Raw genomic sequence first — 144,179 nt, 5'->3', positions numbered from 1 at the left:
GAGAACGAAGGGATGGGTCATTCCTATAACTTAAAACCAGTTCCATCGCTTCTTTTATATTTTGTCCAACTATCATACCTGCAGCAAACTCTTTCTGAACATTAATTAATTCTTCTAGATTTGATTCAGGGTCATCCTCTTCTAATTCCTCACGTAGAAGGAAGCACATTTCATCAAACACATATCGTTGTGTCGGTTCGTTCCATTGCATAAATGTATCTAATACATCTTGTACATTATATCTTCCAACTTTCGAAATCCATCTAAGAGCAGTGGAATCTAATATCCCTCTTTCTTCAGTACTGGGAAGCTGACTACGTCTCTGCACAGAGTCAGAGGTAGGAGTCTTAATCAGAGTTTTATAGAAGGGAGATAGAATGTTAGAGACAGAATCAGTGATTCTTCGACGAACAGAAAGTGGAGTCATAATATTAGCAGAAGCAGTAAATAGAGTAGCAGTTGGAACAGATAGATCAGGAGCAGTAGGAGTAGCGGGCAAAATAGCCTGTGAACTAGCAGGTGTGAGCGATACAGGTATAGGTAAAGAAGCCGGCAACCCTGAAAGAGGGGGTGCCGAAGGAACATTAATATTGACCACAGGAGGTACAGGAACTTGATTCAGAGGAGCGGGAACACCAGGTTGTCCAGCAACCGGTAATTGAACATTCGGTATAGGTGGAGCCGTAGCACCCTGTGCATACGGTGGGGGTGATCGTAACAAGTAAGACAACAGGGGATCCTTTTCAGGGTCCTCTACTATCTTAGCTGTGCTCGATGGCAAAGCAGGATAGCACTTGTCTATTGCTAAATTATGCTCTCTATTGGCCACCTCCATTGCCTTCTCAGACTCGTTGAGTTGTAGCTGCTTAGCAGACTGTTCTAAAGTCAACTCTTGCTCTTTCTGTTCTTTCTTCAACTTTTTAATTTCTCTCTGTTTAGATTCTTTTCGCCAATAACGGAAAGAATCAAACATTGCCGGCCGGGCTTTCTTCTTGAATAATTTCGTTTCTAAATTATCAAGAACTTGAGGTTCGAAACTACCATGCAGTGGCCAACTAAGGACACCATCTTTCTCTGTGTAGTGGATCCATACCTCGTTATAAGAGATAGGGCCCACACCAAATTTGCAATATAGATCATAAAGGGGAGTTCCAATCGGAGGAACCGAACACGAGTCCTCCAACTGGGAATCCCTGTTGCAACTAAAACAAGACAACATACAATTTCTCCGACTTACCATTTTATAACCCGGAACACAAAACAGACGAAACACAAATTAAAAGAAAGGTGCGCACTCGAACCAAGAACTTAGGCCTACCAGAACAGACAAACGTATCGATACCCGAACTGAACTGAATGATTATCGTAACCAGAATAACCAGCGATAATTCTTATGAAACCGAACCAAACCAAAAACTAAAAGGATTATCCAAACAGGAGCAACCCTTACGAAGTAACCAACTATCAACCACTTAATACTTAACTGAGGCACTGAAGACGTCACCAAGGAGAAACCTGTCACGTCTCGCCGTACTAAGGACTGCACCTCGGGTCCAAGACAGGGCGACGGTCAAGGCAACGAACCACTGCAGCCGTCTGAACGGGAACCCTCGTGGAAGAGAACGTCGGGCCACTTTTGCGATATGCCGGGATCGATGAAGTGGGGCGCCTCCCTCTGAAATCTTCACACGAAGCTTCTCGAACTCTTCAGGCTTTTGGACCGGTACCGAATGACGTCGCCCCACGTTGGGCGCCAATTGGAGTTCTGGACTTTTTGGTTCCGTCCAGAGGTGTCAGGGATAACACCCGAAGACCCCGGAGTTCAACCTGCCTCGGTGCACAAACAAACAGAAACACGGGCTTCTCGATGGTGGCGTCAAAGACCAAAGGTTTATTACTGCAGGGACACAGAAGTCACAGAAACTACACATGGGCAGTATCTAGGAGCCTGTTCAATTTGTACAAAGAGGGTTGCTCCTTATATACTGAATATTGGGCTTCAGGCAAATTTCTTTACATGTTAGCACATTCCAAAACCTTTGTATCTTAAACAATAAATATTTGGCGTTGCACAGGAATCGTCAACAATATCTGATGTCAAAACATTACGAACGAGGGGTTCCCACTATTCCATCATAATCCCATGTCAACTTTCCATTCAAGACCCGGACCGCCTCATCGTAAATTTCGTTACCTCCCCCTAATAAAGGCCCAGAAGGAAAGGAGCAGAGCCAGGTGCAGAAGATAGAAAAGTAGGATAAGAGATGTTTGTGGGTCGTAAATGGGCACGGTTACCAGCTTCGGCCGCCTAATCATGATCAGACCAACGAACACGAGAACCAGTATAGCAGGACTGGCCTCAGGCTGGGGAGGCAGCTCTTGCCGAGTCATGCTGCCACAGCGTTGCTGGCCTAAGGTGCACGTGTCACTGGCAAGGTGAATTGCCGGCTAAAGCCTACGTGTCCTTAAATGAAAAGAGGTCTTTGCGTGTCCATTGACTATGTGAGGGCAAGGAATACAAAATGGCTTCCTTGTTCTAAGATGGATGCCACGGGTAGAACAGAAATGTGTTTGTAACAGGAGTGCTCTTGCTCGTAGCATAGCGAAAACACCAGGGTATACTAAATGGATCATTTGCGGTTCACTGATACCAAAATTATGCATTTGCGACAATGTTACAAACACGGGTAAAATCGTCACGGAACCTCAGTACACTAACCAATAGTCTACCCCTGTGTATGTAGGTATTTTTACTGTATTCTAAGTGTGATTTTAGCATAGCACTTTACCTGGTAACGCAGAGCCCATGGACAGTCAGAGTCAGTTACCATCAGTACCAATCAGCACTGGATGACTTTGCAACATTGAAATTGTGTTAAATAAACTGAGCTGTCCCAGGATGGTATATATGGGCAGTCTGTTAGTAGTCCACTATTCATCATTGTCAGGAAACTGTCCAACCACAACAACAGCAACCAAACTAGCAGCTCACCTGGCTGATGTTGCACTTGTTTTTAATATAGTGGGTTATTAATTGAGGGAGTTAAAAATTCTGCTCAAATAAAGACACTAAATTAATCTGTGCTTAACCCTTAGGTAGCTTGGCACAAAAGCGAACAGGCTTAACATAGAGGCAATGGGTAAATTATGTATGCAGGACACAAACAGTAATCAAGAGGAAACCCAACACAAGAATAACCCTAAACCATTTTAGAAAGATAGAGTAATTATAAATACAATTGACCAGAAAAACAAACGTCCAATCAACACAACTGAAAATATGCAATTTCAAAGATAATTAAGTAATTATAGCACTTAAAAGCACAAAGTACTAACTGAGGGTATCTGGTCCCAATGGATCTGTTATGTTATGTTATGTTATGTTATTTTAGTTGCTCTTTTATAGCGCTCGACTCACCCTGGGGCATATCGGCGCTGCCTAGAGAAACGTCTCGAGTAGCGGGGGCCTAAAAACGGTAGAATTTCTGGATCGGGCCCGATGGTAAACAGCAGCTGGGTGTCATCAGCATAGGAGATTGTTTCGAAGCCCAGATGTTCTACTACTTTTGCCAGTGGAGCCATATAAATATTAAAAAGGGTTGGGCTCAGACAGGAGCCCTGGGGTACACCCTTGCCCAGCTGCATTTTTCCTGATTGAAATGGGCCCAAGATGACTGTTTGGGTTCTGTCGGACATGAAGTTCTGTAGCCATTTCAGGGCTTCTCCATGAATGCCACATGAGGTTAACATCTCCGCGAGCCTTGTGAGGGAGATGGTATCAAAGGCTGTGGAGAGGTTCAGAAGGATCAATATAGCTGATCCTCCTGCATCTATTGTCAGCCTGAGGGAGTCCCTCACGCTAATATGGCTGTCTCTGTACTGAAACCCGGGTGAAAACCCGATTGTAAGGGGTCCAGGAATGAGTTGGTTTCCAGATAACTGCTCAGTTGCCTGTTGATGATACTTTCTAATACTTTAGCCAGTAATGGAAGCAGGGAAATTGGACGGTAGTTGCCAAGATCCTGTTGATTTGCCGAGGGTTTTTTCAGTATAGGGCGGACAAACGCTTCCTTCCAGGTAGTGGATATAGTGCCAGGTTGTATAGACTGATTGAACATTTTTTGGATGGCTGGTGCACAGCTGGAGGTTAGTAGGGCCATGATTTTGGTCTATAGGTGAGCCTGATTTAGCAGCTTACAGTGCCTTGGATACCTCTCCTAGTGAGGTAAGTTCAAGACAGTCAAGGGAGCAGTCTATCGGTTTTCTGGGTCCACCGGAGTAGCCCAAAGATCTCTGATTTGGGCGTTTTCCGTGGATGGAAAATTAGAATAGATGTTAGGAATTTTTTCCTGGAAGTAGGCTGCTAGGGAGTTACAGAGTTCTTGGGATTCCAGGGGAGCTTTGGAGGAATTGCTAGAGAACTTTGGGGCATATTACCAAGCAATAGCGATAATTATCGCTATTGCTTGGTTAGAGACAAAATGTTACCGCTGAGATGCGGCGATTTTTATCGCAGATAAACCTTGGTATTACCAAGGTTTATCGCAAATGCGATAAAAAACGGCCGCAATGCATGAATATCGCTGAAAAGTCAGCGATATTCATGCATTACTGAGCTAATGCTCTTAGCCATGTTATTCACCTCCCATTGGATAACATGGCTAAGAACTGCTCAGGGCATGTGTTAGCTTTTGGAGATATTCGCGCTTAGCGCGAATATCTCCAAAAGTTGATAATAGGAGATAGCGATGTTAGCGACTGTTTCCAGTCGCTAACATCTTGGCACGCCCACTTTGCATGTCATTAGTGATAAATATCACTGACATGCAAAGTGGGGCCCAAGATGGTCGCTATCTCCTACTAACTGGGGTTAGCGACAGCTAGGTAATAGGGAGATAATTTTATCTCCGCTTTCTTGGCTTTTAAAGCCAAAAAAGCGGAGATAAACCCCCTTGATAATATGCCCCTCAATTTGGTTAATAATATATATGCGTCTAGCTGATTTTAGATTGAGATGGTAGCAAAACAGAGCTTGTTTATACGCTAGTCGATTCTGGGGATCCTTGCTCGCTCGCCAGAGTCTCTCTAGTTTCTTGCAGGAAGATTTTTCCTGCCTCAGCTCTGCAGAATACCAAGGTGCTGATGTCCGCCTTTGGATTGGACCAAGGTTATTTTTTATTGCAATTACCGAGTCCAATACTTTCACAAATGCCTTGTTAAAGGAGTCCAACATTTTTGATACTTCTAATTCATTTGTTTGTGATTCCATGTGGAACGCCTCAGCAAAGGCCTCTAAGGTGAGGCTACGCCACAGTCTATGAGCCAATTCATTCCTTCTTGCAATCTGTGGTAAGCTTTTTTGAGAGGATAAGGAATAAAGAACTTTATCATGGAGTGGTCCGTCCAGGTAAGGATCTGGACAAAGGTAAAAGTTCAGGGCAACCCTGATGAAGTGCAGGCCAGGCTCAAGAGCAAGTTTGGCCTGGTGGGAGCTGTACCTTCTACCCATGATGTGAAGTCTGCATGATGTTGTGTTGGAAGGCTTCGCTTTGCTTGCCATTGGTTCCAGTGAGGCTTTCAGTTGTATGGCGAGGCTTTGAGGGCTCCGTGTGACTCGGCATCAGATCCAATAAAGCTGTCAGCTGTGAGTCTTTGCAGGGCTTTGTGTTGCTCTGTGTCGGTTCTGATGAAACTTCTAGCTGTGCAGTGAAGCTGTGCAGAGCTTTACATCTCACGGTATCAGCTTCAATGAAGCTTGCAGTGTATGGCCAGGTTTGCAGGGCTTTGCATCGCTTAGCATCGGTTCTGTTGAAGTTTTCAGCTGCGAGGCTTTGCTGCTTTTCGCAATACTTTGCCTTGCTTTGCAGTGGATTCAATGGAACCTTAGGTTAGGGAAGATGGAGCACTGTCTGTTGCCTGCTAAGGGTCCCGACCTGGGGAGGCACCTCTTGGGAATCAGGGACGCACTCAAGCAGAGGCCAGCAGGGCTCAGGGAGGTCCATTTCCAGGTCCAGGGAGGAACAGTGCATCAGGTCAGATGGGAAATTTCAGGGTGGACTCTGGAGCTTGTTGTGTCCCTGTAGCCGATGACACCCAGCTCATCCTCTCCCTCACCAAGCAACCCGACACCACCAGGCTCAGTTTCCAAGAAGGGATGAAAGACGTTGCAACCTGGATGAGCAGCAGCTGCCTGAAGCTCAAGTCGTAGAAACAGAAGTCCCCATTCTCAGCTGTACCCCCTCTGCATGGGACAACACCTGGTGGCCTCCCTCGGGATCCCGAGCACCCCAACGGACCACACACGCAACCCCGGCATCATAATTGACTCTTCATTCACCATGAACTGCCATATCAACGCTGTGTCCTCCACTTGCTTCAACACCCTCCGCATACTTTGCAAAATGTTCAAATGGATCTCCCCCAATGACAGGAAGACCATCAAACAAGCACTCATCACCAGCAGACTTGACACACGGAAACGCCCTCTACGCCGGAATAAAAAATAAACTCCTCTGCAAATTCCAGACCCTCCAGAACACAGCAGCCAGACTTATCCTCGACATCCCGCGATAGGACCACATCACCCAACACCTCAACGACCTTCACTGGCTTCCCGTCGAAAGACAAATAACCTTCAAACTGCTTACACATGCCTGCAAAGACCTCCTTAACACCGGACCCCAATACCTCAATGAATGAATCTCCTTCCACGCCCCGAAGAGGTGCCTTCGCTCTGCTGACCTGGCCCTAGCCATGGTCCCCCGCATCCACAGGGCCAGAGCAAGTGGCAGATCCTTCTCCTACCTGGCAGCCAAGACATGGAACAAACTCCCCCTCCGCATCCAACAAAGCCCAAAACTGCACCAATTCAGAAAGGACCTCAAGAAGACCTGGCTCTGCGAATGGCCAACGAAGCTGCTCGCACCCCTGCCCCCAGCACCTTGGGTGAGTAGTGCGCTTCAAAACCCCTCATTGATTGAGTGATTGATTAGCTCATATCTAGAGGCCAACCAGCTAGCCCTTGGAGTCACTTTGGTGGTCCTGGGTTCAAGAAGCAGACCCAGGCTTCCATCATCAGGCAACACCTAATCCCATTTGTCTCACTGTCTTGGAGGAATACACAAAGGCCAACCACCAACTGTTCACAGTTATGTGACCCAGAGCGCAGGCAGCAGTCACCAAACGGTCCAGACAAGAAACTGACATCTTTCTAAAAGTGAGATTTTCAAAATTGTGACTTAAAATCCGACTTTACAATTAAAGAGGGTTCTAAATTATTAGACATTTCAGTGCAAACATGATTTTCCTAACTGCTGCCAAACTTGAGTTATCACTTAATGAGTGTAATAAAGAACCCTAATTTTAATCCTGTGAGAGAGCTAGGTCTTGAAAAATGTTAAAAGGACTTTAGGAGCTTTTCACTACCAGCACATGTAAAACTTAAACCCCAATGTCCTTATTTTTAAATACAACGCACAGTGGCCTAAGACCTTTTAGGGCCTACCTAGGGGTGACTCATATGTATTAAAAAGAAAGGTTTTGACCTGGTAAAAGGTTTATCTGCACTTCAGGCTGCAGTGGCAGGCCTGAGATGAGTTTTTAAAGGTTTCTTCAGTGGGTAGCACTATCAGTGCCCCAGGCCCACTCATAGCATCTAATTTACAAGACCTGGGTACTTGGAGTGCCAACTTTTAGGTACTTAAAAGTACATTAACTGTGCAAATTAGATGCATTCCAATTGTACCATATTTTAGGGAGCGAGCACAAGCACATTAGCACTGGTTAGCAGTATGTAAATGCACAGAGTCCTGAAGACAACAAAAAGTAATTCAGTAAACAGGCAGGGTGAAGGCAAAATAGCCAGAGACGTTTCACCCAAGGGTGTCAGGTGTAACACTAAATCCAATCAAATGCAACAATTTCTTTCTGGGAATTTTTCAATTCCTCACACCAATACTCACACCCACGTGTTTTTAGAAGCAAAAATTTTACTGTTGAAAACATGGATATTTTAAAGAGAATAGATAAAGATAACTCTCAATTGTCTGAACAAGCAAAACATTCTACCGAGTGGTAATAAGTCAGCTAGACGAGCGTACTCAATAAACACTGGCAGTACTATTAGTTACACAGGCTAGATCCATACACACATTGTTTGCAACTATTGGTATCGGAAATACAGGGGCATATTCACAAGGAGCTATCGCCAAATTAAAGGCACTTTATCCCAGCCAATGTCATGATAAATTCACCCCACCATTCACAAGCAGGTGCTAACAGCGACCAGCATCAGTTTATCTGCGATAGTAGCAGCAAAAGACATTCCCACCGAGGACCCCTGAAACTATCGCTAATGAGATGCAGAGTAGGCGTTTCTGTGCACAAAGCCGTGAGAACTACAATGTGAAGACGTTCCTACAGTGGCCTTATACTTTAAATAAGCAATTATGTCTGTAAATGTAGCAAGCGGGTGACAAAAACACATAATATACTAAATTTATTCCAAACATATAAATTTTTATTATCTTTTTTCTTTTTTAATTCATCTCAACTGTTATCAATCCGAATTTATCAGAGAATTATTCTCAATTCATATGAAAAAACTCAAAAACAAATACATTAGAATCATAAATATCTACAAGGAAGATAATAATTAAAATTACCCCTTGGCAACAACCATACCTCTCAACATACTCACGTGTTAACAATCATACCACACTCAAACCACACTCTAGGATGGAGAAGGAACTGAATTGTTAGCAAGATGACAATGCTAAAACATGTGGGAGCCCAGATGTAACTTTAGGCCCTCGCAGCAGGTCTACGCGCGTTTCGGCAGCTTTAGGCCGCCTTCATCAGGACCTTTTTCATCGTGACTGTTCAAATACCAGGGGATCAATCGCCCCAAACAAGTGGAGTCGCCAAAGACGTTTTCAGTAAATATCAGGGGACAGTGCGTCCTATATTATCAAGAAATTGCTTTTTAATACAAGGAACCGCGTTGACAGTGATTTTTGCGCAACACGAGTTCGTAGCTTATTCACAGATGTTCAAAGTCGGAGGGAGACTTAGGGCATCGACGGTCAGCAATGATTATTCATACCATGATTTAATGTGAACGTTTGGTCCCATATGTAGATCAAACCGGCTTCTCAGTCGTGGACCCTCAACAAACCGGCAGTGTGGCCGTCTATCCGCACCGTGCGACGTCTCTCCCGAAGAACGTGAGAACACCACATCTCAACATTCACAACGAATCTGTTCAGCGGACCTTTCTCTAGCTTGTACAGTCAGGATTCGGAGGAGTAGAGCTGGCGGCCGCTCCTTCAGGTATTTGGCCCCCAAGCTTTGAAATTCCATTCCTTCTAAAGCTCGGGCCACTTCAAATCACCTGCAATTCCGAAAACTTATAAAAACTTGGCTGTTTGCATCCATCTAGCACTTCCTTTGTTGCACTAGCCTCTGGTATGTCGGTAAGCGCTGGGACGCCCCGTCGCTGGGGTAGCCATGCGCTATACAAGATATCATAACATAACATAACATAACGACCAGACAGATTGGTGATAAGAACACAAATCATGCGATAAGGGGCATTACCAGCAGGAATTGTACACCTGCTCTGACCTGGTTTAAAGTCAGGCGGCAGCCTGTACCACAATAGGGAGCCCAATCCAGAGCCACACCAGAAGAACAACAGATGCCATGGAGCTACTGATTATGCCCACTGGACACCCAGGAGGGCCACAACACCCACCGCCACCCCACCCGGGAACCCCCCCTGTGCCCCTCAGGCAAAGACATGCTAGTCCAGCTACACCTAAACATGTACCAAATAATCCGCCTGATGTTGCACAATCACAACTGGTGACACGCATGTGTCGGCACAGAAATGACCATCACACATTCACTATTGAAGCAAACAATTAGACTTTATTGAAACAACACAGACGTCACATTAAGACACATGGTGGCTCCTTTTAACACAGTGCATAGGTCACAACCTGCAAGACAAAAAACATGATGAGAAGGAGTGTCCTGCGCACATCAAAGGACAGAGAGAGAGCGAAGAAGAGAGAGAGAGAGAAGAGCTGTGGAGAGAGAGAAGAATAGAGGGGGAGAGAGAGAGAGAGAGAGAGAGAAGAGAGAGGGAGAGAGATAGAAGAGGAGAGAGGGAGGAGAGAGGGAGGGAGAGAAAGAAGAAGAGAGGGGGTGGAGAAGAGAGAAGAAGAGAGGGGGAGAGAGAAGAGAGAGAGAAGAAGAGAGGGGGTGAGCAAGAGAAGATGGGGAGAGAGTGAGGGAGAGCGAGAAGAGAGGGGGAGAGAGAGAGAAGAGAGGGGGCGAGAGAGAGAGAAGAAGAGAGGGGTAGGAGGAGAGAGAAGAAGAGAGAGAGAGAGAGAGAGAGAGAGAGAGAGAGAGAGAACCGACCATGCGCACCCAGGCCACCCTGCTCACCTGCTGCCACTGGTGTGTCTCCAACCACTTGCCGATATGTAGAGCAGCACACCTGGTCCCACATCTGAGACAGCGCCGTCATTGAAACTTGCACAAGACAACATTGCCCGCCCACCATGCACAACCAGGCAGAGGCATCTCAGCCCCTCCCGCTGCCCATCAGAGCATTCCCACCCATCCACACACGGGCCTCACTGCTCACCTTCTGCCAGCGGCGTGAAGACTGCCGGTCCCACCACTTGCCGCTGCAAGCCACAAGGCCGGAGTTCTGCAGAAATGGCACTCTCCGCTCCATGCATCCACGCTGCGCTGCCCACCAGGTAATACATCTAGTGCTGGGACCATATTACACCATGGCATGGTATAAACCAGGGCACTCAGCAACATCGCAGCCTGCACAGCCCCTCCGCCCAATGGGTGCTACTAACTCTGTGACCCCAGAAGCCGGGCCATGTTGCGGTAGGCCCTCGCAGGACGCTGGCACAGCCTACACTGTGTTCCAGCAAGGCACACAAATCCTGCCAGGACGGGCCATCATTGCAGGCTGCATACCCGCTCAGCAGCTCAAGGTGCCAATGAGTCAGTGCACCCTAAGTCACCGTCCCGTGGCGGAGTGCCTGTGCCGGCCGCAATGCAGCAACTGCCACAAACCCTGTGCAAACCCAGTCAATGTTACAGGGTGGTAGGCCTGTGCCGGCCGCAAGGCCTCAGGTCAGCCATCTAGTCACCACCGGCAGAGGGGTATGTTACGTCGTCGACCCCTTATATTTGAGGAGTCACATGGCTAGTGATGCCTGTGCCGGGTGGGCGTGGTGTGTGTGCAAACCTGTCCTCAGGGAATGGCTGTGACATGCTGACAACTAGACCAGTGACCTGCACAACAGCAGCAGTATGCCTGCGACAGGTAGCAACGAGGCCCCCCGGGAGCGTGAGCGGAGTGGTCTGGCCTGCCATACGTCAAAACAGGGCAGGGCTTGAGAAAATGACGCGTGGGCACTGGGCATGGTTCAGTCCATGTCCAGACTAGAAAGAGACGGCTGTGTGTGTCCCTGTTGTGGTGACCATGATACCCCTGACACAAATTGCCATGTTGCCCCCTCTGACTGCCGTCCCACAGGATTTGCCTCATTGACCCAAGGGAAATCACTATCCATGCATTCATCCCCACAAACATACATGATTGAGGAAAGACAGGACACAGCAGTGCGTCACTAAATGTTTATTGCACATCCAGTGCTTTTCCACAGCTGGAGTGATACAGGCAATGTTGAATACACCACAGTCTGTGCCTTTGGAGGGCCAGCCAGAGTCCAACCGTGGAAGTCAAGTACTGCGGAAGAGGAGTGGTGCCATCAGCAGTCTGGTCGTCCTGTCATTGGTCATCAAACAAGAAGTGGCGGTCCATATCGCTGTCAAAGGTGAGTGCATCAGAGTGAATCAGGGGTCAGTGGAAGGTCATGAGGCCATGTGCGGGACCAACCAGGAACAGGTCAGGTGGTGGAAATGAATGCTACTGAGCCCTTCTGATCATAATGCCATCCACGTCCTCGTGCCCGGATATGTGCCCTGCCCCACTGTTGCTGAGGCACTGTGTGGCACTGACACCTCAGGTGCCGGAGGTGGTCTTTCTGCCACACTGTGTGGCACAGACGCCTCAGGTGCCGGAGTGGTTAGGCCTGCCGCACAGGGAGGCAAAGGCACACCAGTGGGCGGAGATGTGGATGGTGTGGGGGCAGCAGCATTCAACATCTTCATGCCTTGTGGCAGCAATGCCATGATGACGATCTGCAGGGCATGGTAGATCCCTGCTACATTCTGCTGATGTGCAGCGGTGGCTGCCATCCTTTCCGCCTCCATACGCACCCTGTCCTCCATGAGCCTCCGCATGTGTGCCAGCTCATGGCTGGTATCGCTGGAGCCACTCCGAGCAGACAGGTGTTCTTCTCTCCGCGTCATGACTCCAGTGATGTCAGTCAGGGCTCGTTGGAGGCCATGGAGCGGGGCTACACACCCAAGGATAGCGTCAAGTTTGTTTGCCATGTTGCCGAAGCCCAACCTCACCTGCTCTGCGGTGTCCCTCTAGCCCTCCAGCACACGGCATTGGAAGGCCATGTATTGTTCCTGGGGGTCTTGGGGGGTGCCAAGGCTGTGCGTGCCTCCTGCTGTGTGGTTTGGGTAGTCTGTGTGGTCTCCTCGATGCAGCAGGCCTGCCCTGATCCTGGAGTTGAGTTGTCGATGAGGTCCATGATGTCTTGGACGGCTTGGGTGTGGATGGTAGTGTTGTCCTCCTCGTCATCAGTGATGAGTGGCTGGGACTGCTCTGCAGGAGGTGTTGATGGTGCCCCTGCGATGTGAAGGGGAGATTGTGTATTACGAAGTGTCCACATGTATGTAGTCGCATGATAAATGTTGACATTCAGACAGCATGGCATTGTACACAGTCTGTGGATCTTGGCGAGGACCCAGAGTCATTGTGGGTGTGCACTGTGCTGTGCTAGATTGTGCATGTGTGCCATTGTGCCCATCTCCTCCCGTCCCCCCAGTACCTGGTGGTCTCTCACCCTGTTGGGGGTGTGCTGTGTCCTGTTGAGCAGTGTCCGATCCCCTGACTCCAGCCATGGTCTCCACACTGATGACTGTCGACACCAGCTCCTCCATGTCATCCAGCTCGAGCTGTGGCACTGGGCCCCCAGCTCCAGTCTGCGTTACTGCCTTCTGGTTGGCAGAGAGTTTCTCCTTGATCCGCTGCCTGATGTCATTCCATCGCCTCTTGACCTTGTCCTTTGTCCTCTTGTGCTCCCCGACAACATTCACTTGTCCACTATGTCCTGCCATATTCCATTTTTGGCACCCAATGACACGTTGGAGGTGACAAACAGTTGTTGATGGTGTCCTATCACCTCCATGACTATGATCCTGTTCGCCTGCGGACTGAACTTTGTCTTCCTCGTCTTGTTGTCCTTGTCCTTCCCTGTCCCCGAGGTCCCAGGCTGGTCGTCCGGGGTGTTTGGGGGTTGAGATCGTCCTCTGCACCTGCTCCAGCAGCCTCCATGGTGCTAGGGTGTTGGTCTGTTTGTGTTTGGGTGTTTTTTCTACTTTTATGGTGAATTTACCCGCATGCAAGGTGTGTGTTGCAGGCCTAGCGCTACTTATCGCTGGTTTCCTCATCTCGCTTGGGCCGATCGCAGGTTTTTGGTGTCGTGGTTTGTGTTTTTGTCTCTATTGCGATGGTTGTATCGCGGACATTGTTTGCGGTTTCGGCAGACTATCACATTCTGCCACCGTGTTAGGAATTCCACGTTGACACTGGGTTATTTTGCCGCGATGGACTGCGATGTTGAAATTTGCGTTGCGCTACTCTTGCGGTACTTATCACACGTTCTTATGAATATATCCCACAGTGTATTCGTTTGTCTGGCTGCACAAGCTTCCAATGACAACAGAACGAAACTTCAGACAATTAGTGCTCGGTACCATATCAGAGAATGTACTTATTAATTATTTTAATTTGTTGTCGAAATAAACATGACATCGCAAGTCTTGTGCGCGACAGCAATGCATGATCACTTTCCATATTTATCGCGAGAGTAGAGGGTATCTGGTAACTTAGCTATATTAAGGCAGAAAAGAAGTGCAATGAGGAGAAGCAAAAATGCTTTAAAAAGCTTTTCAGTGTTAGACAAATCTTTGAAGCATGAAGGGAGCCACATTTCATGCGCTGTTCTCTGGCAGGTTAAGCGTGCTTGTAATAGGGTTTAAGAACTTGATCGGGACACGTTACAGTGCATGAAAAAGTGGAAACTATGCTTTCATGTAAGAGAGGAAAGAATTTATAAAAAGCTTCCTGCCCCGTATGCTGTTAAACACAGACTTGAATAAGAAGGACGGGGAGTTATTACTGACAGTGCACTGATTATGCAGCTGTAGTCAGTCTTAGCCTGAGCGCGTTCAGTGGAAGAAAACCTGTGATGCATTTTAAACGAGTAATGCAAACCAAATAGTCTTGCTTTGGGATGTGATAATAAAACGGAAAGGTGACATTCACAAGTGCAAGGCAAAGTTCATGCTGAACATATTGTAATTTTAGGATCAGCAATTTATATAGCAGAAACGTGACACCGAGGCTTAGTGGAAAAGCCCAGTGCCATTGCCAGTTTTGAGATTGCTGTTCGTCCATCTGTTTCCCTCATCATTTGAATAACTGATGTGTCCTGGCATCTAGACATTTTAATAATAGTTGCTTTAGGCAGGTGAAAATGGCAATTATGCATTACCTTTCTATTCCTTTGCGATAACAGACCGACCTTTTTGTCCTTGTGGTGTGATTAATTTGCATTGTGTTTGACAGTAGATATTCCTGCTATACGTGCCTCCGAATTGAACGTTATTGTTTTCTGCATTTATTTTCATAACATACCCCTAATTTTCAGATTCATTTTTAAATGTCAGGCAAAAATAATATCTTGCCTTTAGTCTGTTGGTGTGAGTGTGCACGTGGGAGGTTGGTTGGCATTGTTCTATTTATCTTTATTGCATTCGGTGTCTTTTGAGAATTAGTCAATTGACCTTACAGTTATTTGTAAATCATGTAATCTCTTTTTGAGTCTTTTAAGCTAATTTAGGAAATATACTCATGAACTGGATTTGTTTCAGTAATTTAACTTTTCAGTCACTACAGAAAGGAAGCATTAGCAAAGTCAATACGTATTGGATCTAAAAGTCCCCCCTATTCAGTTAGCCAGTGCTTGTCGCCCATATCATGAGCATGCATGCATGACCGGCTATCTGGCAATTGGATTCCTAGCCATTCAAGGTTGTCCATTGATACACATGCAGGTGTCTTGACACATACATAAGCATGAGTTTTTATGCATGGTGGCCACTTACTCGAGCATTTTAACATTGTTAGAAATGTAAATTCAAATATAAAAAAGTAAAGCATACGTTTGCATAAAGTGCATAAAGGAAGAGAGTAGCCTGGCAGCACTTTGCAGCTGTCTGGGCCGTGTAAAAAAAAAAAAATATTCAGAATAAAAAAAATAACACAGGAAGTGCGGGGAAGTACAAAGAAGAGTGCATGGGAGGGGTGAAGAAAGGAATGAAACACATGCACTACCATGGAGTGCTCAATTTCAGATACAAAACAAAATTGGTTCAAGTAAGTAGTGGAAAGATACAACTCAGCCAAACTCAGAAGATGTGACCTAACAGCTAGAGCGGTCGACATCGGAGGTGCGGAACTGAGTCGAGCCTCGGCTGGGTCGCTCAACATCCTGTGATTCCTTTGACAAGGTCTTAAATTAGTTATTGTTACAAAATGTTCACAGATTATGCAGATATTTTTTCTTTCAACACCCTAATCCATGAGTAAATGCAGAGACCATCTCATAATCGTCTGCCACTGGATAGAATTGGAGGCAGATTTACGTTGCCTGACACATCTCTGCAAATCGGCAGAGATGCGCCAGGAAAGATACGGCACGCAAGTTCATCCTTGCGCCACCCATGATGCGCCGCATTTTCAATGCGGCGCACCATGGCGCAGGAATGAACAGATGCGTGTCGCATCTTGGGTGTAAAGTTGGCGCAGTGCTGAAGTTGTGTTGCGTGCGACACGCAACTCCAGCACTTTTCCAACTTGCCCTTTCTTTAACGTGGTGCGTCAAGCCTTACGCCTGCTTCAAGCAGGCGCAGGGTTTTGACGCATCAGCGTTGGGAAAGTGACTCAGTGAAATCTTGTGGATTTCACTGAGTCACTTTTCAGGGGCGTTCCTGCGATGGAACGCCCCCCCCCCTGCACCGGAACGCCTACATGAAACCTGACGCAGGTTTCATGTGGCGCAGGGCCTTACACCGTGGCGCATCTCCATAGATGCGTCACTTTGTAAATGCCTCGTAGGGATGCGCCACGTTTACGCCGCTTTGTGTGACGCAACAGCGGCGTAAACGTGGCGCAAGGGGCTTGTAAATCTGCCCCTATGTCTTCCTCATGGTAAACTTTGACACAGAGGGGCATATTTACGATCCCCTTGAGCCACCAAAGAGTCACTTTTTGTGATGCTCCAGCGCCACAAATCACAAAATAATTACCATGATGCCACGCAAAGCCGCTATGCATGGCCGTGAATGGCCTCATAATATGTACACCAAGGAGCAAAGGTGCCTGTATTGGGACTAGGCTGCCAAAATAGCACCAGGGTGGAGGAAAAAGAACAGCAATACACAGTATGGCATAAATACAGGGAATACCTGCCCTTTCATTTTGCTTAGGGCAGCGCAACAAGCTGATTTACTGCACTGCCATATGCCAAATCCCCATAAGGGGCATTGGAGACTAGAACCGAGCAACAGTGCTAATAAATAAGGCAGCTACGTATTTGGTACAGTGACACAGATTGCCACAACTGGATAAAAACACCCTTAAGTACCAGGTATCAGCACTGAGCTAACTTAACCACAGACAACATGGGCCTTCAGGTGTAACTTGAATGATAGGATCTCAGCGGCAGCCATTGCATTAGTACTGTTAGTACCAATATTATTTACTTTACATGTAGCCCCTAAACAGAATATTTAGCCTGTTTTTATTCTTTCATTTGTAATCCTGAAGTGGATGTGGCATTAGTTCAGTGCATTCATTAGGGTGAGTAATAATAGCAGTCATAGGACCTCATGTAGGATCTCCTTGGAAACTGGAAGTCTTGAACCCTGCGCAAGGGTATTGTATGTATGACTGCCTCTGTATGCTCTGTACACAGATTTCCCCTCCAACACAGAAATGTTAAGTGTATGTTAGCTACCTTTTCTGTCTTTGGAAAGGGCAAGTGACGTCATAAAGCCCTGTAAGTGCATGCAATTAGGACCCTAGAAAAGCATAGGTTTTCATTGATTTGGGGATAATTGATGCTGATATTGTTACAGGAATAACCAAGAAGAGAAGCAGTGCCTCAGGAAAACAGGTAATAGTCAGTGACCAATTTAAACAGACCACCAGCAGAGAAGTCACCATCTACGGACATGCATCTGAGATGGGATTCCCCCACCTAGTGACAGAGCTGAGTATTACATGAAGAACCCAAAGTAGATTCAGAGGGACAACCTGTACATTCTTGTGTTGTGCAACTTCAGCACTTTCTCTTCACTACATCTCCTCGTAAGGTATAGGCAAACACCCATTGACATCATTGTCACCTACTGTCAAACAACATTTGTTCCAATATTTTGTCAATTTTTAGACTTGTATAAATCGCATTTATGAACAAACATTTTCTTGTAAACTTACCGAAGCTGCAATTTGGTTTTGTTACTCCCAAGCTTTGTCCCTATTCGTAACCCTTTTGATAAACTCTTATAAGTCCTAATTTTCTTCACTTGAATGACTTGCATGCAATGGCGAGACACTCAGGCCCAGATTTACTATTCTTTGCTGCATTGCAACTCTGCACCAAAGTTGCTGCACTTCCTTGCGTCAAAAGGGGAAACAAATATATTCCATATGTATTAAGACAGGCAGCAATTTTTCTCTTCCCCAGCACTGGTGCACGTTTGGCAGTCATGTGCCAACACACAACCCCTTGTGACATAGTGCATAGCGCATTCTCTAAAGCTTAGGTTTTGTACTGGCAGTGATCCCTTCCAGTAGAAAAATATGCTTATGGGGTTTTTTCTATTTTGCATGTATGCTGGGTAACACAGCACACATGCAAAGTTGGAAAAACTAGGAGAAAGGAAAACATGTCGCCTCGTAACGCCTGTCTTGAGGAGGAGTAAGATGTAGGCCTAAACCCCTGAATACCAATGTTTGTGCATATGGATTTGTGTCAACACACATGGGTGGTTGCATGGGCATGCCTATGCTCGCACCCTTGATTCAAAGAAAGACACAGCAGTGCATAGCGCAACTTTGCATTACTTTGGGATACATCCAATCAAATACTGATTTCTATTGGATAATAAACGCAACTTTAACACTTTGCACTGGGCTTGCATCACAAATATGACACACATGTGGCGTAAAGTATTACAAAATCCAGGCCCCAATTTGGATGTTTTAGTTATTTTGCTTCAACTCCTATCTTGAACACCACCTTCTGCAGGAAGAACTTGTCTCATCCAAGCAGAACATGTTAAATGCCAGAGGCAATCAAAGCTTACCGACTGACACAGAAATCAGGACCACTAAAAAGTTAGCTAATATGGGAAGGAAATGCATTTGATCCCTTTCTGCATATTATCAGAGGCATGATTATGAGGATCAAAGACTTATGGTTCTGTAGCTCTAGTACAGCTTCAGATGGGGGCCTAGCAGTACAAATTTAACGAGTGTAGACTTCCTAAGATATGAATAAGTGCTATTATGGTAGTGAGAAAGGATCTGTTTATTGTATGCAGTCAGCATCCGCCGCAGTCTCCAGGCATCAAGCCAGAACTATGCAACTAACGCATGACCCATTAAAAGCACTTTTATAATCCATGGCCACATTCTGTGATTTGCTTTTCTGCTGCAGGATGGAGGGGTGCGGTCGCCAGCCCAGCCCTTAAGACTGCAGCAGGTAATAGAAGGGGCAGAATTCACGTATTTTACGACAAGGCTGCTGAAAGTACAGATAACAGATATTTCATCTGTGAGTTTTGCAGCGTGGGATCTGGACTAACCATGCTGATTACGAAACTTGAAAGTTGCGCTGCAATATTCCCATCTGTCATGTAAATTGTTTATGAGCTTCATACCTATAGATGGCCCAACCTGACTTCAAGACCAGCCCAATGTCAGGTCTAAATAAAGATGTGCGGATCAGATGCGTCCAAGGATGTGAGCACTGTCAAGAGTGTGGGAGAGACACCCAGGCACTGCTGAGGAATGAAGTTCAGCAAATAAGGGGATGAGAGTTGTAAGTAAATTGAGCTGATTGCCTGCATGAGTTCAGTATACGTCGGTATCTAACCATCTAAAAACGTCTGAAAATGAAGTGATCACAAGAAATCATAAATCAAGAGATATTTAATGGGATCTGTTGAACTGAAATGCACTAAACTTGGCATGAAACTATAACTTTACACCTGTAAGAAATTGGGTTTCTAGTTGGCAGTGACATCCACCCTGTCTGAGCAGGACCCACCATCCTAGTCACGGTAAGTCTGATACACACACTAAATTAACCTGTGCTCACCCACTGGTAGCTTGGCACAGAGCAGTCAGGCTTAACTTCAGAGGCAATGTGTAAAGTATTTGTGAAGCACTTTAAACAGTAAAACAGTGAAAACACTGCACAAATTAATAAACCTCGTTAGCCAAATAGAGCCTAATGTATATAACAAAATGGCAAAAATCCATGTATAACTGGAGTTATACATTTTTAAAGAATAGACTGAAAGGTAATGCTTAAACGTGCCAGTTGGGGCTATCTGGTCACACTAGTGGGTCACATCCAAACTTTCAGGCAGACGGTGATGGGAGCGGGGGGATACAGGGACCAGCCTTGACCTGCTGAAACAGTACCTCGGTTTGCTGTTACATAGATGTTGAGGATGAGATGCAAGCAACAGAGTAGGGAATATGTCGGCATCGATCATGAGGATGTAGGCGATGCGTCAGTTCCGAGTTGCTCCATGTCAAGGATGGGTCAGGAATGGAGGTTACGTACTGCACCATCAGTGATGCAATGTCGGCAATCCTCGCAGCATCGGCAAAGCATTGCCGCTGATGGAGATATGATATCTTCGCAACACTAGTGACGCATTGGCATAGATGGAACAATGACGATGTATGGATTTTGGCAGCTGCAGCACTTCATACCCACTTCCAGGGGCACAGGACTCGATTGGCACCACTGAGCAGAGCAAGACTCTCAGAGGGTAGAGTCAAGGTGCTATAGCAGGTGAGATGGAAGTATTTTATGTCCCTGAGACCTCAATCAGGAGGCAAGCCAGCAAACCCTTCGAGTAACTTTGGGTTGGAGCGATGCAGGTCAAGTACTCCTCACAACCAGGTAAGGAGGACAGCAGACAACAGGTCAGCACAGAAGAGCTGGTGTCAAGAAGAGTAGTAGTCCAGCAGAGTGGCAGTCCCTTCAGCACAGCAGTCCTTCTTCCTTGCAGAGAAGCCACAGGTCCAGTAGTGTCCTGAAGTGGTGGTGTCAGAGGTCCATTACTTATGCCAAGTTGTCCCTTTGAAATGGGTGAGACTTCAAAGAGATGCCTTTGAAGTACACAGAGTCCCTGCCCTTCCTGCTCTTGTTCCAGACTCACTGCAGGGGGTATCCAGCCCTTTGTGTGGGGCCAGAACAAACTCTATTCAGGTGTAAGTATAGGCTCCTCCCTCCCAACCTGCCCACAATGGCCCTTCGGGATGTGGATGGCCTATCAAGTCACACCTAAGCTCCCTGTGTACCAACACATTAAAGAGCTTTTCACTACTAGGACATGTCTTACTTTTTAGATACACTGCACCCTGCCCTTGGGCTGTCCAAGGCCTACCTCAGTGGCGTCTTACATTTAGAACAGAAGGGTTAGACCTCAAAAAGAGGGTTAACTTTCCAGGTCGATATGGCAGTTTAAAACTGCACACACAGGCTCTACAATGGCAGGCCTGAGGCATGTTTAAAGGGCTACTCAAGTGGGTGGCATAACCAGTGAGGCCCATCCACTAGTAGAATTTAACTCACAGGCCCTGGATACATGCACAGCACTATACTAGTAACTTATAACTAAATTAAATGTGCCAGTTGTGGATAAGCCAATGCTACTATGTTTAAAGCAGTGAGCATATGCACTTTAGCATTGTTTAGCAGTGGTAAAATGCCCAGAGTCCTAAGGCAAGCAACAATGAAGTCAGTAAAAATAGGAGTCTGGGGCAAACAATCAGGAGAAACCATGCCAAGCATGCCAGGTCTAATAATATGTAAGGAGCCACAGCATCCTGGCAAGAATTCCAAGATGGCCACCAGCGTGCTCCTTGGAGGAAGGCAGGGAAACTGTCTATTCTCCCAGAGAATCACAGATTTAGCTCTGCAGGAGGACAAATTTGTGGTGATCGAGGAGAAACCAGAGAAAGAAGACACTGAGTTAGAATGGAAGTTGGGGAGGATGGAGGTGGATGGATCCGAGAACCCCCAGGAGCAGTGTGAGTGAAAGAAGAGTGAAGAGAACATGCAGGTGGTCTTAGGAAGTTGCGTATACCACCGGCTAGCTTTCAGCAGGAGCCAAGCATCATTGAACTGGACTGCCCCAGTAGTGTCACCCAGACTATCGAAGACCACATAGATCATCCCAGTAGCAGAGGAAGCCAGAAATGTGCAGAGAAACCGATTTCCCCACCCAGGACGAAGGGCGTGATCACAGGCAAGTGCCTTTTTTGCAATCAATGTGCTTTTGGTGGCGGGAGTTAGCACCATATGAGCAAGAGAGAGGTGAAAAATCCGCACTTAAACTGGGGAAGAGAGCCAGAAACTATAACTCCAAGGTGGAGGGAGCACAAACAATTAGTGTGTTAATAAGCACCCTACTGATAAGGATTTTATTTGTGTGCTTTGTCCCAAGGATGCCTATAAGTGGGCAGCTGGGCTTTCAAGGTGTAGACACAGGAAGAGAGTGGTGAGGAGGAAGCCACATACCCTAATAAAGAATAACTGAAATAGCTACATAAAATAAATTAGGTAATACATAAAATGTGAAAAGCTCAGAAGGCCTTCTAGATGTATTGAATTCTGACCCGGTTTACTGCGTTTTCAGAAATGGGATTAAAGATGTCAGACCTCATGACACAGCCCATGCCTATAGAGGAGATGATTACCCAGCTAGCAAAATGGAAAAGGCACTTACAGTTAGTAGTGGAGCAACAGGTGTAAACCAAGCAGCAAAACCATTACATTACATGCAACCTTAAAGGAGCAAGACACGGTACTGACTTCCAATCAAAAAGTGCAAATTACAGCTAATATGAGGTTGGTTGTTATTATTACAATTGCAAGAGTCCACCCTCATGGGCCTGGCTCTGTACCACAAAAATGTCAGGAATATTGTGATCCTGACTATTTCATTATCAACTTTGAGATTGTGACTATTACAACGGCATGACCATCAGAAAAGTGGAGACAGTACAAAGCACCTCTGCTTTCTGGTATAACATCCTAGGTGGACATTTAAAATGCAATCTTTAAGAGATTAGAATGTGACTCCGGATACTAGAGAGTGAAGTTCTGAAAAGAGAAGTGGGCCAGAGGAGGTAATCCCAGAGAGTTGTATTATCGCATCCGGGACCTGAGGAACAGGTGGCTCCAACTTAATTTGAACAGCATGGCTGAGGTCACGTGCAAAGTGTATCTAGAACAATACTTGGACTCTCTCCCATCAAGTACCAGGAATTGTATTAAACACCTAAACCTCATGTCCAATCGCACTATGTAGTTAGCCTGTGCATTTCATCGTTCCCCGGAATCCAGATCCTTGAATTCAGGACCAGGCTCAGGCTCCTTAAGGGGACCCCCAGGCTTAGAGCAGAGAGGGATAGAGCGGGATCTGAACCCGATTAACAAAACCCTGGGGGGGGGAAAGATTGCTGGTAAATGGACAGACCTAGGGTCCCCAGTGTTTCTAATGTGCAGAGTATGGGTAGCTATCCAGCAACTGTCCACAAAGCGGCCACTTGTGAAACCGATAGAAGATAGGTTTACCGGGGGTGAGTCCCAACCATGGAAAAGAGCCCTGCATAGCTTTAGGAAAATGATATACTGTAATGTCAAAGCAGTCCTAGCCCTGTTGGACACATACTGTCTTTCAGCAGACAAATATTGCACTTGGCCCATAATTACAAAGGTCAGCAATACAAAAAGGAGAATACTCTAAAATATCACTTAGATAGAGTCTATTTGCCAGGTGTATATAAGGATGTTGCAAGATTTTGTGCCTCGTGCATGAGATACCAACTGACTAGCTTCCCAGGTGTACCCAGGGCCCTCCTTTGCATCCTCCTAATGATTCAGACATCTTTCTAAAGTATAGGAATAGATTTATTAGTACCTTAACACCATCAGCCCAGGGGCATAAATATATCTTGTTGTTGGTAGATTATGCTACTACATTTACAGAGGTGATTCCTCTAACCAGCATGACCACAGTAGCGGTGGCCAAGGCTATGACTACCTTCTTTTCCCGAGGAAGATTTCCATGGGAAATATTGATGGACCAGGGGATAATACAACTCCGTACTAAAGTATAAGACCCCCAGATGGACGCTCTAGTTGAAAGATATAATAAAACCATAAAGAATATGCTACAAAAGATAATCAATGAACCATAAAGAATATGCTATGAAAGATAAGATAATCAATGAACCAGGGAGGGACTGGGATCCTAAACTACCCATTGTTCTTTTGCCATTCAGACTCAAAAGCAATCATCCACAGGTTATTTCCCTTTTGAGTTGTTGTTCAGGAGGAAACCCTCAAACGTTATTGGACATGGCAGCTGAACAATGAATAAAGGAGAAAGAAGAATGTGTAACCCCCCTAGAGTATGTATTAGAATTAAGAGAAACCATAACCACACTATGGGATTAAGTACATGAAATCCTAGAAAAGCCACAGATATAGCATAAATGGCCCTATGATAAGGGTACTAAATTAAGAGAATTTTCTAAAGGAGATAAATACTTGGTTCTGCTCTCTACTAAAGGTAATACGCTCTTAGCAACGTAGCAAGTTCTGTTTGAGGTTCTTAAAAGAGTATTACTAGTAACCTATTTGATAGCCACACCATACAAAAACAAGGAAGAACAGATTTTCCATGTAAATCTGATAAATAAATAGGAAGAAGAAACACTGAGGACAATTCCAGAGTAGCTTCAATGTGTGCCACTAATACACAACCTAAAGATATTCCTACCCTTCCCCCTACCTACACAGGGATAAACATCCTAAATATTGGGGCTATATTAAATTAGGGCCTGAAGCAACAGTTATATCATTATGTTGGTAAATATCCCATATTATTTTCTGGGGTTCCCGCACAAACCTCTCTTATAGAACATGATACCATGACAAGCGAAAGCCAGGTAATGAAACAAAGGCCCTACCAAATTTCGGTGGCTATGCAGGAAGCCTTGGAGCAGGAGATCACTTTGATGTTAGAAGCAGACATCATAGAGCCCAGCCATAGTGATTGGTGTTCTCCAATAGTCCTGGTACCAGAAGGAGACAGAGGTTTTTGCATCAATTTTAGACACCTAAAACCATATCAAAGTTGATACCCATCCCATTCCCTGGATTGATGAACTAATAGAGCAGTTAGGATGGGCCGCTTAATGAACATACTTGACCTCACAAATGTGTAGCGGCAGTTATCTCTCACAGCTTTTTCAACACCTGCTGAACTCTTCAATTTCAGGGTATTGTGCCTTGGTCACCACGTTGCTCCCAGACATCCTTCAAAAGGCTTTTTGATTCTTTACCAAATCCCCATCATGGATATGCAGCTACCTATCTAGATGACACTCACCTAGTGCATTTGACTCAAGTGTTAAACTCTCTCCTTCAAGCAGGCCTTATGATAAATCCCAAAAAATCCACCAAAGCGACTGATCATATCCATAGTATTTAGGGTTCTCAAAGAGGGCAGGGACCCTACAACTGCAAATGGATAAGATAGAGGTACATCAGGTCCCCGGACCTTCCCCTAAATGAGAAGTCAGCTATTTTTTAGTGTCAGTTGGTTATTATCAGAGATTCAAACCCCAGTTTTTGTAAGTTGCCGGTCCCCTTTCAAATTTGTTAATCAATTGGAACCACTTCCGGATAAACCAATGGTTGGAAATACATGACCACAGCTAGAAAAGCCACAGATATAGCATAAATGGCCCTATGATAAGGGTACTAAATTAAGAGAGTTTTCTAAAGGAGATAAATACTTGGTTCTGCTCTCTACTAAAGGTAATACGCTCTTAGCAACGTAGCAAGTTCTGTTTGAGGTTCTTAAAAGAGTATTACTAGTAACCTATTTGATAGCCACACCATACAAAAACAAGGAAGAACAGATTTTCCATGTAAATCTGATAAATAAATAGGAAGAAGAAACACTGAGGACAATTCCAGAGTAGCTTCAATGTGTGCCACTAATACACAACCTAAAGATATTCCTACCCTTCCCCCTACCTACACAGGGATAAACATCCTAAATATTGGGGCTATATTAAATTAGGGCCTGAAGCAACAGTTATATCATTATGTTGGTAAATATCCCATATTATTTTCTGGGGTTCCCGCACAAACCTCTCTTATAGAACATGATACCATGACAAGCGAAAGCCAGGTAATGAAACAAAGGCCCTACCAAATTTCGGTGGCTATGCAGGAAGCCTTGGAGCAGGAGATCACTTTGATGTTAGAAGCAGACATCATAGAGCCCAGCCATAGTGATTGGTGTTCTCCAATAGTCCTGGTACCAGAAGGAGACAGAGGTTTTTGCATCAATTTTAGACACCTAAAACCATATCAAAGTTGATACCCATCCCATTCCCTGGATTGATGAACTAATAGAGCAGTTAGGATGGGCCGCTTAATGAACATACTTGACCTCACAAATGTGTAGCGGCAGTTATCTCTCACAGCTTTTTCAACACCTGCTGAACTCTACAATTTCAGGGTATTGTGCCTTGGTCACCACGTTGCTCCCAGACATCCTTCAAAAGGCTTTTTGATTCTTTACCAAATCCCCATCATGGATATGCAGCTACCTATCTAGATGACACTCACCTAGTGCATTTGACTCAAGTGTTAAACTCTCTCCTTCAAGCAGGCCTTATGATAAATCCCAAAAAATCCACCAAAGCGACTGATCATATCCATAGTATTTAGGGTTCTCAAAGAGGGCAGGGACCCTACAACTGCAAATGGATAAGATAGAGGTACAACAGGTCCCCAGACCTTCCCCTAAATGAGAAGTCAGCTATTTTTTAGTGTCAGTTGGTTATTATCAGAGATTCAAACCCCAGTTTTTGTAAGTTGCCGGTCCCCTTTCAAATTTGTTAATCAATAGGAACCACTTCCGGATAAACCAATGGTTGGAAATACATGATCACAGCTTCCAATAATTAGAATATATCCCACACAGCAGTGTTCTTATTCTTCAATATGCACATTTTCACAAAATCTTTGTATTACAAATTGATGCTTTGAGGTCATGGACTGGGGGATGTTTTGTCATAACCCAATGATCAGGGAAACCTCTGATCCCGGCTATACTTATGCCTTACGTTCTTACCAAGGGAGAGAAATTACTCCACCATTGAAAAAGAATGTCTTGCCATTAAGTGGGCAATCAAGGCCCTACAATACAACTTGCTGGAACATACAATCTTTTTACTGTAACCATGCACCATTAACGTGGCTTGCTGAAAATAAAGATACAAACCAGTCTTGCAATATTTTTTAGTCTTACAAAATGTCACCTTTTAGGCCCTCCATAACCCTGGAAAATTACAAACCAGTGTGGATTTCCTCTCCCATTATCTGAGGCCTGCATGGCACAAACAGTCATTCCTAGGAGAGGACCAGTGTGATGAGCCATGGAAGACTTAGTGAGAAATCCAAGATGGCTGCCTGCATGCTTCTTGGAGGAAGGCAGGAAACTGCCTAGTCTTCCTGAAGAGCACAAATTTAACTCCACAGGAAGACAAACTTGCAGTGCTCTGGGGGAAAGTGAGAAAGAAGACAGCAACAGGGAACAGAAGTCATAGAGGGTGGAGGTGGATGGAACCGAGAACTCGCAGGAGCAGTGTGAGTGGAGCAAGAGTGAGGAGTACATGCTGGAATTCATGGAAAGTGGTAAATACCACCCGGCCAGGAAACAAGCCGCAGTGAGCAGAACGGCCCCAGGCGTGAGACCCAGGCAATCGAAGACCAGGCAGATGATCCTGGGAGCCCAGGAAGGCAGAAAAGTACAGAGGAACCCACCACCTGACTCTGTATGAGGGTCATGGGCATAGGCAAGTGTCTTTTTTAGCAGTTAATGCGCTTGTGGTGGTTGGGTTTACCACCATTTGAGAAAGAAACAAGAGAAAATCTGCACTTAAATCGGTGAAGAGAACCAGAAACTGTCACTCCAAGGTGGTTTGAAGCACAATTAATTAGTGTGATTAATAACCACCCTACTGATAAAGGTTTTATTTGTGTGAATTGTCCAGAGGATACCTACAAGTTGGTAGCATGGCAGTCAAGGTGAAGACACAGGATGTCCAAAAATTAGAAAAAGACGGGAAAAGAGTCACGAGAGCGGAAAGGAATACGCCAAATCCCTACTAGAGGATGGGAACTGAAATAACTATATAAAATACAAATGTCCTCTGTGTTTATTTCATTCTTATCCAGTTACATAGTACCTTTGATCAATTTGTTGTTCAATAGTTTTGGGGAATTTAGTGTTACAAAGATATTTCAAGTCAGCATTAAAAGGTTAAACGTTTTGCAATATTTTGACAGTAGAAGATGTGTTTTTAAGTTAACGTACTTTAGCATAGTTTTCAGGATTTGCATGAAATTTGGCTGATGCTTACCTTTTTTAACGTACTCTTGATAATTTTAATGTGTTTTGATTTGTAAGGTAGTAAAAGACATCAGGAGTATATCCCATAGACCGGGTTAAGATCTGGGCAAGTAAGTGAAATTTACAACAATGTCTCAACCGGATTCAATGAGGAAGACAGATACATGTGTATGTATACAAGATTACAAGGAAGAAGCAAAAAGGGGAGACTCCTGGTAGTTTTTCAGAAGTGCTCATGGCATCATATATTTAAAACCACAGTTTATACAAAACAGTTATATCTGCACTGTGAGCATGCATTGCAAAGGCAACCTAAAGGAACTTGGTGCATATTGTGCTTGTGATCCAATGAGTGACGGCACAAGTGACAAGTGAAAAACACAGTGAGAGACGCATGGTGACAAGGTGATGAAAGAATTGGTACAAGGATCATTGGTTCAGCAAAAATAGTTGTTTACAGTGATTAAACAAGATTTAAAACTTTTCATGAACCAAAGTTGAATGTGCGCCGTGAGTTGCGCTGTAAGATCGGTCAACAGAGTTTCAATCCTATTTAATCAGGATCATCTTCAGGAACTGGTTGCCAAATTTGGGGTGCTCTATAAGAGACGAAGGGGAGATTTCAGTAAGGGAACAGGGTAAGGGGGCACTGGGTCAAAATGTCATGTGAGGTGGGAGGAAGGCAGCCTACCTTTAGGGGGCAGACAGGTATGCCAACTGGTTGGTCAATTAACCAGCATATGAAGTGGGACCGTGGGCACAGTCCGTCCTAAGTCAGGGGAGGCTATGCGCAGTCCTAGGAATGAAACGGATGGTCATATGTGGGTTGACAAGGAACCACTTGCTCCAGGCACTGGATGGTGCTAGGAATTGACGCCGCAATAAAACACAGCCAAAAAGAACTGGAAGAGATTGCCAAATCGAGAAACTCATACTGTAGGACAGCATGATACTGGATGCCAAAAATCTCTTGGACAAAATCAACACCACTATTGCCACTTTCAGTTCAGTTCAGTTCAGTTCAGTTCAACTTTATTCGGATACAATAGTACCCATAAAAGCACAGAAAACACAAATTCATCAGAATAGTTAATACAAAGATTAAAATTCAATATACAAAAATCCAAAGTGCCTTGTGCGAAAATGACCTTCATGTTGATATATACAGTTATTAAAAACGATTCACAGATTATGTCATACAGGGTCAGGGGTCCATCATAGAACTCCGTGCCCTTGTTGCGGTTTTGAGAAAAGTGCCAGTGCGTAAAATTAGTTCAACATCATCTAAGTCTAGTATTGATCGATACGCTACCTCCAGAGTGATTGGTCTTCTTTTGTTAAAATATGGGTATAAAAACTGCTTAGAATATTTGATATAATGTTTACCGAAAAATATAAAGTGCTTGATAGTTTGCTCACTCCTCCCATTACAAGAACACACGCTCAAATTAAGATTTGGGCTAAAACCAAATGGAAAGCAAAGTGCAAAACGAATTGTGCCGGCTCTTAGTCGAAACAAAAGACTCATTTCCCAACGGCTCATCGATAAACTCAGATACATATGAAGCGGATGACAGTACTGTTCAATAGCCATGTAGTTACGCACAGTTGATTTCCTAGACTCTACCACCTCCCGCTCATTATTATATAGGGAGAACAAAGCATTCCGCAGTTCCTTTTTTACAACTGAAGCTGCTAATATGGGGTCCCGGAAAACGTTTTCTCTGTTTATACTGCGCAAGCTACTCAGCACACCCCTTAGCCATAGAATTTCTAAGCCCTTGTCGCAATAAAACCAGTCCTTGATGATCAGCTGTGTCAAGGATGCCGCTTCGTTCTTCCACACTGATACCCACATAAGTGCCGGTCGTGCCCGAATAAAATCAGTTATAAAATTAATATTGAGCTCTTTGTGACATATATATTGGGGGGTAGAAATTGGGGTGCTCAGTTATTTTCTACAAAACCTATTTTCTTTCCTGCTGAATTACTGAACAATTGACCGTTCCCCAGATCTCGGCGCCATATGTGGCCACCGGGATGAACTGAAGTTTATATATTTGCTGTACTGCTAAAAGAGCGCCCGTGTTCTTCAGACAAGGTAGACTTAAAATTGAGTTGGTGGCCTTTGAGAGCTTGCTCCTGGCGTGAGCTAAATTGCCACTTTCATTTCCTTTGAGTTGAACAAGAAAATCACCAAAATCCAGAAAGACATTAAATACTATAACATTGAAAAGACTGATCCTTATCTCCGTAACAAGTTCTATAACACTCTGTATAACCCCCCAAGAACCCCTAAGTGGGATAGATTTCGCAACAATCAACAAATCACTTTCTCCTACTCCTCCAATACATCCATAGAGGACTCAGACTCCAGTGAAGGACCAGTACCTCCAAGAACATCAATAGACCGGCTCCCTTACTACCCCGTGTTTTTTTAGAACAAGACCTCGGACGCGGCCAGAACCAAACACGGACACAGAACAACCGCCAATATCAATACTCTGGAGAAAGACAAACCTGAAACAGATTTTACTAATGGGGTCCACAACAATAGCCAGTTGTCAAAATACTAACGCCCCCCCCCAATACTGAATGTAGCCACTACCCAGAAAAATCTGAACCAGCAACTCATACCAATATTCAACCTTTCCAGTCACACTCTGTAAAGTGAAGAAAACCAACTCATAAGAAGAGGCCTCAGCTTTGTACCAACAGAACGGAGCAACTTCTTCAAATTACAATCACAACTGTTTCAGTTCTTTCGACGGATCAGGCTACGTCAATTCTTCATGGATAAGCCAGATGCAAACTACGCTGTTAGACCCCGATTCCATCTTCCATCTACCTTTAAACCCATCCTCATAAGCAATGCCCCCGGAGATACTCTCATTTGAATGACTGACCCTGAGCGAAGAATTGGATCTGCAGAAGCAATTTGAATATGTCCCATACAACCTCCCCTTGGTGGAGAAACAAGCTCTCCTCAGCCTCAAGGATAGAATTGATCTCATCATCAAACCTGCAGACTAGGGCGGCGGAATCGTGGTAATGGATGCTGACAAGTATGACTTGGAAATAAAGAGACAACTATCTAACCCGCTGCATTATCGCAAACTTACCATAGACCCATTACCCGAGTTGAGAATAAAGATCCAGCAAGTCACCAGCCGAGCAAGATCCGAGGGCAGCATCTCACAGAAGGAGTTTGACCCCACCAGGTAGGTCGCTCCCCCTCCGCACAGCACCGCCTGTGTTTCCCTGCCCCAGCTGCCATTGCTGAGGAGGTTCGAGGCGCTCCACCATTCGCAGGCTACCACCTGCGCCTCATCCCTGGTGGCCAGTGGTAGGCTGTAGGTAGGTTTGTTCATCCTCCGCTTTATTGCTTTTATTGTATTGCCTATATTTTCCTTGTTGTGTCTGTGACTGCTGTTGTCTGTCTTTCCCCGCTGCCTGTATGTGGTCTGTGCCCCTTTTTCTTCCCTCTGTTCCCCTTGTTGTACCCGTGCTCTCTCTGCCCGGTCTTTCCTTCTGTACCCCTCGCTGCCCCCATGTCTCTGCCCGGTTTTCCCTTCTGTTCCACTTGCTGCCTCGTGTCTCTGCCCGGTTTTCCCTTCGGTTCCCCTCGCTGCCCCGTGCCTCTCTGCCCGTTCTGTCGTCTGTTCTTAGCTGCCCCTGTATTTCTGTGTTCTGTATTTTGCTTCTGTGCCACTCGTTTTTCTGGTATTTAGGTGCCCTTTTGCTTCTGTGACACTAGTTTTTCCCTCGTTTTGTGCCCCTTTTGCCTTCTGTACGACTCGTTTTTGTGCCCATCTGCCTTCTGTGCCACTAATTTTTTCCCTCGTTTTTGTGCCCCTTTTGCCTTCTGTTCCACTCGTTTTTTTGTGCCCTTCTGCCCTCTGTGCCACTCGTTTTTCCCTCGTTTTTGTGCTCCTTTTGCCTTCTGTGCCACTAGTTTTTTGTGCCCTGCCTTCTGTGCCACTCGTTTTTCCCTTGTTTTTGGGCCCATTTTGCCTTCTGCTCTACTTGTTTTTTGTGCCCTTCTGCCCTCTGTTCCACTCGTTTTTTGCACCCTTCTGCCCTCTGTGCCACTTGTTTTTCCCTTTGTTTCTGTGCCCCTTTTGCCTTCTGTTCCACTAGTTTTTGAGCCCTTCTGCCCTCTATTCCACTCGTTTTTTTGTGCCCTTCTACCCTTTGTGCCACTCGTTTTTCCCTCATTTCTGTGCCCCTTTTGCCTTCTGCTCCACTCGTTTTTTGTGCCCTTTTGCCTTCTGTGCCACTCGTTTTTCCCTCGATTTGGTGCCCCTTTTTCCTTCTGTTACCTTTGCTGTCCCTGACCACCCTCGCCGCTGCGTCTCCTCACCCTGCCCCCTGACAGCCCACTGCTAATTCGCTGCCCCTGCCTCCCAGCTGCTCCTCACTCCCACCTCCCCATATATGCCGGCCGCTGCGCCTATGGCAAGCCTGTCGGTGCCCGTCCGCGCCTGGACTGTGCCCAGTGCCAGAACCCCTGGTCCCCGCACCCGCCACGACGACCGCCGCCATTACGACGCCTGCACTCTGCACGCTCTCAACTACGGACGGAGCCACACCTGCTTCAAGGCCGCCCGAAACGTACACACGGCCCCTTCACCTGCCAGAACTGCAGATACAACAGCCTCAGAGCCGATGAACCACCCGCCAAAAAAGACTCCAACCACCTCCGATGCATACTACTGAACACCAGCTCCGCACACCAGCATGCCGTCGAGCTCTTGGACCTGCTCGACACAACATCCCCGGTCATCGCCTTCCTGACAGAGACTTGGTTTAATGACTCCTCCACACCCGACATCGCCATAGCCATCTCAGATGGCTACAAGATCACCCGCAGAGACCGCACCAACGGAGTCGGAGGAGGAATCGCCATCGTCCACAAGAACAGCATCAGGGTCTCGACTAGCACCGATGACGCTCTTAGCACGGCCAAAACACATGCATTTCCAGATCCACAAAGACCATAACTCCACCCTCAGAGGCACCCTCGTCTACCGACCCCCCGGACCCTGCCCCCAGTTCAGCGACTCCATCGCCGACTTGATCAGCACGCCCTGACCTCCACTGACTACATCCTCCTCGGAGACCTGAACTTTCACCTTGAGAACAACAACGACAACAACTCCACAACCCTGATCGATAACTTCGCCAACCTCGGACTGAAGCAACTCGTCACAACGCCCACCCACTCCGTCGGCCACACGCTCGACCCCGTTTTCTCCTTAAGCCCGCACATCTCTGTCAGCCACACCACCGAACTCCTCTGGACCGATCACCGCTGCATCCACTTCTCCTTCCAGAAGCCCACCGCACCCAACTGATCTCCTGCCGCTGCTGGAGCAAAATCACTGAAGACCAACTACATGCAAACCTCGCTCTCACCCAACCCACCCAACCCTCCAACACCAACGACGCTGCCCACAGCCTCAGACGCTCGATCGAGTACTGCGCCAACACCCTCACCCCGCTGAAGAAACCCCCTACAGAGACACCAACAAGAGGGCCAGCTGGTTCACCCCAGAACTCCTAGCCTCCAAGCAAGCCTGCCGGAAACTCGAGAAGAAATGGCATAGTGAACAAACTCCGGACAGCCACGCAGCACACAAGGACGCCATCCACAACCACCACCACCTCATCAGGGTGGCCAAGAGGACCTTCTTCAAAGACCGCCTCGACAACAACGCACACAATAGCAAGGAGCTCTTCAACATTGTGAAGGAACTCTCCAACCCCAGCTCCAACACCAACGACATTCCGTCGTCGCAAGCCCTGTGCGACTCCCTCGCCACCTTCTTCAACACCCAGACAGCCCCAACAGACAGCAACACAACATACCCTCAGCCCACCATCGACCATGACCCTCTGCTAGCCTGGGCCAGCGTGAGCATCGATGACATCATTAAGACCATGCACACAATCCACACCGTCTCGCCGTCAGACCAATTCCCGCACCACGTCTTCAACAGAGCAAGCAGCTCCATCGCACCTCACCTGCGCAATGTCATCAATCTCTCCCTCGAGACCGTGACCTTCCCAGAGATCTGGAAACACGCCGAGATCAATGCCCTACTCAAAAAACCTAAGGCAGACCCAAGAGACCTCAAGAACTTCCGTCCCATCTCTCTGCTCCCCTTACCGGCCAAGGTCATCGAGAAAACCGTCAACAGACAGCTAACCCGATACCTCGAAGAAAACAGAATCCTGGACCCTTCCCAGTTAAGGTACCGCAGCAACCACAGCACAGAGATTGCCCTCATTGCACCACCGATGACATCAGGACCCTGCTGGACAATGGCGAGACCGCAGCACTCATCCTCCTAGACCTCCCTGCCGCCTTCGACACCGTCTGCCACCGCACACTACGCGCACACCTCCACGCCGCAGGGATCCGAGACAAGGCTCTGGATTGGACCACCTCCTTCCTCTCCGGCAGAACCCAGAGCGTCCGCCTCTCCCCATTCCGTTCCAAAGCCTTCGAGATCATCTGTGGCGTACCCCAGGGATCCTCCCTCAGCCCAAAGCTGTTCATCATTTACATGGCCCTGCTCACACACGTAGAACGACAGCACAACCTCAACATAATCTCCTACGCCGACGACACTCAGCTGATCCTCTCCCTCAGCAAGGACCCAATCGACGCCAAAACCAACCTCCACAAAGGAATGAAGGCCGTCGCCGACTGGAAGAAGACCAGCCGTCTGAAGCTGAACTCGGACAAGACGGAGGTCCTCATCATCGGCTCCAACCCTTCAGCCTGGGACGATTTCTGTTGGCCGACAGCACTGGAGGCAGCCCCGACACCAACCGACCACGCACCCAACCTGGGAATTATCCTCGACTCAACACTCTCAATGACCAAGCAAGTCAACGCCGTCTTCTCCTCCTGCTTCAACACCCTCTGCATGCTCCGCAAGATCTACATATGGATCCCGACAGATACAAGAAAGACTGTCACCCAGGCCCTCGTCAGCAAAAGACTCGACTACAGAAACGCCCTCTACACGGGAACCCCGAACAAGCTCATCAAACGACTACAATGCATCCAAAACGCTTCAGCATGACTGACCCTCGACATACCAAGCCACGGCCACATCATTCCCCACCTGAGAAACCTGCACAGGCTCCCTGTCAACAAGCGGACATCCTTCAAGCTCCTCACCCACGCACACAAGGCACTCCACAAGACTGGCCCAGCCTACCTCAACAGACGGCTCTCCCTCTACATCCCCAACCGGCAGCACCGCTCCGCCAACCTCTCACTCACCACCGTGCCGCGCATCCAAAGAACAACCACCGGTGGGAGATCCTTCTCCCACCTTGCCGCCAAGATATGGAACACCCTCAACTGAGCCTACAACAGACCCAAGACCTGCTGACCTTCAGGAGGATACTCAAGACCTGGTTGCTCGATCAGTAGCGCCTCCCCCCCCAGCGCATTGAGACCCTCGCGGGTATGTAGTGCGCTTTACAAATGATTGATTGATTGAGTTTGCCTTTTTGAACAACCCTCATCCCCGAGTGCCAGTTATTTATCTACTACCCAAGATCCATAAACACAGCAACAATCCCTCTGGACGTCCCATTGTATCTGGATGTGGATCCATCCTTGAACCGTTGGGTAAGTATATCAACGCTGTCATTAATGAATTTGTTCCACTGAGAGAAACATTAATTTTTGACAGCATAGATCTCATCAAAACTTTCAAGGACAGGCCCTTTGACATCAATACGGAACTCAAGGTGGGACACAATATAGAGTCTCTTTACACCAACATCCCCCATGAGGAGGGTCTCTTAGTTATTGAAGAACTACTCGAGAAAAGACCCAGACCCACCCTGATCACCCTTGTCATGGATCTACTACACATTGCCCTAGAAAATAGTAACTTTCTTCACCAGGACACATTTTATTTACAAATCAATGGTTATGTTATGTTATGTTACTGGGGGTTTTGTAAAGCGCTCAGCTGCTCCGAAGAGCGTCCCGGCGCTGCAGATCAAAAACAGATACCAGCAACTAACAAAAATACCACCAGCGACGCCAGGTGCTCAGAGGAAACAGAATTATTGGACAAAGAGAAGAGTCTTAAGCTCCTTTCTAAAACTGAGCAGGTTGGAACTGGCGCGTAAGGTCAGAGGTAATGTGTTCCAAAGACGAGGGGCAAGGTAGCTAAAGGAACGACCTCCACATCGTGCACGTCGCACTGCCGGCACGATTGCACTGGCCTGGGCAGCGGACCTCAAGGGTCTAGATGGAAGGTAGAAATTTACTCTTTTTTGTAGATACACTGCACCGGAGTTATGCAGAGCCTTGAACGATGTTGTTAAGGTCTTGAAGGTGATGCGTTTGCGGATCGGCAGCCAGTGCAGAGCTTTAAGAAGGTCGCTGGCCCTGGTTCTTCTGGTTAGACCGAATATGGCTCTGGCTGCCGAGTTCTGGACGACCTGCAGGCGGGTCAGGAGATACTCGGGAAGACCCAGGTAAAGGATGTTAGAGTAGTCCAAGCGCGAACCTATCAGAGCCTGCACCTTGATCTTTCTGTGCTCCAAGGATAGGAACGGCAAAAACGTTCTCAACATCCTTAAGATGGCAAAGCACTTCCCCGTCAGACCTGCTACTTGGGCCTTAAAGGAAAGAGTATTATCCACCTGAATGCCCAGATTCTTAGCTGTTACAGAATCGCTGGCTGTCGGGAACATGGCCAAAGGCCACCAGTGCTTCCATCTCGGGTCGGCGGGACACCCAAAGAACAGGATCTCGGACTTGTCCGAGTTGCATTTGAGGCTGCTTTTCCCGAACCAGTCAAACACAGCCTCAAGACACCTCAAGATGGCGGCTCCGTCGAAATCACAGCCCCTGTCACATGTGAACAGGAGCTGCGTGTCATCCGCATAGGAGACGATCTGGGCCCCATGCTCCTCCACTAGCGCCGCTAAGGGTGTCATAAAGATGTTAAAAAGAGAGGGGCTGAGTATAGATCCCTGCGGGACCCCTACCTCAAGCTGCGGCATTGCGGCGGAGAAAGGGGGAGCCCAGATCGTTTGTCTGCGGTCGGCCAGAAAAGATTGAAACCATTTGAGCACCGTTCCCCTAAGACCAATCTCCCAGAGTCTAGTAAGGAGAAGGTCATGGGGAACGGTGTCAAAGGCCGCCGACAGATCTAGCATGATAAGCATGGCCTTTCCACCACTGTCCAGAGTTTCCTTTACAGCCTCGGTCACCTCGAGTAAAGCGGTTTCTGTACTCAGGTTGGATCTGAACCCGGACTGTGATTGGTGAAGTAAGGAATTCGACTCTACAAAGTGGGATAGGGTGGTGTGCACATGCTTCTCCGCTATTTTCGCCAGAGCAGGCAACAGCGAGATTGGCCTGTAATTGGAGTGTAGTTTAGGATCCACATTGGGCTTTTTAATAAGATGAAGGACGAGGGCCTGTTTCCAAGAAGTGGTAACCTTGCCGGTGCTCAGGGACAGATTAATGATGGGATTAATGATAGGGTTAAGAACGGGAGCCAAGGTTGCAAGACATTTGGTGGGGCAAGGGTCAAGCGGAGAGCCTGATTTCAGTTTGGCCAAGAGGTCCAGCGAAGTATGGAGCTCTAGGACAGGGAAACAGTCAAGAATGGGACCGGGTATAACTTTATCCGGATCGGATTGGTGTAACCAGGGAACAAGAGGGTCATCCACGTCAGGGCTGGAAACAGGGACATTACATGTTCCTTTCAAGGCTGCTTGGATCGTGAGAATTTTGTTGGTGAAAAATTCTGCTAGATCAGTTATCCACGGTTCCGAAAAGGAGGACGCGGGAGTACAGCAGGTGGGAGCGATAAACTCTTTGACAATCTTGAAAATCTCTTTACAGGAGCTATCTGCTTCCTCAATCCTTCTGGCTAGAAAGGACTTCTTTTCTGCTGTAATGTCCCGGTGATATTCTTTCACCGCTTCTCTATAGGACTGTTTAGAGGTCGCATCATACTGCCTCCGCCAGTCTCTTTCGAGCTTCTTGCAATGCCTTCTTTTGCCCGCCAAGGCAGCGGAAAACCAGGGGGCAGAAGCTTTTACCAGCTGTGATCTGACCTGGCGAGGTGGCGCAAGAGCTGCCAGGTGTGCAGTGAGCCAATCCTGAAAGCACTTAACATCGTCCTCTAGCCTGCCTGTGAGTACACACGGATATGTCTCTAAAGCCAGAGTGAGCATGGCTGGAGAGATTTTGTGGAAGGCTCTGGAAGTACGTGCTTCGTGCATCTGACCATTGCGTGGGGTCACTGTGTAATGTCCTATCTGGAAGTCAGATAAGAAATGGTCCGACCAGAGGACTGGGGCGAGGGAGGATAGGGTCACTGGTGTCTCCATGGTGCTTGTTTTGCCCCCAATTTTGCTATTCTTTTTTTATATAATCTTGAAACGACACACATACTCACCCCCATTAATCCATTCAATACTCAGATTGGTCTTTGGCGAGCTACATAGATGACATTCTTCTGTTGTGGAAGGGCCAGTCTGACTCTTTGAACTCCTTTGGCGATTGGCTGAACCAATCTCAACCTCACCTCTAATTCACTACAGACTGCAGACCCAATGACCTACCTTTCCTAGATGTTACCATCCATTCAGAAGATGGAAAAATCGGAACCACCCTGTACCGTAAGCCCATAGAATGCAATACAATATTGCATTACTCCAGCTACCACCCATGCGGCCTTAGAGATGGCTTACCTTACGGCCAAATTTTGCCCATCTGCAGAAATTGCAAATGGTGGAAAGATTACTTCCGGGAATCAGACTTCCTCCGTGACAAACTTGTCTCCAGAGGCTATACAGCCCGCTTTATCTCATGTGCTCACAAGAGGGCATGGTACTGCCATTGAGATTACCTGCTTACACCCCAGCCCAAAAAAACAAATACCCGAATCCCTTTTGTGACTAAATTCAGCCTGAGCAGCAACCAAGTCAAAAAAATAATTATACGTAACTGGTACATTTTAGGAACCCAAAAGTTATTCCAAGAACCTCCTCTCTTCTCCTACCAATGAGGGGATAACCTGGCCAATCATCTTGTTCATGCTATTACTTGACCGACAAAACCCACACAACAGAACTCCATCACTGATGCATGGGGTATACCACCTTTGATCAGACATTACAGATGCCAATCTTGTGTTGTGTGCGAACTCACATCGAATAACAAAGAATTCAAGGTCAACTACAAGACCAACCCACTCAAAACCTTTACCAACTGCAGACCCCAAATGTGATCTACGCCATTCGATACCCTTGTGACCTCATATACATTGGCCAAACAACCCAAATTGTAAAGCAGAGAATAATACAACACAGAAGCAGAATCCATGGCAAAGTCCAGACTGCCCCTTTGGTGACACACTACATTGAACTTGAAATCACCTGTCAGGTGATCGATCAACCTTCTCTACCAATCAGGGCCAGCAACCTCCAAACCTTACTAAACAATAGTGAATGCAAATGGATCACACGCTGCAATTCAGTAGACCAGGGCCTCAACACCATTGTTGAATGGAACATTACAGTACAAGTATAACTCTGAACTCCAACCTCCATGTACTGACCTGGTATCTACCCTGCCATCAGCGACCCAGGGTGATGGATGCACCCTGCTCGCCTCCATCCAGTCTATGCCCTTCCCTCCCTCAACACCCCGACCAGTTACCCATTATTAGGTGCCACACCAGGTCACCTGTTATCCCACACTACCTTGTGATTTACCAATAACCTTCTGATTTTCCTCTCTCTAATTTTCTGAAATTTGAATCAGGTTATTTTCAACCATTTTCACTATTCTCATGTAAATGTGTACATATGTGCTGAATCTACATCACACCCCTGTTTAGGATTCCATTAACTTGTTATTTGTTTGTCTATTAATGTCAAGTGCTTTTTGCCTCATAATTTGGCCTTCACTTGTACTCCAAATCCATTACTCCATCAACTAAGGTTTTCCCTGAATGCTGACTAGTCTTTTCTTCCTTTCCTTCAACCCCTCTGCCCCCTCTCCCATAGCCTTCCGGCACGCTCAACATCACGTTCTAGCATCCCTTACTACACCCGGCCCAGCCGCAGCGTCACCTGACTGGTGTGCGGTCACATGACACACCTAGGCACCGCTCCTTAGAGCATGACGAGTTAACCCTGACCGGCTCCCGTACTCACTCGAGTTACCGGCCAAGACCGCGCATGAACGTGGCAGTCAGGACCTGAACCAAGCATTCCCACGGCCTCTCGATTTATTCCCTTCACAAATTTCTTCTCTACCATGGTAAGTCTACTATCGCTATTGATCATGATGGCTTCACTTGTTGCTATCACCTCTGGAGCCCGCCAGCTCTAACACATGCATTCCCCACATCCAAGTACCCACTCCGGGACCCACGCAGTGAATCGGGGATCCGACCCTGCTACCCACACCTTCCGGCTCCACTTTGGTGGACACAACGTGAATTTACTTCCCTTCGGCGCGTAAACTGACACCACACACTGCACTGCTCAGTTAACTTCCTCCTTGCCCCCTTTCCAGTTCATCGAGTCACCATAGCAGACGCTTACTCATGCTGTGCCATACCCATGATTCCCTCCCACTCAGGCCGGTACATCCTTCTCTCAAGGTGAGTTTTTCCCCTTTTTCTACCAGTGCTTCAGCCCGCCCCTCCCTTCTCCCCTTTCCTTGTCAACCCACATATGACCATCCGTTTCATTCCTAGGACTCTGCATAGCCTCCCTTGACTTCGGACGAACCGTGCCCACGGTCCCACTTCACACGCTGGTTAATTGACCAACCAGTTGGCATACCTATCAGCCCCCTCCTGTCAACCTACAGGTAATCATCGGGACATTATATTAATGCCTATAGGTTGAAAGCATTGCACGGAAGTGAATTGAAGCCGACTAAACCGGTAATTCCTTAAAACCGCGCTCTGACCCACGAGTCAACGCGTATCTACCTAAATCCCGATTCGGGGTAGCTCATCGACCGCCTTACCAAGGCCAACTACAATACTTCCCTCTCTCCCCCCCGTCTCTAACTGCTCCCATCCCGAGCAAACCGGGGCGATAATTATCTCTTTCTCCTTCCCCCCTCGGCAATTGAGGCTTTCAACCTATAGGCATTAATATAATGTCCTGATGATGGTCCCCATGACTCTGTAGTGGGACCGAAACGCTCTCGACCTTTTTGGGCACCTTATGCAAAAACGTGAATCATATGCTACATATTTATGACGGTGTCAGTTTAAAATTTCCGTGCATTTGTAATACTCCAGAAAACTGCAGCTTTTGCCTTAAAAGCCCTGTTTTGTCTTGTGTTTCCCTCACTGTATTGATCTGTATGTGTCTGGGTACAGGCTTGTGCCCCACTACGTTGATCTGTTGAAGGAATCCTTTTCCGTGCATTTTTTGATTGAAGTAAAAATTGAGACCTCTGTCTGGCTGGACATGTCATTTTGAATATAGAATCGACTGTGTCTATATTTATTGTTCTACATATATCACTCCTTGCATAGGACCACTGTTGTTTTGAAATAGTATGCTCCCCGAGGTCCTATGCTGATTTGCTTGGGGTCCCCTTGTTGACTTTAACACACTTTGAAATACTCAGCACAAGTAAAGAAAGTTCAATACAGTCATTTTACTGCCCAAGGTAGAAGCAACAACTGCAGGCCAACTCAACAAAGCAACAACACAGCAAAGGGGGAGTACTCCTCCTAGCAGCTCTTCTTCCTGGTAGGTTCCTTGATTCCAATGAGTTCTAAAGTTCTAGTGTCTGGACTCCAACATTTATACTCAAAATTCCTTTGTTCCCCCAGGCAGAGAGTGTCTGTGCTTAGTCCAAACCAGTTTGGTCCTCTCTGGCTCAGCTTCCCAGCACGAGGTGGAGGCAGCATTGTCCAAGGCAGACAGGGCCTATTCAGGTACAAGGGAAATCTCTCCCCCTACTCTGAATGCAGCCCAGATCTATTCAGCCCAGCCCTGAGTCATTCAGGAAAGGCAGGACACCCCTTTGGCTGTCTGACAGAATTTGCATTCCTAGCTCCTGCCACTCCAAATACACACAGTCAAACCACAAAGCCAAAAGAGGCAGACAGGATGTCTAAGCAAGAAAATACCTTCTTGCTAAAAGTAGTATGTTCAAACACAGAACATAATAATCATCTTAACTAAAAGATGCCTTTTTACATATTGAGTCCAGGCATACTAAACTTGATTTCTCTATCTTGTCCCAATGGGAAATTATACTTATAAGATGTTATAAGTAAAACTCCCATTCTATCCTAAGGGACAGATAGCTTTTCCATAGTGAAAAACTAAATACACTGTAATTCACTAACAGGACATGCCACACATACCAGTATATGTCCTACCTTTAACATACACTGTACCCTGGCCACAGGGGTACCTTGGGCCTACCGTAGGGGTGACCTATAAGTAAGAAAAGGGAAGATTAGAGCCTGGCAAGTGGGTGCACTTGCAAGTTCGACATGGCAGTTACAAACTGTGCCCAGATCCTGCATTGGCAGGTCTGAGTTACCTTTCCAGGGCTACTTATGTGGGTGGCACAATCAATGCTGCAGGCCCACTAGTGGCATTTGATTTACAGGCCCGGGCACACTCAGTGCACTTTACTGGGGGCTTATCAGCAAAATAAATATGTCAGTCATGGAAACGCCAATACATAATAACAATTTTCAACAGTAACACTTGCACTTTAACACTGAACAGCAGTGAGAAAGTGTACAGAGATACTAAACCAGCAAACACAAAGTCAAAACCAAAAGCAAAAAGACTTGGGAAACATGCCAAAAGATGCCAGGTCTAACATGCATAAGGCCACACAAATGAAAACATTGGGTGAACCCGCTACTTAGCTATTATTCACCAAATTGGGCAGAGAGCGCCCCAAAATGCAGTGTGTATGCCCTACTTTGCATATGTTCTCTACATGTGGTACCCCAAAGAGTGGCACAACCAATGTAATGTGTAAGTATTATGGGGGTTGCAGGGAGTGCAGCAACCCCTAACAAATGGTTTAAACAATTGAATAAGTCTCCTGTGTCCTCACAGGCATGACCCCAGGAGAAGTTCATTAGATAGACTCTGTACTGCAGGACCCCTTGTGGATGGTCCTATGGCTGCAATATGGGGCAATATAATACTTCCTTAACAATGATTATTGATCGGCATTGCAATGCTTATAATAATAATGAAGGTATTTGAATATGGTATTTTATTCCATTGATTACAATGAAAAAACTAAGCAGGTGAATATTGTTTTATTAATTTGAACCCCTATAAAGGCACTCTGACAAAGTCAGTAGAACTGCCATTTGCATATATATATGTTTATGTGATAACCCTTGACAAAGCCAATAATCCTTACTTGTATAATGACATGGTGACCACTTGGAAAAGCCAGCCTTTTAAATAATGACACCCCTTATATTGTAATATTTCAACTGCTCTACGTGCGGGGTATTGTATTTCAACACCCACTATGGAGTGTATTATAACATGAAGGTGTCACCAAAGGTATTTCCATCTACCAGGTTAAAATATTTGTAATTTAGTTTGTAGTAATTAGTAGTGCATGTGTAGTACAAGGGCATGGAATTGCTAGCCCATACCACCTGCCCTGAGTAGGCCCAGGACTTCTCTGCTTCGCAACCCTGAGTGTCAAGAGCAACAATGGGATTCTTGGTTTTCAGCAAGAAGACAATTATGCACCTATTACTTCTGAAGGATTCACATCCTTCACAGCAAACAACCCAATTTCTTATACATAGAATATAGCATATATATATATATAGTCAGGACTATATTTCCATAGGAAATAGATCTTATTGTTTACTAAAAACTTTGGTGCCGATTGATAAATCTTCACAAAATTTTCCCCAAAACATTTTATCCACCTCAGACTTTTCCTGGAAAGATTCACAGTGATCAGTCAAACGAGGGCTAAAAACAGGGGTCCAAAAATATGCATTTTTTTATATGGTGCAATTCCATTCAGTAGTTTTTGAGAAATTACATTATATAATTTATGTATATATCACAGCACACTAGGATCTGATGGATCTGATTGGCTGCCACCACATCAACAAAGATGTGGTGGCAGCCATTTTAGGACTCTCCTGTCCTCAAAAAAACTATAAAAAACATATGGGGGGGGGTCATTGTAGGGATACCCTGCAACCCTAGACCTTGTGGCTCTCAGAGGCCCAAAAAACCAAGGATAGGCCAGGGACTTGGCTGTCAGCATGATCATTATTTTGGTGAAGAGGAGCATGTGCTCCCCCCGAGCCATATAAAGGCCCCCGGGGACCCCATTCTCTGGGGCTGATATTATATTAATGAGAGGTGGTGTGTGGTCAACTTCTCCGAGCCATTTTGAGTCCCTGGGGACCCCATCATGACGTCATTTGAGATGTCATCAGTGATATCATAAATAATGTCATAGAACATGTCATGAGTGAAGTAAATGTGAGATCATTGGGAGGAAAAGGTGGGGGAGCAAGATATAGTTAACCTTGCTAACTATAACTGCTGAATTCTTGTGTTTTATTTAGTTCAAAACGTTAATATTGTCACCCATAAATTCACGTATCTCTAACGCTACTTTAACCTTTGTTTTTTTCATTGCGCACATATGTGTACTAGGACATTACAAAAGATATATCTTGCCTGCATTGTAAAGTATCACATTATAAAAGTGCATTTTGATTAAGGCATGTGGTACTCACCACAATGTAAACACTGTGTGATAATGGTGCTGCAGGTTTGGAAAAAGATGCCTTGAAAAGGTGATGTACTCCATTCCTAGTATTCTTGGTGTTCTCCTCTGTGTGTAAGTCGGTTCTACACTACTCTAGCCATGGTAGAGATGGAAAACAAACTACAAACACTGAAAAGGGATTGAATATTTTGGTAATTCACCAAAGCTGAGTTTCAGTAGCTGTGATCTCAGTCTGGTACTTCTCTAAAATACAGTAGAACCATTTAGTGTTATTTTGTGGCTTGTATCATTTGTTGCCACAAGTTCTAAAGATAATCAATCAATCAGGGGAATTGTAAGCACGCTACTCACCCGTGAGGGTCTCAAGTCGCTGGCGGGGGGGCAAGCCGCGTTCAGTTGAAGAGTCAGCTCTTGAGTGTCTTCCTGAAGATGTTGAGGGAGGGGGCGCGTCTGACGTCGATCAGGAGCTCGTTCCAGGTCTTGGACGCGATGTGGGAGAAGGCTCTTTCATCTGTTCTGGCTCTGCAGATGTGCGAGGCTTCAGCGAGGGTAAGGTTGGCAGATTGGAGGTTTCTCTTGGGTGCATGGAAGGAGATTCTTGCTTTGATTTATTGGGGTCCGTGTTACTTCTAGAGGCATTTGTAGGCATGGCTGAGTATCTTGAAAGTAACTCTCTTCTCGATGAGGAGCCAGTGGATGGTCTGCAGGTGTTGGGTGATGAGTTCATGTTGGGGAAGCCGAGGACGAGTCTGGCTGCGGCTTTTGGTATGGTCTAGAGTTTGCAGAGCAGAAACTTGTTGATCCCAGTGTAGAGGGCGTAGAGGGCATTTCCGTAGTCCAGTCTGCTGGTAATGAGTGCATGGGTGACTATTTTCCTCGATATGAGGGGTTCCATTTGAAGGTCTTACAGAGGATGCGGAGGGTGTTGAAGCAGCTGGAGGCGACGGCGTTGACCTGTCTGGTCATGTAGAGTGAGGAGTTGAGTACGATTCTGAGGTTTTGGGCATGGTCCATGGGGTTGTGAAGGGTGCCGAGGGTGGTGGGCCACCAGGTGTTGTTCCATGCAGAGGGGGAGGGTCCTAGGATGAGGACCTCTGTCTTCTTCGAGTTGAGCTTTATGTAGTTGCTGCTTATCCAGGATGCGACGTCCCCTTCATTCCTTCCTGGAAGTTGTATTTTGGTGATGGGTTCCTTGGTGAGGGAGAGGATGAGCTGGGTGTTGTCAGCGTAGGATATTACGCTGAGTCCATGCTGTTTGACGATGGCAGCAAGGGGGGCCACATAGATATTGAAAAGCGGGTGGTTGAGCGATTATCCCTGAGGTACTATGTGGTTGATTTCTGTGGGTTCATAGAGAAAAGGTGGCAGTCAGATTATTTGGGTTCTGCCAGTGAGGAAGGAGCAGATCCAGTTGAGGGCGGTTCCCTGTGTGCCGGAGTTGTGGAGTCTGGCGGTGAGTGTGAGGTGGGGGATGGTGTCAAACGCTGCAGAGAGGTCAAGTAGGATCAGGGCCACAGTGTGTCCTGGGTCGAGGATGGTGTGGGTGTCGTCTGTGATGGTGAGTAGGGTGGTCTCGTTGCTATGGTGGCTGCAGAATCCGGATTGGGAGGGGTTGAGGATGAATTTTGTTAGTTGGGCTTTGATGGTCTTCTCTGTGACTTGGCCATGAAGGGGAGTAGGGCAATGGGTCAGTAGTTCTTGAGGTTCATGGGATCTACTGAGTGCTTCTTGAGCAGGGGTCTGACTTCTGCACATTTCCAGGTGTCGGGAAAGATGCCTGTCTTGAAAGAGACATTGACAGTGTGTCGTAGTTCTGGAGTGATGGCGGTGCAGTTCTGTGGAAGATGTGGAGCGGCAGGGGTCTTTGGGGGCTCCTGAGGGATGCCTTTCATGGTTGAAGCAGTTTCTTCAGTGGTGACTGGGGTCCAGGAGGAGATTGTGGGCTGGCTGTTGTTGCTGGAGAGGGAATTGGTTTCGGAGTCAGGTGTCTGGTCATTGAAGTTGTCGTAGAGGCCCTTGATTTTCAGGTGGAAGTAGGATCCGAGCTTGTTGCAGAGGCCCTGGGAAGGGGTGATGTCTGTGGTTTTGCTGGGGGGTTTGGTGAATTCCTGAATGACGCTGAACAGTTCCTTGGAGTTGCTGGAGTTGGCGAGGATCTTGTTTTGGATGAAGGTCCTTTTGGTGGATCTGATGCATTGGTGGTATTCTGTCATGGTGTTCTTGTAGGTGGCACAATCTTCTGATGTTTTGCTGTTTCTCCTGTTTTTCTCGAGATGTCTGCAGGTGCGTCTGCATACTAGGAGGTTGGCGGTGAACCAGGTAGCCTTTCTGGGGCACTGTCTGTCAGGGTTATGTAGGGGTGTGCGCTTGTCTGTGCAGTTGGACATCTGAAGTTCTTTGGCTGCAAGGTTGGCGTCGGTCGAAGTGGTCGGGGTGTCGCAGTTGAGGGTGGTGTTAAGCTGCTCCTCCGTGACTTTGCTCCAGTTCCTTCGTGGGCAGCATGGTGCTGGTTTGTGTGGTGTGGGTTTGACAATGTGGAAGTGTATGCAATGGTGGTCTGACCATGGGGGTTGTGTGGTGTGGCTGAAGTGGATGTTGTTACCTCCTGCGAAAATGGAGTTGTGGGTTTGTCCTGCCTTGTGGGTGTGTGTGGTGATGAGCCGTTTCAGTCCAATGTTGGTGAAGTTGTCCAGGAGGGTGGTGGAGTTGGGGTTGCTGTGGATGTTGAGGTGGAGGTTCAGGTCTCCAATGAGTATGCAGTCCATGGAGGCGATGGCGTCGGGTGCGATGAGGTCGGTGATGGTAGTGGTAATTGAAGTGCGAGGTCTGGGGGTCTGTAGGCGAGGATGCTGCAAAGTGTGGTTCTAGGGCTGGTCTAGATCTGGATGTGATGGTGTTTGGTGGCGGAGAAGGAGTCACTCGTGGTGGAGGTGGAGAGTCAGAGGGAGCTCATGTATGCAATGGTGAGTCCTCCTCCTTGGTGGTTGGGTTGGTCCTTCCTCTGGATTGTGTATCCATCAGGAGTGGTGGTGGCTTTGTCGGGGTAGAGGAGGCGTTGTTCTAGGGTTCTGTAAAGAAGGCGATGTCTGGTGAGAGGATGTCAAGGAGGTCCCATATCTCTACGGCATGTCTGTGCAGGGAGCGCACATTGAGAAGGATGCACCTCAGTGCTTCGGAGTTGTTGGTGTTAAGTGTGTGGATGGTGGCCATGGGGGTATTGGTGGTGGTGAAAGTCTGGTGGCAGTGACAGCAGGAGAATTGGCCATCGGTGGTGCATGGCGTGGACTGCTGGCAGTTGTTGTTTCTTCCGGGGTTGAGTGCGAGGAGGGCAGCTGAGTTGTAGTAGTGGATGGCCCGAGATCCAGGGTCCCTGGCGCTGATCGCGTTCGGGTTGCGGATGGGCGCAGATGGGCTTGTATTTGGTGCACCTTCAGCATGCCAGCGGAGCGCCTGCTGTCCCCGGCAGTGCAGCAGCCGTGCAGCAGCTGCCATTAAATAGGGAAGTGGGAGGGAAGCGCAGCTGAGAGGCGGGAGCAGGAACCAGCAGGGGAAAGTGGCCATAGGGGCAGCAGCGGGAGGGAGGGAGGGAAGAAGGGCTCAAAACAGGAGCAAAAACAGGGCAACAACAGGAAAGAAAAACAAGCGAAGTGAACATGATAAAGGATACAATTCGGGGTACATTCTCAAGAACATGTGATAATTACCGCAAATTGAGCTTAACGCAACTCTTCATATCGCAGTCTATCACAGGAAAATAACGCTGTGTTAACTAAGTATTCACAACACGGCTGTACCATGCGATATGTACACGAAAATGCGTCAAAAGTCAGCGATAAAAACAACACGATGCCGCAAAAATGAGAACCACGAACACCAAAATATTTGCAACAAGGCCAATTGCGATACAAAAATTAGCAAAAACCAGTGACCGGCCTGCAATTAACACACGTCAGATGGGGAAAATCACCATAAAGAAGAAAAAAATCAGACAAACAAATGCCAAGCAACAGAGAAGCACAATGGAAGTTGCCAGGGCAAGTACAGAGAACAACCAGAACCCCACAAGCCCCCTTAGGCCAGCCAGGGACCTCAGGGTCAGGGAAGGGCAAGGAGAAGAAGAGTAGGAAGAAGTGGTTCAGTCTGAATGAAAACAGGATCCTGATAACAGTAGAACACCATCAACAACTGTTTGTCACCTCCACTGTGTCATTGGCAACAAGAAATGGACTAAGCCAGTCCATTGTTGAAAAGGTGAATGCAATAGGAGTGCTGAAGAGGACAATGGCAGGGGTCAAGAGGTCCTGGAATGATGTCGAGTGCAAAACCAAGCTGAAACTCGCCAACAACCAGTAGGCAGCAATGCAGACTGGAGGTGGGAGTCCGGCGCCACAGGAGGAGCTGGACGATATGGAGGAAATGGTGTTCACAGTCGTCAGTGGGGAGATGGTGGCAGAAGTTGGGGGATCGGACACTGCTCAACATGACCGAACACAACAGCACCAGGGTGAGTAACGACCAGGGACTGGGGGGACGGGTGGAGATGGACACAATGGCACACATGCACAATTAAGTAGAGCACATTTGCGGACACACCATGGCCCAGCCCCCAACTAACACCAAGAGACCAATGTACCCAAGTATGCAACATCCCAGCACTATATAAGCACAGAGCTCAAAGGCACGCCACATGAAAGGGATAAGGGGCACCAAAATCAGAGCTGCAGGGGTGACTCCCTCTTAAAGCAGTACATACACACATAACATGCAGAGCACATCACCATTGACAACAGAGGGGTACAAACCACAAAACATCCACGACAGAACACAAGACACAACTAGTGCCGCTTGTGTGTAGAAACTGGCCAATCACATTTGGCATTGCTGGGAAATGTGAGTCAATAATGTACAAGTACAAACACACATCCATTATGTTGCTGGAATGTCCATGGTCCCCCATCAAATAGGCAGCTCCTCCCAAACAGCCACAATGTACACAGTCATGCAGTCTGTATGTAAACATGTGCAATGCGACAACATACATGTGAACACATTGTTAAACTGCATCTCCACTTTAAATTGCAGATGGAGATTCAACACCTCCTGCAGAGCAGCCCAAACCTCCCTTTTCTGATGACGAAGAGGACCACCACAACTTCGACTCTGAAGCCCTCCAACAGCTCGTGGAGAGCCTCCGCTGCCCACCTCCAGGAGCATGGTAGCCCAGCTGCTACGAGGAGACACCACCGCTGCACAGACCAGGCAGCAGTCTGCATCCACGACCATGGCTGCCTCCCAGGACCCCCACAAAGAACACATGGCCTCTCAATGCCATGTGTTGAGGTGCCAGGAGAATCTGGCTGAACAGGTGCGGGTGGAGTTCAACCTCATGGCAGCCAAACTAGATGCCATATGTGGGTGTCTAAGTCTAATCAGGGGCCACTCATGGTCCCTAACGGACACCCACAGTCTGCTCCATGCTCCCCAAGTGACCATGGCTGACATCGCTGGAGCCCTGACTCAAAGAATAGAACAACTGTTCAGTCAGAGTGGCACTAGCAATGTCACAAGGGTGTTGGAACACATACGGAGGTCAATGGAGACCATGGAGTGGACACAGGCAGAAAGAGTGGCTTTCACAGCTGCACACCAGCGAGAGGTAGCTGGGTTCCTCAATGACCTCAGGACCATCCTCATGGCATTGCTGCCACAAGTCCTGGCGCTGATGCATGCTGCTGCTACCACTACATCCACCTCTCCGCCTCCTGAAGTGTCAGTGCCACACAGTGCAGCAGACATTCCACCTCCATCCACTGATGTGTCACTGCCACACAGTGCTAGAGACAGAACACCACCACCCACACATGAGGGACATGAAACAGCAGAGGACGAATAAGCGGATGAAACCTCCTTATTAGTAAGGAGAAAACTGTAGCATCCATCTCTGCCATAGGGCCTGTTTCTGCTTGGTTCTGCCCTCTGCATCATCACCTTCCACTGTCCCCCGATAGACTCTGCGACAGTCACCTTGGACTTCGACATGGACCTACATATTTTGTTTGATCGGCAATGACACGGCAATCAGACTGTGGACTGAACTCATCCTCTTCCTCTGGACTTGACATTCCCTGAAGGACTCTGGCTGGCCCTCCACAGTCCTACATTGTAAAGTCGGATTTGCATGGCCCTGTACTGCTCCAGTTGCAACACTCCACTGAATGTGCATTAAACATTCATAATCACACAGATGTGTCATGTCTCTGATCTTTCAAGTGTGGAAGTATGGAGGAATGTAGGCTCAGTAATTCCCCCTTATGTCCATGTTGCTCATGTTGTGGTTCTTGGGTCACAAGGTGACACATTTCCGAATTTGGTCTGGGTGGCGCCAACACAAAAACAGGGACACACACATTAGTTACTTCCTTGTCCAGCCCAGTATGGAACCACACTCAGAGCCCGGGGGTAATTGTTCAAACCCTTAAGCTGGACTGGCATATGCCAGGCCAGCCCACTCCGCTTAAGCTCACAGGGGAGGACGATAACACTACATGTACCAGTTCTTCCCTGTAGGGTCTGACAATCACAGCTCTAGTTGTTAGCATGCCACAGCCACTCCCTCTCGGCGGGTTTACACCCACACCACACCCATCCAGCACACGCGTCACAGGACATGTGACCCAGCCAATAAAAAGGGCCCTCCTCACATGCTCAACGCCATTTCCACTCCCTATCTGGGTGTATCTGTGTGGTGTTAATATAGGCATGAGGGCCTAGGGCCCTGCAACATCACATTCCCAGGGCCGGAGGTGACATGCTGTCATCCGCACCACGATATTCAATCATAAAGGGTCCATGACTTGCGGGGCACAGACTTGCTGGCACCAAATACACTGTGGCTGACATAGGCACACTACCACAGGATGGTGACTTTCAGTGCACTGAGGTAGGGGCACCTTAAGTGCTGAGCGGGTGTGCAGCCTGCAATAATGCCCCGTCCCGGCAGTCCGGACTGGTGACGATCGTTGTGAGCCCAGCTAGACCGCAGTGTAGGCCTGAGCCAGTGGGCAGTGTGAGCCTACCACCACGTGGCATTGCTTCGTGGGTCACAGAGTTAGTGGCACCTCAAGGGCTGAGAGGATGTGCAGCCTGCGATAATGCCGTGTGCACTGGTATGTCCTCTGCCATAGTGAAATCAAGACCCAGAATCAAATGTGAGACCTGGTGGTCCACGGAGTGGGGCTGCATGATGTGGAGGGTGCCATGTCTGCAGGACCCGGGCTTGGGGCTTGCACCGGCACGTGGTGGGCCATCTTTGAGACACGCCATTGGAGGAAGGTGAGCAGTGAGGCCTGGGTGCGCATGGGCGGGTATGCACCGCTGGGTGGTGGGAGGGGCTGGGGTGCAGTTGCCTGGTTGCGCAGGGGCAGGCATGCACCGCAGGGCGGCAGGAGGGGCTGGGGTGCAGCTGCCTGGGTGCGCAGGGACAGACAGGTGATGATGTTGTGTGCAGTTGTATGTACTTTGCCATTTATGTACCTGGACTCTGTTTCATATGAGGGATCTATTTCAGATGAGGGACCTAGTGAACTGTACTACATACTGCCATGTGGTTGGTGACACAAAGGTGGCAGCAGGTCAGCAGTGAGACCTGGGTGAGCAGTGTCAGCACTCTCTCTCCCTGTCCCTCTCTTCTTTTCTCTGTGTCTCTCTCCCCCTCTCTTTCTGTCTTTCTCTCTCCCTCCCTCTATCTTTGTTTTTCTCTCTCCCTCTCTTTCCATCTTCCTCTCTCTCTCCCTCCCTTTCCGTCTTTCTCTCTCCCTCCCTCTCGTTCCGTCTTTCTATCTCCCTCACTCTCTTTCTGTCTTCCTCTCTCTCTCTCCTTCTCTTTCCGTCTTTTTCTCTTCCTCCCTCTCTTTCCGTTTTTCTCTCTCCCTCTCTTTCCATCTTCCTCTCTCTCTCCCTCCCTTTCTGTCTTTCTCTCTCCCTCCCTCACTTTCCATCTTCCTCTCTCTCTCCCTCTCTTTCTCTCTCTCTGTATCTCTCTCTCTCCTTTGCTTTCTCTCTCTCCTTTGGTGAGCGCATGACACCCCTTCTCATGGGAAACAACCTTTACAATGCAACCTTTACATCACACTACACTTACAACGCAGGTATTACATCGCAACATCCTTTACAATGCATGACACTACAATGCAGGCATTACAACGCATACCATTACAACACATGATACTACATCGGATGTCACTACAACACAGGCACTACAACGCATACCATTACAATGCATACCAGTAGAGTTAGAATAGTAATTTTTAACACCTACATTATCCAACACTTACCCTACTGTTGCACCCCCTGAAGTTAGAATAGTATTTTTTACCGCTACACTATGCAACACTTACCCTACTGTTGCACTTGCACCCCCGGAGTTAGAATAGTAATTTGTACCCCTATACTATCCAATACTTACCTTAAATGCAATGTAATGGTGTGCGTTGTAAAGGTAGTATGCGATGTAATGGAATGTGTTGTAAAGGTAGTTTTTTAAAATGCGATGTAGTGTCATGCGATGTGTTGGAATGTGTTGTATTGGATGTTGCGATGTAAAAACTGCATTGTAAGTGCGTGCGTTGTAAATGTATGCATTGTAACGTCATACATTCCTTCTCATCTGGTTTTTTGTCTTGCAGGCTGTGACCTACAGATTGTCCCGAGGAGAACCGCCATGTGTCTTCATTAATGTTCTTCTGACTTTCTTTGAATACATTTTGGTTTGGTAATTCGAAGGTGAATGTGCTCATTTTTCTGACGACCCATGCATGTTCCCTGTTGTGATTATGCGACTTTAGTTAGATTCTTTGGTACATGATTTTGTTCAGTTGATGTGGCATGTCTTTGCCAGGGGGTAATTGTCTGGGAGGGGTCCTGGGGGAGGTGACGGCGGTTGTTGGGGTCCTGTTGGGGCTCCGAACTGCATAATCAGTGGTTCCATGGCATCTGTTGCCCTTCAGGTGTGGCTCTTAGTTGGGCTCCCTTTTCTGGTGCAGGCTGTCATCCGACTTTACACCAGGTCAAAGCAGGTGTTAATTTCCTGTTGCTAACGCCCCTTATAGCCTGTTTTGTGTTCTTATCGCCGATGGGGCTCGTCGTTGAGAAAGTTGCGGAGTGGTGTTGTTGCGGCTTTTTGCACGGGAACGCCTACTCTGCATCTCATTAGCGATAGTTGCCGGGGTCATCTGTGGCAATGTTTTTTGCGGATGATATCGCAGGTAAACTGGTGATATCGGCTGTTAGCACCAGCTTGTGAATGGGACGATAATTTTATCGCCACTTTGGCTGCGATAATGTCCCGTTAACTTGGCGATAGATCCTTGAGAATATGCTCCGAGGATAATAAGAAAACAGGCACAATAATAATCAAGAAAACCAGAATAAAGAATTAAAGAAACCGGGCCCAAACAGGGCACAACAATAGGAGAAGCGAATATGAGCAGGGATACAGTTGAAGAAAGAAACCGGGCACAACAGGGCACAACAATAGGAGAAACGAAAACAGCGAATATGAGCAAGGATACAGTTAAAGGAAATTAAGAAGAAAACGGGCACAAGACAGGGCACAACAATATGCAAAAAAAAGATGAACGAGGTGGAAACAAGGATACAATTGACGAAAATAATAGAGTGACACAGATCGGGTAGGATGACCAGAACTTTAAAGCAAAAAAAGGGACTTTTCCTAATAATAGAAGAAGGACTACAATTTGACTTCAACACAGTGCATAGAATGACAGTGCTCCTTTGCAGAAAATTATAGAAAAGGCAGTAAGAAATGCCATTTTAAAGCCAGTTGCATGCCTGTTAATTAAATTGTTTTCCTGTAACAGCAGCTAACTATCCCTGCTTTCCGAAACATAAAAAAAAATACCTCCCACCCTTTTCAGCCGACCCGCTCAAAAAACAGGGACATGAGCTTAATTTCCTGAAATCCGCCGAGACTGCTGTCGGAAAACCTGGACTGTCTTGGCAAATCCCGGGTGCCTGGTCCCGGATAGAGGAGAGGGGACTCGAACTACTACCAACCACAGGACATCTGTGTTAGCGGTAGGAAGCACAACAGCGGAGCTGCTGGGGAAAAGATGACAAGCCACTATCACCGTGCCCCATGCGGCTCTCATTTCCCTCTCGCCCACCGAGGAAAGATTACTAACTGGCCCCCAGATAACACTTTACGGTTCAGTTTGAAAGAAATAGAATTACCACTTCTCTGGTCTAAAACCCTCTGCCAGAACAATAAACTAATTGAGCTATCTATGTGAATATGCAAGTGTTGACAAACTCGCTATTATTTTATAATTGTCTGTTTGCTTAAATCACAATATTAACCCGTACTTTCACAGCTATGAGCATTCAAGTTATGATTTTAGAAAGTATGACCTCTATTAGATAATGTGCTCCCGGGCTACACGAAATTATGGATACTATTAAATACGCATCATAAACATATTATGATAATTGATACCAGTGGCTTATCAAGCTGTTCCTTCTCACAGCGTGTTACATAGTTTATACTTTTAATTACTTATTGTTACTGCGAGATCAGCAGGAAGATTTCCAGTTGATATTAACATCTAAATAAATAAAATCAGCTTGCAAAATCTTTGAACTTTGACAAATAATTATAATACGATTGTATCGTGTAACTGCTTTTATTAAGTTTGATATAAAGTTTAAACCAACACACAAGGGGCGTTTACGTAGGTTTGAGGAACCACTGTGCCCTCGGCCTGGTTGCCCCCTAGCTCCCCGCCTGCTGCCTGCCTCGTACCTGCCTGCCTGCTACCTGCTGACGCCGATCCAGTCCGGAGCCCCAGCCGCAGCAGGGCCGCCCGCCTGGTTTTTCGCGCCGGTTTTGCCGCGACCCCGCCCCCACGCCTGCCGATAGGACCACGCGCTCCACGCCTCCCTGCTGACCCGCCCTCCCGGCTCCCTTCTTAAGGGGACCCCGACCCCGGATCAGTAGCGACCACTGTGCCCTCGGCCTGGTTGCCCCCTCACTCCCCGCCTGCTGCCTGCCTCGTACCTGCCTGCCTGCTACCTGCTGACGCCGATCCAGTCCGGAGCCCCAGCCGCAGCAGGGCCGCCCGCCTGGTTTTTCGCGCCGGTTTTGCCGCGACCCCGCCCCCACGCCTGCCGATAGGACCACGCGCTCCACGCCTCCCTGCTGACCCACCCTCCCGGCTCCCTTCTTATGACGCCCCCTCAGCGACCGCGCAGCGGACGCGCGCAGCGGGAGCACCGAATGAGCGCCGAAGGTGCGCCAAAGGTAAGCCCGTCTGCGCCCGTCCGCGCCTGGACCGCGCCCAGTGCCAGGACCCTTGGCCCCCGCAGATCTCAGCCCACCCATCGGACGTACGACGCCGCCACCCTCAACGCACTCAACGACGGACGAGTCCCAGGATGCTACCGAGCCACCCCGAGACGCACCCACGGACCCTTCATCTGCCAGTCCTGCAAGTTCACCTGCCTCGCACCTGCACCCGCCAAGCCGCCCAACAGCAGCAACCACCTCAAGTGCATCCTGCTCAACACCCGCTCCGTCCACAGACACGCCATCGAACTCTGGAACCTCCTCGACACCACAGCTCCTGACGTCGCCTTCCTCACGGAAACTTGGATGAACGCCTCTTCAGCGCCCGACATCGCCATCGCCATCCCAGAGGGCTACAAGATCACCCGGAGGGACCGCACCGCCAACCAGACAGGAGGAGGCATCGCCATCATCCACAGGGACACCATCCGCATCACGACCAGCACAGACGACATCCTGACCACCGCCGAACACCTACACTTCCAGATCCACACCGACCCGAAGACCACCCTCAGAGGCACCCTGATCTACCGACCCCCGGGACCACGCACACGATTCAGCGAGGACATCGCCGACTTCGTCAGCCCACATGCCCTCCCCTCCGCTGACTACATCCTCCTGGGGGACATCAACTTCCACCTGGAGAACAACAACGACCGCAACACCACCACCCTGCTCGACAACCTCGCCAACCTCGGACTCAAGCAGCTGGTGACCACCCCCACCCACCTCGCCGGACACACACTCGACGCCGTCTTCTCATCCAGCAAAGACATCACCTTCAGCCACGCCACTGGACTCCACTGGACGGACCACAGCTGCGTCCACTTCACCTTCAGAAGAACGACGATCCACCACCACCAGCAACAGGTTGCCCGCAGAAGCTGGAGCAAGATCACAGCCGACCAGCTCGCCGCTTCCCTGAGCCAGCACCCTCCCGCCAGCTCAGCGAACCCCAGCCAGGCCGCCGACAACCTCACGGAGTGGATCAGCAACTGCGCGGACGAACTCGCCCCCCTGAGGACCCCGCCCAGCAGACCCGGCAGCAGAAAAGCCCCATGGTTCACCGTCGAACTCAAGAGCTCCAAGAAGAACTGCCGAGCTATCGAGAAAACCTGGCGCAGAGACCCAACACCGGACAACATGACTGCCCTCAAACTCGCCACCCGAAAACACCACCAACTGATCCGCGCCACCAAGAAAACTGCATTCAAGGACCGGCTGGACAACAACACACACAACAGCAAGGAACTCTTCAACATCGTGAAAGAGCTCTCCAACCCCAACGCCGGAAACAACGACATCACCCCATCGCATGAACTCTGCAACTCCCTCGCCTCCTACTTCCACAACAAGATCGCGGACATACACAACAGCTTCAACACCCAACCGACGAACGCCACGTCCGACACGACCGAACCAATGCCCCCCACCACCACCCTCCGCGCCTGGACCCCGATCAGCACCGAAGACACCGTCCGCATGATGAACTCCATCCACTCCGGATCACCGACCGACCCCTGCCCTCACCACGTCTTCAACAAAGCCGACGCTGTCATCGCACCCCACCTACGGGATATCATCAACACCTCCTTCACCACCGCCACCTTCCCGGAGAGCTGGAAGCACGCCGAACTCAGCGCTCTACTCAAGAAACCAACAGCGGACCCCACCGAACTCAAGAATTACCGCCCCATCTCGCTGCTCCCGTTTCCGGCCAAAGTCATCGAGAAGACCGCCAACAAGCAACTGGCCGCATTCCTCGAGACGAACGGATCCCTCGACCCCTCACAGTCTGGCTTCCGAGCCAATCACAGCACCGAGACCGCTCTCATCGCTGCCACCGATGACATCCGAACCCTGATGGACAACGGAGAAACAGCGGCCCTCATCCTCCTAGACCTCTCCGCGGCCTTCGACACCGTCTGCCACCGCACCCTAGTGCAGCGCCTCTACAACGTCGGAATCCAGGAGAAGGCACTGGAATGGATCATCTCCTTCCTCGACGGAAGGACCCAGAGAGTCCGCCTACCACCGCACAAATCAAAGGCCACCGAAGTCATCTGCGGCGTACCCCAAGGATCCTCGCTGAGCCCAACCCTCTTCAACGTCTACATGAGCCCCCTCGCGGCCATCGCACGCCAACACAACCTGAACATCATCTCCTACGCCGACGACACCCAGCTGATCCTCTCCCTGACCAACGACCCCGCCGCCGCCAGAGCCAACCTTCACGAAGGAATGAAAGAGGTAGCCGAGTGGATGTCGACCAGCCGCCTGAAGCTGAACTCGGACAAGACGGAAGTCCTCATCCTGGGATCCTCGCCCTCCGCCTGGGACGACTCCTGGTGGCCCCCCGCCCTGGGAACCGCACCCAAACCGACAGACCACGCACGCAACCTGGGCTTCATCCTGGACTCCTCCCTCTCCATGACCAGGCAAGTCAACCCCGTCTCCTCGTCGTGCTTCAACATCCTGCGCATGCTACGGAAGATCTTCCGGTGGATCCCCACCGAGACCAGGAAGACTGTCACCCAGGCACTCGTCACCAGCCGACTGGACTACGGCAACGCCCTCTACGCCGGAACCACCGCCAAGCTCCAGAAGAGACTCCAACGGATCCAGAACGCCTCAGCCAGACTCATCCTCGACGTCCCACGACACAGCCACTTCTCCGGACACCTAAGAGACCTGCACTGGCTCCCGGTCAACAAGAGAATCACCTTCCGTCTCCTCACCCACGCACACAAAGCCCTCCACGATCAAGGCCCGAGCTACCTCAACACCCGCATCAACTTCTACGATCCCAAACGACACCTCCGATCAGCCAGTCACGCCCTCGCCGCCGTCCCCCGCATCCGAAGAACGACAACAGGAGGAAGGTCCTTCTCCTACCTGGCCGCCAAGACCTGGAACTCCCTCCTGACCGACCTGCGCCTGACCCAAGACCACCTCGCCTTCAGGAAGAAGCTCAAGGCCTGGCTGTTCGGGCAGTAGCAGCACCCCCCTCCCCCTAGCGCCTTGAGACCCTCCGGGTAAGTAGAGCGCTCTATAAATGTCTATGATTGATTGATTGATTAGATTAACGCACCTTCCTACACTTCTAGCGAAGCAAATCCACAGTTGAAACATACTATAATACAGGCATTATCTATAATGTTTGAGTGCATTAATGTATACATGTTTAATGATCTTCCTGATGTGTCTTGATTAAAATTTGTACACTTGTGCTGTTTGACATCAGAGCTGAGGCCTCTAAATAAATCTAAAACTAGTACTCGGAGCCTCTGGTCATACAGAAAATATGCGCACCTCTCTTTATACATGTAAGAGGTACACTTACCTACATGAGTCTCACCATATATATTGCCTGTGCTCTGGTAAACGACATGCTCCATGCTATAGTATTTTAAGGTAATTGGAAAGGTAGTCCAGAATAATTGTCAGTGTTCTTTTCTATGACCTGTTAAAGCTGTCTTCTTATGAAGCATTAGTTGAAAAATTTACCATTATTTTTTATTGCAATATGTTCATAGTTTCTAAGTTCTTGCACAAACATTCCACTTGTCTAGGTTTACAAGGTCTAAATGAGATGAGCCACTTTTGTCCTTGGTTTATTAAACCTTCTTCAGTGTTCACAGTGGTCTGAGAATCATTTTGAGTTTAATTTATTCATCCTTGATAAAATCCCACTTAGGGGCCTATTCATAAAATCATATTTGAGAATGAAAAGTAGTATTCCTGTAATATTCTTTTTCATACTCTTTCATGCCATTAAGCATTGGCTTCACGCATCTAAAATCAGAACAAAATGGGAAAATTCAAGGAACATTCACATGCAATTAATACAAACATAAATAATTTACCCTCCTTTCAGTTTTTCAAATAAGGAGCTGGGCGTTTTGGAGCTAAGTCACAGCACATATACGAGGACACAAAACAAAATTCCAATCCAATCCAAAAATTCTTTATTTCGGCCATTCGAGACCATAAAAGATGCACTAAAAAACATATAAAACCACATGCGAACATACAATATAAAAACAGTGCAAGGAAGCAAAGACTACTAAAATCAATACATGTAAGAATCTGGGAGACTGAAGGTACAATTAACTACGGTTCTTTACAGTTCATTTCGTGTTAAGAAATTAAAGATCACCCTTTCAGTGTTTTTTTTCTAATCTGCCACATAGCCATTAGATACTTGGCTACAGCAAATACAATGTGGTGCAGGGTGCTTGTCTTGAGAATTCTATATGATTGTAGATAGTTTCTGAAGCCTAGATTCCTACACAGTGGCACTAGCCAGTACTTTTTCGATCTATTGTAGGCAGGACAGAAAAACAGCACATGTAGATCACCCTCCACATTCGTGCTGCACCCAGGACATATTTTATCGTCCAACGTTGACCATTTACTTGTAAACTCTTTAAAGGGCAATGTACCAAACCTCAACTGGATAAAAAGTTTCCTTGCAGTAATATGAAAGATAATGTCCATGAATCCTTCGAACTTAAAAGAACTTTTGGTGGCCAAAAATTGTTCAGTAAGGGTGCCGATTTTCGGAGCACACACAAGCATAGTTAGGCTCTTGTCCTTGAAAGTCTTGGTGAGCGTTTTGCTGGACACCCCGAGACAGCCTCTTTCGGGATCATCCCACAGATCAGCCAGGCCCAATCGATAAAATTCTCGTTTTACGTATGCCACCCAAGGAATTCTGTCGGAGCAGTTAAAACTCAGGACGTGCTTCAGGTCTTGCCTGTAGTGGGAGAGTTCACTAGTTGACCAGAGCCTGTGCCAGAACCTCAATGGCATTAGTGCTAATTCATCCCCTATTGAAGGGAGCCCCAGATCTAGTCTCAGAGGTAGCAGGGGTGTACCTTGTGGTAGAGCCAACAAACGTCTAAGGAAGTTATTTTCCACCTTGACGAGTTCTGTCCCGACATTATGACCCCACAGCTCACCACCATATGATGAGGCTGCTCTGGCTTGGGTTTTATACATCTCCAAGGCTGGACTAACTGGCTTGAAGTTTGAGGAATTCGAAACCTTCAAGATTGCCCCCACCATTTGGGATAACTTTAAGCGAGATCTTGCTATCTGTGGACCCCAGGATAGACCTAGGGGTGTCGTTGTTGCTGACATTGTCAAGGTAAGATATTACACTGTTTTCCCTGATTCCATTACCACGTGGAGTCCATTCCATATTCTACCGCTCCCGTTACTGCTGTGGGGCTTGGCCATAGCTTACTGTCACCTACTATGAGTGGCTTCTGTTAGTCGAGTCTTTACATCTTATGATGGCCTAACTGAACTGAACCTACAGAAATCTGCCGTTTCGTTACTTGGGATTTCTCTTCAGACATTGTTTACGACCTACAACAACATATATATTGAGCTCTTGTTTCCACGAGACCTGAGTGGATGAGTCATTTGGTTGGTGTATAAAGTATGCCTTTTGTGCATTGACCGCTATGCTACCACCTGGAACGATCTGACCTCGTAGGTCTGGACGTTTGCTTCTTGACGACACATGATCACTTCGAATCCTCTTGGCTATGGCCCCTGACTTTTAACTTTATCCACTTGAACAAACTCCCAGCTGAGATACGACGTGACTGTTTTGCTTCGCTTAGCCTTGAAAAAGTCTTTGTACTGACTCACAGTACTGACGAAACACGTGTCGGCTGTTTCTTGTCAAGTCTACTCCCATGGATTTCCTAATAAAGAATATGATAATTTGAACTTTTTTGCCTGTTTGTTGTGGCCAGATGTTGACATTATTGGACAATCCTCGTAAATTGTGAAAAAAACTAGGAGACCCATTAGTCTGTTAAATGTACAAATGTCTGTTAGGATTGTGCTCTGCTTGACCCCTCCGTTTCAGTTGTATTTTGCCAATCTTGGATTGTCATTAGTCCCTCTTGGTAGTGGGGGACAGTGGTCTATGTAGCACTCCGTCTTCTAAACTGAAGATCTATCATTATTCCAGTACTGGTTACAGCTTGACTATCTATAGTGTATGTGCGGTCCTTATCCTTTGGATACACCACTACCGATCTTCTTTTGCAAGAGGCAAAACAGGGTCGGTGCAAGGACACAACCCTGTCTTACCCCCCTGAGAACTGGAAACCTAGATGACAGCGCCCCATCCCTCCCACACCTAACCTGGGCAAAGTTTCCGTTATGGAGCCTGATTATTGCCTGTAAGAGCTGTGGCGGGACACCTAGCTCCCTGAGCACCACCCATAGTTTCTCGCGTGGTACCAAGTCAAATGCGGACCTCAGGTCCACGAACAACATGTACAGACTCCCCCCCTTGATCCCCACCGTTTTCCAGTAGAGGAGAATGAGGCGAAAAATCTGATCCATGGTGGACGTGTTCTTCCTGAAGCCCGCCTGGAGCGGACTAAGGATCGCATTGTCCTCCATCCAGTCCAGGAGGTGGTCCAGCAGAGGACGGGTGAAGAGTTTTTGAGGTATATCTATAAGACTGATCGGCCTGTAGTTGGCTGGGAGCAGAGGAGAGCCCTTTTTGAAAATTGGTACTATCTCTGCCCCCAGCCAAGTACAGGGGATCTCCATCCCTCTTCAAACAGAGTTGAAGATAACAAGCAAATAGGGACCCAGATCTCTGGTTGATGTCTAAACAAATCTCCGGGGAGTTTATCGAGACCTGGGGCCTTCCCCGGCGCTAGTCTCCCTATAGCATTTAGTACTTCGCCCAGAGTCAACTCTAATTTTTCATTGAGCTCAGAAGGGCTATCAAGAACTGCCTCTGAGGGGATTACAGAAATATCTTGGTACAGTTTACTGAAGTGGGCTTCCCATATCGAAGCAGCGATGTTTGGCTCTACTGCCGATTTCGGTTCCCCTGCGCCTGTATGGACTAGTGACCAGAATTTTCTTGAATCCCTGGTTTCCAGAGCCATTGATAGGTCATGCCATCTATCCCAATCCCATTCGGACTTTGCATGGGCGATGGCTTCCCTATATTTCCGTCTCAGCTCAGTTACTTTATTTTTGTCAGTGCCAGACTTGACCATAAAGATCAACTCAGTTTTTATCTTTTTGCACGTGGAATTGTACCAAGCTGAGGTTGGTGTCCTCTTCTTCCTTATCGCAGTCACAGGGTAGAAAACCTCTCCTAAGCTTCCAACTAGTTCTGCATGAATTTGACCTAATTTCTCATTAAAGTCGTTAGCTTTGGGTTTATTAATCAGTTCATCCATTTCAACAAACTTTGGGAGCGCCAAATCATAGATTTTCGTAATGCACTCTGTTGAATGAACTAATTTCCCCCATCTTACCCTATGTCTGTTGTTAGATAAAACTAAGGTCCCTGTGTCTTGCTTTGGGTCATTAAGTAGCGTACCTTCATTGAGCCCTGGGTGTACCATATCCAAACAGAGAGCATTTTGATCACTATCTGCTCTCATGATCACCCTGAAGTCCAGAACCGTGGGCCACATGCTTGTGTCTACAAAAATGTAGTCCAAACGTGATTCATGGCCCTTCCTATTGAAGGTACACACTGAAGGGGCATCGGATGGTGTGCGCCCGTTACAAGCCCTCAGGGTATAGTTCAAGGTAAGGGACGTAATTTGCAGCACCAAGGGAGACCACGATTTCGGGTTTGGAGACTGACAGGGGGGATCCCCCAGTAATCGTCCTCAGCCATTAAGGCACCCTCCTTTAGACCTTTTAGTGGTTCAAAGTGGCAGTTGAAATCCCCTCCCATCAGTATCTTGCAATCAACGGGTAGTTGTAAAAATTCCTAAACTCAATGCTTTTATGAATTAATCCCATTTTTTTCTAAAATAAGTAGGCCAGTAAGAAAGTAGTAGTAAGTCTACTCTTTCAGAATTACACCTTAGTGTAAATGTAGATTTACTACTTTCTGCAATTCACAACACACATGGAAAACGGAGGTTTTCATGCGTATCTAAGGTAAGGTCATGTGAAATTCCCAGCAGGATCCTGCTGCTGCTGTGCAGTCTTCCACAGAGGATAACTCCACACAGGGGAATAGGATTTCCGGTGCAACTGCACAGATTTCTTTCTTAAGGGAAAATATAGGGGCATATTAGCAAGAACCTCTTCAAAATTATCACCGTTTTAGCGGCAGGAAACTGCGGCTAAAACGGCAATATGGGCTTGCTAATATGCGTTATAGAATTCCAATAGAAGCCCAGGTTAGATGTCCTGCACATCTAACCTGGGCTTCTATTCGAATTCTATAATGCATATTAGCAGTTTTCTGCCGCTAAAGAGGTGATAATTATAACGCTGTTTCTTGATCATATGCCCCATAACTCTTTATGTTAAGGACAACAAGGGGCCCCAAGTGAATTAGCATCGGACCTCGGGGAGCATATTTTGTGAAACAACAACGGTCCATGCAAAAGAATTATATGCAAAGCAATGAATATAGACTGAATCAGTTCTATATTTGGGGCGACATGTCGCCCCAAATATAGAACTGATTCAGTCTATATTCATTGCTTTGCATATAATTCTTTTGCATGGACCGTTGCCATAACTCTTTATGGCATGGCGAGGCAACGATAGGATCTAGGGGCATATTATCAACAACTAGCGATATTTATCGCTAAATAAGCTTAGCGAAATTTTTTATATCGGCGCGCATCGCCTGATTTTATCACAGAGATAACGTGCTATTAGCAACGTTTATCTCCAAAGCGATAAAATATCCGGCGATAGCGGCGAAATGCGTGAATATCGCTGGAAATTCAGCGATATTCAGGCATTATAGCTAATAGGGACTTAACCTGAATATCCACCTCCCATTGGATATACAGGCTAAGAAGTGGTCTGAGCAGGCGTTAGGATTTGGCAATATTCGCGCTTAGCGCAAATATTTTAATCGCTACGCCTGCGTTGATAATAGGCGATAGCGATGTTAGCGACTGCTTTCAGTCGCTAACAGGTTGGGTACGCCCACTTCGTATGTCATTAGCGATAAATATCGCTGACATGCAAAGCAGGCCCCAAACCGCTCGCTATCACCTAAATTCTGTCGCTAACTGCTGTTAGCGACAGCTTGCTAATGGGGCGATTAAATTATCGCCACTTTGCGGCCGAAAACAGCCTCAAAAGCGGCGATAATTTCATTTCGCCTGCCTTGTTAATATGCCCCCTAGTGAGTGCTGACAAGTGTGACATGTTTTTCTCACTGGATAGCATCACGCCGATACCGTGCAGGCGTTTACACGGCCCCAGAATTCAGGACCATAAGATATTTCGAGGCCCAGACTATTGATTTCAGCGGGAGCCTACAAATTAATTTTGATGGGAGATCGGTTAATAAAAATGTAGTAACATCCTTGGGTCTTTGCTGACACCGAGGTGGCCGGTAAACGGTCGCCCACACCACATGTGTATCCACACAGTTCAGTTCGGACTACCGAATGAGTCATATTTCTGCCCTGATGATGACCTCAAAAAGAGTACAGACATGCCCCAACATGTTCTGAGGTCGAAACACGTTGGCATATTCCTGGGGATTTAAAAGAAGAACATTCTCTGCTTACAAACATTTATTCCAGTTACGGTATTTAAAAAATTCCAAGTGCATGTAAAGATTTAAGAATGTGATTGGACTTGGCAGAGAAGTGATTATGGTAACGGCCCCTTAACCCCATGTGACAATGAGGGTGATACAGTGATTGAAGTGAGTTAATTTTAACTCAACATAAATAACACTCGGTGTTTATCAAATGCTGGATCTTCAAATAACCTTTCCAAATTGTTTCATGTTATGTATGACCAGCCGCGGCCGGTAGTGGGAGTACCGGCCAGGTGGTGGCGTGGGGAGGGGGAGGGGCAGGGTGGGGGGTAGTAATGTATGGATTACGGACTTTAGAAGGTAAGTAAAGATAAAAATAAATGAAACAAATTTCTTTGCACACACTGCATCACCAAATGCTCCAGACACAGCCCCAAGTTCCTGCAAAGTGGTAAGAGCCAATGCCTCCTGGCTACATTATAACCAAGACAGAAGAAGGAGACATACATGGCTGACTCTTCTTGGCTGTTACAAGCGGGACATCCAATGAGAGAAGCTTTTGATCATTTGTTTGTAAGTTGATGAACCGGCAGGGAACCCAATCTGAACTGTATATATAACTTCCTTGCCATGGATGGTTGAACAACATCAAGGAAAGACTCGAATAGATACTGGTCTTTAAAATGAAGGAAGTCAGAAGTTAGGCAGCCCAGTTTTGTTCTCCCCTGAGTTTCAGCCAGTCTAAGCAGTCTGTAAACTGTAACTAGTTCTATCCGCGATATTGTCAGGGACACTTTCTCAGGGTGGGTCCATAAGTTTGGCCGGCCTAATCTGAAGCACATTTGTTATGTTATGTTAAATGGGTGTCTTGTAGAGCGCACGGCTACTCGGGCAGAGTGTCCCGGCGCTATACAGATCTGTAGAGGAGAGGCCAGGAACATAGACGACTATAAGCCAAAGAGCCAAGTCTTAAGTTCTTTTCGAAAGGACAACAGATTGTCTAGCTTCCTAAGAGACAAGGGAAGTTTATTCCAAAGTTGAGGGGCCAGCAATCTGTAGGAACGTCTGCCAATTCGAGCACGTTACATGGTTGGGATAATGGACAAAGCTTGTGAGGCCGAGCGAAGAGATCTAGAAGGAAGATAGAATTGAACTCTTTTCCTTAAGTAAACAGCACCAATACCGTGCAATGATTTGAAGGCCATGGTCAGAGTTTTAAAATTAATATGCTTCTGCACCGGCAGCCAATGAAGCGAATCGAGGAGAGCTGAGGTGTGAACCCTGCGGCTTAGGCCAAAAATGGCCCTCGCTGCTGAATTCTGAACTGTCTGGAGGCATGCAAGAAGGTACTCCGGAAGGCCCAGATATAGTATATTAGAGTAATCGAGCTTGGAACCAATCAGTGCCTGGACTGTAATTCTCCTATGACTATGGGAGAGGAAAGGAAGAAATTTCCTAAGAGTACGCAAAAAGACAAAACATTGGCCAACTAGGCTGAGAATCTGGGGCTTAAAAGTTAGACCAGTGTCAATCTTTATACCTAGGTTCTTTGCCACTGACCTGGGTGATGCAGGAGGATGCACATCGGCCGGCCACCAGGATTTCCAATGGGCATCAGGAGGGCAGCCAAAGAAAATAATCTCTGACTTGTCCGAGTTGCATTTTAACTGGTTCTCTTGAAACCAGGAAAAAACGGCCTCAAGGCACCTCCTGATAGAATTGCCGACGAACTCAGTATTCTTGTCGCAGGTAAAGAGGAGCTGCGTGTCGTCGGCATACGACACAATACGCGCTCCATGCGACTCAACCAATTTAGCCAAGGGAGAAAGATAAACATTAAAAAGAGTGGGGCTCAACACCGACCCCAGTGGCACTCCTACGACTAAAGGAGGAACATATCTCTTAAGTGTACAAACCAGAATAGTTTTCCAACCCCTGGGAGTCCCAGAATCGCCTTAAATTCAGACTGTTAGACTGTTAATTCAGGGGTCGCCCATAGTCTACGCCAGAAAGTCAAGGGTTGCAGTCCAATCTCCTCCTCTATGGGTCTAATCCCAAGATCCATATGTAGGGGGATGAGAGTGGAACTTAGCAGTAGACCCAAGAGCTGCCTCATGAACTTATTCTCAGATTTGACTAGTCCACCTGCAGGGAGACGACCCCAAAGTTCTACCCCATACATTATAGCACTCCTGGCTTAGACTTTATAAATCTCGGCCAGCAGGCCCAGCAGTCTATATGATGAGTTCCTGAATGATATTACTATTCCCCCAGCCATCTGTGCTAGCCTTAAGCCTGCCTTTTCTTGCTGCGGGCTCCATCCAAATGTTTCTGACAGCGTAACACCTAGGTACACAAAGACAGCTACCCTCTCTAGCTGGGTGCCATTTAGAGAGCGATTTGGGTGAGATGATTTGCTTGGCTTAAAAACCATGTACTTGGTTTCTGATGTATTGATCTCCAACCCCCTGTCGTTACAAAATAAAGGGAAGCTGTCAAGGATTCTTTGGATGCCCATGGGAGACTTGGACAGTACCAAAGTGTCATCCGCAAACATCATTGCTGGCACCTTGTCACGGACCAGCATTGGGGCATCATTGTTAGCTACCTCATTTAATTGGTCCACCAGAGCATTAATAAAAAGACAGAACAGTGTAGGGGCCAGAACACACCCCTACCTTACACCTCTATTTATTGAGAAATGGGGGTTTAATTCCCCATATTGCCCGTATCTCACCGGGGCAAAATCTCCAGAAAGCAGGTGCTTAATCAACGACAGCAAGTAGGGTGGAATGCCCATTTGCCCAAGAGCCACCAACAGGTTATCTAGAGGTGCCAAATCAAAAATGGATTTAAGATCAACGAAAATCAATAGAGGCTCCAACCCTCTTTTGACACCGTCTTCCAATATAATAATTGGAGCCTGAAGATTTGGTCAATAGTAGAACTGTTTTTTACAAAAAGCAGTCTAGTACGCTCTCAGAATTTCGCGCTCGTCCACCCAGGACTGGAGACGCTCCAGGACAATTGTAGCAACCAACTTCTGAGTGACGTCAATCAGGCTGATCGGCATGTAATTAGTGGGCAGGAGGGGTGAGCCCTTCTTATATACTGGAAAGATTTCAGCCCCATACCAGGAATCTGGGAATTTCATGCCAAAGATAGGGGCCCCAGATATTGGGTTGTTCCCAAAATAAATCCCCAGGGATCTTATCTAAACTGGGGGCCTGTCCAAGGTGAAGCTTCCCAATCGCTCTCAACACTTCTGTTAGAGTGAACCCTTCAACATCTTCAAGGGTATTCCCTTCTGAGGTTGACAAAGTTCCCTCAATGAGCTCTAAGGTGTCCTGTGTGGATGGAATACAGCGATTGGAAATTAAATTTCCAGGCATCTGCAGCGATGTTCGGCTCAATGGGTGAGTTCTCTGTGGAGGTATCAGTACGAACCAGGATCCAAAATGCCTTCATATCCCTGCTAGTAAGTGCCTGTTTGATTGCATCCCATCTTTCAAGCTCCCAGTTCTTTTTGGCTAGATTTACACTATCACTATATAGAGCCCTATTTGTTTTTATCAGGGATCTATCTTTGATTTTTATAGCGTCGATAAGAGTGCCCTTTGACATTCAGCAAGAATTTTTAAACCAAGTAGATTTATGGCTCCTCTTTCCTTTGGAGTGCATCAGGGGATTGAAGATGTTGGTCAGGTTAGTGGTCAGATCCACATGTAAAGCGGTGAGATGAGCGATGGTATCAGGAGAATTGAGTGTGGGCAGCCTCCTCCATCTCCATTAAAGGTGAAATAATTCAAGAATAAAGTGCAGCAGCCTTGACTGGTGACTGATTCAGGGTTCCCAAATAATTCTCCTTCTATTGTTGGCTAGTGTTAGATTGCTGCCAGAGTAGGAGCTAGTAGTTGAGGGACTGTAAAGATCCGGGAGCTTGAGGTCGAGTACCAGAGCATTATGGTCACTTTCGTGTCTCAGCAAGACAGCAAAGTCACTTCCACTAGGATATAATCCAATTAGGATGTTTGCCCTGGTCTATTAAAAGTAGGCTCCTTGGTTGGTCTGACTTAGTACAACCATTACATGCCCTCAGTTGATGAGTTAGTTTTACTGCACTGATCTGGAGAACCAAGGGAGTCCAAGCCTTTACCGGAGGAATTTGCGGTTCGGGGATTAACCAAAAGGAATCCTCAGTAAGGGAAGAGTCAGTAGCAAAGGATAGAAGCTCAAATTGACAATTGAAATCTCTCCCTATAACCATCCTAGTGTTCGGGGGAATTAGGTTGATAAATGTGGTTAGCAAATCTATGGTCACGGAATCCTGTGCAAAAGTTACCAGGCTTGAATAGATGTTCATAAAGGCAATTTTGGCCCTAGTAGAAAAGTAAGGAGGCTACACTGGATTTCATCAGATGAGGTATTCAACTGTTGAACAGTACAGTCCAGATGTGTCACAACCCACGTGTCTAAGCCCCCCCAATGGTCTGCCTCCACCCCCCATAGTGGCTAGCACATTAAAAGTTACATAGCCCCTCATAACAATGTCTTCTCTTGCCCAAGTCTCCTGGAACATACACACTTCATAATCTTGAAAAAATTGCCTCCAGTCAGGATTTTGGAGTTTACTTTTAATACCAGTGATGTTCCAAGACAAGACCCTCAGTTTGTGGCCTAAGTTCAAAGTGGCATCATATACTTTATGGCCAGGGGGTTGGGGGTTTGTGTAATCTCTGGCTCCGATCCGGAGTCAGAAACACCCACTTTCGTTAGAGAGCAATTCCTAACCATATTTGGAGGTATGAAATCAGGGGTAAGAAGGGCTAGATTGCTCTTCACATCTATACAAACACCATCATAATCTTGTGGTCCCTGATGAGGTTCATGTTGAGACTCCCCTAGTGCATCTTCAAACATGCCACGAATACTCTGTGACTGGGTCTCAATATTTTACGGTTTAAACTCTCTATTGGCCCCCTGAGACCCATGACTAGGACTTAGATCAGGTGGTAACATAAGTCAATTCACCTCTTCAAAGGCCCCAAATCTATGTGCTACTGCAGCATTGTTCAGGATTCTGGGGGTTTGGCCTATTGTTAGATAAGGTTGAAACCAGTGTGTTGGAACTCTAGTGCAAGGGGTCCAGGGTGGTGGATAAATACAAGAATAGAAGAAGTACAGGGTGTGTGGTCGAATCCCTGTAAGCGGTGCATAAAAACGGGAGAAATGGTCTGCCAGGATTTGGACTGCCTGGAGATTACTAAAATTAATAACTATACAGCCTCCTTCAATTGATTTGGGATTCTTACCAACCAAACCCACTCTTCGAACTAGTAATATCTCACCTGCCCCATCATGGGGAAACTGCCCATGCCTAGTGAGCCAAAAAAGGCACTTTCGTCCTCAATTCCAACTAAGTATCTCTCTGGCCTGGTTTAATTTCAGGTACACCAGTTAAGACTATAACATAGGAGAGTGAGGCTGGGGGTAGATCTATTGTTGGAGTAGCCAATAAAACTGGACCTGAGTTCTCACTATCTGCAGGATTAAACCTTTCCCTACCTAACGTCTGCTTCTACATGGGCCTTCGGTATTAGGAGCAAGATGGGAGCTCGCATTCTCAATGGTGAGCCTCCTGGGGCCAGGAGTAGTCCTCCTTACTTGGGTCTGGTGGATGCCAGGTTCATCACAATGAGAGTGAGTGTTTCCCTCTTGCACAGTGCCGTGTGCCGCTGCCTTGACAGCACTCATTAGAACTGGACAAGATGGAGCACTAGGAGGGCCACATCTATCTAGGGGGCGTTGTTGTGCTCTATCTGTCTGCGAACTACAGTCTTGCTTCTCCACTACATCAGGTAAAATGTTAACCGTGGGACTGGCCTGTGAGCTCAGGTTAGACAACTGGCCTCTAGATATATTCACAAGGTGGAGCGCTAGTTCTTCCTTGACAATGGCTCTCATTTATGCCTATAGTTCCACTATCAAGTTCCTTACCCATGAAGGGCAGTCAGGATCTTTATAAGAGTTGGAGGGTAGTTCTGCCACTCCCCCAAGGCTGACTGGTTCATCCTCACTGGAAAATATTTCTGGACTAATCCTTTTCTTAGTTCCTATCCCATTACCTGTTTTGCGCCTACCAGCCCTAGGTAGCCCTAGGTAGAGCAGTAATCGTTCTACCTTTACAGGTTGTTGGCTTTACTGGGGAATGTTGTAAATGTGGTGGTAATGTTTCACTTGGACCAGACATGGATTCTAGTGGACCAAAAGTAAATCTGGCACTAGAGATTTCAGAGATTGGTGGCCCAGAAGACTAAAGAAAAATGTCTGAGGTTAGGGATAATCACCTCTCTGTAAGCTCTATTACAGTCGAGACTACCCCGATAGCTCTCTGAAGTATCCTATCAATTGAAGTTTGGGGAAGTGGGGCCAGTATCAACACTGAAAGATGTTTTTTCGCTACACAACCACGCTTCCCCATGTCCACAGCAAAGGAAAAAAGTACCAATACCAAATTACCCCTAGGGTAGATCCAGGGAGATCAGGCAGCCCCAAGACACATGATTGTAAAAAATAGTACACGAAGATACAAAAAAATACAGTCCCAAGGGTCGAGTTAACAAATAACCAGTCTGTTGGTGGACAGCTGGGTAAAAGAGTTAAACAATATCCGCAAATTGTGTCATGTGTGTCACCTGTTTGCAATATCCCTAGCTCCACTAGCTGCTCCCAATGAAGTTAAACTGTTCCCAGTAAGTCCTACCAGTTTTGTTGGCCCCAAAGCCCAACCTCAAGGGTGGTGGCCCTGCCCTGCCTCTTCCTGTCAATGATGGGCAAGGACGGGCACCCGCCCTTGGCCCAGGGTTCGCCCAGGCGCTGCCTGCGCATGTCCCGCTCTGCGGGGGGAGAGGCAGCGCTATAAGCGCAATGACAGCACCTCCCTCACATTAGCAGCACCTGGGTGAGCAGCGGAGGATGCTGAGAATTGTAGTCCCCTGTGGGCGTAGCAGGCGTCTGGTGGAATGGCGGTGCTGGCGTGAAGATGGACCCTGGGATTCTAATCCCACCAGGGTACACAAAGAGGGGAAAGCAGCCCACAGCAGAACCAAAGAAACTGGCAACAGAAGGTGTCCCGTGCTACGTGGGAAGAGGAAGCGCTATAAGCACGATGACAGCGCCTCCTCCTCGTTAGCAGCTCCTGGGTGAGCAGCAGAGGATGCTGGGACTTGTAGTCCCCTGTGGGCGCAGCAGGCATCTGGTGGAATGGCAGTGCTGGCAAGAAGATGGACCATCTGATTCCAATCCCACCAGGGTACACGAAGAGGCGAAAGCAGCCCCCAGCAGAAGCAAAGAAACTGGCAATAGAAGGTGTCCCATGCTGTGGGGGAGAGGCAGCGCTATAAGCGAGATGAAAGCACCTCCCCCTCGTTAGCAGCACCTGGGTGAGCAGCGGAGAATGCTGGAACCTATAGTCCCCTGTAGGCGCAGCAGGCGTCTGGTGGAATGGTGGTGCTGGCGTGAAGATGGACCTTGGGATTCCAATCCCACCAGGGTACACGAAGAGACAAAAGCAGCCCCCAGCAGAAGCAAAGAAACTGTCAACAGAAGGCGTCCCGTGCTGCGGGGGGGGGGCAGCGCTTTAAGCTATAATACTATCACAAGCAGAGAAATGCAGAAGTCTTAGACAAGTGTGCAAAGGAATGCACTATCTTCTATTCATACCTTACATCATAAGTCATTGCATTAGTTTTCCTCATAATACTATTGAGAAATATTATATGAAGTCTGAGCGAGAGCCTGTCAGGGGGAATGAATATTCAAGTATTCTAGAAGGAGAATTTATCCCATAACAGTCTTGTTAAGGTTGCACCCTGGTGCCTGCTGGCATCAGCTATCTGCTTCTCGAAAGAACATGACATAAATTAAATGAGGATTGGCCTTGCTTCTCTGAGCAGGATGCAGACTGGGAAAACATTGACTAATGAGCAGGTATGTGTGCCTTAAGCTATTTATTAAGCTAGTATTTTTAGCAGGATTGTGGTGCTAATGTAGACATTAGCTAGCACTGTACAAGAAAAGAAGGGATTCCATTGTATATGCCATCCGAGGATTGCTGTGCCATCTAACTGTGCAAATATCTTGCAAAGTTTTATAATTTTTCCAACATATTGGCTTTATTTTACAGACTATAATGCTTATGTCCGTAATTCAATCTATTCAAATATTTTTCACCAACACAGGGCTTTTATTTATTAATAAAGCCTCTTAAAATAATAGTATAGATTTCCTGTATGGGCATCTTTCGGAGAAAGCTGTTCCTGTTCCCCACATTGACATGAAATGCATTTCTGGCAATCTCTAGGAGGAGTGATAATTGCCCAATATATTCATTATCTCCACCTAAGTGATGAGATGGGTCACAGACAGTATGTTTTCCTCACTCAGGCAAGTAAATTGATTCAACTATGCGCCTACCCTGGGGAAATCTACCAGTCCGTATTAACAGAAGGACCTATAAAAACATATCTCAAGTGTGTTGTTCTTGCGTGCATTTGTAAATACATGCATGCTCTTTGGCACAGTGGAGTGATCCTTCCAGTTGACAATCTCTCTGCTCCTTTAAAGTTTTTTATATTGCACATTCATACTGTGCATAAGGCCAGTTTTCTGAACCACAAGCTGCAGCTGTATGCTTTTTAGCTAGAGTGCCGGGGTGTCTATTGGTAGGTTCTATGATTGTAGCAACACAAAAAGATGAGTGCTGAACATTGTTGAACATTCAGCCCCAGTACACAGATCTTTGCCTATATCCATCATTTTGTTGCTCACCACACTATTACAGTTTGAACCCAGCCATTTGCAAATCAGTCTTGACCCTTCTTCCCATGGGACAGTCCAGTCTAGTGCCAGGCTAGATCCTCCCTCAACCGAAAACAAGCATCCAGGGTCCAGTTTCAGGGTATCTCCCCATATCAGCCGAGCCAGCCTAAATCCAATGGCATAGTGAGCACAGGACCCATGTCTGGGTACATCCTTCCCACTTGGGGTGACTACAGTAACACAAAAATATGATGGACGGAATAACATTAGTGAGAAGCAGTCTGACACTAACAACCACACTATCACACATATTACGAATATCTGTAATGAACTACAAAACCCACTCTCATGCGCTTCAAAGAGTAACAATCTCACGCAACCAGAGGCACACACATGCCTCTCACGGGCTAGCAGTCACACATGTCTGAAAAGCACTCCCTTACCCCTCCGAACCTGCAGCCAAGTCATTAGATATGGCTGATAACTGAATCTGACTGGTCATTTAATGGCGGGCGCGTGTCTGTTCCCGACATCCTGAAAAATTTCCGGCCAATTTCTTTACTACCGGCCCCGGCCAAAATACTCGAAGTCCATCTCAACCACCACCTGTCCCTATATCTGGAGAGGGAGAATCTGTTAGATATTTCCCAGCATGGGTTCTGTGCGACTCACAGCACGGAAACTGCCCTCACGTGGTAGTCAACAACATCAGAGTGGAAGTTGACAAAGGTCGAACCGCTCTGCTGATGTTGCTAGACCTAACAGCAGCTTTCGACACCCTGTCCCCTTCAATCCTGGTTGACAGGTTGAAGGCGATAGGGGTCGAGGACAACGCTCTGAATCTCCTTTCCTCTTTTCTTCACCAGAGACGGCAAAGAGTAAAATTGGAAAAATTTCTATCCCCCTCCCAGGCGGTGCAATGTGGGGTCCCAGAGGGCTCGGCTCTGAGCCCTGAATTTTTCAACATCTATCTGACCCCTCTTGCTAAAATTATAAGATCTTTTGGGTATCAGGTACTCTCATATGCCGATGATACTCAGATCATTGTCTCCACTTCCTGACCGACACAAGACTCTGCTCCTAAATTTAGAGCATGTATGGAAGAGTTGTCGGTATGGATGATACGTAACCATCTTAAACTAAACAGAGAGAAGACTGAGGTCTTGGTCTTTGGTGGGAGCCATGAAGTGTGGAATGATGACTGGTGGCCTGTCTCTCTAGAGGAATGTCCCCAACCGGTACAGGCAGCCAGGAATCTAGGTGTCATAATTGACCCTGCCCTCTCATTCGACCATCAGGTCAATAAAACAGTGGCCACATGCTGTACTATTATTCGAACACTAAAAAAGATCACCCCCTATTTGTCCCCTGAGGCACGTAAGCAGTCAACGGTCGCCCTGGTATCTTCCAGGCTCGACTATTGTAACGCGCTGTATGGTGGTATTAATAAGAAATTGAGTCAGCGACTTCAGGTGGTTCAAAACGCCGCCGCTAGGCTGGTTTTCAATCTGCCTAGGCGCTCATCTGCCACCAAGGCGAGAAAAGAACTTCATTGGCTGCCAATTCAGGCCAGAATTTCTTTTAAACTCCTCTGTCTTGCCCACAGGGCGGTGTTTGGACCAGGCTCTGAAGGGATTAAATCCTTAGTCAGCCCCTATATCCCCAATAGACCACTTCGCTCATCCACTAAAAACCTGCTCACCGTCCCGAGATTCAATAAGGTGAGATGGGGAGGAAAAGCGTTCTCCTTCCTGGAGCCCAAGCTGTGGAACACTCTCCCGCCTGAACTGCCTAGCCAACCCTCACTGGTGATTTTTCGTAAACTTTTGAAGACATGGCTTTTTTCCCTGGCTTATTAATTAATTAACTATGACTATACCACCCTCTTACTTTGTTATGATTTTCTGTCTGTTACCTGCGCCTTGATGCCCTTCGGGGTTAAGTTTTGCACATTATAAGACTTCCATTCATTCATTCATAATGGATGGGACAGTGGGTGAATGGAAGAATGAGATAATTGATGGATTAATAGATGCAAGAGTGTGAGGAAGAGTGACTGGTGCATGGATCATGGGTGACCATATGCACTGAGTGTTAGATGATTGACTGTATAGATGGGAGCATCCAGGCCTATTTGCTTTGCCAATGCTTGCTTTTATTATTACCTTTTCATCTATTTTCTCATTGACTACCGACCGTTCCTATCACTGTTTTGGATAATCCAGGCAGCTACGATCTAATAATGCACCGCCTTGATATTGCATAATGGCTGCAGCCCCTTGGAAAATACTTAGAAATAAGAAAGCTTGTGCCGGGGTGGGGTGCTCCTCTCTGCAAAACATCTGCACTTACCGGATGACACGTACTAGCTAAGCATAGGAGCAAACTGGGGGAATGAAAGCATGTTAAATATATTTATTGTAATAATCATAGGCGAACGTAGAGTGTAATTTACCATAACGCCGCTTTTTATGTATGTCACTGCATAAATAAACAGCAGTTTAGATTTCAATATAGAATAGTATGAACCGCTGCCACTGGGTACTTCGTCTTATAAACAGACAGATTGGAATTGGAATGGGTGCATAAACATACTGAAATGAAGATATAAGTGAGGAGACTCACACTACTTTTGTCACACTGACAATTAAGATGTCAACTCTGTAACATGTCATCAAAATGTACATTACGAGAGGTGACATTCTTGAAGACCTTTTTTGAATTCTGGTCCTGGATGTATATGTTCGAAGCAATTTTCTATTAAGGTGTGTATAATTTGTTCAATAATGTTTGAACTCAATTGCAGTAATCAGCCATGATTTAATATTTACCAACCTCTGACGTGCCCAAGAAGTCTTATCTGAAAGGAGCAAAGCTGCTTGTAGTATTCGGCAGGAACCACATCTGCTGCTGTGCAGACCTTGAAACGTCGGGCCCTGCAGAAGCCTTTGAGCGGATGGAGCAACGTTTACTTGTGGAGACTGTAAGAGCTGATTTTGATGTAATAAAATGTGTGCTTAGCATTTTGAACATTTCTGCATTGAAACAGAAACACTGCTCTTGACAGAACTGTATTTTCCTGTGCTTGACTGAATTAGTCACGAATTAGGGCAAACTTCCATACTGGGCTTCAACACAGCTATGAGGTGTGTTTTCATTTCTCAATTCGACAGCGCAACTAACCAAAATGTGCACTAATGCTTTGGATCTCCATGCTGTTCAAGAAGAGCTACAAGGAAGCCTATTGCAGCATTCAAGGCTCTTCCTAACAGTAATACTGTGGACTGTTCATTTATGAGAAGTCTATTGGTTTGTGTAACGATTTGTATTGCTTCATCCCATGACATTATGCCAGAATAAGGGACATTAATATTGATTTAGGGGATAGTAAGGGGGTTTATCTCCGCTTTTTTGGCTTTAAAAGCCAAGAAAGCGGAGATAAAATTATCTCCCTATTACCTAGCTGTCGCTAACACCAGTTAGCGACAGCTAGTAGGAGATAGCGACCATCTTGGGCCTCGCTTTGCATGTCAGTGATATTTATCACTAATGACATGCAAAGTGGGCGTGCCAAGATGTTAGCGACTGGAAACAGTCGCTAACATCGCTATCTCCTATTACCAACTTTTGGAGATATTCGCGCTTAACACCTGCCCCATAGCAGTTCTTAGCCATGTTATCCAATGGTAGGTGGATAACATGGCTAAGAGCATTAGCTCGGTAATGCATGAATATCGCTGACTTTTCAGCGATATTCATGCATTTCGGCCGATTTTTATCGCTTAGGAGATAAACCTTGATAATAGCAAGGTTCCTAAGCGATAAAAATCACCGAAGCTCGGCGATAAAAATATCGCCGCTAAACCAACATAGCGATAATTATCGCTAGTTGTTGGTAATATGCCCCTGTGTTCGTATGGTGGCAGTAGGTGAGGTGTTTTATAATTATGTATTAGGATTCATTTAACGTCATTTAGCTTAAACTCACTTTGTTTTTCATTGGCTTCCTTTGTGAAATTTCCTGTAAAAGATTGTGCATTTTCGAGGTGTGACAGTCTTCTGATTCCAGAGACTGAACCCTTGTTGCTTTGTCTCATACTTTGGACTCCTATGTTTGCCTTGACCGCATGTCATTCTCATTCTGCATTTAATTAAGCATTATACAAATTTCCTATGTTGATTTTGACTATTATTGTTGCCGTCTGTAATCTTGAATTATTTCAATAAATCTTCATGTGTTACATTTTACTACTGAAGACAGGATTTATTTCCATAAAATGCAAATTATTTCATTTGTGCTTGGGCCTGATTTGAGAAGTCATTGCCTCTTACATGCTTGGGGGCAGATTTACAAGGAACGGATGCATCTGCATAGATGCGTCAGTTTCTTTGCATCACCTCCAAATGTCCTTGTGCAACCATGGATGTGCTGTATTTACAATACAGTTCACAATGGGGCAAGGAATTACAGATGCGTCAGAAATTCTGACGCATCTGTTGGATGAAAAGTGACGCATTGTTGGAGTTTGTCACAAAAGTGATGCAACTCCAGCAATGCACCAGAAAACATAGGTCGGTCCCATATAAAATGCCCTGCATCAATCCTTATGCCTGGTCTGAGCAGGCATAGGGATTCTGACGCAGTGAAGGCGTAGAGTGACGTAGTGAAATCTTATAAATTTCACTGCACCAGTTCTACATGGCTTTTTGGATGGGAACGCCTACTCTGCATACATTATACCTGGTGCAAGTATAACGTGACGCAGGGCTTTACAACGTGACGCATCTCCCTAGATGAGTCACATTGTAAATGGGCTTCAACTTTTTCGCTGCCGGTGCATCACAAAAGTGACGCGAGGGCGGCGCGAAAGTAAAGCAAGGGGCTTGTAAATCTGCCCCTTGATGTTCAACACCAGCCTCATCCTGCGTAGGTGGGGTATCATAGTTATTCAATAAGATAGCACTGACAAGAACGTGGTGTAGCTTGCCATGACCATGCCATGCTTTCTCCATGCTCCACTGTAATAAACTGGCTTGAGTAGATATCATTGATGTCATGCTTGTCTATTGACTGCTAGGTATCCATGATACAAGTTCCTTACCTTACTGGCAGTCATGTCACATGCTCACAGTGCACAGTGCTAAGTCAGGTACACAATTGCTTACGACCTTTAGTATTTGATGGGCACAATTTTCTTTCCAGCCTAACAACTAAGCAAAATCAAATTTATTTATATGTTTACTTACCTTTATTTGGCCATATTCCATAGTTTACTTCCCCTCACCCTGCCCGTCCGCCACCCCACGTCATCACCTGGCAGCACTCCCACCACCAACCGCTACTGGCTATAAGTCATCTGCATGACACTGGTGACACTTAATTTTTACACTCATATTAAGTGAAAAAAATTGACTGTTTTCAGTGACCATTTAAATTATGCACAGGTCAATGGATGATAGTAAAAAAATCTAAGCTGTGAACAGCATCTCAATATCCGAGGATACTCATTACAATTTTAAAGTGCAACAACGTTGTAGAAATTGTGGTATATTTAATCTGAAAAACAATTAATCTCTTTATATAAAGTCACAAGAAATTTTAGTATACGTCAGCCGAGTAATGATGCTGAAATCCCCTCTCCATATATTCGTTATTATAGGCAACATTAACGTATGATATAGAGAAAGATAATTTCAGGTTAAAAATCCAAAACAATATTGTTGATGTGGCTTTCTTTCAGCCCCTGAATAGTTTGCCAAAAACGTATATAACAAGGCAGCATCAGCCAGAACTGCCTATTCAGCTTTAGGGGTTTTGTATAGGAAATCTTTAGATGTCCTGTGGAAGGTCATAAATGATAACTGTGTTAGGTTGAGAGAAACAAGTCTCCAATAACAAAAACAATCCCAGTGATCTTTTCCAGTGCACTGGAGGCTCTTTTATGTCAGTAGTGAAGCAAAGTCATGTTACTGCCCAGAGTGGACCACTCTTAAACAAAAAATCATTGGGCGGGTGGACTATGCTTTGCCTCCCACTGTGCTTTTCAGGAGGAGGTGTCACTAATGGCTATAAAGCCTTGTTGTGGACTACACAAAGATAAACTTCTTCAATGCCATTACTTCCATTTCATTGTTAAGCTAAGTTTTTAAATGTGTTTTACTACTAAATCGACCCAGCTACTTGAAACCTACAACTACACATTCATATGCAATTAATTTGCATTCATTTAGCTAAAACTTTTACAGTTAATCATTTTTAATTATATCACATAATGATATGATCGCAAATAAGCAATTATTTATAACCAAATCAGAATAACAATCCCATTCCTTTCCATAATTTAATTGAATTTCTTTCAATTCAAATTAATTTAATTGTAAAGTAACTTTAACCCTACTGTACTGCCAACTGTAAACCTAATAATTTATAAATACCTGAAAAATTAAAATTAATTTGATAGATAAATGTAACCTTTATTTGTTTAAAATAACAAATAATTTAAATGATATAGCAGCCCTAATTGGGACCCTTTACTTAACCAAACTTGACTTTAATAAGTTATTAACCCAGTATCTAATCGCACAATTTTGGAATTCTGTTGAGTTACCTAAAAGCCTTGCAAGATCCTGTGGAGTTCTTCGTGTGGCAGAATTCGGTATAACTCCATGCTCGTGATGATTTCTAGCACCGGGAGCTTGTTCCAAGCTGTAAAATCTGTGTGAACTGCACCATGCGGCGCACCACAGTGTGGTGCGTCGTTATGCCACTTGACTAGATTTTCAATATGATAGCAGCTTTCTCAATCCAAGCGGTAGTGACCTGCGGCGACTGTCTGTGTTAAGAAATACTCCTCCATGCAGCAGTTGGTGGAATTATTCTGAAACTCTGTGCTCCAAGTGGCGGGACAAAACTCTGCTAACTCCACTGGAAAAGCATAGTTACCTACATCTAGCATCTAACACAACCAAACTAAATTAAGAAAAAAGAGAAACCAGTCTAGCCCTTATATTAAATTAAAAAATAGTTTACCTTGAATCCTTAAGTAACTAAGTGAAGAAGTAAAATGCTTGCAGAGTGCTCAAGTGCCTGCAGGTATGTTGCCGCTAATCTGTTAAAGAGAGCCATCAAAACGGAGACCTCTTTGGCAGGAAAGGACAAGAAAAGCCAGGTTTTGAACTGTTTCCTGAACTGTAGCAAATGTGACTGAGCTCTAAGATGGAAGGGCAGTGAGTTCCACAGTTTACAAGCAGAGTAGGATAAACTCCTACCATCCCTGTTGGACTTGGCTCTTTTTGTAGGGTCATCCCTGAACTTTTTGGCTTCCTCCAGTACTTTTTCTGACCTGTTGGTGGCTGTTTTATGACTCTGGGTTCTTTAGCTGCATATACTCTCCCTATGGTAAATTGATGTATGGATTAGTGACTCCATAATTGGTTGGTTTGGTTTACTTGTCAGACCCTAGTACAGTGCACTGAGTGTGCCCATGGCTTGTAAACTAAATGCTGCTGGTGGGCTTGCAGCACTGGTTGTGCCACCCACAGAATCAGCCTGTAAAAGTGTGTCTCAGGTCTGCCATTGCAGAGCCTGTGTGCAGTCTGGTACAGCCATGTTGACTGGGCAAGTGCACCCACTTGTCAGTACCAAAACCTTCCCTTTTCTGCATATTAGTCACCCCTATGGTAGGCCCAAGGACAGGGTGCTTGGTAGGTAAAATTAGGACAAGCCCTGGTGTGTGTGGCATGTCCTAATAGTGAATTACAGCCAATTTTGTTTTTCATTATTGCAAGGCTACCTGGCTGTTCCGCATAGGCCAGAATGGGCAGTTTGATTATTACATCTTATAATCCTAACTGACTCAGTGAACTAGGTAGAAATTCGAGTTTAGAAGCCTGAACTCAGAATGATAAAATACATCTTTTAGTGAAGTTGGTTTTAGCATTCTGTGTTTGAAAATACCACTTTTAGAAAGTAGGTATTTTCTTGCCTAACTGTCCAAGCCTGCCTCTGCTAGGTTGAGTATTTCTTGTCTGGAGTTTGAGTGACAGGTGCTGGGGGATTCCAGGAGACAGGGTGAGTCAGCACAAGGCTGAATAGAGCGATCTGCATGTAGATGGGTGGGAGGAGTTGCACCTGGGACCTGAACAGGGCTGTGCCTGCCTTCCACAATGCTGGCTCCACCTCCTGTGGTGCGTCTGATGTCCCTGGCCCACACTGTCAAAGGAAAGAAGGAGTCTTGTCAACAAATTGCTCCAGGACTGTACAGAACTTGTTTGGACTAGGCACAGCCACTCTCTGCCTTCAGAGACAAAGGATTGTGGTGTACAAAAGAGGGGGCCCAGACCCCAGAACTTTAGATCATTTTTGGGAAACGAGAAGAACCTTTGCTGAGGAGAGGAACTAGAGGAATTGAGGAGGAGACTATCTCTAAGTTGAGTGCTGTTTGGGGGATTGGTCAGCAGTGGTTGCCTGACTGCCAAAGAAAGGAAAAAGGATGTTGTGCTACTTTTGAATTCAACTTGTAAAGGATCTACAAGGGCTTGAGATAGAGCGTGCCTCCTGCTGATGTCTCAGGGACAACAGACTTCACCCACCAGCTCTCCAAGAGTTCATTTGAAGTGCCTTCTGTTGTGTTGGGCCTCCTGAGGGACTGCGTGTTGCAAGGAGCTGGAAGCGCGACTCCCGAAGAAGAAGCATGTCGCAGCCGCTGTTGTTGCATCACTGAAGAAGGGTGTCGCAGCTTCTGTTGTCGCATCGCCTTTCAGAAGCGCCTCACTTTGCCGGAGAAGAATGTCGCTGTGGCATCAGACTCTGTTGCATCATCGGAGAAGCATGTCACCGCCACAGCTGCTGTTGCTGCATCACTGATGAAGGGTGTCACCGCTTCCGCTGTCACATCACATTGCTGAAGCATCTCGCATCTTCAAGGAAGCGTGTTGCAGGGCCTGTCATTGCTCAGGAGAATCGTTGAGTAGCTGCAAGGCTGTCGGACATGCACGCATCGTGTCGCATCAAGAAGAAGACGCCATTTTTGATTCATTGCATCGGATCTTCATCGCGTCAGAGGCTGATGGTCGCATCGCCATGAAGGCGCAGTAAGAAACTGACGCATCACCTCTCCATGCCGAGAAGAACTGCGCATCCCTGTTCTTGGTTGTAAGGAAACAACGCATCCCCTTCCCTGCAACACTTTTGCTGTATATTGTTACGCATCCAAAGGAACATTGAATTTAAAGTGTCGCATTTACATCTCAAGAGAACTACGCTATTTCTACTATTTTTAAAGTTCAGTATTGTGGATTTTTGTCCTTTGTGGTCTTGTGTTAAGCCTATATAAAAATACTTATCTTTATACTACAACTTGTGTGGTGTCCATCTGTAGTGTTGTCACTGGGTTACTGTATGTGTTCACAAATACTTTACACACTGCCTCTGAGATAAGCCTGCCTGCTTGTGCCAAGCTACCAAGGGGGTGAGCAGGGGTTATTTTAGGAGTGTACCCCCTTACCCAGACTAGACGCAATGGTCCCTATTTGGTCAAAGGTACCTACCTCTGCCAACTAGAGACCCCCAGATCTAACAATACCCATCAAGCATTGTTGATTCTGGGGATAGCCACCAATTTGGCTGAACTAGATCAAAGGTTGTGTTGGGAACAGTTCCAGTGAAAATTATTTTGAAAATAGTCAGGGCAAACCTTGAGAAGTGCTTTGTGAACCAAGGCAAAGAGCTTTGAACTTAATCTGCTCTCGGACTGGAAGCCAATAAATGCTGATGATGATTTGCGAGACAGGACTGAATTTTGGAATTTTAATGAGCTGACTCGTTTTAAAGGATCTGGAGTTTTTTTTTATTCAACAGCCAACATTTACTTAAATAAATATTCGTTGCCCTGACTGTGACTGTAACCTTTAATTGGTTACAATAAATTATATATTTTTTAAATACCTTGCACTAACCCTAACCATTTAAATAACATTTCAGTAAATTGATTTGAAATAAACTAAATTGTATACGGCATACTTACCCATAATTATTTTTGGTGTAATGTATATACATTAGCTAGAATGAGTAACCGTAACACTAACTATTAACTTTTACTTTAATGCACATTTATATAAATTACCATGAATTAATTAAATAACATTTACCCATAATTTTAATTAATAAATTAAATAAAGTAAATATTAAAGCAAACTGTTAATTTATTTTAATTAGTTCAAATTAAAATTAAGTAATTCCCTTACACTTATCTCTTTTTTATTTTAAATTAAAGTACATTAACTTATACTGATTATACTTACCTAGAACAACTTAATGACAGTTGATATTCTGGTCACATCGATGATAGTCTCTAGTTGAATCTGTGAATTTGTGATTCGTTAGTGGCTAAACACACGGATACAGCCACGGCCTGTGGAGGGATTTCCGGTGGGGCAGAAAGGCGGGGTGTGGGAGGGGCAGGGTGGGTGTTGCTAAAAACCGGAATATGGATAATTGGAGGTAAGTAAACAATTTAATTAATGAAACGAATTTCGTAGCATTTTGCGATGCATGGCGCGCTACGAAATTCGTTTTATTTATTAAATTGTTTACTTACCTCCTATTATCCATATTCCGGTTTTTAGCAACCCCCACCCTCCCCTGCCCCGCCTTTCTGCCCCACCGGAACTCCCTCCACGGGCCGCGGCTGCATGTATATTGTGGTATGCTCATTCTGCACTGGCGGGCTCAAATGAATTGCTAAGAGAAAAGGAGCTGGTCTGCAGCCTCAAGTCTCAGAGAGCACTATGATTCTATATACGAGACAGACTGACAAGCACAAGGTGGTAGCTCATCTCTAAAAGCACAGTCACTCACTGACTGACTGAATCGTGCTGTACACTCATTCACAGTGTAATTCACAGACAGCAAGGGATGTCAGCCAGTCTCCACCTGACTTTCTACTTATTCCATACCAGATTCAGGCTTTGCCCCATCTCTGTCTCACCTCACATCTCACCAATAGCTCCTGAATCAGGTATGAACATAGAGAATGTGAGCTAAATGAGAACAAAAGGCAGGTCTGTTTATGAGGATTCAGTAGGAATATATCTCTGAGTGTCTGTGTGACTGCTTTGCGCTTTAATGACTATTTTGATGTGTGTGATGATATAGCACTCACCGCCGCCCTTCGCACAGACATCTGTCATTGACATATATCCTTGGGGGTATTTTGACAAAATATCTGAAACACAAATATTGTCGGACCGAATATTGTGTGAAAAATATTGAGGACAAGATTATCGGGTAGGTTATTTTCTATAGTTAAGTAAAGCTTTACTATATATAACTCCACATATATGCACCTTGATGATGTATATATTTTCAAGGCACATAGATCTGGAGTTATGAATAGTGAATACTTGCTTACCTATTTGCACTTATCTTCTTGATATTCTTGTCCTCTGTATTGTTGACATGATATTCTGTCCACACAAGATATGTGTTTCCGATAATCTGTCACCGATCCATCCTTGAACCCCTTGTGTAGTGGTGGCCATAACAGGGATAATGGTGGACAATATAGATATACTGGGAGCATTCCTGCTATAATGTCTAACACCTGACTTAGTGTGGCCATCATGAGAAAATAGTGCTGACTAGTACTGAAACAATGCTACCCATCCCAGATACACTGAGAGCCATGCCTGGAATTCTGTACCAGAACTGTTGGTAAAATCAGCATAATTTTCAATATTCTTGGTTCTGGTGGGCATGCCCAGAAATTTGGTGGCCCTCTCATCACCAAGATTGTCTCTCATGGACATTTGGGGTTATGTCTAGCATAATTCTGACCATATTTAGCACAAAGATTGCCATCTTTGGCAAGTTGTGGGCAACACTAGCATTATGTTGTTCATCCCTGGCAAAATGGAGGGCATCCTTACAATAAATACCTCTTTACCCATAATGGAATGCACATCTGGTATATGGGGATCATCTGTAATGTGACTGTAATACAAGGTCTAATGTACCAATCTGTCCTGTAATGGTAATAGTACACAGAAGTACTTGATGAAAATGATAAATCAATTTATATATGAGTTAAATGTGTGGATTTACTAAAAAAGTAATGGTTGCCACTTAAGTGCGAGCAAGAATATTTTTGGAAAATACTAAACAGTTTTTTGTTAAATATGAGCATTTTTCTAAATAATTGAAAAAGTATTGAGTTTAAAATCCGTATTTTTCCAGGAAGCAGAATGTGGGAGCCGTAATATACATTGTGCTCCAGGGGTGCAACAGGCACGAGCTCCTGCTTTGTGCACCCCTAGAGCACAATGGTATTAAAAAAGGACAGTGGACGCTTGTGCATCCCCTTAATACTGTTATCGCTGGCGCACATGTAGCATCAACGCTATCATGAGAGGGTGTTCCCTCATTTGCTTGGGGGCATATACCCTTGCAAATGAGGGAATTAGGATTTTTCAAGAGCAACTATCACTCCAATAGAGTTGTTTAGCACTGTAAATAAATAAATATGCAAATCTTGTTTGAACTTTTACTTCCCTTCGGACTTTGGAGCAAGACCAGCCTCATGAGGATTACTTTGTCTGTAATTATCTACATAATGATCTCATCTACCATCACAGTTAACTCATTTTCAGATATCTGGATTGTCTTCTTACAGATTTTTTCTAATAATCAAGACAAAGGTCTGCAGCTGTTGGTTCATGTTGTGAGTGGTAGATGGTTTATGTTGCTACAGGAGTCCTAAATCTAGTTTACTAGAGTTAGATCCTCAATGTTGAAAGACACAACTGCTATTGGAAACACTGCCCACCATGCCTGCCCTCTGTAATTGGGGGTCCCTCCATCCAACTCTATATAGTGTGGAGGGATGTTCACTTTATCATCTTGTATGGAGTGGCGTCCATTGATGGTCGACGGGGCGAACGATGATGGAGGATTAAAGGACTGATGGATGGATCCATTCTGCCATGATGGAGCAAAACATGCTGTATGCCAAACTCTAGATCAGGGCCTTCACTATCAGAAACACTACTACCATGCATGTGTTTGTGACGCAGTCAACATCCGTGCCTTACCATGAGTGCAATTCTTAAAAATTGCCGTACCATCAGTGCAGTAATACATTTAAATTGGGTTACCATATGTGCCAGTGCCACAATGCAAGTGTTAGTGTCCAAGTCATCAGTGTATAGCACCTACAGCTTGATTTGATTTGACTTGATTTGCACTTTTGTATAGCACTCGAATGCCCTGAAGTATCTTGGAGCTGCTTCTCACCCCCCCCAAAAAAAGAATGATACCAGAAAATTTTCTACTGCTAATTATTAAAAAGACAGGATCTTAAAGATTTTCTAAAGGACAAAAAATGAGGACTGTCTTTTATGTTTAAGGGGAGTAGGTTTCAGAGTTTATCTGTTCCTACAATGAAACGTCTTCCACCCCGGACCCCCCTCCTAGTTCTGGGGACCACTAAGAGCTTATCAGTAGAAGATCATACATTTTGTGAAAGGGAGTACCAGGCAAATCCTCCTGTCAATTGGGAGCCAATGTAGTTTGGTAAGGCTGTGGGACACAGACTGACACTTGGGAATGCCCAAAATCAGTCATGCAGAAGCATTTTTGTAGTGGCTCTAATTTCTGCAGATATCTCTTTGGACATTTCCATAGTCCAATTTAGACAAAGCTAATGCAGTCAAGAGTATCTTCTGGTGGTCTAATGGAACGAAGGGATGGATCTTCCTAATCATCTGTAGTAGGAAAAAGAATGCTGAGGCCAGGGTGTTAATCTGAACTTCGAAGGGTAATCTATCATCGGAGATAACTCCTTGATTTCTCACCTTTCTCATGAGAGCTGGGAGAGAGCCCACATCTGTTGGCTGCCCGGTGGAAGACCAGAAGGAGGTGCCATTTCCAGAATTCAGTTTTAGGCAATTGATCCTCATCCATTCATTTATCTGGGTCATACAGCTGTTAAGGCATTCTGCTTTATTTTTTAATTGCTGGATAGCGAGACTTTTAGCTGGATATTTTCAGCATAAACAACGACTGAGAAATCAAACATTAGTCATACAGTCACTGTAACTAGAAGTAATCTGTTCTGTCATATCTTGGAAACTCGCTCACCAAAATAAACAAAATATGCATTCCTGCATTTTAGTAACAAGGTGTCCACAGCCAGGCATAAAAGCTAATAAAGACCTCTCTCCATTTTCTCAAATTATTCCACCTCACCACTGCCCTCAGCTGCAATCAACACCCAACTACTACAGGCGCCAGCACCATGGCGCATAGGCCTGGGCGTAGTTTGCAGAGTTTTGCTATGCGGAACTCTGCGAAGTTACAAAAAAACTTGGGGAAGTTCTGCGAGTGGTGGAGTACAGTGCAAACTGCAGTTTGTGCTGGTATTCCTGCCGCTCGGGTAGAACTTCTACCCGAGCGGCAGCTCGCGCTCACGAACATACCATTCGTGATCGTGAGCGGGGAAAAATCTCCGCTGCACATTGCGAAGCGGAGTGTTTTGCACTCCGCGAGCTCCGCGAAGTGCAGAGTGCTGTAAACTCTGTAAACTCCATGAACAGAGTGAAGTTCACTGCCCAGGCCTAATGGCAAGCAATGTCCACCAATGGATCATTAACTGCACCAACACACTCGCCCCCCCTCCAGAAGACTACAAGACAACACAACAACAAAGCAAATTGGTTCACCACGGCACTCCAAGAATTCAAGCACTCCTGCCGTTGACTGGAAAAGACATGGAGAAACAGCAAAACACAGGAAACACGCACCACCTACAAAACAGCTACCACAGCACACCACCAACTCATCCAATCTACAAAGATGAATTTCCTCCAAGACAGAATCCTCCACAATGCCCACAACTTCAAGGAACTGTTCTCCATCATACAGGAATTTGCCAAACCCAACAGCGAAACAACAGACATCCCTCCTTCCCAAGACCTCTGCAAAAAACTCAGCTCCTTCTTTCACCTCAAGACCAAGATACTCTATGACAACTTAGACAACCAAAACCTCTGCACCACCTCAACACCCACCCCCAGCGACGCCACCCAACAGACCCTACTTACTTGGACCCCACTCACGACAGAAGACACCCTAAAGACCATGAAGAGCATCCACTCCGGAGCACCTTTAGACCCCTGCCTGCCACACATCTTCCACAGGGCCACCACAGCCATCGCACCCGCGCTATATCAAACCATCAACTGCTCCCTCAAGAACGCTACACTCCCCGACATCTGGAACCATGCCAAATTCAATCCCCTCCTAAAGAAACCCTACACAGACTCAACGGATTTCAAGAACGTTAGGCTCATCTCCCTGCTTCCTTTCACAGCCAATGTCATCGAAAGCGTCATCAACACCCAGCTAGCATATGTCATTGAAGTCAACAACATCCTAGACACCTCCCAATCTGCAGCAACCACAGCACAGAGACCGACCTCCTCACAGATGACATCCACGCCCACTCGACCAAGGCCAAACGGCCGCCCTCATCCTCCTGGACCTATCAACAGCCTTCGACTCAATCTCCCACTGCACCCTAACCACCAGACTCCACAATGCCAGCATCCAAGGAAAGGCCCTAGATTGTATACGCTCATTCTTTACTGCAGAACACAGAGAATAAGACTCCCACTCTTCCTCTTAGAACCGAAAGAGACCAGATGCGGAGTACCCCAAGGATCCTCCCTCAGTCCCACCCTCTTCAATACCTATATGGCCCCACTCGCAACCATTATCAGAAACCATGGGCTCAACATCATCTCCTATGCCAATGACACCCACCTCATCCTCTCCCTCACCAAGGAACTCAACATCACCAGGCACAACTTCCAAGAAGGCATGAAAGCCATTGCAAACTGAATGATGATCAGCTGCCTGAAACTGAACTCAGAGAAAGCAGACTTCCTCATGCTAGGCTCCATCCGCTCCGCATGGAATGACACCCAGTGGCCCCCTAGCCTCGGAAACTCACCCACCCCATCAGACCATGCACATAACCTTTGCATCATACTGAATTTATTGCTCACTATGAATCACCAGATCAACGCTGTTTTCTCTGCATATTTCACATGGGATCCGCGTTGGGTGCGCAACTTCTCCAAATTGCATTTAAAAGTAATATAAGTTTATTAAAACGAAAAGAATATTATTTTTCCCCTTAATATTTATATTAAATATATATATATATATATATATATATATATATATATATATATATATATATATATATCTTTTTTATATCGAAAAATTACACGGAAGTCGGGCGCCCACCACATTGAACACATAGATGACATCATGCGGAAACATGTGTATGCGCTTGAAGTCACGTACGGGTCGCATAGCAATCGCGCATGAAAATACGCACCCATCGCACACCCTACGCGCATCCTACAGAACAATTGTAAAATGGCGGCTGCGGTCTGTGCAGCAATCAAGAGAGGTGCGCTTTGGGTGCGGGACTGCTCAAAAAATTGTAAAAAAAAATGAAAACAGAAAATATTACAAAAATATTTTTAAAAATATAAAACATATATTACATTTAAAAAAAATATTTATATTAAAAATGTGTAATGTAATCTAAAAAATAAGATATCTAAAATAAATATATTTAAAATAAATTTGTAAATCAGTATCAAAGAAATAAATATAACAATTAATAGATTTGAAAATTGTTATTGAATAAATCTTTCAAAATCACTGAATAAACACCTTGGGTTTCAGGCAGGTTGTACTTTGAATTATCATTTAAAAAACCTTAGAAATTGAAAAAAACATAGGTTTTAGGGGTGTTATAGTTAGCTGAACATTTCATTCATACAAAACCATTGAAATTCCTCCGTTATAGTTAGTTGTACTAACTGTAACTCTCGCGCCCACAATCCACTGGTGATGATGTCACATATTACATCATTCATGACATGGTCAGTGACATCACTGATGACATCGCTGATGACATCTCAAATGACATCACTGATGACATCACTGATGACATCATCCACGTTACAATCAGCTACATCTCGTCATACACTACTATAATCTTTCATCAGTCACTGTAAAATACAGAGTACCATATTTTAATCCATTGACACAGCAATACTAGTACCTAAAACCCACTCAGTGATTCTTAGTTCTACACACACATCTAATCAATTACCTATAGATTCACTCATACATGTTGTCAATGATCAATAGAACACAAATCAAATATACTTATACACTTATATTGACATTACACATCAGCACACATACTATTCAGTTATGCAGTCATCCTACTCACTTTTGCAAACAATGTATCCTATTTACATTTACACAGCTACACACTTATACGAATAGCACTTCATTTATTCATATAAATAGTAACTCATACTTAGTGTGTTATGAAATCACTATTACAAGTATAGAATTATCTATACAGTCACTTACGGAATCAATGAGTTGTATGTTATTTATTATATGTTATTCATTCACACAAACAAGTATTATAATACTTAGTTTTGACCTCAAATATGTACTGAATGAACTATTCACATATCTTTGGGCAGTCACAGACCCCCCACCGAAGCACACACACATTCACTCTTCATTGTAAATAATCAGTTTACGAATCAATAACTAATATAGAGCTTCATGTAGCTAGTAACCAACTGGTGCAGCAGTTTACACAACAACTGATCAGTGATGTCATTTGAGATGTCATCAGTGATGTCATCAGTGATGTCACTGACCATGTCATGAATGATGTAATATGTGACATCATCAGCAGTGGATTGCGGGTGCGCGATATATAGTTAGTGCAACTAACTATATATGGAATTTCAATGGTTTTGTGTGAGTAAAATAAGGTTTTTTAAATGCTAATTCCTAACTATATATGGTCTATAACCTATGGTTTTTTCAGTGAATTTTCAAGGTTTTGTAAATGCTAATTCCTAACTATATATGGTCTATAACCTATGGTTTTTTCAGTGAATTTCATTGGTTTTTTAAAGGCTAATATCTGTAGCTGTAAAATGTATTCTTCTTTAAATCCAAAAATATATTTTATATGTTTATTAATAATTTTTTTTTTTTATATTTTTTTTTCTTCGCTCCCGCTTCGCGAATCGGGAAGTTTCCCGTTAGGTGACCTTGATGCCGCAAAATAGTCTGCGAACCGGTAAACGTTCCTTTAGCGCAACTGCCGCGTTAGAAAACAACATCGTGACGCCTCGCGTCCGCATGACGTTTCGCGTTGTCGCGTGATACGTCATATGACGTGCTACGTTAGCGTACCCGAAAGCGAACCGAGGCGCGAAGCGCAGGTTCACGGAAGCAAACCGGGAGGCGGCGCAAAGCGCGTAACGTAAACACAGCAGGTCATGTGACTTGGTAATAACACTTTTCATTGGTTCATTTCACTTTTGGTTTCCTAATGATGTAAGACTAGGTCATGTAATCTAAAATTAACACTTTTCATTGGTTGAGAACTATTGTTTTTCCCAAATGATGAAAACCCCTCCTTCTTTCCTCACTCTGACTTTCATCTTTGTGAGAGAAAGACCCTTTGTTAGCAGTGAGCAATGGCTTCTTTAGTAGCTTCAGCTGGTGCTTCCCCACCACCTCCACCACATCCAAGGAAGAGAGGACCACCTGCTGAAGTTATAATTCAGCAAGAAGAGGAAGAAGAGGAAGAGGAGGAAGAGCAGGAAGAGAGGCAGTTTTTGCCTGAAGAGCCCAGGAGGTCTCACTGGAAAGAAAACTTCATTTGGCAATTTTCTAAAATTCCCAAAGGCCAGAAAAAAGTAAATGCAAGATACGTAACTTGCCTTATATGTCAAGATAGACTGTCCAGAGGGACCGAGAAGAAATACAGTTACGGAAACTACACAATGCATCGCCATATGACTAGGTGGCATCCTAACAACTACAGTGCTGCACAGTTTCTTAACGATCTAGATAATCCCCCTATTATGGCCAGAAGATCTGTTGTACCGGAAGTGACGGGACCAGAGGGCAGGGAGATGGTGCCAAATATACAAATAAGATTTGGGGAAGTAAAGCAAGTCTGCGTACTTTGCAATGGGTTCATTTGCTACAGAGAAAGTAGCATCACTCTGATCAACAGAGCTATTGACAATCATCTTCCAGTTTGTCCGAAACGCCCCAAATAATAAATTCTTTTTTTTTTGTTGCTCCTGTTGAGCCCTTTACAATGAATCGTTTTCGTTTCCCCCCCCAAAAAAAACCCCCCAAAAATATAAAACCGTTCAGAAAAATTCAAAAAAAGTAAAAAAATGTTCAGAAAAATAATAAATAAAATATAAAACAACAAAAACAATTAAAAAAAAAGTTATTTTCAGAACTACCTCCCCGTTATTAAAAAATTGGTAGAATATTTGGAACTCTACCAAACTCTATTTCTCTTGGTTCGCTTCCCAGTTCGCTCGCCGGTACGCGAACCGGGAGCGAACCCAAAAATTTTTTTTTAAAAAAAGAACAGTAAGTATAAGGGAAGGAAACAGACAGTTATGTTAAAAGAAAGACAGTATAGGGGAGTAAACTAGAGATACTATTACCCGTAATCCACTGCTGATGATGTCACATATTACATCATTCATGACATGGTCAGTGACATCATCAGCAGAGGACTACAGGTAACAGTATCCCTAGTTTACTCCCTATAGCTGTCTTTCTTTTAACATAACTGTCTGTTTCCTTCCCTTATACTTACTGTTCTTTTTAAAAAAAAATTTTTAGATCAGTCAGAAACAGTGAAAGTAATAGAGACAGAGTGAGTGACCAAGAGTGAAGAAGTATCAGAAGAGAGGGACTAAGAAAAATAGTAAAGGAGTAGAGTAATTAAGTAATAGAGAAAGGAATGAGGGAAGTAGCAAAGGCAGGAAAGTGATTCTTAAACAAATGAAGCAGTGGAAGTAATAGAAGTTAAATGTGATAGAAATATAACAAAAAGAGTACAAAACATTTACCTTATAATTGTCGTTAACTTAGTCATTTGTTCTTTTTATACAAAAAAATCTGTGAAAGAGAGAACAAACATTTGAAAAATATTAAAACATGTTTTTAATAAATTAGAAAAAACAAGGGAAAAGATTGAAGGACAAATAGTTTTTCAAGAACTTTGACACTTACAGAAGCCTCTGCTTCTCCATGCCCCTACACAGTCCTAAAAATATACATTTTAAACTAATAGTATCTTGATGCAGATGAAGTGAGTCCTATCTTGCAACATTGTGCAACTTTTGCATGACTGCTGCATCGGTTTCGTGTGGCATTGTTTTTTTACAGCATGACACATCTGCCTAGATTTATCATTTTATAATTTTGTCCCCTCATAGCAAATCTTTTCAACCGCGACTGCGTCACAAAAGTGACGCACAGTGGCGCAAAAGAGGCATACACCTATCATAAATCTGTCCCTAACATGTTAAATAATTGATTCAGGATGACAATAAGGTGTGGCCTATCCAGAGGTTTGTTTAAGGTGAGGCCTACTCAGGGTTGCAGATCAAATTTATACTTATTGAAGAATACAGAGGAGATAATACATGTGAACGCCTACTAATGAAGTAAGTCATGTCCACTTTACTCTTGAACAAAGGCTAGACCTCTTCTGTGTCCGTGGACAGACCTAAACTTCATCTGCACAATGTCATTCGTAAACTTAGGAAACACAGGTGATGTAATTGAAAAATGTGTAGTTTATTTTCCTCATTTCACAATCACATTACCTGTTTTGCCTTTGCTTAGGTATCTCATAGTGGAAATGTAGTCTATCATATGAAAGACTACGTAGAATATGAGCACTGTATGCAACAACTTTGACACTTACAGAAGCCTCACCTTCTCCATGCCTCCTACACAGTTCTACATGTACATCATAAATGCAAACAGAACAGAATTAATTATACATGTTAAATGGTTTATTTTTGCTGTTCTCAGAATGTATCAAATTTCACTAAAAACAGTGACTTGAAGGTATTCATCATATAACAGCGGGGAAAAAAAAACACAATCAAAATGATTGTGTTTAAAAAACCCATACAACATAACAAATCAGAATTCAGAACTCCTTAAAGTTAACTTACTTTCCATGACGGCGAAGGATGTCCTATGAACAGCTTACACTCTGTTGTGCTGTTATTACTTTCAACCCGCCACTTTCTGAAAGAAAACCTCCATCGTTTTCAAAAACATGTTACATACAATAAATGACTTCTCGCTCTCTACCACACGTTTCCATAAGGCCAAATCATGTCAGAGCCATTTATAACTCTTGGAATTCTTGTAAGCCAATCCCGTCATGTTGTATTTCCGCAACTTTCAGAATTAAAATGTTGAAGATCATTTTCACAATCCTGGATTACTAATATCTTACCTTTCTTGCTCACTCATGTTCTACATTTCCTATGACACTGATACTGCTTACTATAAAGCAGACTTACACTATCTCTATGACTACTACAATTATTAAATTCTCTACATCACTTTTAATCAAAAAGCAATACAAAACAGTAGACAGCATTGCAGACTTACATTCCCTCTACTCCATGTTTTGATTGGCTGCTTGAATTTGCTTATAAAAAGAAACAGTTTTTCTGAATTCATTCAAAGTGCAGTTATTTCAACATGACGTCCAGTGTTATGGTAAGAAGTTATGTCTCTGTACTACACTTATCCTCAAGGCCAAATCGTGTAGGAGCCATTAGAACTTCTTGAAATTCCTCAGAGCACATCCCGAGATTCTTTCCCTAAAATTTTGGTTTTAAAAACACACCAGGTAAGAGTTTTTAAGGTCATACGGCAATTTTTTTTTAAAAATTAAAACAGAATCATTGCAGAATGACCAGCCGTTTCTAGACTTTAAATAAGCTGTGTAATGTCCTGATGTTATTGAAGGACCGTCATGATATATAATTGCTGCAGTTACAAAAGTCCTTCCTGATATTGACAACTGTGAAGCCACAAAATTTTTAATTAAAGTTGTCAATTTTGTTCCATCAGGCCTACATCGTTGGAACATTAAAATAACATACTGGCCATATGTTCGTATAAATAATGTGGACATCATTTCAGATTTACATTGGCTACACTCCATGTTGTGATCAGCTGCTTTTACTAGTTTATTAAAAGAGACTGATTTACTGTCTGGCAAAGTTAAATATATAAATCTTTCTGAGTCTACACTAGTACTACTTGATACCCTACAGTTCTCGCAGTCATGCTGCCATTGATAAGAAAGCCCAAACAGGTGATCTACATCTACACCTTCAGCATGCAATACATCAAGTATATACATTAAAAACTCCTGACAATCTTGCTGAATATTTTGAGAGAATTGTGTTTGGCCTGAACATCTGTCTAACAGATTTCGAATTTCAGACACACTTTCTATTTTTGTTCTATCTGTGCTACATTTCTCTAACACAGAATTTAACAAACTGCAAAATCTTTGATCAGAATTGACCACAATCTCTTCTTTTACATTTTCTAGAGAAAACAAAACATTAACCACTACATTAGCATAGCAGTTGACACCAGAACTGTTTTCAAATTGAAAACCAACAACATCTTCAACAGAATCCTTTTTGTTTCTGCTTATAATTTCAGGTTCATCGACTTTTCGTCTTTTTGCTGCAACCTCCCTAGTATTTGTCACATTTCTTCGTTTCCGGCCTACCACACGTTTCTCAAACAAAGGATATTGAGGCAAATGTGGCGCATACTCTCTTCTTAACCTATTGTATTCCTTAACACAATCTAGATCCGCACAAATGTTTGTGACATCACACTCAATCAAGTACAATCCTGATAAAGTTCTAACTCGTGACAATGCCACATATGCCATACCCTCCTTGAACACAGAACTGCCAATATTCACCAATGCACTGTCTACACTTAAACCTTGCGATTTATGGATTGTCACCGCATATGCCAAGCAAACAGGAAACTGCTTACGGCGAACATATAAGTCTTTTACAAGCAAAAATCTAGCAGAGCAACGACCAATTAGCTGTACTTCCTCAATGCCATCAAATTTAATTTTTAAAAATTCAATTCCATCTCTATTTCTGTATTTCACAAAATCAACAACATTACCCATTGATCCATTTACCAGACCTCTTTCAACATGTAAATTCCTTCTTAAAATTATACGGCAGTTCAAGCACACATTCAGAGTCTTTTCAAAACCTGCAGTTTTAGATATAGTCTTCTCTAATGAATCCAATTTTGATTTCAAATTCTCAGACAAAATAATTGTTGATCCCATATGCTCTACTCTGTCAATAGCTTCTAGTTTCACAATCTCCTGCTTTTCCAAATGCAACATTTTGTTGTTGAATTTGGCACATTCTGCAAGAGTTGGCATCAAACATATTCCAGATTTCTTCTCAGTAATTTTCTGAAAAATATTCTCAGGCACAACATCTTGTTCTGGATATAAATTTGACAGTAATCGTGCATGTAAAGCTTCTTTCCCATGCTCGGTCACTTTTCCAATTCTAACATCTTGTAGAATACTCTTGTAAACTTCATCCTTCGCCTGACGCATATTTTCATGCAGTTCAGCATAATTGAAGTTTAACCATATATTGACGTTGCCAATGCTCCCTAGGCACTTCCTGGTATCTTCATGCGTGAGCATTTTGAACACAGGTTGCCCTTTCACTGGTGTCAGCTGCAGAAGATCTCCGAAAACAATGATGTGTTTGCCACCAAATAACACATCATACTCTGTTTTGAGAACTTCTTGCATTCTCAAATGCACAAACGCAAGCATGACATTGGAAACCATGCTTACTTCGTCAATGATAAGAAGTTTCATTTTCCTCAAGATTCTTGAAACTTCAAAACAAGCATCTCCAGATAGCTTGTGATATTGTAATCTGTTGTCATGCTCCACTGGCAGCATCAGTAAACGATGTAAAGTAATCCCTTTAATGTTATGTGCTGCCAGTCCAGTTGGAGCGGTGACAACACAAGACAGCGATGACTCTGTCCTTTCCTGCAAATAGCATGAAATTGCTTTAATAAGGAAACTTTTTCCAGTTCCCGCTTCTCCACTCACGTACAGTCGTACAGGCTTCAACGACGTACATGAACACTCTTTCTTCTCATGACTTAATCCATGATCAATTTGCATGGTAACTTCGTCATATATTTTCCTCTGCTCAACGTTGAGTTGTCTTTCCAACTCTTCTAAGTTAACCGCATCCTCCTGAGCATGTGCCTTGGCTCTTTCCACTTCATTCATAGCAGTGGCAGCTTCATTTTCGATAACAGGTCCTCCTAGTGGATCCTGACTCAATGAAGCAGAACTCTGACTGTCCTGAAAACTGTCTCTGGCAATCTCGGCTGCAATCGTTGCTTCCTGCTCAATTTCCGCATTCAACATTTCTACATATTTGGGAAAAGCAGGGCATTGTATGGTCTCCTTGGCAGCATTGAAAGAGTCTTCGTAACAGAGGAAATCTCCAAGCAGTTCCTCTTCTGCACGCCAAGGCTTGAAAAGTTGCAAAAGTGCTAAATAGAAAAACTCCTTTTTTTCAGGAGATTCGCCACTCAATTTTCGATGGTTTACCAAATGGCATTTTCTTTGCTTGACCAGACATCCCTCACTTCCTATTACAGCATACACTCCTTTCTCAGTATCTTCTTTGATGTTCCTCTTGAATATGTAATTTTGAAGAACCTCATACAGACAAACATTGTCGAGGTGTTTGCTTCGATTTGGATAATATGTATCCAACATGTTGGTCTTCAAAATGTCGGTACTGTTTGGCTCCTTTTCCGCCAAATACTCAATTTCCCGCACAGGTTTCAGAACTCGATTACGCGTTGCAGCAAGACCAAGACTCGCCCAAACGATACTCCTGGACTTGGCATAGAGACTTGCTGAAGACAACCGATCAGAGCATTCGTAAGCTCCGATTTCTCGATGCGACAACATCTTTAGACTGAAACTGTACAACTTCTTGCTGAGGCTCTTTTCATGTGAAATGTCCTCCCACATATCCTTCAATTCTGTCTTCTCTTTTTTGGTGATGTAAGATGTCACATACCGAGCCACAGCCATACAGTTATCAGCCACAAACTGTATATCCATGTTAGCATTCCACATGGACAAAATCACCGGGTTGTAGTCGTTGATGTACTTGGACTCTTCGTTCCTCTTCAAATTGTATGTGTTTTTAGGTGATTTCTTCATCACATTATGTCGCAGCGAAGACATCAAACTGTTTACTCTTCCTTTAGAAATCACCGGTCGTGGAAAGCCGAAACGACATTTGGTGTAGAACTTGTCCTTGTTTCGGAATTTACGACGACAGTACTTTCCACATCGATGGCTTTGGAAACGTAGAACTTTTTCTCTTAGGCTTTTCTTCTCCTTTGCGTTTGGAACAGCACACGTAGAATACTGTTGTATGAAACTCATCACTGACTCTTCTGGATCCGTTCCAAATTTAGGTGCATCCTTGATCCACAGCGGCATATGTATATGAGGAGCACCTCTTGCTTGGTACTCCTTTCTCCAGAAGAAATCCAACACCTCTCCAAGAGGTGGATTCTTCTTATTCATGATGAAAGACATCATAGCTTCAAATCTATGATTGAAGTACCTGCATACATTGACTGTATCCAAAGAGCACAGTTCTCCGGGTGTCTTGAATTCGATGTTTTCGATGTTTGCATTTGCCTCTCGTAGAAATTCAAGTAAGTCTTCCCAGCCATACTCGGCACAGCTCAGAGTGAGGAACCATGTGGGAGTTCCTAAGTTCCTCAGCATACATTTTAAATCACCATGACGACGGTACCAGTACTCATTAGTACCATGCTGACACGCCATGAGATTAATCAGGTGAGAATCCAAAATACTGTCTTGGACATTGACTTTATCCATAAAGTCACTTGCCGACATGTTTTGCATTTGTATACCAGTTTTCAAGATGTGGTTCACTGCATATGACAGTCCAGACAGATCGCTTTCAAACAGGAGATGAAACAAACAGGGAATGCATTGTCGAAACCTAGCATCTCCTGCATACAATCGCAAAGTCCGGTATTCAGAAGCAGGAATTTGATGAGGTCGCTCATCATATCTTCTTCCCTGACCTGTTGGAAAAAGCTGTGGGAAACACCGAGCTTCCAAACTTTCCTCCCAAACACTAATGGGACTCCCTTTGGCTTGTTTCATTTGAAACAACTCAATAGCATTCTCCATGACGTCCTTGGAATGCAAAGGATGAACACTATAATGTTCATATATTTCTTCACTAGTAGAGGGTTCTACTTTCTCAATTTGACCAGCACACAAATCGCTATCCTCTTCCTCACTTACTTCCTCTTCTGCAACATATACATTTTTATAGTATTTATTATTTTTTTTCAAATACAATGTTGCCTTTTTGACTTTCCTAACATCCACTAAATCTTGCCATATTTTCTTATTCTTTGTCGGAACCCCATTAACTAAGATAACCAGAGGTTCCTCTTCCACTTTTTCTACTCCAATTGTGTTAATGTTTTTCTTCAAATCTAGAGGCAAATAAACAACTCTTCCCTTTAATCCTCTCTGTAAATCTGATGGAGGCAATTTCCCTGTCTTTGGCTCCATTCTTACAATAGCCTGAAAGGGATGGATACTTTGAATCAAAATAGATTCATAAGTATTTAAATCCTTCAATTCAGAAGGAATCTCAACCAATTCCAGATTATTATGAACTGCTCTAGCAGGCATCTGGTTTTGATTTAATTTGTTACAACAATAAGTACACACACGTTGATCCAATCCCAAATCAAAACAATTTTCTACCATCAAGTATGTTGTAAAATCCTTCCATTCACTATGATTTTCCCTTTCACTTTTTGCATATAAATCCACTAACTTAGTCTGATTCTTATAATAAGTGCGTCGACAACACACACAAGTGAAATTTGGCCTCTCACTTGATTTCACCTCAAAGGTTGCAATTTCCCTCTGGAAATTATCTGTACTGGAAACCTGCACACTATCTTCCACATTACTCTCTTCTTCTTGGTCAATTTCAACATTCTCCTCTTTACTTCCAAAGTAACAAAACTCAATTTCTTCACATATATTCTTCACATCTATTTCAGAACCATGCAAAAGAGCAGCGCATAATTGTTTAAGCATAGTTGCTGGACTCTTAGCATAATACAACATTCTAAGTATTTTCCTCATTTTATTATGATGCACTGCTAGCATCCTGAAATGATGAAAAACACTCTGGCATACTCTCCTGGAAAGACAAGCCAGTGAATGCCCATGCAAACCTGTCACTTCTCTCACTCTGCAAGGATCTAATTCTTGCAACAACTTCATTTTCTGCTTCAAACTTTTCTTATTAAATGACCGTATAAAATCACAAAGCAAATTGATGGAATCCTGTCGTACACTGCAAATACTACTACACTTCCAGGTGTACACAGGACCCTTAGGACATCTTCCTAAAACCTCATTACCTAACACCTCTTCTATCTCTGTTGTCACAAGTTTTTCTTTTTCAACTGGACAACCATCTTTCACTTCATAAGCTCGACCACTGGTGTCAACTGCATGCACCAAATCATTATCCTGGAAATAACTCTCCTCATTAAAAAATGCCTCAGAACTATGCATCCATTCTCCAGAAAAAACTTCACAAAAATTACTACGATTAACTATTCTCTTCCATCTACTATTTCTTTTGAAATCATAAATTGCCTTGTTTACCTTCCTAATTCTATTGATTATCAAAATAAATAACTTACGTTTAATTTCAAATGCCTGATCAATGACTTTCTCAACTATTTTTTTTCTCTTATAAAAAACCACTTTCTGTTCACCTTTCTTAATATTTTTTAACAAATTGCCAATTATCCTGTTGCGGAACATTCGTTTACGAATATCCCTAAACTGTTGTTTCCTTCTACTATCATGCACAGAGTTATCTCTTGCTCTAGCAGTAACATTTTTCATTGGCCTTTCCTTTCCGTTTGAATTGCTTCTCCTTTTCTGGACTGAAACATTTTCTGTAGTAATATTTTTTTTACTACAGATATTTCTTATGAATGTTTTTGTACTCTTACCCGGTGCTTTCTTGGTGACTTGACAAATATTTTTGTTAGAGGACTGCTGCTTTTTTTCATTAACCTGCTATCTTTGACGTTTTGCAGCCTTTCTCAGTCTTTCTTTGGTTGGCATGCTGAAATCTTCAAATGATCTGCAGTTGAATCTGTGGTAAAATATAATAAAAAATGTTATTAACCACTATTACCCAACAGTAAATCAATAACAGTCATCAAAAACTTAACACACTACTTAACATTTTTACATAGAAGATTTTTTAGTGCTTGGCAAATTTAGATTACAGAAATAGCAGAAAAGAAATGGAATTTATATTCATTTTACCTGTGCTGTTTTATATGTGAATCTGATCTAATTTTATGAGCATATTTTAATATTTTATTGAAGACACTACACATAACCTGTTTTTGAAGGTGTCTTTATTTTTAAATTAAACGGTTTACATTTTTACTTTTTATTTGTTATACATTTTTTTAATAAATGTTTATAGTTCCATAGGCTCAAGCACGTCAGCTTCCCATCCTATGTCATACAATTCTGACAAATCTGCATCCTCATCACGTTCTTCTTCATCCTCAGGATTTAAATCATCCAAGGGATCAACATCCACTGATGTTTCAATTACGAGTTCAATGATGAGGTCGAAATCAACTGATTGCTGATTGTCGCTCATGTTGATGTTGTCTTTATCTTTAAAGAAAGATAACAACAATGAGATATTGCAGAGTAAGAGACAAATCTCAGAGATTATAATAGTAAAATTGTTTAACAAGAGTAACATTTTGCAGCTATTATTTAGCCATGTCCAGCGATGCTGAGGAGGTGAAGCCTATGTCCAATTTTTCAGTGAACAGGACTCATCTCTTCTTAACCTTGGATAAGCCTCACCAACTCTGTGTCCCCTGCACATACTTAAATGTAAAGGAGCAGATTGATGTTAACTAGCACATCCCCAGGAATGCACCAGTTAACGTGCACCGCTGCTCTGCCACCCATGGTGTGCCGCATTTACAATCAGATAGGACAAAGCTGCATCAAAACCCTGCGCCTGCTTGAAGCAGGCATACGTCTTGACGCACGTAGGCTGAAAGCTAAAGCAACAACTAAGTGTCGTGTGCAGAAGTTGCAAAAAAGGAAAAATGGCGTTTAAACCGGTAATGAGCCCATGCTAACTTAACACGGTGTAAAGATATCCAGGATCTACATCAGTTTGGGGTTCACAAACCTGGCAGGTACAAGGCACTGAGGCTTTGCACCGTGCATGTCTCATCCCGAATCATATGTTGTTTCTGAATGAAACAATTTCCCAGACCACATGCTTTGGATTGGCTACTTCTAAAAAGTTAAACACCCCTACTATCCCGGAGTTAGAGGAATATGATGGTTGGAGTAATTTTACTCGGTTGTCCATTAGTGATTTACAGGCCCTACTCCGTAATTCTTCCTTTAACATTTCCAGTATAAATCCAAAAGGTTGGCTGCTTTGGCAACGTAGTTCAGATTCTTGCAATTTGCTTGGACCCTTCAAACTCTGAAAAATGGTAAAGTTCCCTGGGGATACATGAACGTTTCTTCTTTATTTGCCCCATTCAATTTGACTAACAAACAACGCTTGCTGTCAATGCGTGATGCTTCCTTTTCAATGTTACATATTGAAAGGTTAGAATCTTTGCCTTTTTCAGTGGCAGAGGCCAATGCTGCAACGTGCCTTATCCACGGTTTAATAACGCTGCGTTTTGCTTTATATAAGTTTTCAAATTGTATGAAATATGTACCAATAGGTCGTTATGAACCTTTAGGTAGTGGTTTTCTTCATGAGGTCTGGTCGCTTCCATACACATACAGATGTTTCAAAGATGACCAAGAAGTTTATTTGAATGGACAGGAATGCACTGAGACGCCACATCATTCACTAATGTGTAGGCACATACAGTTACACGGTTCATACAACAAAGACCGACCAAATATGGCTTGCGTGTTGCAAGGCACGCCAGTTCCTGCTATCATCCCCACGTTCAAGTTGTTGGAAAATGGTAGTTATTTGATGCTCAATAATGAAGATTGTTGTGGGTTAATTACAAGTATTCCTTTTATCGTAACAGTAAGTGAACGGATTATTTGCTGCAGAAATGTTCTATTTCCTCCCACACATGAACATAGGGAGTTTTCAATCTGGCCACAAATACCAACCTTGGGTGCAGATTTCAACGGCATGGCAAGAATAAGGGCTCTTTTGTCTCAGAGAGAGGTGGCCTTGCGTTCGGCCCGTGAAACTTTCGTGCTTCACATAGCGAACACCCGTACAGAGGTGCAGGCCCTTTTAAATACTGATTCGCCTTTGCATTTCACCGAGATGGTTCGGACTATCTTTAACGCGTCCTCCACAAAGGACCTGGCACATTTTTTTAAAGTTGTTAGCAGTGGTCTCGTGACTTCATTTGAGAAAATCTTTGGAGTCATCCCTGCTTTCTTTCATTCTATTTTTTCCACTTTGTTTGGTGGATTCCCTGTTTTACTTGCATTAGCAGCGGGCGCTCTTGTGATTTTATTACATTTTTAAATATGGATGTCCTTCCTGTGCAAGGTCCCGCCCTGCAGCTGCTGACGCTGTTCCGCAATCGCATGCTTGAATATTATGGCACAATGCCGTTGGCGATATTAAGCACGGCATATGGATTATCTTTTCGATTCTCCTACTTCACCTGTGTCCAGCCTGTATTTCACTGCCTAACCTGTGATTTCGATTGGGCCATTGATTTGTGTCTCTGCGGACCGGTTTCTCCTGACGTCGACTTTAATCAGCTGATGAGTCCTATCATTACTCACGAGTTGGTTTGTCCTGGCGAAAGGATTATGGCTGTGGCATTGATGCATGGACTAATTGGTCCCTGGAATTTACTGGCGGCAACACAGTCTTTCTTGGAACAGAGCTTTCTTGAAAACCCACCGAGCTGTCCTCTGATGGTGATAGAGGATCCGGTGCTGGGAGAGCACGTATGTTCTTTTCCGCTTTTAAGTTGGATGGCTGAACTGTTTTCGGATGAAGACGGTGACTTCCTATTGGAGGCTGTTGCAGCTTATTTTGCATACACAGTTATGCCATAGACCTTTTTCATGTTTGATATGCTGAGTACTAGCATTTCATTGACAATTCATTTACTTATTTGTCAAGTTTTTATTATTTAGCTTGCCTATTGGCTTAAGCCTCGATAAAGTAGTTGGCTGTTTTATTTTTTTTTAGCATTAAATTTTGTTAGTTTTTAATGTTTTACCTTGTGGACCGTGCACATATAAAGTTGCAATCTGCTCTCATGACATGGCACTTCTATTATCTTATTCAGTTTGTTTCCGGATCATGGGGGGGTGTCATGTAGATCCTGGATATCTTTACACCGTGTTAAGTTAGCATGCGCTCATTACCGGTTTAAACGCCATTTTTCCTTTTTTGCAACTTCTGCACACGACACTTAGTTGTTGCTTTAGCTTTCAACCTAGTAGTTCATCGTGGTTTACATGACAATAATATGTTATTGCTCTACTATCTGCTTTGCTTGTTAAACTATATCTGTACAGCGAGTGCTGAAGTTTCAAGAACAACACGATACAGAATTGTTATGAGGTCTGATCTCCACGACTTCATAGTCATAACATAAGTGCAGCTTCTGCCAATTCTGGGCATGAGGCGCGTTTTATATTGCTTTGCCGAACACACATACACAACACTTGATGCGGTTCACATGAAGAGAGAGCTGGTGTATGCTGATGTGATTCCTTCAAATCTAGAACACTAAGGTATGGGCCCGCCCTAAACCAACCCAAAGAGACCTTCTTAACAAATAATATAATATGTGTATTAGGGAGGGTGAAATATAAGTGTTGCTAACTCTTATTCATTTACAGCATGTTAACATACTGTCACCATTCGCTTTTGATGTACTAGTAACTATGCTGGTAATTTTGCTACTGATAATATGTGTACTTGTATTATCTAAGATACTACGCCTGAGAAGACGGCATTAGTAAATAAACATTTCAAATGCACATGTGTTCTTCTTAACTCCATGTTCTCGTTTGTAATGAATATATAACGACCGAGTGTTCATGAGTTCCACGTATCCTGAGGTACTGTAAGTTCATGTTCTGAATTGTCTAAAGATTGGGAGTTTGTTATATCCAATGTGACACTGTACCTAGCTTGTTAGGGGGTTTTTGGGTACTAAGGTCAGTTTTGGGGCACCCTAATTCGCCGAGGTTCCAATCCTCTGTGCTTAGTTCTGTGTGAGAACAGAAACCCTACGACAGGGGCACCCCTGAGCCTTGCTGGAGCTTCATCACACTTGCGATACAACTCCAGCAATGCGCCACCTTTACGGCACAGATGCGTCACGCATCTGTGGTGTTTTTGCCCCATGGTGCGCCGCATTGTAAATGCAGCACACCATGGGTGTCGGAACAGCGACACAGGATGACTGGCACATCCCTGGTGATGCGCCAGTCATCATAAATCTATCCCTAAGCTTCTTATCTTGTTAGAGATGAACCGCCATATGTATCATCAAAGTTTTTTGCATTTCCTAAATAGCGAACTTTAAGGAATAAATAGCGATTCTTTACCATTCCTAATTTGCGATGAGCAAATTGCTAATTGCAAATTACCCATTCATTTCCATGGAGCAGGAGACCCATAGGTATGAAGGTACAATTTGCGATTAGCAATTAGCTCATCGCAAATTTGGAATTTTTTCGAGGGTGCAGGGGTCTCTCAAGAACACCCTGCTGCACCCCTGAAAAAGAAATTTGGAGGCATATGGCGCACATAAATTTTAAAAACATTCCTTTACCTCAAAAACGATTTTCAACTCATAATTTCAAAACACTGCCCACGGGGAAATGACTTAAAATGTCCTCAAGACACATGAAAGTGTTTTTTTAAAGCCTTTGCAACTTTTTTGGGTCACTTTTAACATGGCTATGTAACTCAAACAGTCAAAATTTAAATTTACCATGCACAGGTGGGAGCATATTTACAAGGAATTTGCTCCACGGGGAAAGGTCTTTTAATTAACCCTGGGCGTAGTTCGCGTAGCCGCACTCCGCGACGCTACGCGAAGACGCACTTGCACTCCGCGAGCTACACGTAGCTCCGCGGACATGTGTAGTAGCTTGCTAGACCCGTTCGCGCGCCGTTTTTCGTCTTCGGGAGCGCGGTGCGCGTGTTCGGGGCGCTGCCTGCATGCTCGCAATAGCTAGCGCGCTAAGTTACTCAATGAGGTTTGTCCCACCCGCTTGCGTTCCCTTATTTCCGGTTCCGGGTCACAAGTAACGTGTTCGCGTTGTGTTAGACATGTTCGGGAACTCATCTTCTCGTTCGCACTGCCAAAGTGCGTGATCGCGTCAAATATCGCGCGAACTTACCGCGGCGGTCGCGACGGGCAGAGCCATCTTCGATTTCACACTCTGGCTATGGTTTTGGGCCTACTTTAGCATCTCACTCCTATCTCTTCCATCCTGGTCTTTTCCCTCAGTTTTTCTAACTTTCTTTACTTCTTACCTATTTCTGTCTGTGCCTAGGTTTATATTTCTCATTTTATTTTTACTTTTACCACTTTTTTTGCAACTTTTCTCTTGTTTTATATTACTTCCTTCTTTTATCTTTCTTCTTTCTTCCCCTAACCTTTTTGTCTTCAACTTTCCTTCTCCCCTCCACCCAGAACCATGGTGAAGGGTGCCAGCAGCATCGGCGGCTCAAAGGGCAAGGCGGCTGTGCCTAAAAAAACCCGGCTGCCTTGCGGCAGAATGCGCCCGGCAGGAGTGACGCCCCGCCAACTTTTTGGGGAGGAGGAGGTGGCCGCCCTGGTCTTTTTTATCCAACGTCACCTCCCCTTGACTTTGGCAGCAGGCGGCAGGCCCGGCTCCGGCTACCAGCGCATTGAAGAGCGTCTCCGGCGGTGGGCGAAGGTGCGCCGTGCAGTCTTCCGCTGCTCCGGTATCCGGCGTACCCACCATCAGCTGTCCCACCGCTGGGCCGACATTTTGGACCGGGAGCAGGACCTGTTGGACCTGCTTGGTGTGGAGGTTGTGGGTCTTGGTGAGTGGCTACCCCAAAAATAAAGTGTGTATATATATATATATATATATATATATATATATATATATAGTTATATACATATATATATATATATATATATATATATATATATATATATATATATATATATATATATATATATAGTTGTATAAATATTGTTATTGTATCTTTGTAAATATTGGCTGAATAAGTAACGCGATGACTGTTGCCCCTAGTTACATTTGCGATGTATTCCGGTATATCTACTGTCATTGTATGACAGTGTTCTTCTTCTTCACTGGCTCTTGCGTGTTGTTTCAACTTGGCGCTAGCTGTTGCTGTTTATTGATGTGAGATTTTCTTTATTGTTGAGAACTGAAGTTAGTTAATGCTATTAATAGAGTCTTGTCCTTCCTTTGTCCGTCAGTGAAATAGCGGTGGATGGATAATTGTACGTTGTTTGCATATTGTAGCATTTTTTTCACGGCCTTCTCTTCTGCATGAATCGAATCCTTTTCTTGCAAAGAATGCTAACGTTACTTTGTTCTTCTTACCTCAGCCAGGGCCGGCTCTAGGGGGCATGTGCAAGCTGTGCAACTGCACAGGGGCACCAAACTTCAGGGGCCACCGCACCAATAGATATCCTTAATTTAATAATACTCTAAGGATGGATACATATTTGCGTTGCGGCCCCTGGCATGGATTTGTTGCCTCCGGCTCTGTTCCACTGTAGCAGTGTTTTTTGCAATGATGTCTATGTTTCACAGCACTCAATGTTTTTCTCTTTGTTTATTATTTTAATTTTTACATGAACCACAGAACCCAGGGGCAAGCAGAATACAGGGACCGAGTCGGCGGGTGAACCACCAGTTACACAGAGCTCCTCTACTGAGGATCCTGCTGCTGTCCCCAGTAAGTCCAACAGTGCTTGTTTTTTCCTCTGTAATGTGTCTGCAGTGCTTTGGCAATTGACAGCAACCAAGTATGCATCCAGAATGATGTTTGTCTAGTATTTTTGTAAACGTTAGTATACCACTACTAGTCTTGTGGGTATTCTTCTATCTCCTATGGAGTTATATACATATTACACAACTATGTAACTATGCACACGAAAATTGGATGTTGTTGGTACTGATAGGCAGGTTGGACCTTACTTACACCTCAGTCACAGAACTCTGAGGAACGCACAATTCACTGAACGTCAGCCTATATGGCCTGAGTCATTGGTCAATTATTCAATTCACACTCCTGAACCCCAATACCAAGATGCCGAATGCTTTTAGGACACAAACCGTTACCTAAGAAACCCCCTTTTGCTCACTCACTCGTGTGAGTCTCTAAGACAACAGACACTGAAAATAAACTTCAGAGTCAAAGTGGTCATTCAAAAGCTTTATTTTGTTAGAAGTAAGTAAGTAACATCAATGTTTTTAAGTTGTTCCGTCAAATACGTTGAAGGGCCCACCAGAAAAAATCCAGAGTTAAAACAGGCATAATAAAGTAATCAACATTTGTACAGCTACTAGTGCACAATAGGGAAATGTGGCAACTATCGGAGACCTCTCACCAACGTATACTGGTCAGATATTCCTCTTTTTTTGTAAGCTATGGAAATGTCCGCTTCGTAGAAGGCAATCTTCTCACCTGCCGAAAAATAATGACAAAAGTGGTGCACGTTAGACAGTATGAAATACATTTATGCCAGTTTTATGCAGCCATGCTAAAAAGAAGTTGTAACCTGTAAGCAAACTCTATTCCACAATCCACATAGAAAACTTAAATACGGGCCCTTTTACTTTCCCACCTCTTCAGGTGTATGCATTGAACAATGATGTGTTGCCCCAGAGCGTCTTCTCGTACTGCGCAACAAGCTGCGAGTTAACATGCGCAAAACTGGATACATTGATGTACAAAGGTTACATAGTTCACTTCCAATTTCCAAGGACTAGAGTAGCAGGACAGATGAGATGAGCTTGGGTACCATACCATAACAATGAATGCTAATATGTGTAGTGACTCTGCTGTACTATGCAATGTGGACTCATACTGATTACGTACGTTGTACTTAACTGTTTTGAAGAACTCCATTCTTGGTGAACAAGTACAAAGGGGGCTGTGCATCCATCTAAAAAGGTGTACTTATTTTTATAGGTGCAGAACCCTTACCATCGACCAGTGCCGACGGGGACAGCGGCGCAGCTTCAGCGATCCCGGCGGGGACAGGAGGAACAGAGGCACCTACACCAGCAGCAGTGGGGGGGGAGCCAACAGCGGCGGGCGATGGTAAGTTACATTCAATAGTGATCTGCATTACTTGGTGGGAGGGGAAACTTTCTCACTGTACTCTACTGGAAAATATATGATGTTACCTTTACTTGTCATTAGCATGCTAAGCATTACCACTACAGTAATGCAAGTGGCTGATAGCAGTCGGATGCATGGGTTGTTGTTAAAGCATGTAAAGGGGAAAACACAGCTGCCAGCGTGGTTGGGAGACACACCCAATACCGGTGGTTAGTGGATAGTCTCAGCAGCAGGGGTGTTTTGGGCAAACCCAAAGGCAAGGGAAGGAGGGGACGACTGGGTGCATGGGTCGTTGCTGGTGAAACACAAACCAAATAAGGTTTGTTGCGCGGTATAAAGTATTATAGTCTTTACTAGACATGTGCTACTAGCTGCCCCCTGTTAATTAATGTTACTTTGAGAGTGTTCCCGCCTTCCCGGAATCAGAGTATATAATACAAAAGGAGATATGAAAAAGACAGGTGTTCGTTCTAATGTGTGTGACCGTTGAAGTACACCCATGCTAATAGGGCAGGCATAATGCCGTGCCAAAAAGTCCAAAAAATTAATAGAGGCTGTAGAATGTTCAAGATAGACGCAACACAATTTCTGGTACTCAGCTTGCTTGCTAGTGCTACTGTGCCGCCCACTATGTGTTGAATCAATGTTGTGTTCTTGATTTGCGGGGAGTTTGGATTACAACAATTCTGTTTCTTTCTTTATAGTTACTCCTTCCCAAAAACCAACAAGGAAGGAGTTGGCAGTCCGGGCCCGGCAGCGGAAACTGCAGGCAATTGTAGAGGCCTACCGCCGGCTGGTGGATCAGGCCGAGGAGGAGGAGGAGGAGGCGGCGGCAGCAGCTGCTGCCTCTTCCAATGCCCCGGGCCCCAAGCCTGCAGGACTACGTCGCCGTGGTCAGGCAGCCGCCCGCCGCCGCATTGTTACATCTTCGGCGGCCCCCCCACAACAACAACAACATGCATGCAAGTGTAGGTGCCGTGATTTCAAAGCAAAGATTCTCCGCCGGGTAGCGAAGTTGGAGGAGGAGCGGAAGAAGCTGGAGGACGGTCTAGAGGAGCGTGTGAAGATAATGGTGGACAAACACCTGAAAGCCCGCCGGCTTTGAAATGGACCCTGTTTTTTGCCCCTTTTTTAATCCTTTTGTTGGTGGGTGGGATGTGGGAGTTGGGGTGTACATTTGGGTTGAAATTTGGTTGGGGTTAGGGGAGGGTAGGGACAGCTCTGGGTCAGGGGGTTACATTTGTTATATATTTTATTTTTCTATTATCATTATGAAAATATAAAAATAAAACAAAGATATTTTCACAAGAAAACATTTGAAGTTCATTTGTGTTTGTTGGGGGGGTGGAGGGGGGACTGTTTCACCAAATAATGTACGTTGTGCAACATGAACATGAACTACGAACGATAAATTAAGTACTGACTGCACCTGTAGTAGTAGGGTCACAAGTGCATAAATAATTTATATTATTAAATAACATGGGAAAATTGCCCATCACGTGAGTCTGAAGTTACTACTAGTATACTTTAATTCCATGCACATTTGCTCAGAGTCGGCTAAACAATCCTATGCAATGCATTGCATCATTCCTTTAATATACCTGTCCTAGTTGTCAGGGAAGAGGAGCTCGTCCTCAAACTCTGTGCGTTCAGACAGAAGTAGGTCATGTAACCCAGTAGTGAGGACGTCTTCTTCACACTCGCTTTCTTCATCCGGCGGTGATTCACGTACTTGATAGTCTGGTGGTATGAAGCGTTGATTCATTTTTATCATTGTCAGCCGCTCCACGCTTTTGGGGGAGAGACTAGTCCTTTTCGATGTGACAATGGCACCAGCAGCACTGAAAACCCGCTCAGAGGAGACACTGGCTACAGGACAAGCCAGATACTTTATCGCCAGCCTGCTCAGCACTGGCCACTGTCTCCTTCTTTCATACCAATAGACCAATGGGCTTTGCTCCATGAACACCTCTGTTGTGTCATCCAGATAGGCCTGAACCATCCGCTCAATGTTCATTGGTGCTCGGCTTTGCTGGTCCTCTTTTCCCTTTGCAACAGCAACGGACTTACCCATCCCTTTCTGTAGAAAAAAAGCAGTTATGCTTTTGGTTGGGTCTGCTGAATCAGATCGTGTAGGTGCTGCTTTTGGTACTGTTGGTGCCTGCTGGAAAGCAGACGCACTGCTCTCACGCTGTGAAGAACTTGCGTCAGGAGTACTTGGACTGGCCTGGGCTGGCAGTGGCAGGCCTTTAAGTAACAGCCGTTCAGTTTCTAACTCATTAGCTTCCGCAGCTATGGAAGTTTTGTACTTGTCAACATCCTCATCTGAAAATGGAATTACTTCGTTACTGCTGACAAATAATTTGTACCGTGGATCCAAGATTGTTGCAGTTATGTAATGTTCACCTGACACAATATTGTTGAGCCTTACATTTTCACACAAGCGGTTGACTAAGCCCTTGGCTAAGGTATATGCATCAACTTTTTGTTCGTCACCTTCGTATGTTTGACAGACCTCCTTCACCTGTTGCTCAAGCATGTACAACAATGGGATGGCTTGGCCCATAGTACAGTCCTCCCTGCTAACTGCACGTGTGAAGACCTCAAAGGGTTGTAGCATCTCTGTGATGCATTTAATGAGGTCCCACTGCCACATCTCAATGGTCAGGGCTTTAAGATTAACAGTAGGATCCCCTAATCTTCTTGACATGACATAAGCATTCAGTGGGATGTACTGCTCAAAGAGACGCTCAAGCATGAAATAAGTTGAGTTCCAACGTGTTGGGACCTCCTGGATCAGTGCTTTGACTGGCAACCTATGCTCTTGCTGAATGACCCGTAGCAGCTTCCGTCCTTTGAAAGAATGGTTAAAGTGCGTGCATATTCTTCTGCAGATGGCCATTATGTTGCTGACTTTGGCTTCATTTTTCAGAAAGTCTTGCACGACTAAGTTTATGCAGTGTGCCAAACAGGGTACCCTGAAATAATGTCCTTCTCTCATTGCCTTCACTACATTACTGCCATTGTCGGTGGAAACAAAACCAATCTTAAGGCCTCTTGGTTTCAGCCATTCAAAGACCTTGTCGTTAAAGTCAGACAAAATGTTTTCAGCAGTATGACTTTTGTCCATACCAAACATGGCTATAGTTGCATGTCTGCGCGTATCATTAAAAATTCCAGCAACGTCACGGAGGCCTGAAGTTAACTTGTCTTTAACACCTGCAAAAGAGATCCAGTGTGCGGTGATGCACATGAAATCTGTAGCATCGCAACTGCTCCACATGTCTGTTGTCAGGTGGATACAATGGACAACACTCTGTTGTAAGGCTTTCCCAATCAATTCCAGCACATCGTGGTGTAGTGCTGGAACAGCCACTCGGGCAAAATAGTAGCGACTGGGAACGTTCCATTTTGGGCAGAGGGTTGCCACTAATTCCAGAAATCCAACAGCCTCAACAAATGAAAATGGGAGAAGGTCCAGTGCTAACATTTTCGCAAGTTTGGCATTGTATAAACGTGCTACTGGGTGGTTCCGCTCGTACTTTCCCTCCTGCCTTAACATGCTAGGAATGGTAAGCTGCTTTGCATGTCTTTGAGTTGTGCTAGACGGACCACCTTGCATCGCAGACTTTGCACTCCTTGGTGTTTCCAGCTGACTCTGGTGCCACTGAGAAGTTGCAGATGCGGAGGATGTGGACTTTACCACTCCAGTGCTGGCGACAGGGGTCCATTGTGTACCACTCCTAGATAGAAGGTCATCGTCTCCCTCTTCTTCTACCTCCTGGTCAACCATGAGTGGACCTTGTACCACTGTATCCCCACCAACACGAGTGCTAACATTTTTTAAGCTTGCAAGGTGGTTCTCCCACCTGATCACGTGTGTTTTTTTCAAATGGGTCGTTTGGCCTCCAGTCCCATAGTTTGTACCAAGCTTACCACGACTAACATTGACATGACAAATGGTGCATACAGCAATGTTCTCCTGAACTGGGTGAACCGTAAAGAAGTCCCACACTGGGGAGGTAAACTTTTGTCTCCTGCCATAGGAAGAGGAGGACCCACTGCCAATGCCGGATGGACTGGAGGATTGTGGAATTTCACTATGGGACAGCTCAGTCCTAGTACTGCCACTACCTCCTTCTGTTGAAGTGGCGCTTCTGCTGGATGTCAGATGCTGCCGGGCCTTCGCTGTTGAAAAAATTGGAGCTGGTGTTACTGTGGGTGTTGAGTGTGTAGGAGTTATGCGTGGTACCTGCTCATCAGTCATTGCAGCATTTCTGGATAGGGTGAAAATGTTGGTCTCTACATCCTCTGCACCAGGAATAACGCTTGTGATGATGACAGTGTCAGACCCGTCTTTATCACCAGCAGTATCCTGCTCACCTACATCGACCTCCATAAGTTCAAGCCTGCCTGGAAACTTCCTTTTTCCTAGCATGGTCTTCTTGGGATGTCTCTCCTTTGAATGCGCAGATAGTTGTGGCTGCCAATCCGTATCAAGGTCATCGGAAGGGATGCTTTGCGAAGAACTCGATGCACTAACCCTCCTTTCCCTTGGTGAATTCAAAGGAAATAGATCACCTACAGAAGTGGCTTCCTCTTCTTCTTGCTCGGAAGGAGGCTCTACTTCCTGAACTGCCCCGACTTCGGGAGGAACAACTACTACTATTTGGTGCGGAGATGGTGGTTGTTGTTCTTGAGGAAGTACTATTGCGGGCTGGGGTTTTTCAACAACAACTGTTGCGGGCGGTGGTTGTGGTTGTTCAACAACTGTTGCGGGAAGTGGTTGTGGTTGTGGGTGAACAACTCCTATTGCGGGCGGTGGTTGTGGTTGTTGAACATCTACTGCTGGCGGTGGTTGTTGAGCACTTCCATCTTGCGTGGATTGTGTACTACTTTGAGACAGCGATAAGTTTAGTTCTGGCTCAGTATCACTGCTCGCAAGCAGAAGGCTGGCTACCTCTTCGACCCTCATCATGTGCTTGGCCCTGGGATGCTGGCTTGCCCCCACTAATGCAGATGTGCTGGTCCCAGCTTGCACCCCAGACCCCGCTGCTGCAGGCGTACCTTTTGGGGTGCCAAAAAAGGTTTTGGGGTCCATACCAGACTTAAGTGACACTTCCTTCTGCTGTTCCTTCTTCGCAGCAACTTTCTTTGTGGTGGAGGACCTGGTAGCTTTCTTAGGGCCCATCTTCTTCTGATGTCAGTCAGCTCACAGCAGCACAAATTGCAGAGATGTCTGGTCAGATGAGTCACACACCACACGTGGCGTACAACTGAAGGACGTCCGTCTGGCAGTAGAACGAGCGATGGATGAAAAAACAACCAGCACCTCCTCAGTCTTTTTTGTGCACCTACAAGTAAAGAAGGCAGAACAACATCAGTCAAACAAGCAGTAAGGCAACATGAACAATTGAAAGACACACAGGTCAATGTATAAAAGACAAAACAGAAGACTAATAATACCAGTCCAGCAGCACCACAGCTCAAAGGCCACATGAAGTCCAGAAAGAACCAATAAAGTCAAGCAGGCCTATAGATACCAATATGGACAGAAAAACGAGGATGCCTGCTGCACATGACAGGTTAATGTGCAAGGAATAAATAGCCCATGGCTAAGACAGAGGTTGTAAACCTAACACCGCAAAAACACATACAAAGAAACCCCTGCCCAGGCTCCCAAAACAACAACCAAATGACAAATTCTGTTTTTTTGGGTGCACAAGAAAGACCTGCAACATTTTTGAGAAACTTTTATGCAACTCGGGACATATTGTCCGCGAGAATGCTAAATCGGCATGTTCGGCAGCGCGAACGGAATAAAAAGTCGTGTTCGCGTTCCCGAGCAAGTACATTGAGTGCGCGAACAAGACAAAAAATGTAAGTTCACGTGCTCACACTGTGCGAAGTTACCAAAACTACCCAAGCTGTATTCCTAGGGTTACCTAATGGCAGAAATTGACAGAGTATTTAAAGTTTAAACACACCCAAAACCAGAAATACCCCACACATAAAAATAAGATTTTCTATATCAATCCAAGACATCCATGATTTTCACATTAAGGGTACACCACAAAAACAGTTGATTAACTTTCATGACCCTACTATGAGTAGTACCTATGGCCTACTGCCAGAGTAGGCCACAAGGTTGGAGGCCTATGCCTATGGCAAAAGCACAAAGGAAGGACACACAAAATGGCCGCCGACATAGGGCCTGGCCACCAACAACAACATGGCAAAATCACAAAGGATGTATACACAAAATGGCCTCCACCACATGGCCTGGCCACCAACAACAACATGGCAAAATAAATCACAAAGGAAGCATACACAAAAAGATCACCACCATAGGGCCTGGCCACCAACAACAACATGGACAACTTTACAAAATGGCCTCCACCACATGGCCTGGCCACCAACAACAACATGGCAAAATAAATCACAAAGGAAGCATACACAAAATGGCCGCCACCACATGGCCTGGCCACCAACAACAACATGGCAAAATCACAAAGGATGTATACACAAAATGGCCTCCACCACATGGCCTGGCCACCAACAACAACATGGCAAAATAAATCACAAAGGAAGCATACACAAAAAGATCACCACCATAGGGCCTGGCCACCAACAACAACATGGACAACTTTACAAAATGGCCTCCACCACATGGCCTGGCCACCAACAACAACATGGCAAAATAAATCACAAAGGAAGCATACACAAAATGGCCGCCACCACATGGCCTGGCCACCAACAACAACATGGCAAAATCACAAAGGATGTATACACAAAATGGCCTCCACCACATGGCCTGGCCACCAACAACAACATGGCAAAATAAATCACAAAGGAAGCATACACAAAAAGATCACCACCATAGGGCCTGGCCACCAACAACAACATGGACAACTTTACAAAATGGCCTCCACCACATGGCCTGGCCACCAACAACAACATGGCAAAATAAATCACAAAGGAAGCATACCCAAAATGGCCGCCACCACATGGCCTGGCCACCAACAACAACATGACAAGAAAGAGAAGACAGACAATAATGCCTATGGCAAAGGGACAATGCTTTGCTTCAGAAAATGGACACACCACACCACCGCCCAAATTGGTCACCCCACCCCAAAAAAAAAAAAAAATTACATAGAGGACAGAAAATGGAAGTGGTCCATGCTCCAAAAAGAGAAAACTACAACCAAAATGACAACATAACATAAATGAGGACTTTTTAGGTGCACAAGAAACACCTGCAACATTTTTGAGAAACTTTTATGCAACTCGGGACATATTGTCCGCGAGAATGCTAAATCGGCATGTTCGGCAGCGCGAATGGAATAAAAAGTCGTGTTCGCGTTCCCGAGCAAGTACATTGAGTGCGCGAACAAGACAAAAAATGTAAGTTCACGTGCTCACACTGTGCGAAGTTACCAAAACTACCCAAGCTGTATTCCTAGGGTTACCTAATGGCAGAAATTGACAGAGTATTTAAAGTTTAAACACACCCAAAACCAGAAATACCCCACACATAAAAATAAGATTTTCTATATCAATCCAAGCCATCCATGATTTTCAAATTAAGGGTACACCACAAAAACAGTTGATTAACTTTCATGACCCTATGAATAGTACCTATGGCCTACTGCCAGAGTAGGCCACAAGGTTGGAGGCCTATGGCAAGAGCAAAGTGGCTGGAAACATTAAATGGCCGCCAACACATGGCCAGGCCAACCACAGAAAGTTAATACAATGAACTCATGCATGCCTACACACTAACTACATGGGGTACTAGGGTCAGATATTGGCTTAAAAATTAGAAACATTTTAAATTCCACAAAATGCAATGTTAGAAAAAAATTACAATTTGGGACCTCATGAAAGTACAGGCCTCCATCAATAATTTCATTCCAGGATTGAATACTGTAGTTAAAAAAAAATCAAATCAAACAAGCACAAGTCTACATCACTCATACATTACACAAACTTACTTGAAAAAGAGAATTCCAATTCAAAAAGTCCTCATTAAATCCAAGGTAAATCAGTAATGCAGCCAACACAGACAGAAAGTGATCCTTCCAGCTCAAAATCCAAAGGAAAGTGAGCACCACATGGACAAAGCACTGGGAGGAGCCTGGTGGACAGGAACAGGAAGTTGTAAACTCAAGAGCCCTTCCTCCTTACTCTGCAAAACAAGAGTAGAAACAAAAAGAGGGGTCCTTCCCCCCTAAAAATAAAGCCAAAGGTACAACTTTAAGGTTTTTTGCTTTTTTTTCCTAACCAAAATGGTAATTTATTATGGTTTTAACATGCTCGCGAGTTATTCTGTGCAAGAATGCAGTTTCTGCGTGTTCGGCAACTCGATCTTACCAAAAAGCATCCTCGCGCATCCTTATGACGCTATCTCGCATCAAAATGACGTTATCGCGTTCGCACAGTCGCACGGGACTGTGCGAGAGTGTTTCCAAACATGGTGGCACAAGCGACCAGGAAATAACGAACGCAGAACGAAGGTAAGCCATTGCCGCGCACGCGATAATGTTATTCAGCGCGCGAGAACTACGCTACGCACCGGATCGCGGAGTTATCGACAGCTACGCGTTCTCCGCGGAACGCGGAGCTGTCGAAACTCCGCAAGCTCCGCGAACGGAGCGTAGTTCTTCGCCCAGGGTTACTTTTAATTTAATATTGGAAAAATAACTTCAGAGACACTGAAATGCCTTATAAAGAAGCATACACAATTATGTCCTTGTCATAAATTTTAAAAGCATTCCTTTTCCCCAAAAACGATTTTCAAGTCATAATTTAAAAACACTCCACATGGGGAAATGACTTAAAATGTCCTTAAGACACATGAAAGCGTTTTTTGATTGCCTTTGCAGCATGCTTGGGTCACTTTTAACACGGCTATGTAACGCAAACATTCAAAATCTAAATTTGCCATGCACAGGTGGGAGCATATTTACAAGCAATTTGCTCCACAGGGAAAGGTCTTACAATAAAATGGAAAAAATAACATCAGAGACACTCAATTGCCTTATAAAGAAGCATACACCATTATGTCCTTGTCATAAATATTAAAACCATTCCTTTTCCTCAAAAACGTTTTACAAGTCATAATTTGAAAACACACCACAGCTCCTATGCACATAAAAACCCTGTCAGTACTAATACTTCACATTTTCTCCAATTACAATTTCTCAAAGAAACAAAATCTATTTGTAAAACACTTGACACAAAGCAACATTTTAAAAACACAACTTTCTTCATAATTTTCTCCTTAAAGCACACTATTCTGTATCTAAATTAAAGAAATCTTTTCTCACCTAAGCAAATACTTTGAGTTTCAAAACAGTCTCAGAAAAACACCAATTTGTCTTCAGCAGAGCAAAAGGTATGCACTCCAGAGTCTGCAGCTATCAAAAGCACAGAAATGCTGTAATTCTTCACACATATCTCTCATGTCACCCAATCAAAACTCTTCCCTCACTTTTTTTCAAATTAAAACCCTTCCCCCCTCTGCCCTCTCTGCTTTTTTTGCATAGCAACCACCTCTTGGAAGACCTCTGGTGTTTGCAAGTTCACACAACAATGTTGCAATTGAACTCTGAACTCTCAGTGCACCTGCATATCCAGTGCATTCTTTCATTTAATGATTTTTTCTTCACCACTCAAAATACATCTTTCAAAGAACTCATCCATGCACCCTAACTTTCTGTTTTCAGTAATCAAAATCCACCAATCACTCTTACTGCTTCATTAACACAGAAACTCCACAGTTTTTTTTCATTTTACACTCTTATTTTTTCAACTGCCATTTCATTGCCACACTTCATCTGACTGCAGGAGAACCTTCTCTCACCATGTTTTCTGTCTGGTTTGTTGGACATAGTTACATCTATTGGGCTCAGAGGTATGCTGAGAACAGGAATTTACCTAACCTCAATTTACAAGATGTGGAAATTAAGTGGTTTGGCCACAGAGGATTAAAATGTCACCAATTGATACCATTGGTGAAAACCTTTATGCATTTGCCAAAACCTGACCTGTTAATTGTGCACTGTGGAGGTAATGATTTGGGCACTTTGACTGGGGTAGGTCTGGAAATGCTTTTAAAGGACACCTTTGAGCAATTGATGGCACTTTTTCCTCAGACTGCCTTGGTATATTCAAATATATGCCAAAGACAGAAATGGAGGTGGTCGAACCAATTTTGTCCACAAATTGAGAAGTCGAGGAAGCATGTAAACAAATCTGTTTCAGCTTACTTGAGAGACCATGGAATGGGCTCCTTGTACAACAATAACTTGCGTTACTACATGCAAGATATCTACAGAGGAGATGGAGTTCACTTCTCAGATGAGGGCAACAGAATTTTCATTCTGAATTTAAGAATGTGCATTGGTACCTACTTATAAGTACCTAAATGTACCATAAACCCAAAAGCTCTTCTCAGAGCTACCCTACATCTGATCACTCACAATTATTATTTTACTCTAACTTTTTTCACTAATTTTCAACAAAGTACGCTCCCCAGAACGCTTCCCGGTTTGCGAACCGGACGCTCCCCACGCAAAAAAACAATTTTTTTTGTTATTTTTTTTTGTCCTGCGGGGCCCTTTTAAAGCCTCCACATCAAACCTAGGGGGTCAGGGAGGATCTACTATGCCCCCTTATGGTCATTTACCCCTTCGCTTTGGCCTCCTCTTGTCTATCGATCCTACCGAGAGACAAGATGGCGGCCGCTACGGACTGTTTGGAATGTTTACAGACGCCGGAGAACCAATCAGCTTCGCAAAGCTCCGTAACGCGAAAAGTACGCGAAGCGGAGCGCTGTTACAGATATATATCTTTTTTTGAACGTTAATTTCTCAAAATCCACTGGAGCACATATATTGAGACGTAGCAAAGGCACATCGGGCTACCAGTCCCTACAATTTTGCCAAGTTTCGTGCAAATCCATTCAGCCGTTCGATTATTATTATTATTTTTTTTTTTGCCCCGCGGGGCCCTTTTAAAACCTCCACATCAAACCTAGGGGGTCAGGGAGGATCTACTATGCCCCCTTATGGTCATTTGCCCCTTCGCTTTGGCCTCCTCTTGTCTCTCGATCCTACCGAGAGACAAGATGGCGGCCGCTACGGACTGTTTGGAATGTTTACAGACGCCGGAGAACCAATCAGCTTCGCTTCACAAAGCTCCATAACGCGAAAAGTACGCGAACTGGAGCGCTGCCCGGTCCGCTGTTACAGATATATATCTTTTTTTGAACGTTAATCTCTCAAAATCCACTGGAGCACATATATTGAGACCTAGCAAAGGCACATCGGGCTACCAGTCCCTACAAAGTTTCGTGCAAATCCATTCAGCCGTTCGGGCTAAAAGTGAGGCCAACCGCCCTATGGAAAACTCAATGTTAAAAACACGTTTTGGGACCCCCCTTTTTTCTCGGCCCCCCCCTTGACGAAATCCCCCCAAATTTTCAGGGCCTGCTCAGAAACAAAATGTTCCATTTTCCTGAAAATTTCAGCCAATTCCGTCCACAAACGCCAAAGTTATTAGACATAGAATTTTCAAAAATCCCATAGAGAAAAAATCCTAACTATATATACCTACTGGCGACCGCCAGTAGGTAATATATGTATATATATATATATATTAACTCTATAATTTAAATGGAATGGAGGCACGCTCTTTCTTTGGACTTACCTGCCAGTCACACATTTGCATGGGATGTCATCCCTAACCTGTAGACCCCTTCGCTGGAACATGGCATTCTGGGACATGCAGTCCGGTCACCTGGTGGCCACTGCACGTTGGGCAGCCCACTCCGGCTGGAGTGGGAGGAATAGGGAGAACAGCCAATCAAGACTGTGCAGGACATTCAAATTAATCCAAGGGGAGGAGGCGTGTTCATTTCTGCAACTGAGGGAAATTGAGAAAGGCCTCGCGGCCGAAATTCATTTGCCTGTTGTAAATGAGAATAAAGCTGCTCCTTCGGATTTCCCCATGGTGGCTTCTGTATTCTTTTCCACAAAAGAAGCGTGCTGATATCCATTACCGTGTGAGCCAGTGACACGGTCCAGAAGCAACCCGCAGCGCAAGTTTCACCGGAACCATTGGCAGCGGCAGCTTTGGCTGGTGTGAGAGTGTTTCTGCGGTAGCAGTTTTTCCGGTGGACACCTGGTGACCCCAGAAGGCGGGGATGCGATGCAGAGGCAATTCCGCCTCTCTGTGGACCGGATGCCGAGTCATTCGGAGCCTCGTAAAGAACGCAACCTGGGCGTTTAAGGTAGCTGCGGCTTGGGGACTCGAGGGAGCTTGCTTAACTCTATAATTTAAATGGAATGGAGGCACGCTCTTTCTTTGGACTTACCTGCCAGTCACACATTTGCATGGGATGTCATCCCTAACCTGTAGACCCCTTCGCTGGAACATGGCATTCTGGGACATGCAGTCCGGTCACCTGGTGGCCACTGCACGTTGGGCAGCCCACTCCGGCTGGAGTGGGAGGAATAGGGAGAACAGCCAATCAAGACTGGGCAGGACATTCAAATTAATCCAAGGGGAGGAGGCGTGTTCATTTCTGCAACTGAGTGCATTGAGAAAGGCCTCGCGGCCGAAATGCATTTGCCTGTTGTAAATGAGAATAAAGCTGCTCCTTCGGATTTCCCCATGGTGGCTTCTGTATTCTTTTCCACAAAAGAAGCGTGCTGATATCCATTACCGTGTGAGCCAGTGACACGGTCCAGAAGCAACCCGCAGCGCAAGTTTCACCGGAACCATTGGCAGCGGCAGCTTTGGCTGGTGTGAGAGTGTTTCTGCGGTAGCAGTTTTTCCGGTGGACACCTGGTGACCCCAGAAGGCGGGGATGCGATGCAGAGGCAATTCCGCCTCTCTGTGGACCGGATGCCGAGTCATTCGGAGCCTCGTAAAGAACGCAACCTGGGCGTTTAAGGTAGCTGCGGCTTGGGGACTCGAGGGAGCTTGCTTAACTCTATAATTTAAATGGAATGGAGGCACGCTCTTTCTTTGGACTTACCTGCCAGTCACACATTTGCATGGGATGTCATCCCTAACCTGTAGACCCCTTCGCTGGAACATGGCATTCTGGGACATGCAGTCCGGTCACCTGGTGGCCACTGCACGTTGGGCAGCCCACTCCGGCTGGAGTGGGAGGAATAGGGAGAACAGCCAATCAAGACTGGGCAGGACATTCAAATTAATCCAAGGGGAGGAGGCGTGTTCATTTCTGCAACTGAGGGCATTGAGAAAGGCCTCGCGGCCGAAATGCATTTGCTTGTTGTAAATGAGAATAAAGCTGCTCCTTCGGATTTCCCCATGGTGGCTTCTGTATTCTTTTCCACAAAAGAAGCGTGCTGATATATATATATATACACATGATACATATTTAAATATGGAACCAAACCACATTCACTGGATGATGTCATCAGTGATGTCATCAGTGATGTCATTTGAGATGTCATGAGTGATGTCACTGACCATGTCATGAATGATGTAATATGTGACTAACTATAACGGAGGAATTTCAATGGTTTTGTATGAGTGAAATGTCCAGCTAACTATAGCACCCCGAAAACCTATTTTTTTTTTGTGAATATATATATATATATATATTCACTGAAAAAAACATAGGTTAGAGACCATATATAGTTAGCTGGACATTTTATTGACATAAAACCAATGAAATTCCATATATAGTTAGTTGCACTAACTATATATCGCGCACCCGCAACCCACTGCTGATGATGTCACATATTACATCATTCATGACATGGTCAGTGACATCACTGATGACATCACTGATGACATCTCAAATGACATCACTGATGACATCACTGATGACATCTCAAATGACATCACTGATGACATCATCTAGTGTCTGTGTGTTTTTGTAAAGTTTAAATATGTTTTACATATTGAAGAATGAGTGGATGTATGGAAGACTGAGTGTGTGTGTGGCTGGCTGGGAGGTGTGTGACTCTGTGCATATCAATGTGTACTTGTATCAGTGATTGTATAAGAGAGTAAGTATGTGTTAGTATATGTGTGAAAAAGTATGGTGTTCTGTGTTTAACTGCATAGATGAGGAAATCGAAGTGTGATTGATTCTTCACAGGACTGACTAGGTGTATGAGTGCATATGATAGTGTTGTAATAATGAGTGACTGTATGTATGAGTGATTGTATGGGTGAATGAGTGAATGTGTGTGTAGACGTAGGAATCAGTGAGTGCGTATGTAGTAACTGGTATTGGTGTGTCATGATGTCATCAGTGATGTCATTTGAGATGTCATCAGTGATGTCATTTGAGATGTCATCAGTGATGTCATCAGTGATGTCACTGAAGTATGGTGTTCTGTGTTTAACTGTATAGATGAGGAAATGGAAGTGTGATTGATTCTTTACAGGACTGACTAGGTGTGTGAGTAACTCCATGGATGAGTGGCAGTGTGTGAGTGTCTGCATAGGTGTATGAGTGCATATGATAGTGTTGTAATAATGAGTGACTGTATGTATGAGTGATTGTATGGGTGAATGAGTGAATGTGTGTGTAGACGTAGGAATCAGTGAGTGCGTATGTAGTAACTGGTATTGGTGTGTCATGATGTCATCAGTGATGTCATTTGAGATGTCATCAGTGATGTCATCAGTGATGTCATTTGAGATGTCATCAGTGATGTCATCAGTGATGTCACTGACCATGTCATGAATGATGTAATATGTGACATCATCAGCAGTGGATTGCGGGTGCGCGATATATAGTTAGTGCAACTAACTATATATGGAATTTCATTGGTTTTATGTCAATAAAATGTCCAGCTAACTATATATGGTCTCTAACCTATGTTTTTTTCAGTGAATTTTCAAGGTTTTGTAAATGCAAATTCCTAACTATATATGGTCTATAACCTATGGTTTTTTCAGTGAATTTCATTGGTTTTTTAAAAGCTAATATCTATAGCTGTAAAATATATTCTTTATTACGTGATGTATCACGTAGCCACGTGAGACGCCTCATGACGCGTCGCATAACCGTGACGTATCGGCTCTGCAGCGCAAACAAAACCCGTAACGTAAGCGTGCCGGAGCACGCTTACAGATATATATATATTTTTTAACCTTAATTAGACAAAATCCACACGTGCACATATCTTGAGGCCTTGCAAAGGCACATCAAACAAACAGTCCCTACAATTTTGCCAAGTTTGCTGGAAATCTATTCCCTTCATTTTTTTTTTACTGTTTCTCTTGGTTTTCCCCTTGTTACGCTTACCGGGACGCTACCCGGTACGCGAACCGGACGCTCCAAAAACACAAGATGGCGGACTCCCGTTACGCTGCCGGTTAGCTGCCCGGTTCGCGTACCGGGAAGCGCCTCTACCGCGAAAAATCGCGGGGGACTTTAATATCCCCCTCATCAATCCTAGGGGGTCAGGAGGGGTTTACCTTGCCCCCTTTCCTTCATTTCCCCCTTCTTTTTTCACCACATCTTGTCTCTCGAACCTACCGAGAGACAAGATGGCGGCCGCTCCGGACTGTTTACAATGTTGACAGCTACGCTGCCGGTTAGCTGCCCGGTTAGCTGCCCGGTGAGCTGCCCGGTTCGCGTACCGGGACGCGCCTCTACGGCGTAAAATTGGCGGGTTTTTTTTGCCCCGCGGGGCACTTTAATATCCCCCTCATGAATCCTAGGGGGTCAGGAGGGGTCTACCTTGCCCCCTTTCCTTCATTTCCCCCCATCGTTTTTCACCACATCTTGTCTCTCGATCCTACCGAGAGACAAGATGGCGGCCGCTCCGGACTGTTTAGAATGTTGACAGACACCGGAGAGCCAATCAGCTTCGCTTCGCGAAGTTCCGTTACGCGTCAGGTACGCGAACCGGGGCGCTAACCGGAGCGCTGTCACAGATATATATATTTTTTTAAACGTTAATTTCTCAAAATCCACTGGAGCACATATATTGAGACATAGCAAAGGCACGTCGGGCAAACCATATCTACAATTTTGCCAAGTTTCATGTAAATCTATTCAGCCGTTCGAGCTAAAAGTGAGTCCAACCGCCCTATGGAAAAATGAATGTGAAAAACGCGTTTTGGGACCCCCCTTTTTTCTCGGCCCCCCTTGACGAAACCCCCCCATATTTTCAGGGGCTGCTCAGACACAAAATGTGCCATTTACCTGAAAATTGCAGCCAATTCGGTCCACAAACGCCAAAGTTATTAGACATAGAATTTTCAGAAATCCCATAGAGAAAAAATCCTAACTATATATACCCACTGGCTATCGCCAGTAGGTAATATACATATATAAACATATATAATCTGCATATCTATATAAATATAAATGCATGCATACATATACATATATGCATACATATGCATGTTATTTACATGAAAGTTTTAAAAACATTAATAAAAGCAAAGCTAAAAAGCCACCTCATTACAAACAGAATGGCTTTAACTTAAACGAGGGCGAGATCTATTGCATTTTCAATGCTTGTTTACTTTGGTTCTATCAAGAAGGCATTCAGATGTGTCACACATTTGCCATAAATTCTGAATGTTAGCACTCTAGTTGCTCATTAGATCACTGTAGTAAAGCTAGTGCTCACCAGGGAAGTCTGCTGCTAATCATGGTTTGCAGCCATTTTCCCGCATTTTTTATCCCGCAGACTTTCAGTCCGCATACCATTATCGCGCAAGGTCATTGACCTCGCATACCATTATCCCGCATTTTTTCAAAACGCATGTGCATTTATCGCGCATGCCTTTACAAAGAATTACGTTTTAAAGGCATGTATGGTAAATGCATTTGCGTTGTGAAAACCACGATGACGAGAGAGGTAAGTGGGTTTGTGTTAATTTTTTCGTGGGTTAGTGATTGTGTAGTGTAGTGTTGTGTAGTGTAGTGTTGTGTTAGTGTAGTGTAGAGTTGTGGTGGTTGTTTAGTGTAGGGTCATGCTGGGGGTAGTGTTTTAGGGTTTAGGGTTGTGTTGTAGTGTTTGCGTAGTGTAGGGTCATGCTGGGGCTAGTGTTTTAGGGTTTAGGGTAGTGTTGTAGTGTTTGCGTAGTGTAGGGTCATGCTGGGGGTAGTGTTTTAGGGTGTAGGGTAGTGTTGTAGTGTTTGCGTAGTGTAGGGTCATGCTGGGGGTAGTGTTTTAGGGTTTTGGGTAGTGTTGTAGTGTTTGCGTAGTGTAGGGTCATGCTGGGGGTAGTGTTTTAGGGTTTAGGGTAGTGTTGTAGTGTTTGCGTAGTGTAGGGTCATGCTGGGGTGTAGTGTTTTAGGGTTTTGGGTAGTGTTGTAGTGTTTGCGTAGTGTAGGGTCATGCTGGGGGTAGTGTTTTAGGGTTTAGGGTAGTGTTGTAGTGTTTGCGTAGTGTAGGGTCATGCTGGGGGTAGTGTTTTAGGGTTTAGGGTAGTGTTGTAGTGTTTGCGTAGTGTAGGGTCATGCTGGGGTGTAGTGTTTTAGGGTTTTGCGTAGTGTTGTAGTGTTTGCGTAGTGTAGGGTCATGCTGGGGGTAGTGTTTTAGGGTTTAGGGTAGTGTTGTAGTGTTTGCGTAGTGTAGGGTCATGCTGGGGTGTAGTGTTTTAGGGTTTAGGGTTGTGTTGTAGTGTTTGTGTAGTGTAGGGTCATGCTGGGGGTAGTGTTTTAGGGTTTAGGGTAGTGTTGTAGTGTTTGTGTAGTGTAGGGTCATGCTGGGGGTAGTGTTTTAGGGTTTAGGGTTGTGTTGTAGTGTTTGTGTAGTGTAGGGTCATGCTGGGGGTAGTGTTTTAGGGTTTAGGGTAGTGTTGTAGTGTTTGCGTAGTGTAGGGTCATGCTGGGGTGTAGTGTTTTAGGGTTTTGGGTAGTGTTGTAGTGTTTGCGTAGTGTAGGGTCTTGCTGGGGGTAGTGTTTTAGGGTTTAGGGTAGTGTTGTAGTGTTTGTGTAGTGTAGGGTCATGCTGGGGGTAGTGTTTTAGGGTTTAGGGTAGTGTTGTACTGTTTGTGTAGTGTAGGGTCATGCTGGGGGTAGTGTTTTAGGGTTTAGGGTAGTTTAGTTGTTTAGTGTATGCTAAAGGCATATTCGTTCTAAAAGTTTTCGTTATTTTAATTTGCGGCCTAATAGTACATGCAGGATTTTTTTTGCGGACTGATGGTATGCGGGATTTCGTCATATATTCGGTAATCATACTTTCTATGGCAAAATGAACCCCCTCATTTTGTTCCTTTTTAAATTAAATGTTTTAAGAGTTACCACTTTATTCCAATCAAGATGGCTTCAGGTGTGCCATACCTTTGTAATAAGTAGGACTGTTAGCACTCTAGTTGTTCTTTAGAACACTCTGGGACATTCTGTCATTGGGCTATAGTTGGGCTACATCTGGCTGATATTTGGGCTACATTTGTTTTTTTTTGTCTCTGGTGGCCATCTTTAGGCTACATTGGGCTACATTGGGCTACATTGGGCTACATTGGGCTACATTTGGGCTCCAACATATATATAGCCCAATATATATTTTTCAAAGTTAATTTTCGTAAAAACCACTGGAGCCTATATCTTGAGACATAGCAAAGGCACATCGGGCTACCAGTCCCTACAATTTTGCCAAGTTTGTTGTAAATCCATTCAGCCGTTCGGGCTAAAAGTGAGGCCAACCGCCCTATGGAAAATTGCATGGGAAAAACACGTTTTGGGACCCCCCTTTTTTCTCGGCCCCCCCTTGACAAAACCCCCCCTAATTTTCAGGGGCTGCTCAGAAACAAAATGTTCCATTTTCCTGAAAATTTCAGCCAATTCTGTCCTCAAACGCCAAAGTTATTCGACATAGAATTTTCAAAAATCCCATAGGAAAAAAATCCTAACTATATATACCTACTGGCGATCGCCAGTAGGTAATATATATATATATATATATATGCAAAAAAGAAGGAGAGAACTCTGGGTAGGTCTCAGTTTAGGTGGAAAGCAGCTCCTGTTAGAGCACTCTCAACACCAGCGACACTCTAGATCTGCTCACCTCAAATGTCTGTTTTTCTATCAAAGTTTTTAAGCATAGGATTAGACAGTGCTATCCATGCCGAGATAGAAAATGACAAAGTCTTTCGCCATTTAAACAGCAAAGTCTTTAAGCATAGGACTAGTACAGTGCAGTCCTTGCCGAGCTGTCAAATAACAAAAGCCATTTATCACTCCAGGCACAATATTACAGCTTTGAATTGGTAAAATACCAACTCAAGCCAACCTGGAATGAAAAAAAACAACCCCTGACACAGTGTTTCGCTCTAATTAGAGCTCTTCAGAGAGGTATAGCTTTGTCCAGACACAAGGGAGCACCCAGTATTAAGTCAAAACAAAACCCTTTCAGGCATAGAGTGACGCATAAATTATGCAAAAAAGAAGGAGAGAACTCTGGGTAGGTCTCAGTTTAGGTGGAAAGCAGCTCCTGTTAGAGCACTCTCAACACCAGCGAAACTCTAGATCTGCTCACCTCAAATGTCTGTTTTTCTATCAAAGTTTTTAAGCATAGGATTAGACAGTGCTATCCATGCCGAGATAGAAAATGACAAAGTCTTTCGCCATTTAAACAGCAAAGTCTTTAAGCATAGGACTAGTACAGTGCAGTCCTTGCCGAGCTGTCAAATAACAAAAGCCATTTATCACTCCAGGCACAATATTACAGCTTTGAATTGGTAAAATACCAACTCAAGCCAACCTGGAATGAATAAAAGCAACCCCTGACACAGTGTTTCGCTCTAATTAGAGCTCTTCAGAGAGGTATAGCTTTGTCCAGACACAAGGGAGCACCCAGTATTAAGTCAAAACAAAACCCTTTCAGGCATAGAGTGACGCATAAATTATGCAAAAAAGAAGGAGAGAACTCTGGGTAGGTCTCAGTTTAGGTGGAAAGCAGCTCCTGTTAGAGCACTCTCAACACCAGCGACACTCTAGATCTGCTCACCTCAAATGTCTGTTTTTCTATCAAAGTTTTTAAGCATAGGATTAGACAGTGCTATCCATGCCGAGATAGAAAATGACAAAGTCTTTCGCCATTTAAACAGCAAAGTCTTTAAGCATAGGACTAGTACAGTGCAGTCCTTGCCGAGCTGTCAAATAACAAAAGCCATTTATCACTCCAGGCACAATATTACAGCTTTGAATTGGTAAAATACCAACTCAAGCCAACCTGGAATGAATAAAAGCAACCCCTGACACAGTGTTTCGCTCTAATTAGAGCTCTTCAGAGAGGTATAGCTTTGTCCAGACACAAGGGAGCACCCAGTATTAAGTCAAAACAAAACCCTTTCAGGCATAGAGTGACGCATAAATTATGCAAAAAAGAAGGAGAGAACTCTGGGTAGGTCTCAGTTTAGGTGGAAAGCAGCTCCTGTTAGAGCACTCTCAACACCAGCGACACTCTAGATCTGCTCACCTCAAATGTCTGTTTTTCTATCAAAGTTTTTAAGCATAGGATTAGACAGTGCTATCCATGCCGAGATAGAAAATGACAAAGTCTTTCGCCATTTAAACAGCAAAGTCTTTAAGCATAGGACTAGTACAGTGCAGTCCTTGCCGAGCTGTCAAATAACAAAAGCCATTTATCACTCCAGGCACAATATTACAGCTTTGAATTGGTAAAATACCAACTCAAGCCAACCTGGAATGAATAAAAGCAACCCCTGACACAGTGTTTCACTCTAATTAGAGCTCTTCAGAGAGGTATAGCTTTGTCCAGACACAAGGGAGCACCCAGTATTAAGTCAAAACAAAACCCTTTCAGGCATAGAGTGACGCATAAATTATGCAAAAAAGAAGGAGAGAACTCTGGGTAGGTCTCAGTTTAGGTGGAAAGCAGCTCCTGTTAGAGCACTCTCAACACCAGCGACACTCTAGATCTGCTCACCTCAAATGTCTGTTTTTCTATCAAAGTTTTTAAGCATAGGATTAGACAGTGCTATCCATGCCGAGATAGAAAATGACAAAGTCTTTCGCCATTTAAACAGCAAAGTCTTTAAGCATAGGACTAGTACAGTGCAGTCCTTGCCGAGCTGTCAAATAACAAAAGCCATTTATCACTCCAGGCACAATATTACAGCTTTGAATTGGTAAAATACCAACTCAAGCCAACCTGGAATGAATAAAAGCAACCCCTGACACAGTGTTTCGCTCTAATTAGAGCTCTTCGGAGAGGTATAGCTTTGTCCAGACACAAGGGAGCACCCAGTATTAAGTCAAAACAAAACCCTTTCAGGCATAGAGTGACGCATAAATTATGCAAAAAAGAAGGAGAGAACTCTGGGTAGGTCTCAGTTTAGGTGGAAAGCAGCTCCTGTTAGAGCACTCTCAACACCAGCGACACTCTAGATCTGCTCACCTCAAATGTCTGTTTTTCTATCAAAGTTTTTAAGCATAGGATTAGACAGTGCTATCCATGCCGAGATAGAAAATGACAAAGTCTTTCGCCATTTAAACAGCAAAGTCTTTAAGCATAGGACTAGTACAGTGCAGTCCTTGCCGAGCTGTCAAATAACAAAAGCCATTTATCACTCCAGGCACAATATTACAGCTTTGAATTGGTAAAATACCAACTCAAGCCAACCTGGAATGAATAAAAGCAACCCCTGACACAGTGTTTCGCTCTAATTAGAGCTCTTCAGAGAGGTATAGCTTTGTCCAGACACAAGGGAGCACCCAGTATTAAGTCAAAACAAAACCCTTTCAGGCATAGAGTGACGCATAAATTATGCAAAAAAGAAGGAGAGAACTCTGGGTAGGTCTCAGTTTAGGTGGAAAACAGCTCCTGTTAGAGCACTCTCAACACCAGCGACACTCTAGATCTGCTCACCTCAAATGTCTGTTTTTCTATCAAAGTTTTTAAGCATAGGATTAGACAGTGCTATCCATGCCGAGATAGAAAATGACAAAGTCTTTCGCCATTTAAACAGCAAAGTCTTTAAGCATAGGACTAGTACAGTGCAGTCCTTGCCGAGCTGTCAAATAACAAAAGCCATTTATCACTCCAGGCACAATATTACAGCTTTGAATTGGTAAAATACCAACTCAAGCCAACCTGGAATGAATAAAAGCAACCCCTGACACAGTGTTTCGCTCTAATTAGAGCTCTTCAGAGAGGTATAGCTTTGTCCAGACACAAGGGAGCACCCAGTATTAAGTCAAAACAAAACCCTTTCAGGCATAGAGTGACGCATAAATTATGCAAAAAAGAAGGAGAGAACTCTGGGTAGGTCTCAGTTTAGGTGGAAAGCAGCTCCTGTTAGAGCACTCTCAACACCAGCGACACTCTAGATCTGCTCACCTCAAATGTCTGTTTTTCTATCAAAGTTTTTAAGCATAGGATTAGACAGTGCTATCCATGCCGAGATAGAAAATGACAAAGTCTTTCGCCATTTAAACAGCAAAGTCTTTAAGCATAGGACTAGTACAGTGCAGTCCTTGCCGAGCTGTCAAATAACAAAAGCCATTTATCACTCCAGGCACAATATTACAGCTTTGAATTGGTAAAATACCAACTCAAGCCAACCTGGAATGAATAAAAGCAACCCCTGACACAGTGTTTCGCTCTAATTAGAGCTCTTCAGAGAGGTATAGCTTTGTCCAGACACAAGGGAGCACCCAGTATTAAGTCAAAACAAAACCCTTTCAGGCATAGAGTGACGCATAAATTATGCAAAAAAGAAGGAGAGAACTCTGGGTAGGTCTCAGTTTAGGTGGAAAGCAGCTCCTGTTAGAGCACTCTCAACACCAGCGACACTCTAGATCTGCTCACCTCAAATGTCTGTTTTTCTATCAAAGTTTTTAAGCATAGGATTAGACAGTGCTATCCATGCCGAGATAGAAAATGACAAAGTCTTTCGCCATTTAAACAGCAAAGTCTTTAAGCATAGGACTAGTACAGTGCAGTCCTTGCCGAGCTGTCAAATAACAAAAGCCATTTATCACTCCAGGCACAATATTACAGCTTTGAATTGGTAAAATACCAACTCAAGCCAACCTGGAATGAATAAAAGCAACCCCTGACACAGTGTTTCGCTCTAATTAGAGCTCTTCAGAGAGGTATAGCTTTGTCCAGACACAAGGGAGCACCCAGTATTAAGTCAAAACAAAACCCTTTCAGGCATAGAGTGACGCATAAATTATGCAAAAAAGAAGGAGAGAACTCTGGGTAGGTCTCAGTTTAGGTGGAAAGCAGCTCCTGTTAGAGCACTCTCAACACCAGCGACACTCTAGATCTGCTCACCTCAAATGTCTGTTTTTCTATCAAAGTTTTTAAGCATAGGATTAGACAGTGCTATCCATGCCGAGATAGAAAATGACAAAGTCTTTCGCCATTTAAACAGCAAAGTCTTTAAGCATAGGACTAGTACAGTGCAGTCCTTGCCGAGCTGTCAAATAACAAAAGCCATTTATCACTCCAGGCACAATATTACAGCTTTGAATTGGTAAAATACCAACTCAAGCCAACCTGGAATGAATAAAAGCAACCCCTGACACAGTGTTTCGCTCTAATTAGAGCTCTTCAGAGAGGTATAGCTTTGTCCAGACACAAGGGAGCACCCAGTATTAAGTCAAAACAAAACCCTTTCAGGCATAGAGTGACGCATAAATTATGCAAAAAAGAAGGAGAGAACTCTGGGTAGGTCTCAGTTTAGGTGGAAAGCAGCTCCTGTTAGAGCACTCTCAACACCAGCGACACTCTAGATCTGCTCACCTCAAATGTCTGTTTTTCTATCAAAGTTTTTAAGCATAGGATTAGACAGTGCTATCCATGCCGAGATAGAAAATGACAAAGTCTTTCGCCATTTAAACAGCAAAGTCTTTAAGCATAGGACTAGTACAGTGCAGTCCTTGCCGAGCTGTCAAATAACAAAAGCCATTTATCACTCCAGGCACAATATTACAGCTTTGAATTGGTAAAATACCAACTCAAGCCAACCTGGAATGAATAAAAGCAACCCCTGACACAGTGTTTCGCTCTAATTAGAGCTCTTCAGAGAGGTATAGCTTTGTCCAGACACAAGGGAGCACCCAGTATTAAGTCAAAACAAAACCCTTTCAGGCATAGAGTGACGCATAAATTATGCAAAAAAGAAGGAGAGAACTCTGGGTAGGTCTATATATATATATATATATATATTACCTACTGGCGGTCGCCAGTAGGTATATATAGTTAGGATTTTTTCTCTATGGGATTTTTGAAAATTCTATGTCTAATAACTTTGGCGTTTGTGGACGGAATTGGCTGAAATTTTCAGGAAAATGGAACAATTTGTTTCTGAGCAGCCCCTGAAAATTTTGGGGGGGGTTTCGTCAAGGGGGAGCCGAGAAAAAAGGGGGTCCCAAAACGCGTTTTTCCCATTCATTTTTCCATAGGGCGGTTGGCCTCACTTTTAGCCCGAACGGCTGAATGGATTTGCACGAAACTTGGCAAAATTGTAGGGACTGGTAGGCCGATGTGCCTTTGCTAGGTCTCAATATATGTGCTCCAGTGGATTTTGATAAATTAACGTTCAAATAAATATATATATCTGTAACAGCGCTCTGGGTAGCGCTCCGGTTCGCGTACTTGACGCGTAACGGAACTTCGCGAAGCGAAGCTGATTGGCTCTCCGGTGTCTGTCAACATTCTAAACAGTCCGGAGCGGCCGCCATCTTGTCTCTCGGTAGGATCGAGAGACAAGAGGAGGCCAAAACAAAGAGGGAAATGACCATAAGGGGGCATAGTAGATCCTCCCTCACCCTCTAGGTTTGATGTGGAGGCTTTGATGTGGAGGCTTTAAAAGGGCCCCGCAGGGAAAAAAAATAAAAATAAAATAAATACCGGACGCCATCTTGTCTCTCGGTAGGATCGAGAGACAAGAGGAGGCCAAAACAAAGGGGGAAATGACTATAAGGGGGCATAGTAGATCCTCCCTGACCCCCTAGGTTTGATGTTGAGGCTTTAAAAGGGCCCCGCGGGGCCAAAAAAAACAAAAAAAAAATGTTTTTTTTGCGTGGGGTGCACCTGGTACGCGCACCGGAAAGCGGTCCGGGGAGCGTACTATGAGGAAAAAAAATGATAGACTTTTCAAATATTGTATGTTTAATGATTGCTCGTTTTGTTGGGTTTTTTTTTGTTTTTTTTATTTATTTATTTATTTTGGTTGTTCTTCATGAATTAGATATAAAAATGAATAATGTCTCAAACAATTTTTAATTATTAAATAAAAATGTATTGGTCAGTATTTTCATAGTTCAATAAAACTTCCAGCATTTCATCATCTGGAATCTCCTCAAACATGTATGTTTCTATGTCTTGTAAGTATTCAATAAATTGTTCATCCAAAGACTGATCCATAAAATCTTCATCTAAAAATTCTTTATTTAAAATCTCCTCAGATGTAATGTCGAAGGAAACATTGATATTTTCGTGCTCCCCTTCCATTTTTTTGCTGTAAATAGCATACAAAATAACTATATCAGAAGAGTTAGGGCACTGTTGGGTTTAAGTTCAGACAAGTAGTTCTGATTTTTTAACAGTGAAGTTAACTTTGGGTAGTGTATGGTAACAGGCAGGAAGTAGAAATATAAAAAAGTGCCTGTGAAGAAGTGTAAGTAAATTCATAATTATAGCAGAGAAGCCTAAGTCAATCTTTAAATATAAAAGAGGAGACTATCCGTATCTATAACTATAGCAGGGGGACAGTAAATAATTACAAAAAACGTTTTTACAAATTAACTTAAAGTGCTCCTTACAAATTATCAACTTACTTTACAGAGAGGTGAAAATGCTCTTGAAATGTACTTCAGGAAGTAGTAGTCAAAATGGCTGTGTTTCTCTCTCTTTCTTTATATATATTCAGGTACATAACCATTCAAATGTTAGGTAAAAAAAGTAGAAAATGAAAGTAACATTTTAATTGGTTGTCAATTCCAACACTTCAGATGTGTTTTGTGAAGTAATTTACCTCAGGGAATTTAGAGAGGTCTGCAGGCTAAATGGTTAAATGGAATTCCAACCAAATTTGTGAAAATGGTAGGGATTGGTATGTAGTATGAGCTAATGTATATTTGGTGAAAGTGTCTCTAGTGGTTTTTCTGTAATTACTTTCCCACCTTTTTTATGCGATTGCTTCTCACTGCGCGCCCCGGTACGCGAACCGGCAGTGTTACGGGAGTCCTCCATTTTGTGTTTCGGTAGAATTGAGATACAAGATGGAGGGCAAATAATGTTCAGAATGGGTAGAAGGGGGCATGGTAGACGTATCCTGACCCCCTAGGTTTTCTGGGGGTGGCTGAGGAGGCCCATATGTGCGAAAAAAAACCTTTTTTTTCCAAATTTTCGCACGGTTTGCGTCCGGTGCGCGTACCGGGTAGCGATCCGGAAAGCGTAAATTGTTAAAATTAGTGAAAAAAAGTTACATTTAAAATTTGTTTATAGTGATCATAGTTAGGGTAGCTCTGAGAAGAGCTTTTGGGTCTGTGGTACATTTAGGTACTTATAAGTAGGTACCAATACATAGTCTTAAATTCAGGATGAAAACTCTGTTCCCCTCATCTGAGAAGTGAACTCCATCTCCTCTGTAGATATCTTGCATGTAGTAACGCAAGTTATTGTTGTAGATGCAGCCCATTCCATTGTCTCTAATGTAAGCTGAAACAGACTTATTTACATGCTTCCTCGATTTCTCAATTTTTGGACAAAATTGGTTCGACCACCTCCATTTCTGGCAGTTTGAGGAAAAAGTGCCATCAATTGGTCAAAGGTGTCCTTTAAAAGCATTTCCAGACCTACCCCAGTCAAAGTGCCCAAGTCATTTCCTCCACAGTGCACAATTAACAGGTCAGGTTTTGGCAAATGCAAAAAGGTTTTCACCAATGGTATCAATTGGTGACATTTTAATCCTCTGTGGCCAATCCACTTGATTTCCACATTTTGTAAATTTAGGTTAGGTAAATTTCTGTTATCAGAATACCTTTGAGCCCAGTAGATGTAACTATGTCCAACAATCCATACAGAAAACATGGTGAGAGAAGGTTCTGCTGCAGTTAGATGAAGTGTGGGAATGAAATGGCAGTTGAAAAAATAAGAGTTTATAATGAAAAAAACTGTGGAGTTTCTGTGCTAATGATTCAGTAGCAGTGATTGGTGGATTTTGATTGCTGAAAACAGAAAGTTAGGGAGCATGGATGAGTTCTTTGAAAGATGTAATTTGAATGGTGAAGAAAAAATCATTTTATGAAAGATTGCACTGGATACGCAGGTGCACTGAGAGTTCAGAGTTCAATTGAAACATTGTTGTGTGAACTTTCAAACACCAGAGGTCTTTCAGGAGGTGGTTGCTATGGAAAAAAGGCAGAAAGGGCAGAAGGGGGAAGGGTGTTGATTTGAAAAAAGTGAGGGAAGAGTTTTGATTGGGTGACATTAGAGATATGTGTGATGAATTACAGCATTTGTGTGCCATTGTTGGTTGCAATCTCTGGAGTGCATACCCTTTGCTCTTCTGAAGACAAATTGGTGTGTGTCTGAGACTGTTTTCAAACTCAAAAAGTATTTGCTAAGGTGAGAAAAGATTCATTTAATTTAAATAGAGAATAGTATGCTTTAGGGAGAAAATTAAGAAGAAAGTTGTGTATTTAAAATGTTGCTTTGTGTGAAGTGTTTTACAAATAGATTTTGATTCTTTGAGTTACATAGCCATGTTAAAAGTGATGCAAAAATGGTGCAAGGGCCTTAAAAAAACGCTTTCATGTGTCTTAGGGCATTTTAAGTCACTTTCCATGAATATGGTTGAATAATTGTTTTACATGATGGGTTTAAAAAGTTTTTTGAAATCAATTAGGTTTCTTAATATGTACTGCTAGAGTTTCATAGGTTGCTTGGGATATATTAACAAGCAATTGAGGGCCCGATGGGCTTCAAAGCCCATAGGAATGAATGGAGCATTACCGGTCGGTATTTACCGAATCGGTAAATACAGATATTTACCGATTTGGTAAATGGAACATCTGGATGTTCCTACATACCCCCACTTCTTATTTAGCGATTCTTAATTACCGAATCAGTAAAATTCGGTAATTAAAAATCGGTAAAGAAGTCCTACCTACATCGGGCCCCAGGTGTGCATGCACATGTGTGCATGCACACCTGTGCCATATGACAGGCAGACCTGCCCTTAGGGCAGGTATGCCTGCCACATGGCCCCCGAACCTTTTTTGGGGGTGCTAGAGGGTGTCAAAGTGACACCCCCTGCACCCTTGTCAAAATCTGTATTTACCGATTCGGTAAATACCGACCGGTAATGCCCCCTTCATTCCTATGGGCTTCAAAGCCCATAGGAATGAATGGAGCATTACCGGTCGGTATTTACCGAATCGGTAAATACAGATATTTACCGATTCGGTAAATGGAACATCTGGATGTTCCTACATACCCCCCCTTCTTATTTAGCGATTCTTAATTACCGAATCGGTAAAATTCGGTAATTAAAAATCGGTAAATAAGTCCTACCTACATCGGGCCCTCGAGTCCCTTTGATGTTATTTTTCCCATTGTAATTTAAGACATTTCCCCGTGGTGCAAGGTCCTTGTAAATACGCCCCCATGTGTGCTTGGCAAATTTAGATTTTGATTGTTTGAGTTACATAGCCATGTTAAAAGTGATGGAAAAAAAGGTGCAAGGGCCTAAATAAAACGATTTCTTGTGTGTTAGGGCATTTTAAGTCACTTCCCCATGAATGTAGGTATATAATTGTTTTACATGATAGATTTAAAAACGTTTTTTAAAATCAATTAGGTTTCTTGATATGTACTGCTAGAGTTTCATAGGTTGCTTGGGGCATATTTACAAGGTCTTTGAGTCTGTTTGATGTTATTTTTCCCATTTTAATTTTAGACATTTCCCCGTGGTGCAAGGTCCTTGTAAATACGCCCCCATGTGTGCTTGGCTAATTTAAGTACTGATAGGGTGTGCTTCTACATAGGACCTGTGTTGTGTATTGAAATTTAGACCAGAAAATCACATTTATGAGAAGGTCATATTGGTGTCTGCTTCTTCAAATAAATATTGAACTGAGAAGTATTAAACTGAGGCTAAATTTCATCTGCAACCCTGAGTAGGCCTCACCTCAAACAAACCTCTAGATAGTCCACACCTTATCGTCATCTTGAATCAATCATTTAAAGTGTTAGGTGCAGATTTATGATGGCCGTGCGCCTCTTTTGTGCTGCTGTTCTGTCACTTTTATAATGCAGCAGTGATTTACAAGATGTACCATGTTGCAAGATAGGCCTCACTTCATTGGTAGGCCTGCACATGTATTATCTCCTCTATATTCTTCAACAAGCCTAAATTTCATCAGCAACCCTGAGTAGGCCTCACCTCAAACTTTTGTGACGCAGCGGCAGAGCAAAAGATGCGCTATGTTGTGACATATTTACAACTTGAAGCATAAAGGAAGATGTGTCATGCTGTAAAGTCCTGCCCCACATGAAACGTGCGTCAGGTTTCATGTGGGCGTTTTGTTGCAGGGTGGGCAGTCATTTGCACATAGGCCTCACCTCCTCAGCATCGCTGGACATGGTTAAATAATATCTGCAAAATGTTACTCTTGGTAAACAATTTTACTATTATAGTGTCTGAGATTTGTCTCTTACTCTGCAACATCTCATTGTTGTTCTCTTTCTTTAAAGATACGACAACATCAAGCATGAGTGATAATGAGCAATCTGTTGATCTCGATCTTATCATTGAACTTGTCATTGAAACGTCAGTGGAAGTAGATCCCTTGAATGATTTATATCCTGTGGATGATGAAGTAGTTGATGAGGATGCTGATTTGTCAGAATTGTATGACATAGGGTGGGCATCTGACCTGCTCGAGCCTATTAACCTATAAAGACTTTTAAAAATAAATTTAAGTTACTCGAAATGAAAAGTAACCATGTAAACCGTTTTATTAAAAATTAAATACAACTTCAAAATTGTGTGAAGTGTCTTTAATGAAATAGTAAAATATACTAATAAAATTAGTTCAGATTCACATATAAAAGATCACAGGTCAAATGTAGAAGCATTTCATTTCTTTGCAACTATTTGTGAGTAGAATTTATAACTAGTATGTTAATTTTTTGACGACTGTTATTGATTTACTGTTTGGTAATAGTGGTTAATAACATTTTTTATTATATTTTACTACAGATTCAACTGCAGATCATTTCGAAATTAGACAATGCCGTCTAAGGATAGAATCCGAAAGGTTACAAAACGTCAAAGACAGCAGATTAGTAAATGCTTGCAGCAGTCCACTACAATAAAATCTCGTCAAGTCACCAAGAAAGCTCCGGGTAAGAGAACAAAATCATTCCTTAGAAACATTTGTAGAAACAAAAGTATACCTACAGAACAAGTTTTAGTCCAGAAAAAGAGAGCCAATTTAAACGGAAAGGAAAGGCCAAACAAAAATGTTACTGGTAGAGCAGGAGATAACTCTGTGCATGGTAGTAGAAGGAAAAATCAGTTTAGGGACATTCGTAGACGAATGTTCCGCAACAGGATAATTGGTAATTTGTTAAAAAATATTAAGAAAGGTCAACAGAAAGTGGTTTTTTATAAGAGAAAAAAAAAGTTGAGAAAATTATTGATCAGGCTTTTGAAATTAAGCGAAAGTTATTTATTTTGATAATCAATAGAATTAGGAAACTAAACAAGGTAATTTATGATTTAAAAACAGATAGTAGATGGAAGAGAACAGTTAATCGTAGTAATTTTTGTGAAGTTTTTTCAGGAGAATGGATGCATAGTTCGAGTTCTGAGGCATTTTTTAATGAGGAGAGTTACTTTCAGGATAATGATTTGGTGCATGCAGTTGACACCAGTGGTCGATCTTATGAGGTGAAAGATGGTAGTCCGGTTGAAAAAGAAAAACTTGTGACAACAGAGGCAGAAGAGGTGTTAGGTAATGAGGTTTTAGGAAGACGTCCTAAGGGACCTGTGTACACCTGGAAGTGTAGTAGTATTTGCAGTGTGCGACAGGATTCCATCAATTTGCTTTGTGATTTTGTACGGACATTTAATAAGAAATGTTTGAAACAGAAAATGAAGATGTTGCAAGAATTAGATCCTTGCAGAGTGAGGGAAGTGACAGGTTTGCATGGTCATTCACTGGCTTGTCTTTCCAGGAGAGTATGCCTGAGGTTTTTTCATCATTTCAGGATGCTAGCTGTGCATCATAATAAAGTGAGGAAATTAGTTAGAATGTTGTATTATGCTAAGAGTCCAGCAATTATGCTTAAACAATTATGCACTGCTCTTTTGCATGGTTCTGAAGTAGATGTGAAGAATATTTGTGAAGAAATTGAGTTTTGTTACTTTACAAGTAAAGAGGAGAATGTTGAAATTGACCCAGAAGAAGAGGGTAATGTGGAAGATAGTGTACAGGTTTCCAGTACAGATAATTTTCAGAAGGAAATTGCCACGTTTCAGGTGAAATCAAGTGAGAGGCCTAATTTCACTTGTGTGTGTTGTCGACGCACTTATTATAAGAATCAGACTAAGTTAGTGGATTTATATGCGAAAAGTGAAAGGGAAAATAATAGTGAATGGAAGGATTTTGCAACATACTTGATGGTAGAAAATTCTTTTGATTTGGGATTAGATCAACGTGTGTGTACTTATTGTTGTAACAAATTAAATCAAAACCGGATGCCTGCCAGAGCGGTTCATAATAATCTGGAATTGGTTGAGATTCCTTCTGAATTGAAGGATTTAAATACTTATGAATCTATTTTGATTCAAAGTATCCATCCCTTTCAGGCTATTGTAAGAATGGAGCCAAAGACAGGGAAATTGCCTCCATCAGATTTACAGAGAGGATTAAAGGGAAGAGTTGTTTATTTGCCTCTAGATTTGAAGAAAAACATTAATACAATTGGAGTAGAGAAAGTGGAAGAGGAACCTCTGGTTATCTTAGTTAATGGGGTTCCGACAAAGAGTAAGAAAATATGGCAAGATTTAGTAGATGTTAGGAAAGTCAAAAAGGCAACATTGTATTTGAAGAAAAACAATAAGTACTACAAGAATGTATATGTTGCAGAAGAGGAAGTAAGTGAAGAAGAGGATAGCGATTTGTGTGCTGATCAAATTGAGAAAGTAGAACCCTCTAAAAATGAAGAAATATATGAACATTATAGTGTTCATCCTTTGCATTCCAAGGAACTCATGGGGAATGCTATTGAGTTGTTTCAAATGAAACAAGCCAAAGGGAGTCCCGTTAGTGTTTGGGAGGAAAGTTTGGAAGCTCGGTGTTTCCCACAGCTATTTCCAACAGGTCAAGGAGGAAGATATGATGAGCGACCTGATCAAATTCCTGCTTCTGAATACCGGACTTTACGATTGTATGCAGAAGATCCTAGGTTTCATCAATGCATTCCCTATTTGTTTCATCTCCTGTTTGAAAGCGATCTGTCTGGACTGTCATATGCAGTGAACCATATCTTGAAAAGTGGTGTACACATGCAAAAAATCTCGGCAAGTGACTTTATGGATAAAGTCAATGTGCAAGACAGTATTTTGGATTCTCACCTGATTAATCTCATGGCGTGTCAGCGTGGTACTAATGAGTACTGGTACCGTCGTCATGGTGATTTAAAATGTATGCTGAGGAACTTAGGAACTCCCACATGGTTCCTCACTCTCAGCTGTGCCGAGTATGGCTGGGAAGACTTACTTGAATTTCTACGAGAGGCAAATGGAAACATTGAAAATATCGAATTCAAGACACCCGGAGAACTGTGCTCTTTGGATCCAGTGAATGTATGCAGGTACTTCAATCATAGATTTGAAGCTATGATGTCTTTCATCATGAACAAGAAAAATCCACCTCTTGGAGAGGTGTTGGATTTCTTCTGGAGGAAGGAGTACCAAGCAAGATGTGCTCCTCATATACATATGCTGCTGTGGATCAAAGATGCACCCAAATTTGGAACAGATCCAGATGACTTAGCGATGAGTTTCATAGAACAGTATTCTACATGTGCTGTTCCAAAAGCAAAGGAAGACAAAAGCCTAAGAGAACAAGTTTTACGCTTCCAAAGCCATCGTTGCGGAAAGTACTGTCGTCGTAAATTCAGAAACAAGGACAAGTTCTACACCAAATGTCGTTTCGCCTTTCCACGACCGGTGAT

The 144,179-nt window shown here is 44.4% G+C and overlaps 2 protein-coding genes across 2 annotated transcripts; one reads left to right on the top strand and one right to left on the bottom strand.

Moving 5' to 3' along the window:
- The first annotated feature begins 38,730 nt into the window (after positions 1-38,730).
- Positions 38,731-112,332, top strand: LOC144828016 (uncharacterized). Its single transcript, XM_078686159.1, has 4 exons — positions 38,731-38,878; positions 109,504-109,596; positions 110,836-110,967; positions 111,693-112,332. The coding sequence occupies exons 1-4, from the start codon at positions 38,731-38,733 to the stop codon at positions 112,091-112,093; spliced, it is 774 nt and encodes a 257-aa protein (XP_078542285.1). The 3' UTR covers positions 112,094-112,332.
- Positions 110,137-114,685, bottom strand: LOC144827210 (zinc finger BED domain-containing protein 4-like). The gene is made up of 2 exons (XM_078685603.1): positions 112,590-114,685; positions 110,137-110,328 (listed from the first exon to the last, which is right to left on the bottom strand). The coding sequence occupies exon 1, from the start codon at positions 114,608-114,610 to the stop codon at positions 112,595-112,597; it is 2,016 nt and encodes a 671-aa protein (XP_078541729.1). The 5' UTR covers positions 114,611-114,685; the 3' UTR covers positions 110,137-110,328; positions 112,590-112,594.
- Between the last annotated feature and the right edge of the window lie 29,494 nt (positions 114,686-144,179).

The sequence above is a fragment of the Lissotriton helveticus genome, chromosome 4_1, assembly GCF_964261635.1.
Source record: "Lissotriton helveticus chromosome 4_1, aLisHel1.1, whole genome shotgun sequence".
Classification (NCBI taxonomy): Eukaryota; Metazoa; Chordata; class Amphibia; order Caudata; family Salamandridae; genus Lissotriton; species Lissotriton helveticus.
This window is presented reverse-complemented; position numbering and strand designations above follow the sequence as displayed.

Excerpts from the sequence above, each read along its gene's own strand:
- LOC144827210 (XM_078685603.1), bottom strand. The coding sequence starts at position 114,610 with ATGCAAGGTGGTCCGTCTAGCACAACTCAAAGACATGCAAAGCAGCTT.
- LOC144828016 (XM_078686159.1), top strand. The coding sequence starts at position 38,731 with ATGGCTTACCTTACGGCCAAATTTTGCCCATCTGCAGAAATTGCAAAT. Across the intron at positions 38,879-109,503 it reads TGTGCTCACAAGAGGGCATG|AACCCAGGGGCAAGCAGAAT; the intron begins GTACTGCCATTG and ends CATGAACCACAG. Across the intron at positions 109,597-110,835 it reads GGATCCTGCTGCTGTCCCCA|GTGCAGAACCCTTACCATCG; the intron begins GTAAGTCCAACA and ends TTATTTTTATAG.